This window comes from Suncus etruscus, chromosome 13, assembly GCF_024139225.1.
Source record: "Suncus etruscus isolate mSunEtr1 chromosome 13, mSunEtr1.pri.cur, whole genome shotgun sequence".
In the NCBI taxonomy this organism is placed as follows: domain Eukaryota; kingdom Metazoa; phylum Chordata; class Mammalia; order Eulipotyphla; family Soricidae; genus Suncus; species Suncus etruscus.
Window position 1 is genome coordinate 74,083,236 of NC_064860.1, and position 144,179 is coordinate 74,227,414.

Consider the following 144,179-nt stretch of genomic DNA (forward strand, 5'->3'; position numbering starts at 1 on the left):
GTTTTGTGGCAATTGCAACCCCCACAGAGACTCCAAAGTTTGTACTTGCTACTTCATTGCCAAATCTTACCTAGGCATTTAAGGATATGAAGCAGATTTTTTGTTTAATTCTTTTTTGGAGGATAAGTAGGTAGGTTGTTTTTTGATACTGTGGTTTATATCCAACTTGCAAGTCCTGCTGTCTACCACTGATCCACATCCATGGCCAAAATTGGTAAATGCTTTTATTATTAGAACTTGTTTTGTTTTGTTTTTGCCCGGGTGGGTGTTTATTACTGATTCTGTGTTTGGGGAACCTCTTGTGGTAGTAGGGAATTGAACTGGGCAATCACCTGTGGTACTAGGGATTTGAACTGGGGTTGGCCACATGCAAGAAAGTACCTTACCTCCTATACAATCTCTACAATCCCATAAGGTTTTGTTGTTGTTGTATTACTAGATAACAAACCCAGGACCTCACACATGTGTAAGTCATGTACTTTACCACTGAACTACACACCCCACCACCTTTTAGTTCTTAAATGTAAATGAGTGTCCCAAATTCCCTAGATATTTAAAAACAATGTTTTCATTAAGGAGGAGATAGGTTGAAATAAGAAATCAGGTATAAACATGGTTGGGAAAAACCAAAAGTAGTAAACATGAGCAGAAGAAAATTTTGAAAAATAATAGACAAAAGACAATCATAAATATAAAGTGGGATATTATCAATGGAAATATTCAGGAGCCCAAGAGATAGTATGGAGTATAGGGTGATTATTTTTCACACGGCCAACATAGGTTCAATCCCTGTCAACACATATGGTCCCCTGAACTCACCAAGAGTGGTCCCTTGAGTGGAGAGCCAGGAAAAAAATCTGGTGTGGCCTCTGACACAAAAAGGGAAATGTTCAGCAAACAAGTAGGTGGTATTAGAAATGAGCACAGCTGGATGTTGTGGATTTTCAGAGAACTAATATCTAAAGTTCAAAGTTTTATACATATAAATCTTCTAATATTTTCTAGACACTTTACTTTTCTTCTCAGCCCTCTTCTTGCTCTTTTTTTTTTTTTTTTTGGGGGGGGGGGGTCACATTGGCAGTGCTCAGGGGCTATTCCTGACGGCTCAGAAATTGTTCCTGGCAGGCTCGGGGGACCATATGGGATGCCGGGATTTGAACCACTGTCATTCTGCATGCAAGGCAAATGTGCTACTTCCATGCTATCTCTCCAGCCCCTTCTTGCTCTTTCTGAACTAATTTTTTCTTTCAGTTTCAGAGGACAGCTTGTGTGTATGTGTGTGTGTGTGTGTGTGTGTGTGTTTTATTGATTTTTTGTTTCTAGCTTTGACACTTTTCTGGAAGTATAGCTGTCATAAATATGATTTAAAAATAATAATGCAGGACCGGAGTGATAGCACAGCAGTAGGGATTTGCCTTGCATGCAGCTGACCTGAGACAGACTCCGATTCAATCCCCACTATCCAATGTGGTCCCTGGAGCCAGTCAGGAGCAATTTTTAAGTGAGTGCAGAGCCAGGAATAAGCCCTGAGAGCTTCCAGTTGTGGTCCAACAACCAAAACCAAAGAAGTAATAATAATAAAAATAAAATAAAAATAATGATGCAAGAACATCATATATATATATATATATATATATAAAGGAAAAAGATTGAAACAAAATTCTAGACTTCTCTAGAATGAGAGTAATGGAACAATGTCTTCAAATTATTCAACCATATTGTTTTCTATTGTGCTGGCCAGTAGAATCAGATCTGCATTGAACCCAAGTTGTCCGAGTACAAGGTAAAATACGCCTTACCCGTTGTGCTACTGCTCTGGTCCCCACTGAAGCTATTTTAAATCATTCAAGGTACAAGAAACATACAAAAATTCATATTCTTTTAGGAAGCTTTTGAAGAATGTGTTAAGCAAAAATAATGGAAGGCAGACTGTGAAATTCAGAAACAATTTTTAGCCAGAAAAGCAACAGAGTAAGATACATCCCAATATGAAATAGAAAAATAAATTTAGACTTGATGAGGAGGAAAAAGGCTGGGAAAGGTCTTCAGAAAAATAAAAAATAATTTGTCACTTATGTGACATATTTAAGCATTTAAAGAAAGAGAGTACAACAATGGAAAAAATGAAATCACTTATTAAAATTTAAAATTTGTATTAGTTATAAGCACTGTATACTTAATCTTAGTATGCTATTTTGATTCAGTAGTGAGCAATTGATTATATACAAGGCTATAAAAATGGAAATGTTTTCTATTGACTAAAACTACATAAAATTTTATAAAAATCTTGATTTTTATGTAGTTAAATCAATAAAAATCTTATGATTTTTATGAGGGTGGTAGTGGAAAAGGTATAAAATATTTCTATATTTAGTTATTTTAGGGGAGTATTCCAAGTAATGCTCAGGAGACCAAGGGGTATGAAATCCCAGACATTTTTGGCCAACTGGGCCAGTAGTAATTCAATGCAAAGGCTTGTGAAGTAATTTCTGCCAGTGCTCAGGGGAACCAGTTGGAATCAAATCAAGATCTAACTGATGGTGACCCTGCAATATTTTCCAGTCCTCATACTAGTAAATTTTAAGAATTTTATAAAAAAGTTTTTTTGTTTTTTTTTTTTGGGGGGGGGGACACACTTGGCAACTCTCAGAAATCATTTCTGGCAGACTCAGAAGACAATATGGGATACCAGGGATGGAACCCAGGTCTATCTCGGGTTGTCCACGTGTAAGGCAAATGCCTTACCACTGTTACTACTCTTGCCCAAGAATTTAAAAATTTTTTTAAATATTTGTATAGCATGGGGCCAGAGCGATAGTACAGTGGTAGGGCATTTGCCTTGCACTAGTCCTATCTGATCCAGAACCAGGAGCAATTTCTGAGCACATAGCCAGGAATAACAATTGAGAGTCACAGGATGTGGCCCAAAAAGCAAAAAAAAAAAGTCAGCAATTATTTAATATTCTCATTAAAAAGACAAGCAAATTATGTGGTACTGCTATACTTTAGAGTGTGGATATAACTATTGCACAAGTAAGGTGTTTTTGTTTGTTTGTTTGTTTGTGTTTTGGCCACACCTTGTGGTGCTCGGGGCTTATTCTTGTCTCTGCTCATAAGGGTCATTTTTGGAGAGGACAGGAAACCACCTAAGGTGCTGAGGATCAAATTTTGGTTGGTTGCATACAAGGCAAAATTCCTACATGCTGTGCTCTCACTCTGACCCCTTGCACTAGTTTTAAATGAAACTTCCTCTTATTTTGTCTATGGCAAATATGTTTTTATTGTAGCAAGACAAAGTATGTTATATAAAAATGAAAGGCAAATAATCTGAGTAAAATTATTTGTCAGTAATTTTAACGTCTGGTGCATGTATTTGAATTACCACACACACTTTGCACTTACAGAACTGTTTTCATTTTAATAGTGAGAAAATAGAACTCTGAATGCACAATAAGATATCATCTCACACTGGTGAAGAATGGCACATACTAAAAAAAACAAAAAAAACACCTGGAAACTAGCTGTGTTAGCAGGAATGGAGTAAAAACAGAACTCTTTCACTGCTGGTGGAATTATTGACTGGTCCAGCCCCAATGGAAAACAGTATGAAGATTTCTTAGAAAAGTAACAATAGAGCTATTACCCTGTAATTCCACTTCTTGGTGTGTATACCAAGAACACAAAATTATTCATTCTAAAGCATACATGTGCACCATTATTCATTGAAGCACTTAGCATTATTGCTAGGATATAAAATCAAGTTAAGTATCCAATGAGAGTAAGTGGCTAAGAATGGGTGGTGTATATATATATATATATATATATATATATATATATATATATATATAAATTTTAATGTAATGTATTATATTGTATAATACACAATATGATGTAATATAATGCAACTTCCAGCAAGGATAAAACCATGCAATTTACTGCAATTGGGTAAAACTGGAGGATATCATGTTAAGTGAAGACAGAAGATGGGACAAATATCAGATGATCTCGCTTACCTGCAATATAGAGAATAACAGGATAAATGAATGCAAAGGTGAGGGAACTCAGGTAAATTTGAATCTTAGATTATAGAAGTAAAAAGTGCAGGGAAGGTGCAGGGAAGTAAAGAAATTGAGAAAAGGTGGATGGAAGGTAACAGGTGCAGGGGGTAGGGACCTCAGTTACATTGGCAATGTAAAGATGTGATATATCTAGCTATTTAAACCACAAACCTAATAGAACTGAAAGCATAAAATCCAACTACAACAGCAAACTAAAAAATGTGCCACTCAACAAAGCAGGCTGTTAAAAGGAACCTGAAGACATTGGTGGAGAGAAGTTGACACTGGTGGTAGGATTGGTGATGGAATACCGTGTGCCTGAAACTTAACTATGAATAACTTTGTAATCATGGTGCCTTAAAAAAATAATAAAAGCAAAAATTTTGTGTAGCTTAGAATTTAGCAATATTATAGACATGATTTATAATTTTAATCACTTAAAGTGCACCAAAGTATGGGTATTCCCCTTTGTTCCTTCATTCCCTGAACTTGAGAGACTGTCTTTGCTTTCTTTTTCTTAAAGGCTTCTCTTCAACCCTTGTGAATAAATAAAGCTCCACAGTATTATTAGACATCATTTTTGAACTTCACCTACATTTTGGACCACTATCAAATCAATGTTAAAGATTTATAAATACTTTGTAATAAATGTAAACTCCCTTTTATATACATCTGCACATTCATTGCCTATTTCTGTAGGCTATGCCTCCAAGGCAGAATTTGCTAGGTTACAAATTATTATATGAAATTATTACTCACTTATTGAATAGGCACATGATCATAGTAAGAAACCATTCAAAGGAAAAGGATATAACACTTCCATTTTAGATGAATCCCATCTATGCTTAAATAGAAAAAATTAAAGTTTGACATATGTCCAATGTTCATTATACATATCAGTTCAGGGGGCTGAACTAATCATATTGTTTAACTGTGTACCCAGTGACAGTCCTTGATATCCATGACTGAAGGTTTTGTTTACCAAGAATATTGAATTAAAGTATATGATAGGTTCCCATTTTCTAGTCTCATTACTTAATAGATTTTAATTTGGAAATCGATCATTTTATGTATTACATAGACCATAGCTTTACAAAGGATTACAGAATGTTATTTTTGTATTGCTGCTCTTGTACAAACATGATCCTAAAATCAAGATGAAGCCAATAACTATTTGCCATTAACTAGTCTGATAAGGATTGTGTAAAGGCAATGCCTAGAAAAGACTAAGTTATGTTCCTCTTCTTATTCATTTTTCTCTCCCTTCTTGTCATTGTATTTGACAATGAATTATCACTAGAATATGAAGTCTTTTAAGACAGGGGTTAAATGAAAAATTGTTGTGTCCCCACTAGATATGAGTATAAATATTGCCTGATTAGGTATTTTTCTTTTCTTTTTTTTTGGCTTTTGGGCCACACCCAGAAGTTGCTCAGAAATAGCTCCTGGCAGGCACGGGGGACCATATGGGACTCCGGGATTCTAACCAACCACCTTGGGTCCTGGGTTGGCTGCTTGCAAGGCAAACGCCGCTGTGCTATCTCTCCAGCCCTGATTAGATATTTTTCAAATTGAACCAAGAATTGAGAAAATTAGCAGCCTTTCACTTGTTTACTTCTGTTCTGAATTGGGGGCCAACACTCTATGTTGTTTAATAGTTACTAACTCCTTGCAGTGAGAGCATCATCTGTGGTACTCAGAATCAGCTTCATGTAAAATGAATTCCTTATTCCCTGCTAACTATAACTAACCCCCTGCACTATTTCTCTAGCCATGTACACGGGTTTTAAATGATCTGATTCCAATGTGTAAATGAAAGAATTTAGGGAATTCATTCAGAATGTGCACTAACATTAAAAAAATATAGGAATAGGTATTCATGTGGAAGTGATGCCACATCACAAGTAATTCCTAAGTGAAATACCTAGTTTTACCTTTCACAGAACTAAGTCTATTTCTAAAGTAAGTATCCTTGATTAACCTAGAGATACAAGCACTCCTGTTTACAAAAAAAGGGAGCTGTTCTAAGATCAAGAGAAACATACAATTCAACTGGTATATAGTTAATAAAGGTTGTAACAAAGTTAGATTTCTCATCTCTGATGGTTTGAGGTTTATGAAATTTGAACAAATATTGACTGATTTCTTATAACTTGTTCTCAGAAAAAGTAAAATTTAGTTACAAACTATAAATTTTTGCCAAATATAAATGATTATTTTTTTCTTAAAGTTACAACTACTAAAATGTCTAACAATTTTTTTTTTAACTCCTGTGCATTTCTTTTTTTGGTCTCTAGGGGCAAATAATATAGTAAATCTTCCATAAAACCAACAAAACTTAGGTAAACAAACCAGAACAGTTTCTTATTATTAGTAATTTCCAAAATACAACCAGTTTCCATAAAAAGCTTGTTTAGGGTAGAAAATGGCTCAGGGGCTTTATGTCGGAACACTGGATTTTAAAATGAGGCTGATACTTTCCATCATAGGTGTCACCTAACCTTGCTGTCTGTCTGGGAGTCCTGGTACTGCACGTCTCATTCCCCATACTCCACACCACATACTATAACTAAATGTGCAATCACTGCTGCCAGTACAATAATGGGGCCAGCAAAAGTACCACAGGCTGGCATGTATTCCCTGGTGAGTACGATAAAAATGAGTGAGCAACAAAATGAAGTATATCATCCCTGACTATAGTAGTAACAAAGGGAAAGGAAAAGACAAAAATATATTTTTTTTTTACTGTGGAGCAAATCTAATTTAAACATGGCATATGATTCTGGGAGAAAATAACTATTTGTTGCACCAAATTTGCATTATTTGAGAGAATAAAATATTTTTACATTGAGGTCTAACCATCATACAATGGAATTTAATATTAAAAACTAAAATTCAGCATAATACAGCCAGATTTTTGTAATTATAAAATATATTGACTCACAAAATTGCTTTCAAAATCTTCCAAAACAAGTTTTTAAAATTTATTTCTAAAAGTCACAGAGACAAAACTTTAAAAGTGACATTTATATCGAGAATACATGCATAAGCAAAAAAAAAAAGTAAGATTAAAAAAAGCACATGGGTATACAAAAATGAACATAGTAAAGTTTTAATGAATACAGTATTCTGGATACAAGTAGGACACCACCAGAAAAGAATTGCAATTATTTCAGAATATATGATAGCATGGATTGATATAAACTAAAGTTTAAGATAGCCACTTCACATTCACATTTGAATCAGTGCTGACGAGAAGTTATAAACAGTTCTAGGTTAATATGTCCACTGAAATTATAGAACGGATTTAATAAACATGTTTTGAAGCTCCTGAAAATGGTAGCCAGAGCAATTCAAACTAGACAGTCAAAAGAATGAATTTTGACTTTTATTTTGAGCCACCTAAAATTTTATCTTAAACATACTTTCCAATCATATGATGTTTTATGTGAAACTTTCTGCTAGAAGATCTCTCCATTACAACAGCTTTAAAATAATGAAAACCCAGAGCAATGTTGACTGGCTACAAGTTTGTGATGCAGAACTTTTTTTTTTTCTTTTTGTTTTCTGGTCCCAGAAAATTCAGAAGAGCCAAAGCCATGAATTGGAAGTAGAATCCCTCCTTAAAGACTCACTCAAAGATGATAAATGAATAAAATTACTATATAGGCTCTCATATACAATCATCCTAAGTTTCCACCCTGTAGGAAATGATTACAATGTTTTTCAGATTTGCTATATGCCCCAGAATCAAAAAAACCAACAAGTATTTTAACATTTCAACAAGCTAGGAACTATTTACTAGTGGTAAATAGTTATTTACAAGTGGTAAATTCTGGAAGACATACTACCATATTTCAAGAAAAGACTATTAAACAGATAAGCATGTGTTGAAGAGGCAGTCTATAAATGAAACATTACAAATCTTATGTTTATGCATACAACTTATAAAATAGAAAAATGCTATTTTTCCAATAGTATAGCATCACACTAACACTATATAGTTAAGATCGAAAGCTTCTGTACACACGTCCACTACATCTCCACAGCAGCATATGTCTTAGGCATTCTTATTTCTTAGTTAACATATGCCAACCATGGCCTCAAGGATTGGTACCAGTTTGTGCAGGCTAAAACAATCATTCTGCCTTATCTCACTGAGATTAAGTTTAACAAGTTTAGAGAATGAAATTTCATAATCAGTAATGAAATATTAAATGTCTGTAACAGGATGGAAAATGTTGCTAAGGACATGATATAATCCAAACAAAGACTGGATTTTGTCCCTCTAACAGTGTATCTGGGGATTAGGAGCCTGGAGAAATACATTAGGATATATAGGACCAAAACGATCAAGTCAGTATAGAAATTAAAATATTAATCATTGGTTTTATTAGTACAGTATCAATTACTGCATAAGATTACTCAAAGATATTCACCACTACCTGTTTTGGCGGTGCAAATTAATACCCAAAGCAGCCTAAAATTACATGGGACTTTGAAAAATTAGAATGATTAAATTTTTGTACTTTGAAAAGTATAATAGAACAATTATTGTTCTAGCTTCATAGATCTTACACAATTCAAATTTAACATGGTTGCCTACACACACCTTACTAGAGAAATAAAAGCAGTTTTGTTATGTTTTGCTGCTGGTTTCCGCATGTGCTTTATCAATGAGCAACACCATAGGCTTTACTATGCTACTCTGACATAACTGAACATGAGAAAAACCGGTAGTTCAAATTTTGACAAATAACACATATATTTTGGTGGCAGGCTTATTATAAAATAAAATAAAACAAAAAACAAAAAAACAACCTACATAAAGCGTAAAACCAGAAGGCTGTACTTTGACAACCTGAACTAGTAACTTGTTTGTAAAAAGAAATGTAGGTATAGAAGTTGTTTCTGAAAAATAGAAAATCTAACCATTTTCTTACTTTGGTTTTTTTTTTTTTTAAATGAAGATTTGTAATAAAATGACCCCAAAGAAATTCTGTCACACAGGGCATCATTTGTTAGTACCTTGTAATAGAAATATATTTTGTAGGTATTTTAACTTGAAGGTTTCCAGAGAATACGCTTAAAGCTCTTGTCCAATTTTCAACTACTTCTGGAAAATAAAACATTTCAACAGAGACGTAACTGACCTAAGCTACTTTGATAACTTTATAGGATAGTTATTATTTTAGAATAGTGATGTTCAAAGATCATTTCCAGAACATAGTTGACCTTTAAGATTTCTCTCCCAGTTATGCAGGACATTGCTAGATTTCTGCTACAAAAATGTTGCAGTATTTCTAAACAGGATTTCTTTACCGCCAACCTTTAAAACCCTTGTACCACCAGAAGCAAAGCACACAGAAATGAAAGTAAACTTGTTTCCATTTACTTAAGCTTATAAAAAGCTCATATAGTTGAGAAATTTTAAGTTATCTTGATGTTAGCCAAAAGTTATTACTGATTGTGAGAAACTGGAAATTCAATTATAAAAGTCTGTTTAAACAGAAATGCCGATTTTGCTATCTTCATATATCAAGATACTGAAAGAAGTTTGCAAATTCAAGATGATGCTTGAAATCAAAGTAAAGGCTAAAAGAATGTGTATTTATAGTGAGACAAAAATTGCCACTGCAAAATTCCCTATGCCTTTTGGCACTGATGTTAAAGGTTCTTGTCTTTTGGTCACTTACAGCTGCTACTAAATAGCCTTTAAAAGGGGGCAGAGCGGTGGCGAAGTGCCGTTGCTAGCCTAGGACGGACCGCAGCTCCCTATGATCCTCCAAGCCAGGAGCAATTTCTGAGCATATAGCCAGGGGTAACCCCTGAGCGTCACCAGGTGTGGCCCCCCCAAAAAAACAAAACAAACAAACAAAAAGCCTTTAAAAGCAGAGAAAGAGGAACTGAGAAAAAGTTCAATAACTCTATCATATACAAGTAGAGCATGTTTTAAAGTAGACATTTCTGCTAGGGATCTGAAGGTACAACAACACTTTGCCACCATCCTATTCTTTCTGAAGATGCTCTAATTAGAAGTGATTTCTTTAAATTATTATGATATTCCCTGGCAGAAAACCTAGATTAGCCTTTAACCAACTAATAATCTCACAAGGAATAATCATACATGGCAATAGGGTAAAACGTAGGGTAGTTCTTCCATGCACAAATATTTCAAGAGAAAAACCCATCAATTTTAAAGATAATTGTAAGCTTTCAGGTTTTAGCACTCTAATCCCTAAATTTTGCTTTACACCATCGGTGACAAAATTAAGTTTTGCAGTGAGGTTTTGTTTTTGCCTGCAACTATATACACATTGCAAAACTATTCTGTATCACATGATTTTAAATGAAATAAATATAAAAATGAACCACACAATCAACACATAACTTTAATACTCAACATTATTTATCTTGATCACAATGGTGGTAACTTCCTTGTCAACAATCTTGTGAGTTGAGAAGCTGATTTTCATTTTCATATCCATCAGGCAGATAAGCTCTCCTCAGCTGGTCTGACTTAGGTATGGAGCCTCCATTCTTCACATGGCGAGATAGGAAAGCACGAACTGCTGGGTGATCAGCTTTCTCAAGTGGGATGTTGGCTTCCAGGCACATTTTCACAAAGTCCTGGATAACACTGACTTTCTCTGTTTGGGCAGTACTGTTGCACTGAAGGGATGCTGTTAAGGGCCTCTGCTTCTTCCTTACATTCTGCTCCTCAAACTCTGCCTTCCTCTTTGTATGAGTCTTGGACTTGAGGTGGTCACTAATGGCAGACTTGCGAACATGATTCAGAACCACATTGCAAGAAGTACAGAAGAGTTTTCCTCCATCTTCATGCAGCTCACCTCCAAACTCGGTGACTCGATCCAGGGGAGTCACATACAAAGCAGTCTTAGAACGGTTTCGAGCAGGTGGTGCTGTCACTACAAATCTTTCCATTTTGATATTGAAAAAAGTTCTTAAAAAACAAGAAAACAAAAGGTAATTGTTAGAACAGTCTATCTGGGAAGTAATTTATAGTAAAAGGCATTACATATATTCATAAAACTAAAAACTGTAGGAAACTAAATTCAAAGTAACATACAGTGTGTCCTTTAAGTCTACATTTACCCAAAATATTGTAAAGGAAGGCAAAATCACAGCAAATTGCTATCAACTGGGTTTACTCCTGAATAAAGAACTCTTAACTATTCCATGTCATCCCTACTTATAAAAACCCAATGTTTAGAATGCTATTATATTAATCTCATCCAATTTAGGGTTTAATTGGGAGGGGTTGGGACGTGGGGCCTAAGCTCAGGATTTACTCGTGGTGCTACTGAAATGGATTGAATTAGGCTGTCTATGAGCAAGGCAAACACACCAAATCCTGTACAATCACTCTGATCTTTAAACATTTTAAGTTTGAGAGACTTTTTGCCCTCTTCAACTTAGAACGACCGTTGTTAGGAATTGTATGATAGTGTATAAAGGTGAAAACTGTACAGAAGAGTAATTCTATATGAATCAAGAGTAGAATTTCCAAAATTGTTCTTAGTAAGTCAAAATTAGGAACTAAAAAAAAAATCAAACTAAAAGCAAATAGCAGTAACAAAACATTAAAATTTATAGTTGAAATACAGAAATTAATTGTTTTTATTTTTTCTGTCACTAGGTGTTTGAGGGTTTACTCCTGGCTCTATGCTCAGGAGTGACCCGATGGGCACTGGATTCAAATATGTGGCACTGTATTCAAAGTGAGGCCATGAAATGCAAGCAAGGCAATGCATAAACGCTATTACCTCTCCAGCAAATGGTTTTGAAAAATGATATATATTCTATCATATATTCTATATTTTCCAAAAGCTGACAGTCAAATTAAAGTGCTTTTCTTAATATTTACTCATTTTCTCCATTAAAGAATAATTGTAATATTTTACCTACTAACTAGCTTAGAGCAAAATTAAGATCTTAAAGACTAGTTTATGATAGAAACCCAAATGCAAGCAAACTTTTAAGTCATTCACTATTTTGTCAATTAACTATTGATTTTCAATTATTAAATTATTGAGAAGCTATTCAATTATTACTTAATTCTAGCTTTTATAGCCATTCGCAAAATCACATTACAAGCACTGAAAACCTGACATAAAGAACAATATGGGATGGCAGGCAATGGCCTATCCATAGAACTATCTTGCTCTTAGCTCTTAAGAGTTCTTATTTCCAGGGGTCATGCCTTTGGACTAAGATCCTAAATTAACATAAATAAAAAAATTTAGATGTATATTTTGCCTAGATGTGACAGGTCAATTCCCTCCACTGCAAGATTCCCAGGTCAAGGACTGACAGCTGGGGCAATCCCGGAACACACTGAGTTGGGGAGTAGCCCCCAAATACACCCTCATTGTAACTCACACGTACGTAAATATGATCAAAATTCAAAATGCTATTTTACTCCCCATAATAAGATTACAGAAAATTCCTATGTGTGCCTTCTAAAAAACGACTACCAGAAACAATTTAATTAAGCCGTATTAAAAAATGATCTGAAAACATGAAATTGTCCCTGAAAAAAACATTCCTTTGCATTACCAATGTGTATAACATCCAGGGAGACGTAAAGAATTCAGAAAAGTGCTTAATATTTCACAGACATTCTGGGAAGCATAATAAAGCTTAGTCTTTAACAGACTGAGAGTTCTATTTTCAAAAGAAACACACATTCATTTAACGCATGGTTTTCATGTGCTAAGTATCTGATAGGCTCTTGCCTATCAGAAGCTACCTGATTCTTCCCTTGCAAACAGCCCATGAAATTCTATATAAGGTTTATAGTGAACGATAGTTTTATCCTATGATAAGTCAACCCCACTTTAAAGAAATATTTTGGGACAGCCGTGCCTCTCAACCTTGCTCGGTCAACAGGCTAGCCTCTATCTCCATAGTCTGACTCCACACTACCAAGACACTCAACAGACAAGTACGTAAGGCAGAAAAAAGAAAATCGCTGAGGCTCCTGGAAACGACCAGTCCCTTTCCGGAATCCTGGAACTTTCCCCATTCTATTCCGAGTCCCAGCAGAAAAAAAAGTGCAGCCAGCCGAGGATGCTCGCGGTTAATGGCACGGAAACCGTGCATTTCCAAGCGAAGAGACACTTTCACACACACACACAAATAAACAACCATACAACGACGTCCAGAAGTCATAAAAGACTACAGACGACAGGAAAACAAACAAACAAAAAAAAAAACCCCAAGTTAAAGCCAGATTTTCGAGTCAACGATTACCGGCTGCGTTTCCAGCTTTTTTTAAATTTTTATTTTTATATCTTGCAACTCCCAACCTCTGCGAAGAAGGATCTCCAGGGCCGAGACGGGTCGGGACTTAAGACTCGGATACTCGAGGGCACTTTTTTTTTTCCCCCGGGGCGCCTTCCAATGTTGTCGTTGTATTTTTTTTTTTTTTTCCACGCTCAGATTTTCAACAAGTGGTGGTGGGGCAAGAGTTTCTGGGCTTGCACCCCGTTTCCTCTGCGGCGGTGCCGGGAAGTCATGCCTTGGCTGCAAAAAGAGAAAGAAAAAAAAAAAAGAAAAGCAAACAAGAAAATATTAAAAAGAAACACATTAAAATGGGGGATAGGGGAGAAGGGAAAGTTAAAGGGGGGGGCGGCCAGAAATGGGGGGATGGAAAAAAAAGGGAGGGGAAACCAAGTGGGGCCTTAGGGGATCCCGAACTACCTCAGATGTGAGGTGAGCCCCCCCCCCTCCAGGCGCCAAACCTTTCCCGGGGTTCCAGGGTTCGAGGATTGGGGAGGGGGAGGGCAGAGTGGGGGTAGACCGCGGACCCGAAAGGGGACTGAGTCGTCAGCCCCGGGCCCACTCGGCGGCGGCAGTCTCGTCTCTGAGGAGGAAAGAGGAAAAAGGAGGCGGTTTCTGTCAGGGCTGCCCGTCTCTTCCTCTCCTCCTCCCTCTTCTCCCTCCACTCCCGCCTCAGGACGGAAAGGCCCGGGGCCCCCAACCCTCCGCGACGGCCTCCCCGTCCCCTGCAGGGCTGGGCTCGGGCTCGGAGTACCGTCGGAGCAGGGCGGCCGCGACCGGAAGTGAACGAGAGGCGGCCTTTCGGGAAGCGCAGGAAGGAAGAAAGGAGGAGCGGAAGGGCTGCGTGAAGCGCCGAAGAGGAAGCCCCGTCGCCGCCACCGCCGCCGCCGTCGCCGCTGTAGTAACGTCGCCAACGTTGCCCGGTCGAGCCCCGCGGCGGCCGCCGTGTCCCCCCGCCGCGCCCCGTCCTCCTCCTCCTCCACCTCCTCTTCCTGCGCCCGCCTCTAGGCGCTTCCGCGGCAACCGACCAACGGATCGCGGAAATGGCTGACGGACAGCCGCACCGGCCAATCGCTAGCGGGGGAAGGCGGGAGTATAGTGATTGGCGGTTTGAAGCGCCCAATGGCGGCGAGGGGCGTGGGTGGGCGGAGCCGGAAGTGGCCGCCGGTCCGGGGGCCTAGGCGGAGGCCGGCGGGAGGGGAGGAGAGGAGGAGCCGAGCCGAGCCGAGCCGAGCCGAGCCGAGCCGAGCCGAGCCGAGGCTGCGACGGCGGCGCAGGGGCTGGCGACGCGCTGGGCGGCGAGAGCCTCATGGCGGAAGAAGAGAGCGATCAAGAGGCCGAACGCCTCGGAGAAGAACTCGTGGCCATTGTGGAGGCGCCGCCGCCGGCTGCTCCGGGCGGCTTCGCGAGTGCGGGCGGCGGCCTCGCCTGCGCTGCTGCTGCTGCTGCCGCTGCTGCTGGAGGCGCCGGGGGCAGCAGCGGCAGCAGCTGCGTTGCCGCCGGCGGCGGCGGCGTCGGGATCAGCAGCCGGGATTACTGCCGACGCTTCTGTCAGGTGAGGCGCCCGGACGTGTCAGCCGCGGGGGCCAGGCGGGCCTCCCCTCCGCCCTGGGCGCCTTGCCCCGGGAGCTGCTCCCTGAGCTCGTCCTCCCGGCGAGGCGAGGCGAGGCGAGGCGAGAGGGACTCGATGAGGCGCTCACCCCCCCCCTCACCCCTAGGGCCCCGATCGAGCCTCGCTCCGGTTTTGGGGGCTGGGGGGTGGGGAGTCGAACGCGGGGCTCGGAGGGAACGAGGGTGGGGGAGAAAGTGAGAGTTTTTGAAAAATTATTTTCGGGGGAAGGATGAGGTTCTGTTTGTCAAGGCTCTAGACTGACGGGGCACCCCGTTTTTCCTTTCTTTGCCCCCACTTTTTTTTTTTATATGCCTCAGGGTCCCGCCTTTCTGGAGCTCTCCTGAGCCCTTTTTCTCTTCTCTTCTCACCCCCCTGTCCAGAGCTGTTGCTGCTGCTGAGGGGGGATTGTGCTCCCCCCCCACTATTTCACCCCCCTCATTCCATTCCGAGCTTAGCACACACACACACACACACACACACACACACACACACACACACACACACCCCACTTGTCGTAAGTGGCAGGCCACCCCCACCCCCTTTTTTTGCTGTCATCCGCACCCCTCCCCCGCCACGAGGGTCTTCAGTCATCCCCCTACATGGTGGGGAGCTGGCAGTGGTGGCACTGTCATCAGCCCTTCTCTGCTCTGATCCCCCCCCCCCCCACACACACCCTACACCCCTCCGTGCCCCCTCTATACCCCTACTCTCTTCTCTCCTTCCTTCTCAATGCACCGTCTGGAGAAAGTTTCCCTTTCTCTCTTCCTGTCGTCATCCACGTTACAGGGATTTATTTATTTATTTATTTATTTATTTATTTATTTATTTATTTATTTATTTATATTTAGCTCCTGAGACGTCTGAGCTGTGTCTGTTATTCCTTCTCTTCCTCCCCTCTCTCTCCCCCTGTCAGCTGCCACTAGTTGAAAAGTAGCTGCAAAGTGTGTAACCACAGTCCAATATTATTAGCACACCAAAGTTCCCTCCGTGGGGGGTTCATACGTGTGCCCTCTAGCTCACGACTATGCTTTTTATTATATACGTCTAGATGCATGTATTGATCGACGTCTGTCACTGCAAATTTTAACTGGCTCCCTTTATTTGGAAATTTATTAGCGCACCAAAGTTTTCCTGGTGAGTTAAAATGTGTGTACTCTGGCTCTCCTCTGCTTGCATTTATGGTAGATGTACGGATACACGTGTTCATTTACCCATGTCACTGCAGATTTTAAGTGCTCCCTTTATTTGGAAATTTAAATTTTTTCTCTGGGGGGGAGTTGATCTACACTCCCCTGGCTCTCAGGGCTTGTTTACTGTAGGTTCTGTGCTCCCGGATCAAGAGCTCCTGGCCGAGGTATTTCACTGGGGTTGAGGACACTCCTGGGGTGTTGGGGATTTAGCCCCTGGTCGGCCTCTTACAAGTCCTCTTTGCCCTGCAGCTAGCTGGTTTATTTCTCAGCCCCACCCATTGCTTTTAAAATTCTGATTAGTGTCTTGGATGTGTAGGGGCTTACATTTTGGCTCTGCTGTTTCCTAATTTCCTAGCAGTGTTGCCCTGGGCATGCTATTTAACCTCTCAGCTTTCGGTTTTTCTCTCCTGTCAAATAGGATGGACTTGATGTTTTAAGTTTGTAGTTTAAATTATCTTTTGATTTCATCATTCCCTCTGATGACACCCTTATTTCCCACGGATAAATTATCTTAGTATTAAAAAGTATGCTACTCATCTTTGACAGTTCTACTTTGGAACTCTTCTTTTAATTGCATTTTACTTAGTGACATTAGTTTTAAGAGGTTCGGTGACTAATATAACATAGTGTTAAATCTGGGAAACTTGGTAGGCTTTTAATCTAGAATTTCAAATTTAGTGGATTACAATGAGTTTTTAAATATATTTATAGATAGTATACTTTATGTTTTAAAATCATTATTATAATTGACTTTGTACATTTACTTTTTGTGATGACCCTTATTAATTTCTGTAGAATTCAAGATTTATTTGAGGGTCAGACATTTTGGAGAACTTTTTTTTGTTTGTTTGTTTTGAAGAACTTTTAAGAATTCTAATTTTGTTTTTTTTTGGGGGGGGGAGCCACACCCAGCAGTGCTCAGGGGTTATTCCTGGATCTGTGCTCAGAAATTACTCCAGGTTGTGAGTAGGCCCTACGCCGTACGGAACCATATAGGGGAATGCTGGGGATCATACCAGGGTTGGCATAGTGAAAGGCCCTTTCACATTGTTTTATCACTCTGGCTCCTAATTTTCTTGAATGAATTTTAATGAATTTTAGAAATACTTTATAAAACTTATTTAATGTCCAAGAAAATAGACACTAAACGTAATTAACTTTTCTACTTCCATTAATGAACTGTTAAAGGTTTCAGGTTAACAACTTTTATGTGAAATCTCATCATGTTTTAAATACTCTGGGTTACCTGTAGTTCTGGTTAGGGTTCTGTCTTGATTCCACCAAGCCGGTGAAGTCTTTTTCTAAAATTAAAACTTGGGATAAGAAAGTTACTCTATTAAGTTGAATTTTAATTCATCTCTTAAAATTTTACTATAGTAGTGCATATATTTGCTAGTAATAAAGGCAGTGACTTGTATAACTCCCCAACTCTTGCTTTAAACATTTGATTTTCTAATATTCTATTGGCAATATTAAATTATGTCCATTAGTAAGTGATTTAATCTTGATTAAACAAAATAATATGTACTTGAGTGGATGATAGTTAACTTTGTAATACACACAATGTTGTGCTGAGAAGAAAAATTTCAGTTTGTCTTCCTTCTTTTAGAAGAAATCTGAATCAGATGTCAAGTGCCACGGGATATAGGAAGGGATACTTCAAGAGGGGTTCTGTGTCATTATTATAAGGAAGAGTAAGATATAAAACAGTAGAGAATGTGACTGATAAGTTTTGCATGTTCAGTGCATTGATGAAATATATTTCGATCTAAGAAACAATGCTAATAATTGTAAATCTCAAACAAAAGTCTCTTAGACTTCAACTAGTTTTGGTTTGGGAAACTAACTGTTGATTTCCAAAGAGTTACATGGTGCTATGTTGAACCAACTTGCCCCATCACATCCTTCCTTGGTTCTACTTTGTATATTCTCAACAAATGCATAGATGTTATTGGCCCTTAACTGATAATTCACTTGCTTTGATGATGAAAGCAAGCGTTAAGTAGTATTTAATGCGGGCCTGTGTACCATTAAGCCCTTCAGATAGGTTATTTTTCTTTTTTTTTTTTTTAATTAAAGTTACATAGTTGACATTGAAGCCTAAACAGTTTAATTTGGTTTTGGTTCAAGTAGGCAGACAAGCTAGGATTTGAACTTTAATGTCCACTGGAACATATAGACTAAAATTACAACTAAGTCCTCAGATAATTATATAAAATATTTTTGGGGGCCGTGATTAGGGGGCAAATTTTGCTAAGGGGAAAAGTATGTTACTGTAAGCTCTCTGAATCATAAATGAAAGACTTTACAGTCTTCTTTCATTTGCTGAAATTTAAGACATATTTCCAAGGGAAAAAATAGTTCTTTTTTGTGACTTTTCTTAATAGTAAAGGTTTTGATAGATAAGTCAACTTATTGTGTTGAATACATTGCCATTAAAATGCATTTTAATCATGAGTTATAAACTAAGCAAGTTAAAGTGTTTTTCTGAGTATAGTGCCTGAATGAATTCAGACAGATAATGATAAGAGAAGTGTTCTGAAAATGCTCTTGATATGTTGATGAAAGAAGCCTTTAAAATTGTATCTTACTAGGATGGGAGAATACTATAAAGGTTAAGGTGCTTACCTTCTATCCTCTGGGCATGATCTCTGGCACCAGCAGAATGATCTCAGAACTCAGAGTCAGAAGTAAATCCAGGTGTGACCCCAAAACAACAAAATAATCATCTCTTTCACAGTGCAATTAATAACCATCTTCTGAGGCTGTCATGAATATAAAATGACTGATTATGAAGTACTCAGTATATCCTACTACTAGGATTAGTTTAATATCTTAATATTGATATTATTTCCCTCATGTGATGTTCTCTGAAAGTTTCAGAGGGACATTAGAGGTGATCGAATTAGTAGGTCACTTATATTTCACAAATAAATTGAAGAAAAAAGTGTCAAAATTAGGTTTATTGAGAGAAATAAAATCCTCCTGATAATTCTAAATTATTTGCAAAACAGCTATATTTAGAGATTTTGTTTTCGTGAGTGGTGGCGGGGGCAGTTATTTGACAGTATTTGGAGATACTCTGGATTTTTCTAACAGGTGGGTTGCTACTGGACTTTAGTGGGTAAAGGCCAGGGCAACTATTACTTTGTCCAATATAAGTGATACTGCCAAAGTTTCCCAGCTAGACTCTAGTTTACTTTGTTACTCTTAGAGGATATTATATGACAGTACTGCTGACTTAAAAGTTATTCTAAAGTGGCTATTGTGTATCAGACACTATAATAGGTGTCTAAAGTACAATCTTACAGACAAGAGGGCTTACTTCCTTTTTTTATTTTTGATTGTTGTTAGCAAAGTCCAAGTAGTGCTCAGGGTCAAGTGGTTGGGAGGAGAGGATTCAGTGATGTTCAGCTTGGCTCTGAGTGCATGACTATTCACTGTCTAGTCTAAGCTAGCTCCTTAAAGTGATTTTCATACTGTACCACACCTGACATTTCTCAGGGGCTTTTCTTTCCTGTGGGGTCATTTCTGGTGGTATTGAGGGGGCTACAGGGTGCTGGAATTAAACCTAGGTTAGGTCTCCCACTCACTACAAAAGACAGGTACTACTGCTATTTTTGACCCCTGTCCTATTTTATGAAATAAAATATGTTCTAATATACTAATATGTCTTTAGAGAAATTAAAATGTAATTGTTTAGGATAATAAGATCTTTATCAGTCTTAGTTTAGTTTTATTAACTTCTAACGGTATAACTTTTGTCATTTTCTTTTTATTAGTCATTCTTATTTTGTGTTTGTCTTAAGATTCAAAATAGTTTTAGCCACATCTGAGTTTCCAAGTGGTAGAAATTAGGTTTCTGTAGGAAAAGTTAAAGGATTTGCCTCAAATACTTCACAGTGACTTTCACTTCCATATTATTACTAATATTTTTCATCTGAAAATGTAAAACATTTTTAGGGGTAATTTTTCCTTCAAATTATATACCAGTGATTCTTTTAGGGAGAAAACAAGAATAATGGATATTGTATAGGCAACTAACTTTTCTTTCTATACCTTATAATGAGAAAAAGTTGTCATACCCTCCCTACCTCTTGCATTCTCTCTCTGGTCTCCAAGACAGGCACATGCAAGCAATTTTGATTTCTTTTTTTAATATCTTCCCCCTTGTTTATAAATACTCTTTTGCAATTTTTTTTTTTTTTTTTTTTGGTTTTTGGGCCACACCTGGCGGTGCTCAGGGGTTACTACTCCTGGCTATCTGCTCAGAAATAGCTCCTGGCAGGCACGGGGGACCATATGGGACGCTGGGATTCAAACAGACCACTTTAGATCCTGGATTGGCTGTTTGCAAGGCAAACACCACTGTGCTATTTATCTGGCCCCATCTTTTGCAAATTTTAATGAAGTTAGTCAAGTTAACAGAAGATGTAGATTGTCTTTGGGTCATATATGTGGCTGTGCTTAGGGTTTGCTCCTGACTGCTCAGATGGGTTCTGGTGACCATATGGAGTGCCAGGGATTTGAGTATGGGTTGCCTTGTGTTAGACAAGCACCCTACTTGTTCTATCTTTCAGGCCCCATACTCCCTAGGGCTTTTATTTCCTTTGTCAGCTTCCTTGCAACTCTTCTACTTTGTTTTCTCTACTTTGTTTTCCCAAGTGTCTGACAGTCTTCTCCAGAAAGAGTCCTTGCCATTGATTCAGAAGGGAAAGGTATCTGATAGAGATTTTCCTTTTTCTTTTTGGTTTTTGGGCCACACCTTGCTGTGCTCAGATTACTCCTGGCTTTAAGCTCTGGGATCACTCCTGGCTGGGCTGGTTGACTTCCAGAACCTTTTTTGGTTCTAGGGGTCCAATGTGGATTGCCTGCTTTGAAGGCAGATAACTTACTTGTATTCTTTTGCCTTTTGGTGAAGATGATCAATGTTTCTTTCTCTTTTTGACTCCACTTTTACCTCGCTTATGGATTTGTGGAGTTTGAAGTTCTTGAGAGGGAGGGAGTGTGTGTGTATGTGTTATGGATTTGTGGAGTTTGAAGTGTGTGTGTGTGTGTGTGTGTGTGTGTGTGTGTGTACTCCACTTTTACCTCACTTATGGATTTGTGGAGTTTGAAATTCTTGAAGGTGTGTGTGTGTGTGTGTGTGTGTATTTTACCTCCGCTTTTATGGATTTGTGGTGTTTGAAGTTCTTGGTTGTGTGTGTGTGTGTGTGTGTTTGTGTGTGTGTATCAACTGCTTCTGTACTCCATTTTTCTTTTTAATTAGAATGACTTAAACATTGTCATCTCTCCTTTTATTATGTTCTTTCATCTGGGTTTATTTAAGGCTTAATAAGGCAAAACTATTTTTTGCTGTTATTTTAGTGGATATTTAAGTAGGAGCCACATAAACATATATTCACTATCATGTTTGACTAGATAGCTCAAATTAGTATTGCAGCTCAATAATATGAAAGATAATGAAAATGCAAGCATTGAAACTACTATTGATTTATTTGCTTTTGAAAAATAAAATTCTACTTTTTGATTGACTCTAGTGAATATTTAGTGCTGTAATTTCATTACAGAGACTTCTTGTGTTTCATTTGGCAAAATAGTTTTATTACTAATTTGAAAATTAAAGATTCGCTTTTAAATGAATTGTTTTCAAATTTTGAGACATTTCCAGTAGTCATAAGACATAAATTGTCCCAGGAGCACAATGGGTAGGTCACTTGCTGTGCTTGTGGCTGACTTGGGTTTAACACCTGGTGCTCCATATGATTCCCTGAACCACCACCAGGAATGACCATTGCACAAAACCATGAGTTAGTTCTGAGCACTGCCAGGAGTGGCCCAAAAACCAGAAAAGAAAAAAAAATCAATTTATTGTGATTAGGAAAAGAGCTGAAATGACTCCCTAGATATTAAAATATATATATATATATATATATATACATATGTATATATATATATATATATATATTTACTTTGAGTTTTGGGGCCACACTTGGGTGATGCTCAAGGATTATTCCCTGATGTGTGCTTAAGAATAAACCCTGGTTATACTCAAGGGACCTTACGTGTTGGAGATCAGAACCTGGGTTTGGTGGGGTGCAAGACAAGTGTCTTTTTTTTTTTTGTCATTTGTTTTTTGGTTTGGGGCCACACCCGGTGGCACACAGGGGTTGCTACTGGCTCTATGCTCAGATATGGCTCCTTGCAGGCTCAAGGGACTGACCATATGGGATTCTAGAAATTGAACCTGCTTTGGCTGTGTTCAAGGCAAAAGCCCTACGCACTGTGCTATTGCTCCCGCCCCATCTGTCAGTTATAATTTTGTAGATAATATAGTAGAAGAAACTTTTAAAATATTACTTTTAGTTGTGTTGCCTTTTTTTTTTTTTTTTTTTTTTTTTGCTTTTTGGGTAGTTCTCAGGGGACACTGAGGTTTTTCTCTGTGAATTTTTTTTTTTTTTTTTGCCAACTGGTTGGAAAGTTGCTTCTCTGGTCCTTCCTCGTTGTTGATTATCCAGTGCATGGGTTGAGAGACACCAGGGCTGCATCCCAGCAGTGTTCAGGCGACCATGTCATGCTGGGGATTGAACAAGGGTTGCCTGTACATAAGACATACATTCTAACCCCTGTACTATCTCTCTAACCCCACTTCCAAGTTTTTTTAATGATACCATCCGTTTTTGCATTTCTGTCAATTGGAAGATCCGAATTATAAATTACTCTAGGCCCTGAATCATTTCTTGCCAAAATGTGCTAAACTCTTAACAATTACAAGCAAAAGTAAAAAGGACTTTGAAGATTATGAAATGAAGAAAAAAAATCAATAAAAGGATCAACTAGTCATTTCAAAAATACAACATGCAGTGTTGAAGATATTAAAACACTTAAAATCTGAAATTATGTACTAATTCTAGGTTTCATAAATCAGTTACAGTAGTATCTTTTTTAAATGTAGGCTAATATTTAGTTTTTTATTTCTGAATTTAATATAATGCAACTTTCTGCTTTCATGTAATATGCCATATTGATTTCTTAGTTTTCTGCTTTCCTGACAGCTTAATTCATTGTTTAAGCAATATAACACATTCTAGTTTAGATCTGCTCTCTATAAGACCAAATCAACATTACCTGAGTATAGCCATAGTGGAACACATATGACAAAGAAAATATGACAGAGAAAGCTGTATGATGTATAATGAAAGATTGTATATTGCCAGTCTGTGCCAAGCATTGGATAATCTTAATTTAGCAAAGCAGCAATGAATATAAAAATAGTAGAAAGATTGCCCAGTTTAGCAGTAGTAAAAGTCAGATTCGGGTTGAAAACTGCTGATTGCTGTAATACACTGGGGATATAGTGTTTAGAGGATAGACGTTGTCTCATTTTCTTTGTATATTTCTTTGGTATGTTCTATCAAGGAATTTTTTTTTTTTTTTTTGGTTTTTGGTTTTGGGTCACACCTGGTGACACTCAGGGGTTACTTCTGGCTACACTCTGAAATCGCTCCTGGCCTGGGGGACCATGTGGGACACCAGGGGATTGAACCCTCTGCCTGTCCTAGGTCAGCCGCTTGTGAGGCAAACGCCCTACCATTGTGCCTCCATTCTGGGCCCTCTATCAAGAAAATTTATACAATAAAAGTGCACTAAGTAAGTAAGAGGTGTTGCTTTTTTTGAATGCTTGAATGATATGAACTTTGGTGGCAAGACTCTTTTAATTTTAGGTTTAGTTTTAGTTTGAGCATGTTGAATTTATTGTGCCTTCCTCATTAAAGGGTCAATCTTATTTTTTTATGTCAAGGAAATATAAAATAAGACATAACTCTTCGTTATAACATTATGATAATTAAAGGAATTAATTGCAAATAGAAAAAACTGGAATATTTAAAATCTCATAATAAAAATATAAACCTCATAATAAAAATAAATAAAACCTCATAATACTAAAAAGCTTTTTGAGGGGACTTCCTGACCATTTCTCAGGAGACTTGGGGGCCACTTTCCTCAGTACTCAGTTTTGGAACTGGTGACAAGTCAGTGCTAGGCCCTGGTAATTTGCTGCTCATTGTCCAACTGTGATAGAGGTTTTGAGGATCATTTTGGCAGTATTTAATGGCTACCAGAGCTATACCAGGTGTTGCTGGAGTTGAATTTGGGTATGCAGTGCCAGGGATAGAAACTAATTTTTCCAGGGCTGGAGAGGTGGCGCTAGAGGTAAGGTGTCTGCCTTGCAAGCGCTAGCCAAGGAAGGACTGTGGTTCAATCCCCGGGCGGGGGGACGTCGCATATGGTCCCCCAAGCCAGGGGCAATTTCTGAGCGCTTAGCCAGGAGTAACCCCTGAGCATCAAATGGGTGTGGCCCCCCCAAAAAAAAACCAAACAAGAAAACCCTATTTTTTCCACATGCAAGACTTGCGCTCTCTAGTTCTCTGAACTATTTCTTCCCACTTCTCAGTTAATGAATTATTTTTTAACTTTATAAGGTGATGTGTATGATGACTATTGATCTTCTAGGAAAATGTGATATCATCATTGTCACATAGTATTTCAGGCAATCATGGAATAACTAATGGTGATCCTGTAATCTTAAACTTTGCTTTTCTTCACACCGTATTTGTTGTTTTTTTTTTGAGCGTTCTTATGAAATGACACGGTTGCATGATAACAAAATTGAGTGGGAAAGTTTGTAGCAGGATTACACAATATGAATAGAAGCCGACCCGTTCTCATTGTGCTCACATGTGGATTTTGGAGGGAGAAAAGTGCTGTAAAGATAAATGAGCTGCTTTACTAGAAAAAAGGTTTCTTTTTTCCTCACCTTTTATTTTTGGTGGGGGTGTGTTGATGAGTGAGGTGGGATGATGCCATAAGCCTCACATGTGAAAGACAAAACTATTCTATTTCTAAATTATAACCCTGGTAAGAAAGAGTTTCTTTGGCAGTAATCTATAAGAACCATTCATATACTTTAGGGAGTCTGTAGATTATAAAATTATTTACAGGTATATTTGCATTTTTTTGGAAAGTAGGCTTAAAGTGTGTTTTTTATTAGATTTTCTAAAAAATTTCAAAACTTGCAAAATTGACAACCTCAAAGTAATTAACCAAAAGGCATAGCTGAAAAGAGTTATTAGAGGGTTAGTCTGCATGCTTTGCATGCTGGAATCTTCACAGTACCTGAGCAACTCTCCTGGGAGTAGCCCGGGTACACTCCAATTCCCAAACAAACAAACAAACAAACAAGACACCAGAAGGTTCTGAATCTTTGCTGTAAGTCATTGCAATACCAAGAAACACTGGTTTTTTAATGTTGTGGTATACCAGTTTACTTCTTTGTTTTCTTTTTTCTTTTTTTTTTTTTTTGGTTTTTCGGGCCACACCTGTTTGATGCTCAGGGGTTACTCCTGGCTAAGCACTCAGAAATTGTCCCTGGCTTGTGGGGACCATATGGGACGCAGGGGGATCAAACCACGGTCCTTCCTTGGCTAGCGCTTGCAAGGCAGACACCTTACCTCTAGCGCCACCTCGCCGGCCCGAACTTCTTTGTTTTCTATAGCTGTTGTCATGATACAACAATAAGGTTGAATTGTTGGAATGAAAAAGGTATGGGCTATAAGTTATTTACTTTTTGACATATTAAGAAAATATGTCAGTTTCGATCTTAAATTCTCATTTTTCTTTACAGTAATCTTTTGTGATAGGTAGTTCCTGTCTTACAGCAAGCAAAGGGATATAAGCCAAGATGTTAATATATGACTGTGTAATGGGTGTTTCTTTCATATATTATGCAAATTTACTATGATTTATAATCGAGGGGGTGGAACTGGATTGAGAGAATATTGAAACTCAGTTTTTTCACACTATGTTTATTACCTACATGTTTATCTTTGCTTTAAACTTTAAAATATGTGATTCTTGCTTTCCGACCTGGAAGATACTTTATTCATTCCCTTCTTAAGTCATTTTATGGGGGGGAAACTATTGTAGCTATGAATCGTTTCCCTCCTGGTGTTTGGGCCTTACCTAGGGTGCTTAGAAGCTGCCCAGATGAAGTGGGGGAGCCATGCATGCTGGGAGTCAAATCTGAGTCACCTTCATGAAAGCATGTAGTTATTTGGTTTTGGTTTTTGGGCTGCACTTGGCTGCGCTTAGGGGTTACTCCTGGCTCTGTGCTCAGAAATTACTCTTGGCAGGCTCAGGGGACCACATGGGATATCAGAAATCTAACCCAAGTGCGCTGCTTACAAGGCAAATGCCTACTCTGTGCTATTGTTTTGACCTTGAAAGCATGCACTTTAAGACCATGAGCAATGTAGTTAATACAGGCAGCTAGTTAAATTAATAAAAAATTTAATATTAACCAAAAGCATTTGTTTTTAAGACTCTTGGGGTTCTTTGTTTTTATTTTATAGTTTTAGGTTAACTTTGGCAACTATTATGCTATAGCTAATTGATTAAATGCTTGAATATATGTCTAGTTATATAACTTTTAATTAGTTACTTTATAGACCTAAACATAAAATACCATAAAAGTAATAAAATAGGCTGTGCAATATGAGAAAAGATTTATTTTGTTTTGGGACCACACCTGGCTGTGCTTAGGGGTTACTTCTGATTCTGCACTCAGGAATCATTGGTGGACTTTGGGGACCACTTGAGAAGATTTATCCTAATGTTTTAGGGATTTCTAGAGCAATACTCTGGACACTTCAGCAAGAAACTGCATTATCTAAGAAAGGAAAGAACTAAAAGAACAATTTTGTCTAATGTATATCCTTCCCCTGGATGATTTATCTTCTAATTTTCTCTGTTTATTTTATTTATCTTAACTAAGGCAAGCTTTTTAGTAAGACAAAAGAGGATCTCTTATATTTCAGATTGAAAGCCAAAATTTTTAGACTGGACTACAGTGATTCATGTTGCAATCCCCATTTAAGATAGCTTGTATTCCATTTCTTTGTCCCCATTATTTACCTTCAGCTATACCATATTTTTCTGCTGCTTTAATTTGAGTAAACAAACACTCAGTTCTTCATCAGTATAGTTTTTGGAAACTATGTTTATGCAAATTCATACTTGCAAGACCAATATTTGGTTACATCTCCCAATTTACAAATGTTATTTGTATGTATGTATGTATGTATGTATGTGTTTGTATGTATGTATTTGGGCTGCACCAGCAGTGCTCAGAGGCTACTCACTCCTGGCTCTGCACTCAGAATCATTTCTGGCAGACTCCCATATTGGGATGCCAGGGATTGAAACCAAGTTCACCACGTGCAAGACAAATGTCCTACCTGGGGCGCTATCCTCTGTTCTCCAGTTTACAAATATTTAAAACACTTCTAATATAAATGATAATTTATATTTGTTCCTTTTCCATTCCACTTATTTCATCTAGTATTAGGATCTCTGGTGATAGCCTTATCCTGACAGCTCAGCAAGGAGGGAATCAACTTTGAATAAGATATCCCATTATTCATAATGGGAAAATTTAGACATGTGAAGGCACCCATGTACCTGAAATGAAGCTGCTTTTGATGTTCTGATGTCTGTAGTCTTTTTTTTTTTTTTTGGTTTTGGGTCATATTCGGTGGTGCTCAGGGGATACTTCTGACTCTGCGCCTAGAAATCACTCGTGACAAGCTTGTGGGACCATATGGGATGACGGGATTTGAACCACTGCCCATCCTGGATCAGCTGTGTGCAAGGCATATATATGCCCACCTTTCTATCTCTCTGACCCCTCAATATTTGTGTTCATTCTAACTCTATTTGCTCAGTATAAAGCCTGGAAATGCTTGGTGAGTAAATTAGTCCTAGTTTTGTACTCAGGGAGCACTCCTGGTAGTATTAAGGGAACCATATATACTTCTAGAATTTGAACTTGAGTTGACCATGTTGCATAGGCACGCACCTTAATTCCTGTGTTATCTTTCCAGTTGTCCTTATTATTGATGGGGTTGTTTGGTTTTTGTTGAATTTTGTGAGTGTTTCATTTATTTTGGTTATTGGCTGTTTGTTAGATATTTGGGTAGTGAATATTTTCTCTTGCAGAGTTGTGATCCATTTGGATCATACCCAGTCCTCAGGAGCTGCTTTTGGTGCTGTTTACGTGATCATGTTGTTTTGGAATTTGAACCCTGATTACTACCACCAGGTGTGACTCAAAAAAACCCAAAAAACAAAATGCTTCCTTGACAATCAATAACAGTGTCTTCTGAACATATTAGTAATGCAAATAGCCTCAGCAAAGACCTACACATTGTGATTTGGCTGGAATATAGTAGTCTGCATTTTTCATAAGCCCTCTACATAATTCTAATGTTTAGTAACAGTTTTGAAGCCGTTGGATTTGAACCTATAATCTGGGAAATAGTGGTAGCTATTAGGGCTGGGAAAATGGAGTGTTCAAATGTCGGCATAAGGTTTTTTATGTTGTAGGAAGATCTTGCAGTGGAATAAAATAAAAAAAGTGATATTAAAATTTTTGAAATAAACTAAAACATAATTTTTCAACCACATCTGATCCTAGTGCCTCATTATTCTACACCACTCCCTTTCCTGACAATTTTACCTTCTTTTAGCACACCAGACAGCTTCTCCAGCCCCACTTACCAATCACACTTTGTTTCATCACTGCTCACCTATTTGGACACATTGGACTAGAGAAAGTAAAGAATGGAAGTAAAAAGAAAGAGAAAGGAAACTATTGGAAAATATAGAAAGAGAATAATTAAGGCTTGACTGAGTAGACATAGTAAAAATGAAGAGTTAGAAGCAGTTTCGGATTACAAGCATGTTTGTAGTTGGATTTCAGTCATAAACAGATTACCCACCCCTTCACCAATGCAACATTTCTACCAGTTACTTATAGGCGTTGCATAATCTATTGTCTTTCTATGCCAATATAATTAAATTTTTCTTTTGTCACTTTTTTTTTTTTATTTAGAATTCAGATTTCAGTAGGATTTACCATTTCAGATAAACATAGCTTTTATTTTTGTTTTTGGCCTTTTTATTTAGCAATATTGTTTTGGACCTGGATTTTAACTGTGCTTAGTAATCTCATAAGATTCCCCCTTCCAAATAATATTTAGAGATGAAAAGCAAGCATTCTGAATTCATAAAAATAAAACATCAATAATTAGTTTTTATTCACCCTCTCTGACTTAAGAAAATCTTACCAATTCAACATCGAACCTAGAATTTCTCTGTTACTTTATTTTTCTTCATTGTTGCTTTTTCTTAGTCATTATTTAACTATCACTTGTGGACACTTTCCCTTTTGACGGCTTGTACTATGCAATAACTAATTTTAAAATGCATGTGAGATGTTTCAAACACTTAACGTAGTCTCGTTATTTGAGGTTTTTGCTTTTTGAATCTGTACACATCTTACTATCTTATTAGCAGCCATGTCAGGGTCCATATCAAGATATGATTTTCACTTGCTTTTATTATAAAATTTTCAGTACTTTAAAGTGGCTTAGTACTGCCATAGTTGATTTTACAGAGGTTTACTAAGGATCCTTTATTTTCTGGGGGGGGGGGGGCACAACCGCTGACACTCAGGGGTTACTCCTGGCTATGCACCCAGAAAAATATTCCTTGCTTGGGGGACCATATGGGACGCTGGCGATAGAACCGAAGTCTGTCCTGGGTCAGCCGCATACCAGGCAAATGCCCTACCGCTGCACCACCACTCTGGCCCCATGGAAGTTATTTTTATCTGAAACACAACCTTTTACTTTTTTAACTTTTAACTTAGCTCAGGGGTCTCAAACTCAATTTACCTGGGAGCCGCAGGAAGCAAAGTTAGTAGTAAGCCTTGAACATTGGGGGGTGTGACCCAAACAACTAAAACAAAACAAAACCAAAAGATTCCTCTAGGGCAGGGCCACAAAATGTTGTATGGAGGGTCGCAAACTACCCGCAGGCCGCGAGTTTGAGACCCCTGACTTAGCCACTTATTTTTTAAAGTATATTCTAATTTTTTAAATGCTTAAATCTTTTATTTTTCTTATTTCTTATATTTGGTTTTTGGGCCACAACTGTAGGCACTCAGGGGTTACTCCTGACTCTGCATTCAGAAATTGCGCAGACTCTGGGGACCATATGGGATGCTGGGGCATTGAACCCAGATCCGTCCCGGGTTGGCCATGTGCAAGGCAAATGCTCTACCACTGTGCTATCACTCTAGTCCCCAAACATTTAATTTTTTTTTTGTTTGTTTTTGGGCCACACCTGGTGACACTCAGGGGTTACTCCTGGCTATGTGTTCAGAAATCACTCCTGGCTTAGGGGACCATATAGAACACCTGGGGATCGAATTGCAGTTCATTCTGTTCATGCAAAGCAAACACCTTACTGCTTGTGCCATTGCTCTGGCCCCCCAAATGCTTAATTCTTAATATTGTACAAAATGTACTCAGAATTGCTTGAGATATAGGTCTTTAAAAATTTTTTTTGGTCTTTAGATGAATTGTAGAGCTGATATTTGAGGGAAAAATGGAATAAGGGATAACTAATCTAGACTGTTACCAGCATTTTGAAAGCTAGACATTTACAAACACACTAGTATTATATGAAATGTTACTCAACTTTTTAGAAGTTAAATCTTTGAGGTATGTAATTTTGTTGAAATTGGACACAAGAAAGAAACTATATCAAAAATTACGCCTACTAATGTCATTGTTTAAAATCTATTATTTTTAAATGTCTTTTAATTATAACAGCATGATTTACCAAGGTGTTCATAATAATCATTTTAGGCATTAAATGTTCAAATATTAGTCCCACCACAAATGTGCTCTCTTTACTAATGTCCTCAATTTCCTACCTTCCAGTGTAGCTTTCCTCTTTGCAGGCAAAAAAGTTTTACTTAGTATTGTTTGTCACAACACAGCCAAATGAAATTATCAAAACATAGATCAAAATGGGTCAATTTGAGATAATTTTTATACCTCACTCTGGTGTTATTAATGTCAGTATCTTAAGGACTTATTGGAGTGTGTTGGTGCTAATTGAGCCTTGGTTGGTGCTAGTAGAGACTTCTGTGTTATTATTAGGCCTATTTTGTGTTACTATTTATTCCTTTTTAATGCCATGCACTATGCAATAACTAATTTTGAGGTTGGTAGATTACTGTGTAATTTTTTCATCAGATTTCCCTAGCAGTAATTTTTCAACAGCAAATCCATATGTGTAAAATGTTGAAAATACTGGCCTTAAAAAACATACATACAAAAAAGGAAACATACATACAAACTTTCAGAAAAACAAAATGTATCGGGCCGGAGCAGTGGTGCAAGTGATAAGGCATCTGTCTTGCCCGTACTAGCCTAGGACGGACCACAGTTCGATCCCCTGGTGTCCCATATGGTCCCCCAAGCCATGAATGATTTCTGAGCGCATAACCAGGAGTAACCCCTGAGCGTCACCAGGTGTGGCCCAAAAACTAAAAAAACAAAAACAAAAAAAACCCAAAAAAACCCAACCAAAATGTATGTACTTCTCAGAAAACGGAATTGGACTTCCATATGAGTTTGATTTCTTGGCATCTACCTAAAATACCCCAAAATTCTATTGGAAAAGACACCTCTCTGTTCATTGTAGCAGTATAACAATAACCAAAATCTGGAAACAACCTAAGTTTCCAAGAACAGAAGATGATTGGATAAAAGAACTATGGCATATATACACAGTGGAATATGACTCAGATCTAATAAAAGGAGGAAATCAAGAGGTTTGCTGATATGTGAATGGATATGGAGAGTATCTTGCTTAATAACATTTGTAAAAGGAATGGGAAAGAATAACAATGATTTCACAATCAGATATTTAAAAAACATAGTAGGAAAATAACAAATGCCCAGAGACATCGGAAACTCAGAACATGGTCTTTAGTGGGGTGTTTATGATGTCTTTGAATAGGGGGTGGTATACGATGGGTTTGGGGAGAGGTACTAGGACAGTGATGGAGCGAGTGGTCTGGAATGTTTTATCCATGAGACCTTGTCATTAACAGTAATGTAAATCATGATTCTTAAATTTACATATATATATGAAGATGGCTGTGTTAAGAAGACAGGTTGGGGTGGAAGGGAACCTGGAGGTCATTGGTGGTAGTATGCAGACACTGGTGATTGAATTGGAGTTGGAATATTATATGCCTGAAAACTATTTGTTAACTTTGTCAATCACAATTCCTAAAAATATATTTTTTAAGGAACAAAATTGTGGATAATAAAATAGTAACCCTTTAACAATATTTTTTGATCATGCAATTGCACTTAACCCATCAAATTTTTAATATATTTGTTGAGAAATGCTGAAAAAGGCAAATAGAAAAATAAGAGACCCTTACATGATTACAAACGTTTAAAGAAATTTAGTAATATCTCTTTAGTTGTACTTATAAGACTATTTTTCTGGTCAAAATAAGATATTGAGGAGAATTAACCCATGCTAGTTAAGCATTGTTAGTGCACATTATTTGAAAATAACCAACAATTGTTGGCACACAGAAAGATTGATTCTCACAAGTTTTTATTTGATATCAGCTCATGTATAGGATAAAATTCCCATGTTGTGAAATTATCCCATGCACTGTATTCTAATTGCCAGAGGTACAGGTTTGATGCAGGTAGGGTAGCCATGAAGAATTAATAAAGCAGGCCAGTCAGGAAAGAATCAGGGAGTCAGTCTGCTTTCACCCCGTTGTCTCTTTGAGTGCACCAAGCCAAAATGCTCTTTCTTTATTCTTCCAGAACCTATTCAACCAGGCAGGGCAGGGTAAAGTCTTCCTGGTGGGTTTTTATATATTAAAGGGAGAGGTTTAAAGAAAAGAGAAAATGGGTTTTTGGGTTAATAGGTGTCATCCTACACTCATGTACACTTCTACATATATTTTATAGTTACCTTGTCTGTCTCAGTTTCATTGTTATGAGGGAATTTTTAATATATTTTCCCCTGTGAGTTTGGAATCAGATGAAAAAATGACAGAAATAAAAAATTATTCTGATCTCTTAAATGAGCCTACTACTTACCTTCTTTGTACCTATTTATGAGAAAAGTTGGGTCTTCATAAGGATAATTGGGCACCTATGTGGAAATCCTAAGCCTATCTTACCTCTTGGGGATGCAAAAACTCAGAAGGCAATGAGGACATTTTGAGAATAAAATGAACATCTGTTCTAATTGGTAGCTCTGTCTAGAATCCTTTTAATAGCAAGCTTGTATGAAATATTAACATTAAGAGATGCTTCTTCAAGTTTCCATTTTGTGAAATTGTGAACGGATTAGTTTTACTCTATTTACAGAACCGTGATTTTGCCATAATTTCACTTAGAGGTGAGATAATACCAACTGTTTAATTGGGTTTTTGATTGTTTGCTGATTATACTTTCAGATTCCAAATAACTTTTAGCTTATTAGAATCAATTCTGTTCTAGTTGTTAATTTTTTTTTTGTTTTGTTTTTTTTTGTTTTTTGTTTTTGGGTCACACCTGGCAGTACTCAGGGGTTACTCCTGTCTCTAGGCTCAGAAATCACCCTGGCAGGCTCAAGGGAACATATGGGATGCCGGGATTTGAACCACTGTCCTTCTGCATGCAAGGCAAACACCTTACCTCCATGCTATCTCTTCTTTAAAGTGTGACTTTTAATACTAGATTAGTAAATTGTTTTGATAGCAAAGTCAAATCACAAGTATTTTTTTTTCTGAATAGTTATTCGTTCATTCATTCTGCCATACCTGTGGTGCATAGGGATGCCTGCTGTTTCTGTTCTCCAGGATAGTACCTAGAGGAGACCTTGAGTATCTGAAACTTATACTTAACTTAAACCTTTTGAATTCAAGCATATCTCTCCAGTTCTCTTATTTTCTTTATTCATAGAAGAGATTATTAAAAAAAAAAAACAACTCAGATCTCTTCTCTATTTTTTTTTTTACAAATACTTATTTAAAAACAGTATAATTCAGAAACAGAAAAGTAACATTGTAGCTTTTATTAAATTATAGACACTATTAGTAGCTCCTTGATTAGAAAAAACGTGCAGGTTTGAGTGAAATGGAGCAGGGGTGACTGGATGATCCTTCCCCCTGTCCTGGTACTTCTTCTTTCCACAGGGCTCACTGACCTGGGGTGAAAATGGCTCTTCTGGGCTGGAGACATAGCATGGAGGTAAGGCGTTTGCCTTTCATGCAGAAGGTCATTGGTTCAAATCCCGGCATCCCATATGGTCCCCAGAGCTTGCCAGGAGCAATTTCTGAGTGTAGAGCCAGGAGTAACCCCTGAGCACTGCTGGGTGTGACCCCCCCCCAAAAAAAAGAAAAAAAAAAGAAAATGGCTCTTCTGAGTCATAAAGGGGACTCCACTCACTGTGTAAGATTTTAGAGTTATTGAACTTAGTCAACTCTCATAAACTACTTATATGTATTTGGCATAATCTATCTTTATAAAGTACTTTACTTTGTTGAAATTAAGGGTTTTTTTAAAAGAACCTCCCCTCACCACCATTGAAAATTGTCACCAGTAGTTTATATAATTTGCTGTGCTATTTTATCATTATCTTCCTATATTAGAGGTATAGTTTGTATATAATTTTTTTTATTTTTATTTTTTTTTGGATTTTGGCCAGACATGGTTGTGCTCAAAAGTTTACTCCTGCCTCTGTGCTCAGATATCACTCGTGACAGGCTTAGGGATTTTGGGATACCAGGAATTGAATCTGGTTTGGCCGCATGCAGGGCAAACACCCTGTCTGCTGTGCTTTCACTTCGACTCATATAAAGATATTTATAAAAGAGTTTTAAAAATAGAATTTTATGGGCTGGAGCTGTGGCGCAGCGATAGGTTTTTGCCTTGCACACGGCTGACGTAGGTCGGACCATGGTCCCCCAAGCCAGGAGTGATTTCTGAGCACAGAGTCAGAAGTATCCCCTGAATGTCACCGAGTATGAACCAAAAACCAAAAATAAATAAATAAAAAAAATAAGAATAGAAATTTATTCCCTAGATATTTTACTCCATGGAGGCATATTGATTTTATTAATAAGCATTGTGCATGGATGTAAAAACATTAGAACTTAATGTAGAGATACTCCTTTGTATATCTGTATTTGTGAAAGATGAACTATCCTCCTTGGTTACCTATGGCATGCTATGTTTTTTTTGTGTTGTTTTCATATCTTTTTTTTTTTTTTTTTTTTTGGTTTTTGGGCCACACCCGGTGACGCTCAGGGGTTACTCCTGGCTATGCGCTCAGAAGTCGCTCCTGGCTTGGGGGACCATATGGGACGCCGGGGGATCGAACCGCGGTCCGTCTCCTAGGCTAGCGCAGGTAAGGCAGGCACCTTACCTACAGCGCCACCGCCCGGCCCTTCATATCTTCTTTTAAAAATACAAATAAATGTTTTAAAGAATTAAAATTATTTTCCCCCCCAAACTCAAAATTTCAGGATTCTTATGTTTTTGGGTGGTTATTTTTGGGATTTTGATATTTTGTTCTGTTTTGGAGGTGTGGTCGGGACACACTGCTGGGTGGGGGCACACACAGCAATATAGTTTAGTGCTTACTTTTGGCTTTGTGTTCAGGTATCACTCCTGAAGTGCTCAGAGAACTATAAGCACTTTTGGGGATCAAACATTGATAGGCACATACAAAGCAGTTTGCCTTACTTGCTGTACTATTTCTGGCCCTAATCTTTCCTTCTGTTATCATTTGGGATTACAGGATTTAGAATTGTGTCTTTCAAGATTAATACTCAAATCTGTGTTCTTGTATATTAGATTCAAGTGATGGACTCATTAAATTAGCATTGAATTTAATATTAGTGAATGACATGACTTGACCTGACACATGTTATGACATCTGTGAGATTTTTTTTTATTTTTATTTTGATCATATTGGCTTACATATCTTTCACAGTAGTATTTTAGGTACATATTAACATTGAATCAGGGGAATACCCATCACCAAATATGTCCTTCCCCCATCCCAGTTTCCTTTCTGCAACCCATATACCCCACCATCACCCCCCGGGCTGCTGGAGTAGGTGGTCCCCTCTTTGTCAGGCTTACTATTAGTGATCATATATTTGTTTGGTCCTGGTACCCTCCCTTGTTTCCCCCTCTATTTGAGAGGCAGAGCTAGATAGTCCAGGTTGTGTGGTTTTGTTTGAAGGAAAAAAAAGCAATAGAATGGGGTAAAAAAAAAAATCAAATAAGCTGAAGATGGACGGAGTCTTTCTAGAGGCTTTCAACCTTAGTTTGAGAGAGGACACAGAAAAGGTAATTGAAACATCACAACAATGCAGAAAGAATATCAAATTAAATATCCAGTGAGCACTACAGCAATAAAGACAAGCACCAACATCTGTGAGATCTTTTAAATAAGTTGGTATCAGTATGAAATTTCTGATAGTTCTAATCACATAGGTCAGGTTGTTTTTAATTAATCTTAATTACTATCTAGAAGCTCTTCGAATCCAGTCACATATCTGGGTAAATACTTCTACACTTGAACTTTAGGTAGACACTTTTTATTTAGTTAATAGTAATTTGGATGGTGTATTTTAAATAATCCTTAAAAGAATCGTTATTTTTTAATTGTGATTTTAACTTATGTATAAATCTTTATATTAAGGCTTATATAAAAAACTGTTAAGACTGAAACCCAACTACAACCATGTTTGTAATCATGGTGCTTAAATAAAGATATTATTATTATTTTTGTTTGTTTTGTTTTTGGGTCACACCCAGAGGCACTCAGGGTTTACTCCTGACTCTATGCTCAAAAATCACTCCTGGCAGGCTTGGGGGACCATAGTGGATGCCGGGATTTGAACCACCATTTGCCCTGAATAGGCTGCGTACAAGGCAAACGCCGTATTACTGTGCTATCTTTCCAGCCCAAATAAAGATAATATTTAAAAAAATAAAATTAAAGTTAAGTTAAAGTTAAGTCTTTAGCTTGTACTTTTTTTTTTTTTTTAAAGGTGTACACACCCAGCTATGTTCAGGGCTTGTACTCAGGGATCCAGGGATGTGCCTTATTTGCTAACTTAACTCTCTGGTCCCTCCCTAACTTGACAGTTTTGATAGATGAGGTATTTGTGCTCATTTTCACAATATTTTACCTTAGTAAATTAAGGTATGGCAATATATAGTAAACATTATATTCCTTTAAGAATAGGGTATGCTCTTTTCCCTTCAGCTATGTCATGGCATATTTGAGGCCCTGACTATAATTGCTTTCATTATTATTCACAATTTTCTGCAACTTTAAGTATTGTAGTTTGTCATACTCTTTCAAATTAAAAGAAAACATTCCTCCCAATACTATTGGATCACTAGTATGATTCTCTGCTTTTTAGACTACTTTCTGAAAGAAATTAAAAACTGTAGTAAATACTTGATTTTTAAAGAACCAGATAGACACTGCTTTTTTGTTTGCAGCAATTTCAGTTTTCTTTGGCCATTTTATTAAGACTGTTACTAATCTCTCCCGCCAAAAGGTAAGAAAATGGTATGTGTTGCTTGATGTAGTTCAGCTTGTTAAAGATCATTTAGATTAATATAAAATTTTATTAACTGAATGCTTATGATTAGATACATAATACAGGAAAAAAGTTTCAAAGTAAAATGGCAATGTACTGTATAGTTTTACATATTTTAAAGAATTTCAGAGATAGGGTTGTACATTAGCAGTATGTGGTATGGAATTAGTGTAAATTATTAGTTAATTAAAGTAAATTTTAGTAAATTTTGTTAATTATTTTTTTATGTGTCTTAAGGTTAATGTGACAAACCTATCAGGGCTTACCACAATGAGTCTCATTGTGTTATGTGTGGGTTTAGCTAGACTATACAGGGTATTAATAGGTCAGTCTTGTTGAGTGAAGGCAGCTATACAAAGCAGAATCTTCTCTTCTAAGGAAATAAACCTAGCTAACAAATAGGAAATGTATGGGAATGTGTGGGTTTTGATTGAAGGCAATTTGTTTGGAGCTGGGAAATATGAGATTGTCAGATATATATATATATATATATATAGGCACATTCATTAAGAAAAATGGTCCAACATTAGTGAAGAGGACAGGTCTATTTATCTAACAACATTCTTTTATGGCCTACGATACTTACTATTTTGGTCTATGATAAAAACTTTTGGAAACGTTTTTAATTTTTGCTTTGATGCTAGTAAGAACTATAAGATCTGAGAGGGATTTTTGCATGGTCCTAGAAACATTTGAGAGATTTGCTAAAAGACTGACATTGTATAATTTGAAATGGTCAAACAACTGGTTGCAGGGCCTACTTGTTAATCTACATTAGCCTACTACAGTTTTATATATTATGCTAGAGCATGTGAAACTCCTTGACTTAGAGATAACAGACTTAATTAGTCATGGTAAAGTAAGAATCATTGAACTCTATGGATCACAGATGTTGGCTCTTGCCCCTCAAGGTGGGTCTTACACACATTGGTTTACATCACAACTAAGGAATTCCAACTTTATGGAACCCTAATCTTTCATAATGGACTGTAAATTTATATGCTTAATTTATGCTCCAGAGAGAGAGGCATTATTATTGATAGTATTATATTGTAATTTTTTCTGGATAGTAAATAGACTCACTTCTCTGAATAAATATATTTATGTTTTTTGAGACTTTTTAAAAATAAAGGCAGTCAGGATGTTTTTGAAAACTTTAGAAATATATAAGACACAGGAGCTAGAGTGATAATACAGAGGCTAGGGAGTTTGCCGTGCACTTGGCTTACCCAGTTTCCATCCCCAGCACCACATATGGTCACCTGAGAACCACTAGAAGTTATACTTAGCGCAAGCCAGTATGACCCTTGAACACTGCAGAGTGTAAATACATAACCCCTTGCAAATTAAGGATTTGTGAATTATATGGCTTGTGTCATAACTCACAGTTCTAGGAAAGAATTTGCAGGTACTATATAGGTGAAGGAACCTGGTATGGCTCAATAAAGCTCTATGGGTTTTGAAATTTGAATTCATATGATTTTAAAACACCCAAAACATTTTGTTTGTTTAGTCATTTAAATATATAACATCCAGGGGTAGTAGAAATTATGTAGAAAGGAAGGCACTTACCTTGCATGCCACTGATATGAGTTTGATACTTTGCTGATCATCCCCTGAGCACAGAGAAAGGAATAATTCCTAAACACTGTAGGGTATGGTCAAAATAAAAACTAACTGGAGCCAGGGAGATAGATAATAGAGGATTTTGGGCATTTACCTTGCATATGACCAACTCCTGTTTGATCCTCCTGCAGTTATCAGGTTCCCTCCCCCCCCCCCCAAATCCAAATTTAGCTTCTTGATTATATAACGGGCTGTTTGTCACCTTATTGATCTCCTATGGATAGGGCATCAACCCCAGAAACAAAAACCCTGAAAGTATTACAGCCATTCTTTTTTTAGCTTCTTGGTTATACAAGAATGGACTGCAGGTCAAAAATGCTCTGGAGTTCATGGTTTGCTAATATGGATCATTTTATATAATGGATTTCTTTATTTTTTTTTGGTGGTGTATGGAAGGCCAGGGATTTAACCCAAATTAACTGTATGTAAAGTAAGGATCTACCTTATGTACTATTGCTGTAGCTCCTCCTATGTTAGATTTAGATTACTGGCTATAGTACCTTCCAGCCCTTGTATGATGTTTTTAAGATACAGGATGTTATTTTAATATGTTTTATACATGAGAAAGCATAATTAAAATTTGATAGCAACTGATACTTCAGAATTTGGGGGGGGGGTTGGGCCACACCTGGCAGCACTTACAGATTTCTCCTGGCAGGGTTATGGACCCATTTAGGATGCCAGAGATCAAACCTGGGGTCTGTCCCAGGTGGGCCACATGTAAGGTAAATGTCCTACTGTTAACAGAGGTCCTCAAACTTTTTAAACAGGGGGCCAGTTCACTGTCCTTCAGACTGTTGGAGGGCCAGATTATAGTAAAAACAAAAATTATGAACAAATTTCTATGCACACTGCATATATCTTATTTAAAAGTGAAGAAACAAAATGGGAATAAATACAATATGTGGCCCACGGGCCTTAGTTTGAGGACCATTGCCAATTTTGCTATCATTCCAGCCCCTTAATTTTTTCTAAATGATTACTTTAATCACTTTCTAGTTGTATGCCTGTAGATAAGTATTTTTCTCCTTATTATGAGATAATTAATATATAAAGGGAGATAATTTATGAAGATTCATAAAGCTAGTAAAGTGATATCACAAAAACTGATTTTATTCTCTAATTTTTATAACATGCCTGGTACACTTAAATGTTTTATGATTGAGCATTTTGCCACTTATATCTCACTTTTGAAAAAGCTTTGGGATCAGTATTAAAAGAATATTGTTAATAGTGCTTACTAATTTATAATTTTATGAGTATACTGTACCTTTTTTAATATTGAATGGTATTTTCACAAATCTTACATCTGGGAGGTGAAGGATATGCTTATAGAAGCTCTAAAGGGGCCAGGTAGGCAGTCTGTTCAACAAACGGAGAGCATATTTTACATTGGGAGGCCTGGGTTTGATCCTGTATGTTACATAATTTCTCAGAGACTGCCAAGAATGGTCCCTGATCACAATGCTAGTAGTTCATGAGGATTTGCAGAGTGGCCAAAAGAGCAGAAGTCATGCCTATGTTGTATTTTCCCCCATATTTTCAGAGATAGTAATCAGTTTTCCTTTATATGTCCAATATAAAAATAATAAGAAATTTTGGTTTCTTATACTTTTGCGTTCATACTGAATTGCTTTAATGAAAACAAAAAAATAATTTTTGTATTGCTGGGGATTGAATCCAATGCCTTATATATGCAAGGCAAATATTCTCCCAATGAGGTCCATCTCTTGCTTGTTAATCCAGTAAATTTATACAGATTTTTAAACTAGATATGTTGATAACTTTTTGGGGGGGGTATCAAGAAATAAACAGTTCATTGCTTCAATAAAGTTCTATTCAGCAATAACAACAACAAAAGAAGTAAATTACACCTTTGAAAACAGGACAATCTGGTAAGGATTATGCAGAGTGAAAGAAGAGAGATTCTGGTTGGAACAGTATAGCGCATAGGGTGCATATCTTGCACAGAGTCAACCTAAATTCAATCCCAGGCATCCCTCATGATCTCCTGAGCCCTACCACGAGTGATCCCTGGACACAGAGTTAGAAGTAAGCCCTCAGGGCCAGAGCAATAACAGTAGGGCATATCGGCAGAGCGTTTGCCTTAAATATGGCCAACCCCGGATAGATTCTATATAGTCCCCTGAGCCTGCCAGGGGCAATTTTTTAAAATTTATTTAAAGTAAATGCCTTACATAATTGACATAACTGATCATAATACATTTGTTTTAGGAAGACCAAAGGTAACATGATTAAAAAAATAGAAAATTGAAAGAAAATCTAAAGAGATGGAAGAAAAAGGAAAGAAGAAAAAGTGCAGTAGCAAGTACATTTTTGAAAATTATTGAATCGCAATGAATTCATTAAAGCACCAGCAGAAAGTTTAGTAAGCCCTTTTTTTTTTTGTTTTTTATAAAAAGAAAAAGGATGTGAAAACTTTTTTTTAATGGTTTATATTTTGAATTGTTTTTCTATCAGGTGGTTGAAGATTATGCTGGAAGATGGCAGGTCCCTTTGCCACAACTTCAGGTTCTTCAGACTGCACTTTGCTGTTTTACAACAGCCAGTGCATCATTCCCGGATGACTGTGAGCATGTACAGTATGTTTTGAGTAGCCTTGCTTTGTAAGTACTATTTACTTATAAAAATGGTTTCTTGATAACATTTATTGATATATATTTTGTTTACTTTCTCTGCAGAATGAGCCTTTCCTAAAGTTTTCCTTAAATAATTTTCCCACTTAAGTATTTAGGTTCGATTTGAGCATTGAGCCACAGCTTTACTCTTACAAAAAAATTAATATATTTTTTGGTCACTACTATCATCATTTAATTTCATTAAAACTTTCACAGATTGTCTTGGTATATTGTAATAATAAGTCCTGGAATATACTAAAGAAGGCCGTTATAGTCTTCAGAAGGGATGACCTTTAATCAAACATAACAAATTAGAAAACTCCTTGTTTAAAAAAAATGCTATTATTTAACTAAGCTAAAGACCTCATTACTCTCCTAGAGTCCCAAAATTTTAGCAAGTAAGTAAAACAAATATGGTGAAAAGAAAATAGAGAAACATCATTTGGCTTAAAGATTTCAACAATTTTCTGAGCCTGGGAATACAGAAAACAGAAGAGAGGGTTCTTTGAAGCATAACAGAGCAAGACATAATTTTTATATGAGTGCCTCAAATTACACTCATGTTAACTTTTAAAGTCTAAAGGAAATATAAGAATATGGCTCGTTGAACTAATATTCTGTTAAGGTTTGTAATTTTTTGTGTATAGCTATATTATTTTTAAGCTATTAAAGAGTGTTGAGTGCAATTAGAGAAATAACTACACTAACAACTATCAAGTGATAAGTGAGAGAAGTAGAATGCTGTCTTGAATACTGGCAGGGTATGGAGGAGGAGGGAGATAGGGGGCATTGATGGAATGTTGTAATATTGCACTGGTGAAAGGGGATGTGTGTTCTTTTTATGACTGAAACCCAACTACAAAAATGTTTGTTATCATTGTGCTTAAATAAAGATATTAAAAAATAGAGTGATAGTAGTTAAAATAATTGCTTTATTTTAAGTAAGTAAATAATGATATTTTAAATAAATAGAGCACCAGTACAGCAGGTACAGTGCTTGTCTTGTATACAGTCAACCTGGGTTTAATCACTTACATATTGTTTCCCTCAACCACCACTAGGAGTGATTGTGGAATACAGAACCAGGAGTAAGCCTTGAGCACAGTTGGGTGTGACCCAGAATCTCTAGCTCAAACATTTTTTATTTGCTGCCTTATATTATAAGAGGAAGGTAGTTTGTCCTACCCTTTTTTTTACCCCATGAGAATCTTAAGAGGTATATAGAATTTGAATATACCAGGTATGAAATAGAGAGTAGATAATGAGATACTTTGGACAAATGTACAAAGAGTTTTCCATTCAAGCCAATCACCAAATTATAGTGAATAAATAGTATTGCTACAGTATTTTCCTCCCCTAAACTAATCTAGGGAAACACTAAATTTTAAAAAGTTGTTCGTTCTAGTTCTAGTTGTTCGTCTAGTTGTTTCAGGCATTCAGTGTTCCCAGCACCAGTCTCTCCACCAGTGTGACCTTCTCTCCACCATTGTCCCCAATTTCCCACCTGCCCCTGAAGACTGACCCCTTAGAAGGCACAAAATAATTTATTTTATATTTGCTACAACAAAATGGTAAGTGAAATGATGAAAAGATGTTTCAGTATTAGAAATTGTTATATCTGACAACAGTAAATAAAGTCATGGAGGATTTACATTTTTGCTTGTTGCTAGTTGATCCTTTTGTTACTGTTCCTATTTGCTGAGCTGTTGGGCTTCTATGCTACTTTCCCATCTAAGTTGCTGTGCTCCTACTGGGGTATGAGTACTGTGGAATTTGGAAGTGTCACATTGCCATGTATGCATCTGCGTGCTCCAGGATCTGTGGAACTATGGTGATTCTTGACCTTATTCTTCAGCTCTGGAAACTTCATAGCTATGATGTCTTTGACTGTTGCTTAAGGACTTTATTTTCTGTTTCTTTGGGACCCAAGTGATTCTTAGTTGTTTCTCAGTAGTTGGTCCCAAAGTTCTCTTGTCATCTCTTTGCTTATTTTGAGACTTTTTTCCTTATTCTTTTTGTGCACTTCATCTTTGAGTTCAGTAAATTGGTCCTCAGCTGCTGTTACTCTGCTAGTGAGGCCTTCCAAAGAACTTTCATTTTGGCTACCTAGTTTTTCAGTTCTATTGTTACTGTTTGTGTTTTTCTTATTCCTGCTCTCATATCCTCCGTTTTTTGTTTTTTTTTTTTAATTTTGGGCCACATCGGCAGTGTTCAGGGGTTACTTTTGACTCTGTCTCATTAGTCAAAAATTACTCCTGACAGGTTTGGAGAACCATATGGGATGCAGGGGAACAAATCATAGTTGGGCCTGTGCAAGGCAAAATCCTTATCTGCTTACCTCCTTACCTCACTTGGTCATCTCTTTTGCTTTATTGGCATTCTGTTCCATTGTTTCTTTGAGCTTATTGAACATCATAAGTATTTCCACTCTGACTACATTTCAGTTGTTTATATTGGGTATTAGTACTGATTGGGTTTGCAGGTTTGCAGTTTTCACTCACCAAGTATGGTGGGGTTTGCACTGCTTTATCATGGTTCCTTTTTGTAGATCAAGGTACTTCTTTTATGTGTCACTGTCAGTTTTCCCAACTGCCAGGAGTTCTCTGGGAGCTTAAGTGGAGAAGAGATTATTTTACAGTTTCTTGGCTGTACTGCTTGGGAGGCCATGCTCCTGGGTTTGTCCTCTATCTGTATGGTGGGCTGTATTCTGATCTTTTAGTTCAGGTTCACCTATGGCTCTTTCCTGTTGCTTACTGCTAGCTTGCTCTCTTGAACCTATATTCATGGATTGTATCTATACATAAAACTATGGATGACTGGGGTTCATATGTAGGGTAGCTTGTTCATTGTGAGTGAAAGATTGATTCAGTGCCTTATAGTACTGAATTTTACTCTCATTTCAAAAGAGTCATTTCTGGCTAAAAAGATGAATCTTGCTTTTTATGTAATTTTTTAATTAAATAATTTAGGCACTGCAATTTATTCTGGGTTTCATGCATAACACATTGTAGGACTCAACCTCCTCCAGTTCACTTCCCGTCATCATTGTCCTTTGTGTACCACCCCCCCCCCAAGCTTCCTACTGAAGACTAATTTTTCAGTTTCTGTTGCCTTTGTCCAGAAAACATCCTTAAGTATATTGAAAGTTATTCTTCAGTTAAAGAGTAGAAGGTATGAGGTAGATCAAGGAAAGTTTCTTCAACAACTGTTTGGAAATTGGCTAATCATATGCATTTATTATTCCCCGAGATATTTCTTGATATCCTATACATTGGAGAGCTCATTCTGTGTTTGTTCCTTTCCTTCTGGCTAACTTCTCTCAACATAATACTACAGATCTAATTCTGCTAATGCATTATTTATATCATAATTAAGTAGTGTTCAGGAATAGGACAAAGTTGTACGCTTTCACCACTGTTATTCAATTTAGTATTTGAAGTTTTTTTTTCTAACAATTAGACAAGAAATATATTAAGGTTATCCATGTCTGTAAAATCAAACTCTTAATTTGTAGGTGACATGATACTGTATTTAGAGAATTTTAAACCTCTACTATAAAAAGCACCGAGAATCAATATACTTTTACTATAAAGTGTCAGGCTACAAAATCATTATTCAGAAATCTATCACTTCTATATGAAATTAATGAAATAGAAAAACAAGCAAGTAATGAGATAGGAGAGAGAAAAGAAAACCTTTTTCTCAGAAAATCATGTATATGTATATATATTAATATATATTATATAACATGTTATACATAACATATCACATATATAACATGTTATATGACATGTTTATGCTAATATGTGTATATGTATATATAATATAGTTTGAAGTTAGGGAAAAAGAAGCCTATTTTTCAGCATTTGATCCATGTTTTAACAGCATTTGATCCACGTTTTTAAAAATAATATGGGTAGTGAAAGATTGGGAAAAAAGTCAGAGAATTGATGTTTCATGGATTAGAAAGACATATCTTACCAGGTATTTCAAATACTATTTAAATGGGAAGTAAGCCTTTATTACAAAGATATTAATTGCTCATATAATAGTATAATAAACATAAGTACTATCACTGTTTGTTAGCAACTATAATCATTACAATATTAAAAATTATTGATTTTTTTTATTAGATACAAGTTCTAAATCTTTCATTCATGTGACTCCAATGCTGGAATCTGATGTTTAACTGGCTTTGTAAAACTGTATGGAAAAATGTAAGTCAAATTCTATTCAGCACAAATTAAGGCATGTCTACACTTTTCCTCAAGTCATGTTACATTCTTAAATTTATGACCTAGCAGGAAAAAAAGTCAGACATTTTGAACTTAATTATTATTTAGACGTAATTTTTATACTTAATATTTACTAGTACTATTTATATTAATAGACATTATATTGATACCAGAATTTTCTATATCAGTAAACTGATAATAGTATATTTCTCATTTATTTGCATAGATATCAAAAGGATAAAATATTGAAAATATTCCAGTTAGAGATAGAAAAATCATAGGCCTTTTAAAAATGATTATATCTACGTGTATTATATTACTTAGATGAAGTTATATTGGATAGCCTTGAGAAAATTGGATAATCTTAAGATTATATTAATTTACTTAATATACTTACAATACAAGTGCATATAATGTTTTAAAAATCTGACATATGGATTATGATTGTTTTAAGATGAGAACTGTACCTAAAAGTTTTGAGTTGCCTTGCTATGTGAGGTCACTCACAAGAAAGATACAATAAAATATGAAATAAATGTCATAAAAAATAGCCGGGATGGGCTAGAAGTGAGTACAGCAGACTGGACTCTTACCTTGCACACAGCCAAACTAGCTTCTATTCCTGGCACCTCATGTGGTGCCCCGCCAAGAGTGATCCCCTAAGGTACAACCAGGAGTAAGCTCTGAGCACTGTATAATGCTCTGGGAAAAATGTCCTTCTGATAATATTAATTCTTCTAATCCATAAACAGGGAATGCTTTTCCATTTCCTTAGATCCTCTGTTAATTATTTTAGTATCAATTTAAAGTTTTCTTGGTATAAATTTTTCACCTCTTTTGGGTGATTATAAGGTTTAATATATACACAAAGTGGGTAACCTGCCCTTGGTAGTGGGAATATAGGGTGCAGTAGTTGCTTGTGAGTCCACTTAGGGATTATTTTCTATTTGCTTGCTTGGCCAGGGAAGGGAGCAGTGCTAAGCATTAATTTTTCTGTAAAGGTGGTAGTAGGCCAAGTACATTTGGGAATTTATGTGTTAGTCTCTTTTGTACTACAAATACGGTTTATTTGATTTCACTTAAAACTTGAATGAAGGCAAACAGTGGTTAAAATCCTGGCATCCCCTATGGTCCCAGAACCAGCCAGGAGCGATTTCTGAGTGCACAGCAAGGAGTAACCCCAGAGTACTGCTGCCGGGTGTGACCAAAAAAAAAATATACATACATACATACATACATACAAACATACATACATACATACATACATAAAAGGTTATATCAGTATATTAGGAGGGGCGGCAGAAATGTAGTCTGAGTGTAGTCCAAAATCAAAAACAGAAAAAGCTTACAGAAGAAATGGGAGGAAAAACTCAACAGATTGAGCTTAAGTTTTGCATGTAGGAGTGCCAGGTTCAATCCTAAATACTTCTAGCCCCTATAGTAACAATGGGAGTGATACCTGGGCAGTTGTGGCCCCAAAGCAAAAAAGTTTATACAGTGAAAAAGAAAAAATATTCAACACATCCAGTTAGACTAGTGAAAAACATTCCACAAAAAAGAAAGGCAAGTAGATTTATCTTCAAATATGAAATCAATGTTCAAATTTATTTATAGTACACAAAACATTAAAATATCTTTCTATTACAGCTCTGTTCTGATACAAAGAAAAAGACTTAAGAGCACTTTTTTTCCTGAAAACTGGGTAGTGGAGGAGGTTGATCTCTGATAAGTCAAGTAAATTTGGGAATCTTTTCTATAATTTAGATCGTGGATGATTAAAGGGCTATAGCAATTATTTAAGTCTAAACTGTAATTTCTCTATTTCAGCTACTCTTGACCATCTAAAGTGGAAATGTTCATACTTAATAGAGTTAATATGTAAATAGACTTGTGGCATTGTATTTCTATGTACAAACTTATTCTTTATAGTTACATTTCTATTTTATTTAACTTTATGCATCTTTAAATATTTTTCTTAAAATTTTAAAACAACTTAAATATGGTAAACTTATATCATGCATTATAGCAAAATAGGCATTTCTTGGGCCATATTTGACCCACAAATAGTAGTATGCCAGGCCTGCTCTAATCTGCTATATATAGTGTGAGGTTTTACTTTGTTCTTTTTTTAAAATTTATTTATTCTGCATCTCATGGACTTTTCTTCATTGGGGCTATGTATATATTTGGAAGATTAAATTTTTGGAGGGGAGTAATGTTGGGCCACATTCAGTGGTGCTCAGGGCTTATTCCTAACTGTTCAGGTCAGCCTGATACAAGACAAGCACCTTATTTGCTCTACTGTTTCTGCCCCAAGGACAATACATTTTTTTTATTAAGTCACCATGATTTACAAAGTTTTTGTTTTTGAGTTTCAGGTATACAGTGTTCCAACAATCATTCCAGACACCATAGTTAACTTCCTTCTACTCATGCCCTCAGATTCCCTTTTACACATAATTCACCACCCCTTGTACTTACCTGCCTTCAAATGTTTACATTCACAATTCTAATGATTATTGCTCTGCTGTCTTTAGAACAGGGAGTCAGATTTTACCATAACTCTTGACAAAACCTACTTATTTCCCTTTTATGGGTGGGTGGCACACTTGGTGCACTAAGGGGTTACTCCTAGCTCTGAGCTCAGAAAAATTCTTCGCAGACTTGGGGGATCATATGGGATTCTGGGATTGAACTCAGGTCAGTCTTGGATTGGCCACTTGCAAGGCAAACATGCCCTACCACTGTTCTATTGCTCCACCCTAAGACTTTTTCTTTGTATCAGAACAGGGCTGTAAGAGAAAGATATTTTAATGCTTTGTGTACTATAAATAAATTTGAACATTGATTTCATATTTGAAGATAAATCTACTTGCCTTTCTTTTTTGTGGAATGTTTTTCACTAACTGGATGTGTTGAATATTTTTTCTTTTCTCTGGTAGCCTTGAAAACATGATTTTAAGTTTGTATGTAATACATCTAAGTAAGTGGAAGGCGATGGTCAAAGTAAGATAGTGATTTGAGATGGGGGCATATGTGTCCATGAGTGAGCCTGTTCTTTTTCTGTTTCGTTAATCTGTGGCTTGATGTTCAACCAGGAACCAGTTGTCGGGAATAAAACTTGAGCATCATTGAGTATAGCACCCCATTAAAATTTTTTTCTTAAACAACTATTTGAGATTTTAAAAAATACAATGTAGGCAATTAAATGTCAAATTGGGTACTTTATTAAATATAAGGAAGATACAAGATACAGAATTATTGAATTAGAATAAAATACTATAAAATAAACAGAGCAATCAGTAAGCTATAAACAAACATAGACATTCCTCGAAAACAATGGTTTCTAAAATGAATTTTCTGAAAATATTTCCCAAACTTGATGAGAATTATAAACCTAGATATTAAAGAAGCATAAGATAACTCAGGGAAATTACACAAGAAAAGTTATGAACAAATTTGTAAAATCAGTAATAATCTTCAGGCACCACCAATAAGAAAATGCAAAAAAGAAAGAGAACATTTAAAAATCACAGATAAAGAACTCTTACAACTTTAACGACAAAAGTTAGATAAATCAATTTAAAAATTGTCAAAAGAGGGCTGAGTGATAGTATAATGGGTAGGACTCTTGCCAGGCATGCAACTAATATAAATTCAATCCAGGTTAATCCATATGGACCACTAAATTAGAAGTAATCCCTGAGCACTGACAGGTATGACCTCAAAACTTGTGTTTTGACTGGGAATTAGGCCTAAGATTTGGTAAAATTCATGTCAGAGTCATCTGGTCTAAAATCGTGGGTTTTTTGTTTGTTTGTTTGCTTGCTTGTTAGGGGGTAGGGTAGGATGGGGTATAATTTTGTTTTGGAGTCACACTAGTTGGTGCACAGGGGTTACTCATGGTTCTGTACTCAGGAATTACTCCTAGCAGGCTCAGGGATCATATGGGATACTGAGTGTAAGGCAGGCACCCAACCTGTTGTACTATCACTCCAGGACCAGGGGAATTTTTTTAAATTACATTTCAATTCAGTATTTATCATTTCTTATTTCAGGTTTGTTATTTTATAAAATTTTCTCTAATTTTCAGGTTATCAAATTTGTTATTGTTCAGATTTGTAATTTTTATATTTGTATTATATGTATTATAATTTCTCTTCTGTAATTTGATTAAGTGACTTTACCTTTTTAGAAAAAGAACTCTTAGTTTCACTGATCTTATGTAATTATTTTAAATTTTTTTCATTTCAGTTTTTGTACTAATTATCACCTTCCTTCTCAAAGCTATTGGCTTTGTTATTCTTTTTCTGTTTAAGCTGTTTTTGACTTTTCCTATTTGTGACATTTATAACTGTTAACTTTCCTCTTAGTCTCACTTTTGCTGTATCCCAAAGGGCCTGATAATTAATGTTCCTATTTTCATTTGGCTACATCTCTGTCTTTTGTGTCTTGGACCACACTCAACAATATTCGGGGTCACTACTCATGGTGCTTAGGGGACCAGGGAAAGAAACTAGCACTCCTGCAAGTAAAGAATGCATTCCAGTCCACCGAGCTATATCTTCAGTTCCTCCAATCTTTCCTTACTTCTACTTTAATTCCCTCATTAGTTCATTAGTTGCTTAGAAACATACTGTTTAATCTCCATGTTTTAAAGCTTGTCCAGTGTTTGTAGTTTATAGCACTGCCAAAAAAAAAATCTTATAATCTTAGTCTTCATGTGTTCAATAATTTTGTATTCTCCCATATAGTGTATCTATTTTAATAGTTTTGTATGCACTTGGAAACAAAATCTGAATTTTACTATTTTAACTAGAGTGCTAGATAGCCTATATTTTCTTATAAAATAAATGAGGTATCTGCCACTGTTGATGAGTAATGATAGTACAAAATAGGAAAAGGTAAAAATACTAACGTGTCTAAAACAATAAGTACACATAATGTTGTATAGAAAGGCTATATTGAACAAGGCCTCTAAAACAAAGATAGCCTTCTGAAAAATAAATGCCCCTTCATAAGTCTATCTTCCTTTTTATTTTCAGGCTGTTTCCTAAATTAGTTGCCCTGGGTTGACTGCATGCTAGGCAAACACCTTACCACTGTGCTATCTCTCTGGCCCCCCTAGTGTAAGCTTTTTAAATAAGCAAGTCAACAAAGATTCTTTATTGTGCATTATTTTGCTTTTGACTAGCTTTTTGTTTCTTTTCCTTTGTATTATTTAAATTTAAGTTGTGAAATTTTTCATATGTCACTTTAGGGGTATGATCAGACCCAAATACCAAACCTAAAGTCAATGACAACAGAATTGAAACCCAGTCTACAGCAAGCTATACACAGAGGAGAGAAGTTACACTAGCAGTCCGGAGGGCAAGTGAGAGAGATATGGGATGCATGTTGGGAATAGGGGTGGAAGGAAGACAACACTGATGGTGGAAATGGCCCTGACTTATTGTCACTATGTACCTTAAGTATTACTGTGAAAGATTCGTAATTCACTTTGGTCACAATAAAAACTATTAAAATAAAAAATAGGGGCCGGAGCATTTGCTTAAGTGGTAAGGCATTTGCATTGCCCTCCCTAGCCTAGGATGGACCTCAGTTCGATGGCTTGGCATCCTATATGGTCCCCCAAGCCAGGAGTGTTTTCTGAGCGCATAGCCAGGAGTAACCCCTGAGCATCACAGGGTGTGCCCCCCCCCCCAAAGAAAAGTAAAAGTAAAAAAATAAGAAAGTAAGCACTATTACTGATATTCTGGCTTTTAGGGGCATGTTCTGACTGCCAGGCCTGGAAGGAGGATGGGGTAGGGTTGAGTGCCCACATTCACTCAAAAAACAAAACAAAACAAAACAAAAACAAAAACAAAACCCCTTGTGCTATGAGCTCAAATACTGGCATATCTGAAGTTTGATCAGATTAGTATCCCTGAAGAAAATCAGACATAGAGGGATGGTAGGCAAGGCCATACACAAATTACTGTTTCTGGATGATGGATGCAGCAGGCATGGCTTTGACAGGGTGAGGACTTGGCCTACCCTCTCCTCCCATGGTTGCCAGCTTTCTGCTGCATGGCCACTGTTCCCATGATTTTTCACAGTTTGGTTTACATTTCTTTTGAGGAAGGAATTTATCTACGGAGCTGGTCTAGTGTGAACATCATATATTTAAAACATTTTCTTTCTTTTGACCACCTAAGCCATTTTTAGGAATCCTGGGGCGCTGTCCTAGTGGTATTTATATTTAGATAACTAAACCTGCAAATAAATCAGAAAACCCAATGATGCTACTGAAGAACTGTGTTCCAATATTATTCAAGGCCTCCTATTGGTATGTAGTGAGGGTTCCAGGCCCCTAACTAGTGAAACTTAGGAGCTACCAGGCAATGCTTATGAAACCTCCAAGCACCACCATATGATACACTGGGATATAGCCTGAGTTGGTTAAATGCCAATGAATGTGTCATAATTCTCATACTGTCTCTCCAGTTTAACTATGTCATTATATATATTTTATTTGATTAAAATAAAAATATGTTTGATCTTTTAAGTTGAATGTCATCTAAATTGAGTGGGGAATGTTCAGTCTACAGAATGTTATAGCCTGTGAGATCATATAGTTTGTTCCATATATGCTGCTTGTTGACTACCTGGTGTGTACTAATGTATGGCTTGTAAATGATGTTATAAATAATCAGATAGCCGTTGGCAGAAAAAATTTTTTTTCTGTTTTAGGTGATTAAAACTAAGACTTTAAAATAGTTAGGAATACTAAATATTTAGAACTTCTGATCTCCATAATTAGGAAATAAGTTGTATTTCTTTCTCTGAAATCATGAATTATTAAAAGCACATAAAGTACATAAAACTTTTAATAAAGAACGCGATACAGAATATGAACAGTGTCATGAGTTGTGCTATAATGTAAGCTTGGAGTTGAGAACCCAAAGGTGTCCTTTATTAGACTATATAATTGGTGACTGTAAAAAAATGGTGGATAAGGAGTTTATGGTGATTTTCTAACATTATATATTTGTGTCAGTTTTACTTATTCTTTATAATAATCCTCCCTAGAATTACATTTTGAGTTTTTTTCTGAGTTTCTATATACTAAAATGAAGTTGGATCACATGCTTACTATAGGTTATTTTGACAAGTGTAGCTACATTTTGCCTTCTGTCATATATTGGATTTTTTTTCATGAATGTTCATTCTCTACTTCTAAAACTTCAGTGTATTTCTTTATATTTTACTTGAAGATTCTTCTATTACAATTTTTACAGAAAACACAAAATGAATTCTAAAAATATCACTTTCTTAAAGCTAATACTTTAAATTAAGTATATGTTTCATAGCTGTGCCTTTTTATTGAGAACAAAGAAAATTTTAAAAAAAGTTACTCACTTAATTCATTGTAGGAGTTTCTTCGAGTTGCTGCTGTTCTTTGGAAGAGATGAGTTTTATGAAGAGCCCTTAAAGGATATTCTTGGATCATTCCAGGTAAAGCAATCTTATTCTTTCATACTGTGCCTGTATTTAAAGCAGGCCTTTATTTTCTTCTAAATTTTTTAACATTAGGGGCTGGAGAGAAAGCACAGCAGTAGAGCGTTTGCCTTGCGATCTTGGACGGACCCAGGTTTGATTCCCGGATCCCATATGTACCCCAAAGCCTGCCAAGAGCAATTTCTGAGCACAGAGCCAGGAGTTACCTATGAGTGCCACTGGATGTGGGCCCAGAACAAAACAAAAAATATAAATAAACTTGTTACATTAGCTATTTATTGCTTTTATGGTTTTATATTCATTAAGTACTTAAGATTTTGTTATACTGGTGTAAAAGAAAGTTTTAGGTTTTTTTAAAGCATTATTTCTAATCATTTTGTTTACTCATTACACATTTGCTAGACTAGACCAGAGTTTCTAAGCATATCCTGAGTACTGACTGAGTCAGTCCTGATGACCAAGAACATGGGTGTCACTTCCAGAAAGGGAGATTAGCAGAGTTAGAGAAGTAATTCAGAGCTTTTCTTACTTAGACTTTTCTTTTCTTTCTAAGACTTTTCTTTTCTTTCACATTTATTGAAAGAGAACTTTTGAGCCTGAAAGTTCTAAATGTTATATCTAAATATTAAAATAAAATAGACTTTTATAATTGATTACTCTGGTATATAAATAAAAGGAAAATTATCAGAGATTATCTCCAATTTCTTCGTATTAGGGCTCTTACTCTGCAGCTATTATTTTTTCCCTTCAATTGTCATTGTTTTCGTCACTATTTTGTTTTTAATGGCAACAAAAGTATTGTTGATGTAGCATTTCCTATATTAATACAACCGGTACTAAATAGATAGCATAAGGAATAGGTAAAGCACTTACCATTAAATTGACTATGAACTTGGATGGAGCCATTAAATAATCCTTGCTTTGATGGTATAAAAAAAAGAAAAAAAGAAATTGAAGTGAGTGTAGTAGTGAGGAAGGTACAAGGGAAAGATATACAAGGGAAATATACCCATTCCTTATACATGTAAAAATATACACTTAAGTATTTCACAGGGCTTTTTTTTTTTTTTTTAATTGTGGCACAACTGGCAGTGCTCAATGATTACTACTGACTATGCACTCAGGAAGTACTCAAGGCAGTGCTCAGGGGACCATAGATATTGGGATTAAACTGATCAACCACAGGCAAGGCAAGTACCCTACCTGTGTAATAACACTCTGGCTCTATATTATGCATTTTAACATTGAAAATGAACTCTTTAGTATTGAAATATGACTTTGAAATAATTTTATAAATGTTTTATTGCTTTGATAAATCTTGTTGCATTAGGTCAAGTTTTTATATTTTTCAAATGGCACTTATCTTTTAAACCTTTTTGCTCCTGATTCTTGTTTATTACCTCAGAGATCATTGCATTTTTTCTGTGTATTTTTAGAAAATTATCTTACTCTGGAGAATAAAATGCCTTTTTACTTCAGCGGTCAGAGTTTTGCTCATAGTTTGAAGAAGTACAAAAGCCAGAGTTACTTAAGTATAGAATGAATAAATAAATAAATAAATAAATAAATAAATAAATAAATAAATAAATAAATTGAATATTATACTACAGAGAGTGACCAAAAGCAGGCCTCCAAAAGATATTGTGAAAAAACAATCTGTTTTTCTGGAAAGGTCATCAATTCCTGATATGACATCTCAAGAGACAGTAGTAAATGCTATACTTGAATGTTAATATTACACTTAACAATAAACAGATCTCTTAAATTTTAGGTCTGTTGCTAGGCATGTTGTTCGGAATAGACATGCAACTGTTTTTTGATATCAGCAACAGAATTAACACATTTAAACCAGTTTTAAAAGCACATCAGGATGATCAAAGTATTATGCATTAAAAACTGATTTTGTAGTATGTACACATAAATCAAGAGAATTCTGTCAATATTAGTGCTTGAAATAAATTGTATTTTTCAGATAAAGGATTATTTAGCAATAACTGTAACTATCAAAAAGATAATATTGAATATATTATCATGATGGAACTGAGAACCAGAGAGTATATTTTATTCTTCCACTCAAAAACATTTAATTGAGATGTATCTGTATACTCGAGTATAAGCCAAGTTTTTCGGCACAAAAAACTCAAACTTGGCTTATACTTGGGTCACAGGTTATTTGATTTTGTGCTCTTGTACCAAATCAAATGCACATAGTCAGGGCCAGAATGGTGGTGCAAGCGGTAAGGCAACTGCCTTGTGCGCACTGGCCTAGGATGGATCACGGTTCGATCCCCGGAATCCGATTAGGTCCCCCAAGCCAGGGGCAATTTCTGAGCCCATAGACAGATGTAAACCCTGAGCGTCACCAGGTGTGACCCCAACTCCCCCACAAAATAAAATGCACATAGTCTTCAGTTGTCTTCTGCTGTTGCAGGAGGGGGCAGTGCTTCAGCTCAATCCGTAAGTCGTGGCTGAGCTGAAAAGTTAGGCGGCTCACAATATTTATAAATATTAGCTCACAATATTTAATGGCACATTTAATTAAGTGAAAAACCCATTTAAGGCAGTAAAGTAGTGTAAATAAATGTTTATAAATCTTTAATCCTTAAAATTAGGGGTTTTGGAGTATAAGGATTCAGAAATTTTAACCATTTATTTACAATGCTTTACTGTCTTAAATGGTTTATTCACTGTATTAAAGTTACCATTGAATAGGTTAATGTGGTATGTTAATGGTATACAGTGTATCAGACAATCATGTATAATAAATGTAATTATATGTTTATTTACTTATTTACTGATTCCTCAATTATTGTAATTGTTTTGTGTATATATTTTTATTTTTGAAATTTACCAGTGGCTGCTGCATTTTCCTCCTTGGCTTATACTCAAGTCACTAGTTCAGTGGTCCTCAAACTATGGCCCATGGGCCACATATTGTATTTGTATCTGTTTTGTTTCTTCATTGCAAAATAAGATATATGCAGTGTGCATAAGAATTCGTTCATAAGTTTTGTTTTTACTATAGTCAGACCCTCCAATGTTCTGAGGGACAGTGAACTGGCCCCCTGTTTAAAATGTTTGAGGACCACACTGCTAGTTTTTTCATTTTTTAGGGTAAAATTAGGGAGGGTTGGCTTATACTTGCATCAGCTTATACTCGAATGTAATGGTAAGTTTGCCCAGTTTGTAGCATAGACATTACAATCACCTTTCATTTTCTCTGATTTTTAGTGATATTTCTCATAAACGAAATTTTAAATTTACTTCGTTTTGTATGAGAAATTGTACTTAGGCAAATCTAGCTCTTTCTGTAGGATTTGCCTTCAGGTTAGACTAGAAACAGTAGCAGTTCTCTCTTGGCCATATTTCATTACTTTTTGAAATTACTCGTGTAGGTGTGTCTACACTAGTTTGCATGAATATCAGCTATTTGTTTTCAAATTAGATCATGCTTTTATTGTTGGTGTTACATACTGTTTGTTGATGTTACAAATAGTGTGACAGATCATTTTTAGATAATACTGCTAATATAAATGTCATTCATACTCATTTAAAATTCATAAATATGCATTGAACTTTATTAAACTGGATACAGCTGCTTATATTTATATTCACTTTTATAAAAGTCAAGCAAAGCTATTTTTAATAGTTTATTCAGATCATGATTCAGGTTTTTGAGGGGGAGCAGGAGGGAATAGGAAGAATTGTCTCAAGTAGTGCTCAGGATGTCCAGGGGCTTTGTCCAGTTATTATCAAACTGGCTAGAGAAGCAATGCTGGGCCCAAGTACATAGTGGCGCTTGAAGGACCCCCTGGAGTGCTACATATCACACATACTACCCATTGGTGCTTGGAAGTCCTCTACATCTGTACAAAGCGGTACTCTCATAGGGACCATGTAGGGAATTGAACCAGTATCCATCTGCATAATAAGCCTGCACCTTAATCCCTTGCTACTTTTCTGGTCCTAATTATAGTTATTTTCAAAAATCAAACATGTATAATAATGTTTTTATAATTTTAGACTGGGATTTACCATAAAACTTGTTTGACCCAATTTCCTTATGTTGCAAATAAGCTAAGCTTTAGAGGAAATAAATTTATATAATTAGAACATGAGTCTATAAATCTCAGTTAAGGTAAAATGATCATGGAGAGGGGAGGGAGCAAGAAACTAGTTTGGTTATCTGAGTGATAGCAAGTAAAGACAGTAGCAGAAAAATGACAAGGGAGAAGCCATTGGAAGATGTTAAATGACTTCTATATTTAATTTAAAATACAAATATAAAATATATTAATACAAAATAGTATATAAAGCCAAACATTTTGATTTTTGATATTACACCTATGCAGTTTTTCTTAAACATTTTTTGGACTTATTTTTTGTGTGTGTGCTTTGTTCTATTTTTATTTCAGGACTGTGGTTATTATCTGGTTGTTGTCTTTGTTGCTGTGGTGCTTTTCGGGGTTTTTTGTTTAATTTTTTTTCATATTATGTTTTTCTCCCCTTTTTCCTTTCTTAAATTGATATTTATAGCCTCTAGAAGGACTCCTCCCAGTTTTGATTTTTGTCCCCTTTTTCTTTTTTTCTTTTCTTTCCTTCAAACAGAACCACATAACTTTAACTATCTTGTTCTGCCTCACAAATTGAGGGGAAATAATGGAGGGTACCAAGACCAAACAGTCGAATGAACATTGTTAGAAATAAAAAATGATCAGACTTCAACACCAAATTCAAAGCCAGTGACAACAGAATCGATACCCAATCTACAACAAGCTAGACATAGAGGGGACCACTTATACTAGCAGTCCACGGGTCAAAGGAAGGGGATATAGGGTGCATATTGGGAACAGAGCCATGTGGAGGGAGGACAACATTGGTGGTGGCAATGCCCTTGATTCAATGTCACCATGTACCTAAATGTTACTGTGAAAGATTTGTAATCCACTTTGGTCAAAATAAAAATTATTTAAAAAATATTAAAATAAAACAAAAGCAATATAATCTGTCACTGAAAAAATTTTTGGACATGTATCCTCATCATATGTATATTTACTATTTACATACAAGTACTAATACAGTAACCATATTTAGAAATACCTTTAAAAGGCTACAAGTAAAATGTTTTAACAATGTAATATTTTATTGATACCAAGGTGATTGAATATGCTTTATTTTGAATAATCTAGACATTTATTTCCATAGTAATTCAATTGTGAAGTTCTATTTGTGACTTAAACTTGTTATTTAAAAATTATGACCTATTTAGGTAGCACATTTACAGTACTAATGTTTATGATTTTGATGCACATATTTAACATACTATACCATACCTCTATTTAGTCCTTCATTAGTCCTCCATTACAATAGCAATACTCGGGGGTTACTCTTGGCTCTGCACTCAGGAATTACTCCTGGCAGTGCACAGGGAGACATATGGAATACCCTGGGTAGGCTTTATGCAAGACAAATGCCTTACCCACTTCAGCCTTTACTTTCACTTTTGTAATTCAAGGCCAAGGGCCCATTGCCATTTGATATTGTCAGCCTCTTTGTTCTGTCTCCATGTATATCACAGATGAATAGATTATCTAGTATATGAACTTACTTTTCTTCACCTTAGACTTACTTATCTTGATGTTACTCTGGTTCCATCCATTGGCAGAAAACTGCATGATTTCATCTTTTCTTACACTGCATGGTATTCTATTTTGAATATATACCACAGCTTCTTTTAGTTTATGATTTCAATAAATAGTATAGGTACCTTTATACAGCTCAATATTTAGATCAGCTAAATACTTTTTAAAATTTACAGTGTAGTTTTAAAAGCCTGGTACTAATTTTGCTGTTTTTGAAATTTGAGTACTAAATTTCTATTGCCCAAAGCAAGTACGTTTTTGAATACTATTCTTAACAATTTTTAACAATTTGCGGTGCCATTAAAATGTTCCAGATGAAAGATTTAAACATACTAGGATTATAGTTAAGAGGGATTTGGGATAACCATATGATGATACAGTTTCAGATATTTTTTTAAAATTTTGTTCTGGGCTGAGAAGAACTCAAAGAAATAGAGTGCATGCTTTTCACGTGGGAGGAAAAGTATCTCCCAAGATGCTTTGGAGTAACCCTGAACACTGAAATGGGAATAGCCCCTAAGCAGATGAACTCCAAAGTCAACCAAACGAACCATATATATATATATATATATATATTTATATATTTATATATGTGTATATATATATACATACATTGCAAACATACATACATACTTAGTACTTATAAAGTACATATGACGAATATACATATATATAAATAATATCTAGAAGTAATAACCTTTTGCAAGATGATAGTCCTTCTTTTATCCTGTATGAGCAAACCCAGAATGTTTATCATTTTAGAAAATCAGGTAAACAATCCATATGCAACTCCTCTTCTTTGCTCCCCCTACTCTCCTCTCCACTATTCCATTTTCTTCTCCTCTTCCTCTCCCTCTTTTGATCTCTCCCCTCCCCACTTTTTTTGTTTCTGTTTTTGTTTTTGATTTTGGGCCACACCCAGCAGTGCTTGGGTTACTCCTGGCTCTATGCTCAGAAATCTCTCCTGTCAGGCTCAGGGGACCATATGGGATGCTGGGATTCCAATCGCCGTCCTTCTGCATGCAAGGCAAGCGCCCTATTTCCATGCTATCTCTTCGGTTCCAGCCTTCCCCACTTTTTAATCTATCATTCTCTTCTATCCTTCCTCTCTTCCTTATCTCTTCTCTACTCCCTTATGTTTTCCATCCTGTTTTCTCTTTCTTTACTCTTTTTTTCTACCTAGTCCCCTCTCTGTTCTATTCTCACTTTCACCTTCATGTTTGGAGAGGAAGAAGAGTGCTGAATCACATTTGGTAATATTTGGGATATGCTTGGCTCTGTGCTCAAAAATATCCCCTGTTGGTTTTTGGGAAATTGATTACACATGGAGCAGGAATTCAGGGCCCTTAATTCTTTTTTTTTTTTTTTTTTGGGCCACACCCGGCAGTGCTCAGGGGTTACTCCTGGCTGTCTGCTCAGAAATAGCTCCTGGCAAGCACGGGGGACCATATGGGACACCGGGATTCGAACCAACCACCTTTGGTCCTGGATCGGCTGCTTGCAAGGCAAACACCGCTGTGCTATCTCTCCGGGCCGGCCCTTAATTCTTGTACTATGTCTCTGGTCTGCTCTTCCTTCCCCCATTGTATTCTATATATTTTTTTTTATGCTTTAGTATATGCTTTAGTAACTTGCTTATTAATGAATTTGACATGCACTATTCTAAAATTTTACTAATTTTTATTCAAAATAAATAAAATATTACAAAGTGCTTTTTTTTTTTTTTTTTTTTATTTGAGGCCAAACCTGGTGATGCCCCTGCACAAAGGAATCACTCCTGGTGGTGCTCAGGATACCATATGAAATGCTGGGAATCAAACGTGGGTTGGTCTTATTCAAGGAATACCTTACCCATTCTACTATCTCTTTGGCCCCAATCTCTGTTTTGATTAAAAAAACAAAACAAAACACATTACTGACAATAACCATTTAGATTCTTAGAATTACCCTTTTACAACTTTTTTTTTGGAGGGGGGAAGGGGGTCACACCCAGCAGTGCTCAAGGGTTACTCCTGGCTCTATGCTCAGAAATTGCTCCTGGCAGGCTCGGGACCATAATGGGAAGCCAGAATTCAAACCACTGACCTTCTGCATGAAAGGCAAATGCCTTACTTTCATGCTATTTCTCCGGCCCCCCTTTTCCAATTTTTTTTTTTGTCTAGGGGAAATTAGCAATATTTAATCAATGATACACGATCTTCCTTAAAATTATCATAAGAGTAAATTGGTTGTAGATTGTCAGTAATGTGAGAGTTACGCTACACAAGGAAAATTAGGAATGGAAAATAGGAAATGATTAAATAGACTTAGAAATAGTTTTAAGACTGCTTTAGGAGTAGAGTGTGAAATGAGAAAAGGCATGGCCAAGAAAGTAAGACCAATTTGGGATATGTGGAAGAGGACAGAATACTGAAGTTGCAGTATGAGAATGATTAAATATGAAGCTGAGGCATTAAGCACTTTGTATTTAGCAGTATGCAGTGAACACAATGATAAGATATGCCTTAACAAAGGTTTATATTAATATACTTGTCCAAATTCTTTTTTTTTATTAAATATATTTTTTTATTTAAGTAACATGATCATATTCGGGTTACAGTCATAACCAGAACACCCCCCTTCACCAGTGCAACATTACCCCCTTCCCCCTTCCTTTCCCCTGCCTGTTTTCGAGACAGCATTCTACTACAGTAATTTGTTTTTAAGTTCAGTAAGTTGTATTTTTTTCTTTAAAGGATAAGAGTAAAAAATATATAGTAAAGGTGTGATAGTGCAATTGCGAATGTTTGCATAGGTCCAGAAAAATGGAGAAAATGGGAAAAAAAAATCCTTGACCTGATTACAAAAAGGCCTCACCCCAGAAGTTTATTGGCATAACACAGACTCTGGGTTCCAGGCATACCAGTTTATCCAACTCCAGTCATTCTCAAGGTCCCGCTGAAACTTTTTCACACTTTAGCTATAGTTGGTATCAGACTTTTATATTTAAAGACTCTGGATTCTGTGCATTTCTTTCGTTGATGTCAGGCTGATGTGGAGCATCCTCTAGTTTCAGCATATCATTAAATGCAGAGCGATCTGCTCTGCATGCAGACTGTTGCTGAGTCTCCTGGGTGTTGGGAGTACTCTTTGGAGTCAGTCATTGCCAAAGCAGTGGTAGGTCTTCTCTGGTAGAGGCTTGGATCCTGGGAATGTTAAAGACAATTGTGGTTGTTTCCATAGTTCTGGTGTCTGTGGGTGATGCCCATTCTTCTGAGGCCTGAGCCAAATCATTATGCCAATGTTCAGGGTAAAAGGCCTAATTACATTACCAAATAATTCTTAAGGTAACATTCTAAAAATGAATGTACTCTAGAAAGATACTTTAGTTCTATAGTGATTTATATACTTTCATTTTTATTTCAGAGGTTCTAAAAAGAGGATCAGTTTATGTTTTTTGTTTTTTGTTTATTTTGAGGGAATTGGGCCACACCTGGAAGTACTCAGGGGTTAAAGTTTACTTGGGCTTCGAAATCCTCTTGGAAGTTCCGGGAACCATACGGGATGCTGGGGATTGAACTTGGGTTGGTCCACGGTCAGCTGCATGCAAGGCAAACACTCTACCCACTGTGCTATAGTGCTGTGGTCCCAAAAAATGAGAATCTTTTGTTTTACCACAACTTTGTTTGTTTGTTTGTTTTGGGGTCATACCAGCGGTGCTCAGGGGTTACTCCTGACTCTATGCTTAGAAATCACTCCTGACAGGAACAGGGGACCATCTGGCACACTAAGATTGAAACGATCACCACAACTTTTTTTTTTAATTAGGACCAATGTAGATAGCAATTTTTATTCCCTATCCAAAGCATTTCCTTGTAGAAATGGTCTCCAAAATATGATGTGTTTGACTCAAAAAGAATACAAAACTATATCTCCCACTAGAATTTTTATTCTAAGAAATGGACCTACATTAGTGGCTGGAATGATAGTATGGCAGATAGGGCCCTTGCCTTGCACACATGACCTCCAGCTGTGTTCAAATCCCCAGTACCCTAAATTGTCCCCTTAGTACTTCCAGAACTAATTCCTGAGTGCAGAGACAGAAGTAACCCCTGAGCAATGTTAGGTGCCCCATCCCCAAAAGGACAAACTAATAGATTAATTTTTAACAGCTATAATAATAAAAATAATTGTTTTAGGTTATATGATATAAAAAGATAACTAATAGGATTGTTAGGAGTTATAAAAATATAATTTATAAAATAACATTTTATGGGCAGAGCGATAGCGCAGCAGTTGAGCATTTGCCTTGCACGCAGCTGATCCAAGACAGACCTCAGTTCGACCCCTGGCATCCCATATGGTCCCCCAAGCCAGGAGTGATTTCTCAGTGCAGAGCCAGGTGTAGCCCCTGAGCATCACTGGGTGTGGCCCCAAAACAAAATTCATGAAAATGCACCCAAAATGGAGGAAGTATAATAGAAAAAAAGTATGCCAAAGTTGACTGTCAGGCAGGGATTGATGAGTAAACACAAATAATTGGAGCTTTTTTCATATAAATTCTGATTGGTTTAAATTAGGGCTAGATCAACTGATTCTTTATCAAAAGCTTTTATTGTTTCTTGTTTTTGATGAGTTGGGTATGTTATACCCAGTTTTCTCAATCTTAGCTTTGTGCTCATGAGTGACCCTTGTTTGCTGCTTAGGGAACCATTTTCTGGGGATTTAAATCAGGGTCAGCAGGATATAAGATAAGTACTTTAACCCTTGTTCCCTCTCTGAAGCTTCATTTTTTTTATACACCTTTCTTGAGACAAATCAATTCAGTCAGAGATCCCCCTAAATACTAAACGCCATATAATTGCTGCCCACCTACTTAATTATCTCTAAGCTGTGAAGATGGGTTTTCCAATGGCAAAATTAAAAGTCACCAGTCATTTAGGAGCTAGCATCTAAATTACTTGTTTATAACAAAAACCCATTTGCATAGTTAATTTTAAGGGGAAGCATCATTAATGCCGAATGTAATGTGGAATGTCATTTATCTTGAAATTAGAGATTGATGATTGCTTTAACTATGAAGCCATTGCCAGATTGTTAACTGTGGTTACATGTGTTGGGGATAAAAGGTACAAAGCCAATCAGCAATTTTATCTTTTGTTGTTTATCTGGCTTTTTTGGTCTGGGATACCCCTAATTTTGCTTGCAGGTCACTTCTGGCTTGGAATCCACCCCTCACTATTGGTACTGATGATCCAGTCTTCCTGCATGCAAAACATGTGTTCTACTCCTCTGAACTATCTCTTTAGAGCCCTACCCTCATTCCTTGCAGTTTATTTTATGTGAATATTCTAAACATGTTGCCCATGAAAATGCAGAAAATGGGATGAAGAGATAGTAAAGCAGTAAGTTACTTACCTTGCATGCTTCCAACCTGGGTTCTTTCCTTGCACCACCTAAGGTCCCATGAGCAGCTCCACTAGTGTTTCCTGAGCACAAAGCCAGGAGTAAGTACTGAATATAATCCCAGAACAAAAATAGAAAATGCATTTTAGGGTGAGGCAACTAGATGTTAAACATTTATTTAAAATATAGGGTCTATATTTTATATAGTTATATTTATATATAAACTATAGGAAATAGTTGATAACTTAATTAAGTGCTAAATACTTAATATGTCAAGTTTTAAATAAAAATCCCATTTTTTATTGTGCCAGTTACGACTCTCTCGAGTAGTATTCAGTATTATATTATTTAATATAACAACTGTTCTGTAAAGTAGGTATTTTTAGAATCCATTGTAGTCATTAATTACAAGAAAACAGGTTAAGTTGCTCATTGCTTCTCAGCGGATTTTTGCTTTATTTTGTTTTTGCTTATTTACTAATTTATTTTGGGGTGTCTTCAGCAAATTGTATTAGTTGATACTTATTATGTTTGATTGAATCTTGATATACCTGATTCTATTGCCTTTTCTTTTGTATATTTTATACCAAGAAATGAGAAAGTGGCACATAGAAATTCTCCTTATAATGTTCAAATAATGAAAGATGTCAGTTTAGCTAACAAAAGCAAGGTGATTTCCTTGTTGGATAAGTAGCCTGCTAACAGATGTATTGTTTCATACCCGTTTTTCTTTATAACCATTAATACATTTTAATGAATGTCTGAAGAATTGTTTTGGTACACAAAGAAATTCTGTTATTTTTTAGTTATAATTGATATGGAATGTTTTAGCGTTTTCAATTTTGATAGCCAATTTTTTCTTTAAATTTAATTTGCTGTACAAATCTTTTCATATCTTCCCTAGGCTTTCTTTTTTTTAATTATTGAGTCAAAATTTCTGAAATACATAAAAAACTTACAGTATATATTGATAATAAAATACTAACTAGACAGTCATTCCTTGTAAATCTAAGTCTAATAAATCATATATATATATATATATATATATATATATATATATACATTCAATAAGCCAAGGTCTCAAGTTTTAAGCTTAGTTATAAATTGAACTTGTTACATTTTTATATTATAGTCCCAAATCTAAGTCAGTAGATCTCTTAAAACATTTGTAATCATTTTAAAACATCAAAGAAAATCTATAGCAAGTAATCAGTTAGTGCCTAGTTTACTAGTTTATCTCTATCTTAAATCTACTGTGGGATTTCATATTTTAAGTTAGACCACTTCTTCAGTCTGTTGTATGTTTCTTCATTGCAAAACTCCAAATCTGCTTACATAGGACAGTATGGGATAGAATTTCCACCTTTCATCTACCACTGTAAGATTATTCATTTGGGATCTATCTGGGCAAGGGAACTGTGTCTACTTTTCAGACAGTGATTTGGATAGGGATACCTGTATTCCCTGCCTAATGTCAGGCTCTTGCCTGTCATTGTTAATGAGATTTATGATCCCTCACTTCAATGTAACATAGTGATTAAGTTTTCCGTTTTTGCAACCTGGTTCTTTTCCTAGAAATCCCTCATCACTTAAGTTTTTCCCTTAGGGTTACACTTTATCCCTGTTACAAAGGGATTTCCCAAGTCCAGTTAAGTACAAGATGTGTAACCATTGGCATTAAAGCCTATTTGTGTACTAACAGGGTTTTTGATACCCTTCTTAGGTTACTATAGTAACCCCTTCTCTTTTATAATTTAATAGTTGCATCTTTGACCATCAGTCATTTTATTGACAATGATGATCAAATTTAATTTTTAACCCCTTTAAATTCACAAAGCCAAAATGATTTTTCTCTCCTAGGAATGCCAGAATCACCTCCGCAGATATGGAAATGTGAATCTGGAACTGGTGACTCGAATCATTAGAGATGGTGGCCCATGGGAAGATCCAGTGTTGCAAGCTGTTCTTAAAGCCCAACCAGCATCTCAGGAGATAGGTACTTCAGGAAATTTAAAATAAAAACCAACATTCGGGAGAAGCAAACACAATCTTATTTTCCATCTAGTGCAGTAATAGTGTATTTTTCTTCATTTTATAGTACTGAATAAGAGTAATGTTTTTTCACATGAAGTGTGTTTTATTATACTAACCTGACCCAAGAGTGATTTTTGACACCACACTAGGTAGATTGTAATTGGAATTAAGAGTACATTACTATATTAGTATTTACAATAGTTTTAGTTTTCATGTTAGTTAGGGTTACAGATTTAAGTAGGAATACCCTTATAAAAACACTACAGCAAAACGTCCTGATTAAATACAGTTCCTTTCACTACTAATGCAGTCTACTCTTTCCCACTGCCTAGTACAAAGTAGGTGCTCAGTATAAGTATTAGTGGATTGAATGAATGACTGCGTGATGAATCTGTAAATGAATGACAAATTGAACAAGTACATTTCAATTCTAAATACTCCAGTGTAGTACTTATCCAGCTTCCTATATTAATACAAATTACATTTTACTGCATCCTTCTACCACCTCTATTCTTTGATATCTCCCTCAAACTTTGGTCCATAGTGATTCCTCGTGAATCAGAATTTCTCTTTTGTGGCAGGAGGATTTGTTAATTCAGTCTGGTAAATTTTTAAAAATGTCATGTCATTTCTGAGCTCCAGAATTTTTTGAGTTACCAGATTTAGAATGTATGTTCAGCAGTAGTGAATAAAGCTTGAAAATGTTGAAAAAAAAATAAAAGTATGGCAGAGCATGGTAGACATAAGAACCAGAATTATTTTTATGTTGGTCTGGTCAGAATCATATTTATACCAGTTCCAGAACCATTTGTACTTTGGACTGGTGAGAAGCATATTTCATATCCACAGATTTTGCAAAACAGATTAGGATCTTTCCATTTGTCCCATATTAAGGAGGAAATAGGGGTTCTATGTAGCATAGTTAAGTGAAGAAGGGCTTAGGGTTCTCGGATTTCAAGACCAGAACTTTGTATCACCTTGATACAAGTAGTATGCAAGACGATTACAGATGTGAGAGAATGGGATGAGGTAGAGTGTAAAGTGATGGAATAAGATGGGAAGTAGGGCAAGACTAGAAGGAAAGTACATGACAAGGGTATAGAGCAATGGCACCCAACAGAACAGAGGGGACTGGCACTTAATGTAAGTCTCAACAGTGAGTAAGTAGAGTGAATGGAGGAAGAATTTAAATACTGAGGAGAAAAGTATGAATCAGTCAAATACAGGGAAGAGACAGGTACCAAATTGTAGTAAATTATGCTGAGCTTTTTTTTTTAGTCTTTTCTCATTAAAAGGAGAACAGACCTTTTGTTTGTTGTGACGAATGGCTGAGGATGTCAGGAGTGAGTGAGTGAGTGAGTGACTCTGTGTGTGTGTGTGTGTGTGTGTGTATGTTTCATATACCAGCATACCTCATTAGGGAAACACTGCTATTAATAAAAGTCTTATTAACATGAATATATGGCCAATCTGAAATTTATTTTTGTGTTATCTGTATGAATTAGTGTGTTTTCATTTATTGTAAAAAATGTTAAATTGTAGATCTTATTCAAGCATTTTAGAAGCTACCAGTATGTATATGTATTGATAGTATTTAAGATATCTTTGAATTAGAAATCATAAAATATGGATTCCAGTTCCAGTACTGCCATGTAATAATTCTTTGTGCTTGGACAAATCTTATTTGGCTCTCTGAAACTCAGTTTTCTGATTTGTAAATAAGTATAATGGTAATGTCTTGAGGTTGTTGTTAGGTCTAAATTAGTACATACAGATTGAAATGTTTATATATGCTTAAGTTGTGTCAAGTAAACATTAGTAGTTATCCTTTATGATGCATGAGCATATATATATAATAAGCATTTATATTTTTAGCAGCCAACTTTAGCCACTTTTTCTTTATTAAAAAGTATTAAAATACCTTTTTTACTAATTTAAAATACATTTTTTCTATAATCTAATGTGTCTTAATAGCACGAGTGTTTTCATGTTACTATGTTTTTAACTTAGATTAAAAATATTGGTCAGTAAGAAAAAAGTATGTAATCTTAGACTAGAAGGAAATTCCATCACCATGATACCTGAAATGTTTTAAATATACTAGTGAACTAAAATAAAATTTTATGTATTTATTTTAAATTAAAAAATTTTAATTTAAAAATCCTTTAAGGGACTGGAGAGATAGCATGGAGGTAGGTCATTTGTCTTGCATGCAGAAGAATGGTGGTTTGAATCCTGGCATCTCATATGGTCCCCCGAGCCTGCCAGGAATGATTTCTGAGCCAGGAGTAACCCCTGAGCGCTGCTGGGTGTGACCCCCCCCCCCAAAAAAAATAACCAAAAAGAAAATCCTTTAAATTTTTTTTCTCTTTACTTCTTATACTGAGGAGAAATTAGATGCTTTTTTATTACAGTTTCAGTATCATTATTTTAATTTTTCAAACATACTAAATATTTTTTTACAAAATTTAGTACAGGGATACTTTTTAACTAAATAGCTTGTTCATCTAATTAGACACCATACATTAATGATAAATATTCAATTAAATTTTGATAGAATATTTTATTGAAAGTAATGAGCCTGTTTTCTTTTAAATATAGTGAATAAGTATTTAAGTTCTGAAAATCCGCTCTTCTTTGAACTGCGTGCCAGATACCTAATTGCTTGTGAACGAATACCTGAAGCAATGGCTCTTATTAAGTCTTGTATAAATCATCCAGAAATGAGTAAAGACTTATACTTCCATCAAGCACTCTTCACATGCTTGTTTATGTCTCCTGTGGAAGATCAGCTATTTCGAGAGGTATTATTTGAAATAATGTTTACATATAATTATTTTAACCAAAAAATGTTGTTGTTCCTCTTATAGTAATATCAGAGATACTAAATTATCTAAAGATTAAATTACCTAAATGTGTTTCTTTTGGCACCATTCTAAGCCTGGAATCACAGATGACTGACATTAACAAATTATAAAATTAATAAAGCATTTGTTAATAAAATTATTAATGTTGAACTTCAAAATAGTCAAATAAAAACTGAAGCATTAAAAAGATTTTGCCTTTTAAGTAAAATACTAAGTAGTCAAATGCTCATGTTTGCAATTTTGTTCTTTTATGGTGAAATAAGATTTTTATAATATAGCAGGTCTTTGAATAATTTTGCTTCCTTCAATATTGGTTGTTGAGGAAAGAATATCCTTACCAACCATGATCAAAACAATGTTATTCAGAGGAAGAGTTTTACTTTCAAGAAAGTAGAAATAATTAAATAAGGATTTACTGTAGTAGCTTAATAGTCATCTACATGTGCATATTAAATCAGCTTAGTCATTGTAAATTGTACATGTAAATAGTAAAACTAAAAGTGTTTATAATTATGAGAAAACTGTAACTCTTAATATTTTTATAAAGTTTTGTTTAAACATATTGCAACTAGCTTCCTAGATATTTCTAATAAGAGATTTTTTTTTCATAGCACTTATTGAAAACTGACTGTAAAAGTGGAATTGATATCATCTGTAACACTGAAAAAGAAGGCAAGACTGTGTTAGCTTTGCAGCTCTGTGAGTCCTTTCTCATTCCACAGCTCCAAAATGGGGAAATGTACTGCATCTGGTAAGTGTTTATGACAGGGGTCCTCAAACTTTTTAAACAGGGGGCCAGTTCACTGTCCCTCAGACCGTTGAAGGACCGGACTATATTGAAAAAAACTATGAACAAATTCCTATGCACACTGCATATATCTTATTTTGAAGTGAAGAAACAAAACGGGAACAAATACAATATGTGGCCCGTGGGCCGTAGTTTGAAGACCCCCCTGGTTTATGATGTAGAATTTGATCAGACAGTAAAATGGAGAATGAAGAATTGATTAGCACAATCTAGACTTTGAATTTGTAAAACTTATGTGAAAATATCAAGCTACATTTCTTCCATTTGTTTTTCATAAAATACTAGTTTATATTATCTAAAATTTTGATAAAGTGTTTAAACTGAATTTTAAGTGCAAGTAAACATTTGTCTTTTTAGAATTCTAGATGTCTTAGTATTGTTATGCTGGGAATAGAATTTGTTTTGATTAAGTACTAGATCAAGTACTAAATCTGTAAGCTTAAGCTTACACATATAATTGTTACTTGTGCCTTCTTCCTATAAAAGTGATTTCTTTTAGAAATTCTAAATTCTTGGGCCCGGAGAGATAGCACAGTGGCATTTGCCTTGCAAGCAGCCGATCCAGGACCAAAGGTGATTGGTTCGAATCCCGGTGTCCCATATGGTCCCCCGTGCCTGCCAGGAGCTATTTCTGAGCAGACAGCCAGGTGTAACCCCTGAGTACCCCTGGTTGTGGCCCAAAAAAAGTAAAAGAAAAGAAATTCTAAATTCTTAAAAAGAATTAGAAATTTGTTTTAGGTATAATTTTCCTTCCTAGCTTCTATAAGGTAAAAGAAGCAGCTTTAGAGTTAACATAATAAACATTTACAAATACCTTTTCTCTGTATGGCAGGAAGGGCACTACAGAATCAGAGAAAGATAGCTAATGTCTGTGTTTGAATAATCTATATTTTCAATATTTTTCTTTTTTTCTTATTTGCAGGGAGTTGATTTTCATATGGAGTAAACTTCAGCTTAAGTCTAATCCTTCAAAACAAGTTTTTGTAGATCAATGCTACCAGCTTTTAAGAACAGCAACTAATGTGAGAGTCATATTTCCTTTCATGAAAATCATTAAAGATGAGGTAAACAGAATATATTTAACCCTTTATTTAAATTGACAGTTTACTGAAACTTAAGTCTCTTACAGCATTTCATTATATAACTGAAGGAAATCACATTCTTCATATGTTAAATCCTTCACTACTTTAGCCTCAAATTCCCAACTTAAGGTGCAAAGGCTAAAGATAAATAATTGGAAAAAAGGACAGCAAAGAAGCCCACCTTTATTTTAAAATTATTATGGGAACAGTTGCTTCATAGAAGTTTTCATTTTCTTTTAGTGAAGTAATTCTACTATTTAATACTATCTGAAGTCCTGTTTATAGAATTAATTTGCAAATGAACTATATTCACACAAGGTTCATATACATATATGTAGTTATATATGTAATATATGCTTCTGCCATAGAGAAATAGAGTTTATAGTTTTATAATTTATAGTTTATAATTTTATGTAAAGAAACAGTGGTTATTTTTAAAACTTAAGGATACATTTTAAGTTGTATATTTGAATTGTAAAAATAATCCCATACATGTTTTACAAAGTAGCTATAGTAGAGTAGGTAGGGTACTTGGCCTACCCACACCAAATATGGTTCTCAGAACTTTGCCCAGAATAATCCTCAAATGCAAAGCCTGGAATAAGCCCTGAGCACTGCCAGGTGTTTCCTCTAATTGGCCCCCTTTCCCCCCAAAACAGCACTAAAATGAGTATTTCATGGGCCACTTGCAAATGAGAATAATTCTCCATGTCATTCTAAACATAGTCAGGAAAGTGGTTCCTGACAGATCATTTAAATCTTTCTCTTCATCTGTTAACAGGAAATATTTTTGTTTGGTTTTAGGCCCACTGTACTTAGGGTTTACTCTTTAATCTTTGCTCAGGGATTATGCTTAGAGGTACTCAGGGGAACTATGTGGGGTGCTGGGGTTTGAACCCAGGCTAGCTTTATGGAAGGCAAGCACCTTACTCAGTATACCTAATCTCCTAGCCCCCTTAACAGTTTGAGTACAAAGAAAGGAAAGGTAAGGCTACTCTGCAATTTAGGAATCTTCATTTAACTATGATTACCTTTGAATATATTGGCATCCATGATATATTTAATGTTTTCTTAAGTTTTTTGAATTTATCATAGCATCACATCCATTCAAGATCATATAATGATCATATTTTTTAAATACAAAGTTGTCAGCATAATATTAGATGGCTTATTGTTTTGTTTTCTATATATTTTGCTATTTAAAAGCTTTCAGTAATTAGTAAAATTTTATTTAAATTTATCAGATAGATAGTACAGTGGACAGTACAGTACATTTGTACAGTGCATTTATCTTGCATGCGGCCAACCCAGAATCATTTCTTCACTCTCCATATGATTCTGTAGCTGTTCCAGGAGTAATCCCTAAGTGCAAAGCAGTAAGCCCTGAATGCATCAGGTGTGACCCAACACCACCCTTCCCTAAATAAAATTACATCAAATTCAATCTCTCTACCAAGAAAAGAGGAATGAAAACAAATTCTTTGGGATACTTTTCAATATTTGAAGTACATTAGAGTGACCTGTAAAATGCCTTTTGAAAAATATAAATGTATGTATGTATGTATGTATACACATTTACATCCCAAACTGAGAAACTTAATTATAGAAAATTTTCAGAATTTAGGTGAAATTCAGTCAGTTAATCATAGAGATGTCATGGGGCTGGATTGATAGTACAGAGCCAGGACTGAGCCCTGAGCACCACTAGGTGTGGCCAAAACTAAAAGAAAAACAACAAAATCAGAGGTCTTATTTTTACACATCTAATCTATCTGCGATCTATTGGGAGAAATTTAAAGATGAAATACTTATTATCAATGTTCTTAATTGTTATACTAATAATGTTATATTTGTGGGTTTTTTGGGGGGGGAGTGGGGTTGGTTTTTCAGTCACGTCTGGTGGTGCTCAGGAGTTACTCTTGGCTCTGTGCTCGCTCTGTGCTCAGAAATTGCTCCTGGCATATGGCATATGGAGGACCATATGGGATGTCGGGATTTGATCCACCTTCAGTTCTTTTTTTTGGTTTTTGGTTTTTGGTTTTTGGGCCACACCCTGTGACGCTCAGGGGTTACTCCTGGCTATGAGCTCAGAAGTTGCTCCTGGCTTCTTGGGGGACCATATGGGACGCCGGGGGATCGAACCGCGGTCTGTACTAGGCTAGCGCAGGCAAGGTAGGCACCTTACCTCCAGCGCCACCGCCCGGCCCCCTCCACCTTCAGTTCTATATCAGCTGCGTGCAAGGCAAATGCCCTACCACTGTGCTCTCTCTGGCCCGCTGTACTAAAATAAAATGTTTTATCTGATGTAATGATAATTTATCTGCTTCAGTGAATAGCAACACAAAATATGCTCTTGCTCTTAATTCAGCAGCATGTTATAATTATTATATCTGAAAAGGGTTCACAAACAAAATTGGATTTTGAATGATAGATGAAGATAATACTAACATTTGTAGAAGGTTTTGCTATTTACAGTACAAGTTTTTCTCATTTTATTGGTTCTCAGTGAGACCCAATTGCATTAATAGAGTAGCAAAGAAGTGTGAGAAGTGTGTAAGAAATGACAGGGTAGTTGGAGATACTGCAAGGAATTGTGTTGTTTTTGGAGATCTTAATGGACTTGAATGTCACACTATTAACTCGGAACTTTAGTCCATAAATAGTTTATTTCAGGTCAGGTAGCATGTATTTTTTCTTTGTGACTTACCTGAAAAATTTTACACTTATGCAGCTGAGTATATTATAATTTCATGATTCAAGATATCTTTTCTAGATATTCTCAAATTAAAAATAAAAGGGCCCGGAGAGATAGCACACGGCATTTGCCTTGCAAGCAGCCGATCCAGGACCAAAGGTGGTTGTTTCAAATCCCGGTGTCCCATATGGTCCCTGTGCCTGCCAGGAGCTATTTCTGAGCAGACAGCCAGGAGTAATCCCTGAGCACCGCCGGGTGTGGCCCAAAAACCAATAAATAAATAAATAAACAAACAAACAAACAAACAAACAAACAAAAAAGACTTAAATGTATATTTAAAAAGTCAAAGCCATTCGCTGAATACTGCATATTTGGAGTACTAATTTTATTCAACTGTGATTTCAGATATATATTTAAAGGATTAATAGGTATGATATTTTAAAAGTACTAATATTTTAGTGTTAATTTTTATTTGCAGGTTGAAGAAGAAGGCTTGCAAATTTGTGTTGAAATTTGTGGTTGTGCTTTACAACTAGATCTTCATGATGATCCCAAAACTAAATGTCTAATTTATAAGACAATTGCACATTTTTTGCCAAATGATTTGGAGATTCTCAGGATTTGTGCACTCTCAATATTTTTCCTTGAGCGTTCCTTGGAAGCTTACCATACTGTTGAAGAGCTTTATAAGCATCCAGATGAAGAATATAATGAAGGCACAAGTAGTGTTCAAAATCGTGTTCGTTTTGAATTACTTCCAATTTTAAAAAAGGGATTATTTTTTGATCCTGAATTCTGGAACTTTGTAATGATTAAGAAAAACTGTGTAGCATTACTGAGGGATAAATCAGCAGTTAGATATCTAAATGAAAATACACTGGAAAATTCAACAAATAATCTTAAAAAAACAACGAGACAGCAAGGTTTAGATGAAGAATTTGATTCTCTTACAGGCCATATCACTGCAAACATTGATTTTGATCTGATATCTGGAATTCAGGCTAAAGATCATAATAATACAAAGAAAAACCTTGCAAGTCTTAATGCTTCTAAAGTTGATCACAGTGTCCCAAAGCATCGGTGTATGTTATGTAATAAGGAATTTCTAGGTGGTCACATTGTAAGGCATGCTCAGGCTCATCAAAAAAAGGGCAGTTTTTCATGTGTAATATGTGGTAGGAAATTTAGAAACAGAGGGCTTATGCAGAAACATTTGAAGAATCATGTTAAGAAAATACAGAGACAGCAGATTGCTGCTGCTCAACAGGAAGAAAGCCCTCATTTTGAAGAAATAAATTATTCCAATTCATTCATTTCATTTGAAAATGGGAACACTGATAAAAAAGATTTGGAAGTAGAAATCATTACTGTTTCCAATGAGAGAAACAAAGAAGTCATCTCTCCACACATGACTGAATTCATTGAAATTCCTTTAAGTGTATCGGAAGATGTCTTGGAAAATGTCATTGAAAATGGTAGTCCTCACACTTCTTTAAATGATGCTTCAGAACCCTTACCTGTATATGAGGATGACTATGAGGATGAAGAGGATGAAGAGGGTGATTATGAAGAGGATGATTATGATCTAAATCAAGGAACATCAGTACTTCATAAAATCAATGGAACTGTATGCCATCCAAAAGATATATATGCCACAGATCAAGAAGGAAACTTTAAGTGCCCTGCTCTTGGGTGTGTCAGGATATTTAAAAAAATTGGATTTTTAAATAAACACGCAAGGACTGTACATCCAACTGATTTAAATGTACGGCAAACAGTTATGAAGTGGAGCAAAGGAAAATGCAAATTTTGTCAAAGACAATTTGAGGATTCTCAACACTTTATAGATCACCTTAATAGACACAGCTATCCAAATGTGTACTTTTGTTTGCATTTTAATTGCAATGAATCTTTTAAGCTACCGTTTCAGCTTGCTCAGCACATCAAAAGTCACAGGATATTTCAAGCGCAGTGTAGTTTTCCAGAATGCCATGAGATTTTTGAAGATCTTCCTCTACTATATGAACATGAAGCACAGCACTACCTAAGTAAGACACCAGAATCATCTGCACAACCAAGTGAAGCGATTTGGAATGCTACAGACTCAAGTCATGATCATCAGGAAAAAGACTCATCTAGTAACGAGAAACAAGTTATTAGTCTGCCAGCTTCTACTAGCAAATCAAGGAAAGATTTTACAGAACCAAAGACATGTACAGAAAGTATGGAAAAGACAACAGACAATTTAGTTCAGAATGGAAATGATCATTCTGATAGCACTGTTTCTGATGTAAGCTTGATAGACCAAAAGATGCCTGACACAGAGCCAAATTCTAAAGATAACTGTAGTGTTAGTGATTTAGTAAATGGACACGGAGGAATTGAACAGACACCTTTAGTGTCATCAGATGCTGCTTTGAAACTTGTTACAAATAGAATCAGGACAGAAAATGGATCCATTTTACCCAGTGTTGTACCACAAGAACACAGTATCCTGCCAGTATCTCAATCTCAGGCACCTTCCAAACCAAATCTAACAAGTGAACACACTTCATATGGCTTAATTTTAACAAAGCCATATGTCAGACCATTGCCTCCCAGTTACCTTGATGAACGGTACCTCAGCATGCCAAAACGCAGAAAAATTTTGTCTGATAGAGTAGATGCCTGCTCTGATCAAGATAATGTTTGTAAAAAATCAGCGAAAAGATTAAGATGTGGCAAATGCCTGACCACCTACTGTAATGCAGAAGCACTTGAGGCTCACCTTGCACAGAAGAAATGTCAGACACTCTTTGGATTTGATTCAGATGATGAAAGTAAGTATTCTTTCAGGCCATATCTGTATAAGTAGAAAATGCCACCTTTACATATAATAATATAATAATAATATGACAAATAATATCTAATTATTACTCCATACATTATTTCCTTTAATATTGATGATCACAGAGGTGATAATACTATTCCTGTTTATGCTTCCAAGTTCACAAGTAATTTTATAGATACATGAAATCCACATGCCTATCAACTTGTAAAAACTAGAATTTGAGCACAGGTTTTCTACTCTTCATTAACATCTTTCCACTGTATTGAAGGACTTCCTTCACACCAGATTTCATATAACAAAAATTGTAGGCATAACCTTTCTCATTTGTACGCTCAAATATAAACTAAGGAGAGGTAAGCCTCTTACAGAAACAAAAGTAAAAAGAAACTAGAAAATGAAACAAAATTGGACAAAAGAAATTGACATTCTACAAATGCCAAATTTTTAATCAGTAAAGGTATTAGTTAAAAAGGAATTAACATAGAATTCTAGTTGAATAACATCTATATAAATTTGAATTAATGGAGGGTTTTGTTTTTTCAGGTGCCTGATAAATATGTTTCAGAGAGATCTGTCAATCAAGAAGTAGTGTGGGAAAAGCACTACAAGAAGTACATCATCAGTTTCTATTCCCCTGATGGCCTTAATTTTAGAGTGGTCTTGGATTACTAAAGATAAGCTGAAGCACATTTTCTAGACTGAATTCAGAGAGATGTGCTGGTATAGACTCAAAGGATTATCACAGAACTCCCAAAGTACCAGTTATCCAGAAAACCACATTTTAAAATAGGTGATGGTGATGAATAATAGCAGCATGTTCGATTTTACTTATGTGAAAAACACATCAGGCAAGTAGTAAAAAAGAAAAACCAGTTATGGCCTTACAGAAAGAGAAAATTTACCCATTATAAAGGGGATGGGGAGATTGGTTTACAATAAACTACTTTGAAGTATTCTGAAAATGGGATATGTTTCCTTATCATGCATAACCAGTGTATGTCCTCCTGATTTAAGAAACCATTACTATTATTATTTTACTATAATTTAGAAACTAATGCATAGAAATAAAACTTGATTTTAAAACATTTTATCCACAAAAGATTGTAACTTGTTTCCAGATAATTGATTAGAAAGGTCAAAGTCCAATGAATGGCATGCTAGCATTAAAACTGAAAAAACAAAACACCATAATAGCAGTGTTTAAAAATAAGCTTTTGAAAGAATCTTCCACTTTCAGTTTGTGTTATAAAGAGTTCTGTTTTAAAGACCGCAGTATCAGTGTCAATTAGGCAGAACAAGTACTCTCAGTAATTTGTGAGAGAAATGGGAGGGATCCAAGACCATTAAAGGCTCTCTAGTTGAAGGTAAACACTGAATTGCAAATTCCTCAATGTGAATAATGGTATAAGCACACTGGGATATTTCTATTTGTATATAGAGTAGTGTTAGGACATTGCTTGATGATTCATGGTAAAGTCCTTTAGACACTAACATGAGTTATCTAACTAAATACAGTCCTATTAAAATATCTGGCTGTATAGAACTTGCCAGCTAAGAGTCAGGTCAAGAATTCATTGGTTTTATTCAATAAAGAGAGTTAATTCTAAAGCCATACTACTCATGCTTTTAATTTATTAATGGTAAATTTGGTCTTAATAGTAATTTTTATATGTAAAAGGAAATATTTACTCAATTTGCACAGCAAGAACACAGTAAGATATATCAGTGCATTTATTTTCCTTGATCAGTAGTTTTCTTAAGGAATATTTTAACTTAGTAATCAATAAATTATTAAAATGTTTTTTTAAACTTCATATTTGCTACATGTCCATTCTCTAAAAGAGGAAGTTCATAGAGCCTTCTTTACCTACACCTGAGTGTATCAGTCTATAGCAAAGATAAAATAATGAAAACACATAGGTGAAATTCTTTAAAAATGGAGCTACTAATTATAATAATGTCAAGCAAATATTTCTGTTATTCCATCTGATGTTTCTTCTTCAATGGTGGTACCATCATCGGGCCCTACTATTATAATGTTTTGAATAGTAAAGCTTTGATAAATTTACTATAGTTAATTTTTTTTCACTTCTTGAAGGTAGCATCCAGACTTGATTAAATGAGAATTTTCAGTTCATGACAAATCCAAAATTTAAGATTTCAATATTTTGGCATGGACATTCACTACTATGCAATTGAAAGTCATTGATTCATCTTACTCAAATTAGATTTGTTTTTGTAGTGTTATGTAGCCTACATTAGGCTGTGGTATTTACATTTAAATTACAGATAAGTAAATACAACTCAACCAGAGTTTTAGCTTTATGATCAACTAAAAAGTTTTCCATAATTCCTGATTTTGAAACTTGAGTTTTATTTTAATTGAAACTGAAGGTATATCATGTAATAAAAAGACTTTGGAAACTAATTCATTGGGGAAGTGAAGTGTTTTTTAAAGTTAAATTTCTGCTTTACACTTTATTTAGAAGTTTAAAGCTACAACTTTATAGTCTTTTTAAATTTTATTCAAAGTTTTAATATAAATCCATTTTTTATAAACTGTTACTTTGTTTTTTGTTGTTCAGACCAAGATATCTAAACATAATCCACTTTTTCTTTGTCTTTAAGTTCAGGTTTTATTTTTGCTTTTATGTTACTAAGGAAAATCAGTTTTGGAACGAATGAAATCCAATTGGTTTATGGTATATTACATCAGAGAATGTTTATAAAGTTCTGTTGAAACTTTCAATCATCTTTATGTACTTTTAAAAATAATTGCCTTTGAAAGAATGTGTACATTTAATTCGATGTCTTACAAAACAACTTACATCATTTTGTTTTCATGAGGTACATAAACTTGCAACAGTTAATTTGGTATTCAGAAGAAAAGGAAACTTTATATTTGCGATTATTCTCTTTTCTTTTTATTTAATTTTCATTTGGTTCATTCTTTACATATTTTTTCTTTATTTGCAGTTAGTTGTATTTGCTTTCATTGGCCCCTGCTGATTTGCTTAGAAAAAGATTTTTTTTTAAGGGGAATATAATTTATTTAAAGGACAAAAACAACTTATTTGGGATAACAAAGTTAAAAGAATGTCTTCTCAGGCAGCAACTCCCGGTTTTGTCCTATTACAAAGCAAATTGTTATGGTGGTTCGATTCGCTTTTCTGCTTCTATTTTGAGATGTGTTTATCTTATATGGACCAAGTTTAAATTCTTCGTTTTTAAATAAAAATTTTCCTTCCAAACATAAAACATTAATTGCTATGTTTCTGTAAGGTCAAGGAAATAGCAAATAGGATTTTTGCTGCTCAGATACTATCCTATAGAGGAGACAGAAAAGGGGAATTTCTGTGGACAAGGACACTGGTACTTTGGGCTTTAGCCATACGCATTATTTTTAAACCATCAATTATATAATAAATAGATAATTTATAAATTTGTGGTTGTTTTTAAATCACACATGAAAGCTTAAATGTATTGATGAAGAAACCTAAAAGGGATGATATGTTTATTTTTTAATTTATTTGGTACTGTATAACACCTTTTCAGAATGACTAAATGCTGCATATGCATTTCAGAATTGTTAATATGTGAAAGATATTACAGATTCAGCAAGAAAGAAAATTTGTGCTTCCTTGTTGAACATTAAATTATTTTGCATTTTTAAGAGTTCAATTAAAACTGAGCCATTGAACTGCAATAAATCAACAATAGTGTCTCATTTCAATAAATTTTTGTACTGTACATAGATTTGTTCAATAAAACATTGTCCTTGTTGGTAACGAAGTGTCAATTTTATGGAGATTGCTTCAAAAGGAATTAAGCATTAGGTGCATCAAATAAGAAATTTGTTTATGTTCACTGTAATAGACTAGTTACATTAGTTAATATTCAGGTTACTGAGTGACTGCTTTAAGACAAAAATCTAAGAGGCTTTATACTAAGCAGATTTTAAGCATTGTTTTTTTTTTTTTTTTTTTTTTTTGGTTTTTGGGCCACACCCGTTTGACGCTCAGGGGTTACTCCTGGCTATGTGCTCAGAAATCGCCCCTGGCTTGGGGGGACCATATGGGACGCCGGGGGATCGAACCGCGGTCCTTCCTTGGCTAGCGCTTGCAAGGCAGACACCTTACCTCCAGCGCCACCTACCCGGCCCCTTAAGCATTGTTTTAACGAATGTCCATATGTGGGGATTTTAAGTTGCTGGTATTGCTCATTCCAGGTAAATGTCAGTATGATATAGTGCCCTCTGCAAATTTAGTAGGTAGAAGACAAATGTCAGAACTTTTAAAATGCAAGACAGTAAGTATATTTATCTATATTGGTAATTCTTAACAAATGAAGAACTATAATGAAACTTAAAAAAAAAAAAAAAAGACCGGGGCCGGGTAGGTGGCGCTGGAGGTAAGGTGTCTGCCTTGCAAGCGCTAGCCAAGGAAGGACCGCGGTTCGATCCCCCGGTGTCCCATATGGTCCCCCCAAGCCAGGGGCGATTTCTGAGCACATAGCCAGGAGTAACCCCTGAGCGTCAAACGGGTGTGGCCCAAAAAAAAAACCAAAAAAAAAAAAAAAAAAGACCATATATAGTTACTTTGAAATTAGATGTAAATGATAAAAGTCACTTTTTACCAGCCTTTTCAGTGGGAAAAATTTCAAGCCCATTAGTAGTCTATTCAAAGCTTTTTGGCATAAAGTCTTTTATTTTTGTTCATTAACAAAGGATGAGCCTGGAGCGATAGCATAGGGGCCAGAGCGATGGCCCAGCAGTAGGGTGTTTGCCTTGCACGAGGCCAACCCTGGACGGACCCCAGTTAAATTCCCAGCATTCCATTTGGTTACCCTAGCTTGCCAGGAGCGATTTCTGAGCACAGAGCCAGGAGTAACCCCTGAGTGCCACTGTTGGGTGTGGCCCAAAAACAAACAAATGAAAAAAACAAAGGAGATCTTCTTACTCATTTGCTGTGATTTGTATTTGGAGAATAAGGGGTCCAGAAAAGTAAAAAGACTGATGTAATGAGACTGCTGCAGATGAAGTACAGTGGTTTGCACTAATTACAGTTTGCTTTGAAAAACTATGAAAAAGTTATTGAAGCATTCTATAGCTGAGATGATAGTATGGTCTTAGACTTTAAATATACTGAGGAATGATATGAAATTTGTTGGGATGATCAAAGGTTCACACTTCCACAAATATGACAGGTATTATAGGAAGCAATTAAATATTAGTGTATTTCTAAGAATTCAAAAGTAACTTACTTTTTACTTCATACCATGATCATACTATTTTCAGGAATAGCTCTTATTAGAGACATTTTAGCTATATATCAAGATGTGAAAAAGAGCTAATCTAAGACAGTGTTGAATAAAAATGAAATGAGAGAGGTTCATGGGAGGCTGCACACTGGAGAAGAAATGGGTTCTATTTTACCATGTACCCAGTTAGTATATTTGCTTGAAAATTAAAATGTTAAGTTCACATTTTATCATGTGGTTTCCCCTACAAACAGGGCAGGAGTGGATTTAATATACAGTAAGGCACACATAAGGATTAGTGCTTTCAGACTAAGGATAAAGTCTGATACAGACATCTATTTGATGATTTATTGGCTATTGGTAATATTTTATGGGGTAGGTGAGCCACAACCAGTGATGCTGAGGGCTCCTCGCTCTGCTCTCTGGTATCATAGATGGTGGGGCTCAAAGAACTGTGGGGTTCCAGTAACTGAACCTGGTTTGGTTTTGTGCAAGGCAGTTGTCGTACACCAATGTACTATTCCTCAGTCCCCGATGTTTTTATAATAACTTGGAGATAGCAGAATCCATCATTGGAGAATTTAGAAATCCTCATTTTTGATTAGTATGGATCAATTTGTCTCTCTTCACAAGATGTCCAGGTGATTCTGATAAGACCTGAAACCCACTGTTCTAAAGTTGTTTTAATACTTTTACTGAAGATAAACTACTTTGCCTATAAGTAATAGTTGAGTGACATATATGTGACTACATATATACCCAGAGCAAGTTTATAAAATGAATTTTTTTATTTAAACACTGGTTACAAGGTTGTTCATAATACAGTGTTTTTAAAGATAAAGATCTTCATGAACAGTTATACAATGTACAACAACCTTCACCAGTACACATATAAAATGAATTTTGAATAACTACTGCTATCCTCTTATAATGATTTTACTAAATTTCTCTTGTGGCTCCTGCACCATGTGGCTCCAAGTTATTTTCCATGCTAGTTCACACTACCACTACCTATAAATTCTTTATTCTCTTTCTACCCAACTAGCAGTATCACTGGTCTTTTTGGATAACTTTTGTTTTCTCCATTGAATCCTATTTTCTCCATCTATTTTCAGAATAGCAGTTCAATTGCCTAACCAAAACCTTGCTGTTATCCCTGACTTGATACCCTTTCTTCTCTAACTCAAACCCCTAGTTCATCCCTTGTAGGAGTCTTCTTGTTCAGTCTCTTGTGTCTACTCTTGCCTTTTGAGTCTATTCATACCAACAGCCAAAATTATCCTGTTTGAAACAAGTGATATCATTATATTCAGTTCATAATATTCACTGACTTTACAATTCATTCAACAAATATGTATTGCAGAACTGCAATGCACTAAGCTCAAACAGGCAAAAAACATACAACTGAGAAACTATATTCTAGTTTGGGACAAAAAATATTTAGTATGTTACACATGCTATGAAGAAAAATTGAGTGAGTAGGAGCATATACGTTGTTGATAGTTAATGAAAAAAGACTTCTGAGGAATGATATGAAATTTGTTGGGGAGATCCAAGGTTCCTGCCCCCATAAATACTTGAGCAGGAGCCTGAAATAAGGTCAAGAAGAGTGAGTTAAGATTTTGAGACTGGGATCTCCATGCCAAGTTTAATGGACGTAAGAATGAAATTGATATAGGTAGGGAACCACTAGAAATTAAAAAAGTGAGAATAGAAATAAAAAAAATCTTGATAACTGCTTACAAGGCTCTATGTCTTCATTACCCATTAGAGCAGCCTCTAGTCACATCAGAGTAACTTTAAAATATTAATTCCTCAGTAAACTAGTGTTCAGTATCCATGATGGTCACTGTCAACACATTTTCATCATAGTAGTTGTAACTTCAGAACTGTCTCATTGGTTCTCTGTGCAAAAAGTCTAATTCCCCTACTTCCCTTTTGACACGTGGAGTCTAGACTTTGGTAGCATCAGCATGGGTTGAAGTGCTGACACTTAGTAGGCCAAAACTTTTGAGCACTACAAAACTGGACAACCCCCAACAAAGAATAACCTAGCACAGTATGTCAAAAGCACCTCAGTTGACAAATCCCTCTTCAGATCAGTTTCAACAGTTAATTTTATTGTCTTCCCACACAGGATGCTTCTGCCTTTCTTTCCTATATTGCAGACACTGTTGCTTGTATTCTCTATTTTTGCTTCCTCCTGTAACTTCTAGAAGTCTCTTCTGTGATTCAGCATTGCTTTTTATATGTTTCTTCAGTTTCTGAGAAGCCTTTCTGATAGCCAGCATAAAATAGCATCTTCATGTCCTTGATTAGTTTTTCTTGATAGCATTTTTTGAATCTATGCTATTTCCTCTAAGTGGACTTCAAATTCCAAAGAACTTGTACTTGCTCCAAGTGCAAAACAATGACTAGCATACTGTTAGAGGGGCTGGAGGAAAGATGAAAGGGATTTGGGCACAGCTTTTGTGTGACCCCTTACTAGCATTCTCAGCACTTACCTTTCAACCCTATTTGCAGCTCTCCCAAGAGCTCATTGGTGAGTTCTGAGCATTCAGTACCTAGCATGGTTAATACTCAGTAAGTAATGTTTGTTAAGAAGTCAATTGATATTAGTATAAAATGGTATTTCATACAATTTCTGGGGGAATTCATTTTTTTAATTCTTGAATGCTTTGACAATTGTAATATTTTATGATGTTATTTTTTAAAAAGAGATGTTTGTTTTGGAGCCACTTCAGGGTGGTGTTCTGGTCTTACTCTTGTTTATGTACTCTGGCATCATCCCTGGTGAGCCCAGGGGACCAGAAGGGAAGCTGGTGATTGAATCCGGGTCAGGAGGGTACAGGCAAACACCTACCCGCTATAGTACTATCTACAGCTCTGGCTCAGAGCTATGATTTTTCTAAAGTTAATACTTTGTGAACTTTTGCTCATCTAGATCAGCAAAAAATGCATTGTCATTTTAAGCTTCTGAGTGGAATTACTCTCACTAAACAATAAAGATCACAAGTATGGTTTTAAGAAGTCAGAAGCAAGCAGTCTGTCTCAACCTTCTTTGATCCGGTAAGCTGCTTTGTAATTTGCAGATAGAAATGTGTGGATTGCTGTCATACCAACTGTAAAAGGTGCCAATGGTGAGGAGCATGCACTTTTTCACCCCGATTAGATCCATTTAGACAAGAACCCAAAGAGCTGAAAATCCAGTAAGGTTCTCCATGCATATACAGTTCATAGCAAAACCCTGTCCACTGGCCACTTGACTGTAAGGTCCCCAGGCTCAAAAGTTTAGCCCTGGGCTAAACTTTAGCATGCTCCAGCATGAAAGCAGCAGCCAATTGTAGTGTTAAAGTGCAACTTAATGATACGTATCTTTGATTTTACAATTGACTTGTAGTGTGTACTCTAAGGAAACTATTTTGCTTCTGGGTGGAAAGTTTTAAAGGATGTGCACTCTGGAACCGGAACAATAGCTCAGCAGTGGGGCCTTTGGTTTGCCTGCAGCTGACCCAGGACCGACCTAGGTGTTATCCCCGATGTCTCACATGGTCTCTCAAGCCAGGAACGATTTCTGAGCGCAGTCAGGAGTAATCCCTGAATGTCACCTGGTGTGGCCCAAACCGCCCCCCCCCAAAAGATGTGCATACTAAGGCGGGTGGGGGTGTGGGCCATATGCACTCTCTCTGCACTTAGGATAAACTCAGTTCCAAGCTAAGAAAATGCTGATTTTAGGAAACTCCCTGTAACCATTCTGTTAATATGTTCTGGAATGCAAGAGCCTGAACACAATATAAGAAGTGATGAATTTGCAGTAATGCCGTATTAAAAAGCAGGCTGTTGGTACACAGAATTTTGTTTCAGGAACTTGCGTAGCCTAGACCAACCGATCTGATCAGCCTCCTTAGTTCCCCGTCTTAGATTAAACAGCAGCAAGTTGGCCAGGAGACATCAGCACTGGACAGCGAGCAGGCAGAGGGCCCCAATCCAGGCTGGTGGGGGTCCTTCCACCAATCTACGCCTTTGCATTCTTAAGTATATGTAAAGAAACGTAATTTATTAAAACAAATAAACCAACCTGCTAAGTAATTTAAGATGACCAAACTCCAGTCTCAGCCATCACAAGTGGCCAGAGAGGTTTTTTGTTGTGTTTTGGGGCCACACCTGGTGATAGTCAGGGGTTCCTCCTGGCTATGCGCTCAGAAGTCGCTCCTGGCTTGGGAGACCATATAGGTCGCCGGGGATCGAACCGTGGTCCTTCCTAGGCTAGCGTGGGCAAGGCTCATGCCTTACCCCTTGCGCCACCGTTCGCCCTCTTCTCTCCCCGCCCCCGAAGATCCGCCTCCAAGCCCCGCCCATCGGAATCACTTTTCCTCGAGCGTGAGGGTGACGCCCTTTTCCCATGCACCTGCACCCGCGTAGCCTATCCGCTCGCTTTTGGGGTCGGGAAAAACTCCTTAAGGGTTCTGGGCTTTGCTTTCCGCAACCCACTCTCTGAAGCAAGATACAAGTTGGCGCTAATTACTCCGTTCCACCTTAAAAAAAAAAAAAAAAACCACAACAACTCGATAAGCCGCCCCCACCTCCGTCTCAGACCTTTCCCGGAAGATAAGTTCAGAGGTCCCGTTTCTCCCCGTTTAGTTCCGTGACGGTCACTTCCGCTTTACCCGGGACTATTTGAGTGCAGGACAACCGGAAGGGGATTTCCCGTGTCTTGTCTCCCTGGCGCCCGACGGGGCCCTGCGGGGTCGGCTCGTCCCATTCCCGGGGTCTGGCGATGGAGGGGCTCAGCTCCTCCGAGCGCAAGGGCTGCCGAGCTCTCCTGGGCCTGATGCACTACGACGAGGTCATGGCCCTGTGCGACACCGTCACCAACCGCCAGGTGCAGCCTGTGGACCGCAAAGGTAAGACTCACAATCTTTGGGGGACCCCTGGGGAGTCGTGCCACCGCCCCCCGGGACCCAGGTCCCCTCACCTCACCTCCTCACATCTCCTCCTGTTTGCTGCAACTGTCATTGATGTGAAAGGGGAGGGTAAGGGTTTTGGGTCACACTTCAGGGTTTACTCAGGGGTTCCTCCTGGCTCTGCACTCAGAAATCACTCCTGGCTTTGGGGGACTATATGGGATACCGGGCATCGAACCCAGGTCTATCCTGGGTCTGCCACATGCAAGCAAATATTTGGTCTACTGTTGTGCTATCGCTCTGGCCTCAGAATATGTCCATTGTTTTTCCTTTTGGGGGGTTGAGGGGTTTGGGGTCACATCTGGTGGTGCTCAGGGGTCACTCCTAGCTCTGCACTCCGAAATCACTCCTGGCCTTTGGGGGCCCATATGGGATGCTGGGGATCGAACCCAGGTAAGTCCATCATGGGTCAGCCACATGCAAGCAAGGCAAAACTTTTGCTCTACCACTGTGCTGTCGCTCTGACCCCAGAATGTGTCTATTTTATCTTATTTTTCTTAAACCTATTGGAGCATGGAGGAAAGGGGGAAGAAAGAAGAAAGGGCCTAGCTAGCTAGTTTCGAGTTTCTGTTTCCTGAATCAATTTTTTTGTTTCAGTTTCTATCAACAAGGAAGAGTCAGCTAGCTAGCAGCTTGGGGCCTGGAAACTGAACTGTCAATAAAAGGAGATTTTATTTACATTCATTTTTTTTTCCCTGAAGCTCCCATTCACTGCCAGGTGTGGCCTTGAAGGGATCTTTAATATGCTGGAGAGTTGTAGTATAACCCACAGAAAAATACAGCGTAGTTTCCTTCTTCCTTTGGTTTGGGGATCCACATAGCAAGTTTTATTGGAAGTATACCGAATTTTGCTAGAAGACGTGGAGAATTCCATTCCACTTATATTTAGTATTTATTTAAATGTATACCAATCCCTCTACCTTTAAATTTTTTTTTGAACAAAGAGCTTTTAAAAGGGGAGCGGGTTGCATCCTGCTCTGTGCTCTGCATGATTGCTTGCAGAGGCTCCAAGCACAGGCCTTTCTGTCTGCAGTAAACCATAACTCAGTCCACTGCTTTCTCCTGAAACTTTAAGGTAAACTACCACGAATTTTATCTGGCAACAGTTTAAACTGTAGTAGTACTTATTTCTGTATTTTACACTTAAGCGACCAACAGTCCTGTGAACTTTACATTTTATATTGTGTAGTACACAAAAATACCGAGTTCAACTGACAGTGGATTTAAAAATAAGTATGAAGGATAAAAGGTGTTTTTTTTTTTGTGTGTACTGAATTTAAAAAAAAGACTTTCAGAAAAAAACTATAAGAATAATCTGTAAGGATTATTAATCATGTCAACCAGCTCTGATTTTGAACTCCATGGATTGAAGATGGAAATACATTTTGGGAAAAACAGATGGAAGGTTTCCTTATTCGGGGCATAGATTACATCTGTGAATATTTCAAACGCAAAAATGCCTTTTTAAAAAATAAAGATTCAGATGTATTAGGGGGAGGCATACCTTTCACGTTTATTAATAATCCAGACTTTCTGTATACTAAAAGAGATGTGTATCACAATGTTCAAAGTGATTGATTTCATTGGACACACAGAATAAACATAAAATTAATACCTTGTGGTATAGATAAAATGAAATTTGATACAGAGGCCTTAGCGATAGCACAGCAAGTAGGGCATTTGCAGGCCACACGGCAGATCCCAGGCATTCCATATGGTCTCCCAAGCCTGCCAGGGGTAATTTAAGTGAAATGCTGATTACAGAAGGTATATTTATGGCTGCTATACTAATAAAAAGACAAGCTAACTTGCTACCTGAACAAATGACTTTTTTTTTTTTTTTTTTTGAGGGAGGATGTTGCCTTTGTTTTGGGGCCACATCCTGCAGTGCTTAGAACTTATTCTTGGCTCACCACTAGATATCACTTGTAAGTGCTCTGAGTATCATTTAAGATGCCAGGAATCAAACCTGAGTTGTTTCTTGCAAGGCAAGTGCCCTCCCTACCTGTTGTACTATTGCTCCATTTGGAGGTGCAAATTCTTTATACAGAAAAATGGAAATTTTACACAATAGAATTATAAGTCTGAGAACAGAGAAGGAATAGCATCAAGTGGAAATAAAATCGGGGTGATTTTGAAGATACTAGTGATTTCCCCTGTCTTAAAAGATAGATGGTATGCATATGAGGATTTATTTTAATCCCTTTGTGCTGGGGTGGGCCTGAAGATTGGTAATTTGGGTATCACTCCAGGCAGTGTTCAGGAATTACAGGTGACTCAAGACTCAGGGATCAGTTCTGGCATTATCTCTATTTGTATAGATAATGTATACAAGCATGTGTATTTGTTTTTTTGGTGAGTGTGTGTTTGTGTGTGTGTGTTTTGTTTTTTGGCCACACCCGGTGACGCTCAGGGGTTACTACTGGCTATGCGCTCAGAAGTCGCTCCTGGCTTGGGGGACCATATGGGATGCCGGGGGATCGAACCGCGGTCTGTCCTAGGCTAGCGCAGGCAAGGCAGGCACCTTACCTCTAGCACCACCGCCTGGCCCCATACAAGCATATGTATTTAAAACCTGGGTCTACTGTGTGCATGGCAGTCATGTAAGCACCTTGCCTACTGATATATCTTTGATCCCTTGAATAGTTAAAATTTTAAATGAAAGAATACAAGATTTGCTTTTATCTCCTTGGAGTATGATCGTTCCTATATTAACTTTGGACTCAAGATCCATCCCACAAAGGCTGAAGGAGACAGACAGCACTGCAAAAAATTAAGGAAGTTTAATTCCAGCATGCTGGAGTCGACCATCTCTTCAGAAAATGGCAATTACTAGTGAACTTGCAGGCCCCTTTTTATAGGGAATTTAGGGGATTGATGGGTAGTTGATTTTTTTTTAAACTATAGTCTTTATTCTATATTGCATCAGACAAATGGCTAGAATTGGTCATAGGATATATGTTGCATCAAACAAAAGGTTAGGGTGGATTGTAGGTTCAGTGAGGGAAAATCATGTGCCTGCAATCAGGGTACTATAGTCAGTTCCTTCAGACCCAGGGTATGGTTGCCATGTGAGCCATTTGTCTAATGCTGTATTTCTTGTTATGGACCCATATGGTCTGGTTTCAGGAACTGGTGGTTCTTCTGGGCCTAGTCTTTGTTTCTTAAAACTTGATCTTGTCATGGCTGTACTTTTATGTTCAGGTGTCTAAGCAAACAAGGATTAAAACAGCAGTAAAACCAGGGTTACAGAAGCAAGCAGTAGTTAATTCCAAATTTACATTCTAACTTACTTTCTAATATTCCCTTTTAACGCCTAGTTAATATTAGCACGATTGAGTACTGAGGTTGAATTAAAAATCTTCAAATCAAAATACTGTAATTTTACATATAAAGAGATTGGGGGGGCACACCCAGTGACGCTCAAGGGTTACTCCTGGCTATGTGCTCAGAAATCGCTCCTGGCTTGGGGGACCATATGAGATGCCGGGGGGATCGAACCGTGGTCTATCCTAAGTCAGCGCGTGCAAGGCAAGCATCCTACTGCTGCACCACCACTCTGGCTCCGATAATTTTCTTTTTTTAATTTAAATATAAAAAATTTTATCACTGAGATTCACAGTTACAAAATTGTTCATGATTGATTTTAAGATTGAGTTGAATACCATGTTCAACACCCATCCCTTCACAGGAAGTAGTTTAGGTTCATATCTTAAAAATAAATTATTGCTTAAGCACAGTTTCCCAAACATTTTTCTTTTACCCCAAAAAGAAAATTATTAGACTAAACTCTTTCGGGTGGAATGAGGTGTGTGTGTGTGGTGGGGGAATAGGAGAAATGATATCTGGCTGTGCTTGATATCAGCCATAGAGGCATGTAGGGGACTTTATAGTGAACCAAGGAATATTGGTGAAACCCTGTATTTTATGTGCAATGCAAGTGCCCTACCCAACTTACTATTTCTTATTCTTCCCCCCATCACCCCGATTTCTTTGTCTTTTATTAGAAGATAATAGTGGCTAGGGTGCTTGCCTTCATGCAGCTGAGCAATGTTCAATCTTGGGCATTCCATATGGTCCCTTTAGCAATTCTAGGAATAATTCTTATGTGCGGAGCCAGGAATAATCCCTGAACATTGCAGGTTGTGGTCCTGCAATAAATATTGATAGAATTTCTCTATATTATAGATAACTTTTGATTCTGTATTAATCTTTATAATTGCCTTTTAGATGCCATTCGTGCAATAGTAGCATACAGTCAAAGTGCAGAAGAACTTTTGAAGCGTAGAAAAGTTCATCGAGACATTATATTTAAGTACTTGGCAATGCAGGGAGTCATTGTGCCTCCCACTATTGAAAAACATAATCTTATTCAGCGTGCAAAAAACTACTGGAAAGACCAAGTAGCACTAAAAAGGAAGGAAACACCAGAGCCTCCTAAGACACAGATCCCTAGAATCTTACAACAGGTAAAGTGAATGGTTTTATATTTATCTAGAAATGTAATTCTGTCTAAAACATTTTAATATTAAAAAATCCTAGGTCTGGATTAACATGGTTAATAATATTGCACTTGTTTTACTTATTCTTTTTTTTGTTTTGTTTTTTTGTGTTTTTGGGTCACACCGGGCACTGCTCAGGGGTTACTCCTGGCTCTGTGCTCAGAAATCGCCCCTGGCAGGCTGGGGGGACCATATGGGATGCTGAGAATCGAACCACCTTTGTCCTGGGTTGGCTGCGTTCAAGGCAAACCCACTACCACTGTGCTTTCTCTTCAGCCCCTGATTTGTTCATTTGTTTGTTTGTTTGTTTTCTTTTATATCACATCCTTTACATCTCTGTTTGGCCATTAAAGCATTGAAAAGACAAGCTATTTCTGAAATGTTTTTATTCTTTTTTCAAATAAGGACTATTGGAGTTTTAAAGAGTTAAAACTAGAAAATTAATTTAATTTTTAATTTTGCCACAAACAGTAGATTATTTTTTTGTTTCTCTGTAAAATAATATGTTTAACCCTTTTCTCATCTGGAAGACTTTCTTATGTTGGATCATTTTTAGCAAGAGAAATCTTTTTTTATGATTTCCTCTATCATGCCTTGACTTTTGATTACTTTGTATTTTCACTGTACATTTTAAATACTAAATGAATGTTCAAATATTAGTGGAATGAATTTCTTAGGAAATATTCAGGTAAAACTATTTACCATATTCTTTGAATTAAAGTAGTTTTACAATGAGGACTATTTACATAAGCAATAAGAAAAGGTATCTATGAACACTTTTTTGGGGAGGCACTACTGACTCTGAATTTACTTCAAAAATCACTCCTGGTGGGCCAGAGAAATAGCACAGATGTAGGGTGTTTATCTTGCACGCAACCAACCCAGGACTGGCAGCAGTTTGAATCCTGGCATCCCTTATGGTTCCTCTATCCTGCCAGGAGTGATTTCTGAGCACAGAGCCAGGAGTAACATCTGAATGCTGCTGGATGTGACCCAAAAATTAAAAAAAGTCCTGGTATTGGTAAGTGGATTATAATTGGTGCTGAGAATTAAACCAAACTTGGTAATTTGCAGTGCATGTGTTTTAAACTCAGAAGTTTTTTAATATTCTAAGAAGAGTAGTGGTGAGGGAAGAAGATGGGGTCCCTCCCACAATTCTAGACAAATCAGTTAACTGTTTAGTTGTTTGAGAAAGGGGTCCTGTGGTGCTGGGTAGCACACGCATTGTTCTGAGGTTTTTGCTGTGGTCCTCCAGGACTGCACCTAAGAATACTCAGGGAACCATTTGGTCCTGGGGATCATACTGGGGCACAAGTCATGTACTATAAACTCTGCTCTATCTCTCTGGTCCTATGAAAGGAATGTTACGTTTGAAGTTATATATATGTGCCTTCAAATCAGGATCTGCTGTATTCTAAGTATAAAATCTAGCAAGTAAGTTGCTTTTTCTGACCCTTATTTTCTTGAGGTTAAAAATGGATATAATGATAATATTCACACTGCGAGGGATCTAAAGATATTTAATGAACATATACCCCCTATTTTGAATAGCTTGTGCTTAGAAAACTTAGGATCACTTATCTGTACACAGGTGTTATGTTTTGTAATACATAGGTGAATAAAAGCTAGCATCTCTGTTATATTTTTGCACTGAAAATTGTTTTGAGAAAAGGAAGAATGCATAAAATTGATTATAGGAAACAACCTATCAATAATGTTGAAAATATATTTAAAGACAGTAAAATGCTTATTTTATTTGTGGCATGATTTATGTATAACAAAATACCCATTTAAATCATACAGTTTGGGCCAGGGAGATAGCAAAAAAAGAGCTAGATTTGGATTCTTTGGTTTATCCCAGCACGGAATATTTCCCAAGTCCTATTAAGAGTGATCCCTGAGCATTGATAGGCCCATTCCTGTGTACTGTTGGGTGCGGGTCAAAACAGTAATTAATAAAATATTCCATTTGGGGTACCATTCAGCACTCCCAAGTTTGTTTTGAAGCATTGTATCACACCCTGAGCCCCACCAAGTATGGTCCTGGTGGTTCCCTAGTACCACTAAGGTCTGAAGACGTATTCTGCATGTCCAGCCCCAACTACTGCACTGCTAAACCCTTCTGGGCCAGATAGCACTGTATAGGACTTCCAGGCCCCTCAGTACTGCAAGGGTGCCACCCCCTCCTCCATAACACAAAATTAAAAATAAGTAAAGCATAAAGGCTTTGATATAGTGAGAAAAAAATTATATAAGTAATTATTGGTCATCTGTCCTAGCTGTTATTTTCAGAGACTTTGTTAGAATTTAATTTCTTTTTTATTTTTTGGTTTTTGGGCCACACCCAGAATTGCTCAGGGTTTTCTCCTGGCTGTGTCCTCAGAAGTCGCTCCTGACAGGCTTGGGGGACCACATGGGATGCCGGGATTTGAACCGGAGTTCATCCTGTGTTGGCTGTGTGAAAGGCAAACGTCTAACTGCTGTGCTATTGCTCCAGTCCCAGAATTTAACTTCTTAGCCAAATTTTAGATATTTAAACAAGCAAATTCTAAACTGATTCTTTTTTTCCCTCCTCACCACCCGGAGGTGGTTACTCTTGGCTTTGCACTCTGAAATCACTCCTGGTGTTACTCAGTGGATCTTATGGGATGCCAAGAATTGAATCTGAATCAGCTGCATTCAGGGCAAATGCTTTATCCAATCGCTCTGGCCCTATGATTTTTCTCCCTTTTGAAAAAATATTCATAATAGGTTGAGTGAGGTATTTGCTTACAGTTCTTTTCCTCTGCTACAATCAGTTCTTGAATGCTTAACCTTGAAATGAATTAGATAGAAAATAGTTGTAAGACTTACTGTGGTTTTATTTTATATTATATTTTTCTTACGCAGCCAAAACAAGAAGATCCAATTGAGAATGTTGATTTTCATCAATTAGGAGAAAAATTCTGTTACTGGTTCTTTGAACTTCTCAATTCTCAGAATCCTTCACTGGGACGACCTCCTGCTGACTGGGGACCTCAGCACTTCTGGGATGATGTGAAACTTAGGTTTTTTTATAAGACTTCGGAGCAAAATTTATTAGAATACCAAGGAGCAGAAATTGTAAGCCTTCGGCTATTGTCATTAGTGAAAGAAGAATGTCTAGTTTTTAATCCCAATCTAGATTCCCAGGGACTGAAATGTACTTCTTCCCCACATGGTCTAGTTATGGTTGGAGTTGCTGGAACTGTCCACCGAGGGAACTCTTGTTTGGGCATTTTTGAACAAATTTTTGGACTTGTTCGCTGCCCGTTGGTGGCGAGTACTTGGAAAATCAAATTTATCAATCTGAGAATTATTGGTGAAAATGCCCCTGCTTTACAACCATCAATGAAACCAGCTGTCACATTTGAACAAAGTGACATGGATGTCTTTTACAGTGTGATTGCTTCAATTGATGTACGACTTAATGTAAGGCAGGCATTTGGATAGTGGAACTGGAGACCATGCTCTGTGCGGTGGAAATGAGGACTTCGTGAGCAAAAGAGAGCCAAATTTACCTAACCCGTCAATGCTTTCATTATGATGTCAGTTTAAGAAAATTCTATACAGAAACTTCAAAATGCATCGACAGTAGTATAAGTGATTTCTGGTGTCAAGATTGATATTATAATTAAAATGTCTTTCTTGACTACGACTGATCTGTGAAAACTGAACCTATTTCTACCTGAGTCTCAGCAAATATTCCAAGAGCTTAGTGAAGTTCTTCAAATAAAAATCCATCACTTTATATGTTGTAACTAATGTGTGCCTTAAAAAACAAGTAATATTTGTCATTAGTGGATATTTTGCTAATATGTGTACTCTTTATGGAATTAATAATTTTGAAGGACTATCCCTTTCATGTTGCTCATTTTAATCTAAATGAGATAATTCAACAAACATATCTCTTGACAAGATAGTGCTTTAAAATTTATCTCGCACTGAATGTAGTAGACAAAACTCTCAACTTAGAAAACAATGACCTTCTTATACAAAAAATTTTAATTAGGAGAAATCTTTACTATGATTCTTAAAAATATTTCAAGAACATTTTTCTTTTTTTTTTCTTTTTTTTTTTTTAATCATAGTCATGTGGCCCTTAACAATATCTTTTTTTTTTTTTTTTTTTGGTTTTTGGGCCACACCCATTTGACGCTCAGGGGTTACTCCTGGCTATGCTCCTGGCTTGGGGGACCATATGGGACACCGGGGGATCGAACCGCGGTCCGTCCTAGGCTAGTGCTGGCAAGGCAGACACCTTACCTTTAGCGCCACCGCCCGGCCCCTCAAGAACATTTTTCAACATTAAAATATAGTCAAATCTAATATCTTATGATCTACAGTATTTTCTGAATTGTTTTGGGTAACAAGTACTTTTATCAAAACATACCTTATTGTATCTAAGATTTCAATAGTTTTATAGAACATTTTATTTGGGTAATACAAAAAGGGAACATTCTGTAAAAGTGCTTGTTTCCTAACTTAAAAAGTTTTATTTTCTTGCTGTTGGTTGATCTTGGTTGATCACATATTTTTATAATGTGGGCATGCATACATTTACTAATATCTAAATCATAAAATTACTGGTTTTTTTACTTCTGATTTGTCTTATTGGTTTGAATTACATGTTTAAGTTACCAGAATAATTACATTGCTACTTCATATTTGTCATAATCCAGCAGCTTTTCACTGAACCTGATTCAGCAAATTGCCACATTTAGAATATTTCCTTTATATATTACAGAATGTTCTTTTTGTATATAGCTTAGTATGTTTTATTAAAACATGAGCCTAGTAAAGGGGGGAATCCTTTTTGTGTTGTATAGTTATTATTTAGATTGAAAGCTTAGTTGCCTTCCTCATCTTTGAGTCTTGAGTTAGAATTATAAAATGTAATAGTAAAAATCAAAAGTAGAAAATAAATTAAAAATTGTTTCTATCTATTCATTTGTGTTATTGCTTAAGTACTGCAGAAATATTACTACAAGTGCTTAAGATGGCAGAAATTTCTATGGTTCTCTTGAATACTAAGTTTTGGATTTTGTGTAAAAATCTGTAAGATGAAAAATTTCATTTTTTAATGAGAATCTTCAGAATTGGAATGGCACCTTTGTTTTTGTGTAATTCCCATCGCTATCATGCACAGTAGGATCTAATATTCAAGTGAACAGTTAAATACATGAGCCAGAGAAACTTACATACTTAAAATTTTTGATTTGATTTTGGGCTGGCTACATTCATCCATGTTCAGTGGCTACTATTCCTGCCTCAGTGCAGAGATTACTCTTACAATACTCAAACTATATGATGCTGGGGAATGAACCAGGGATCTGGTAGCAAAGCCTTCTGGTTTTGAGATATCTCTAGACTTGAGCTATCTTCACGTGCCCTGTCATTATATTGATTGGGTGTGTTTTGAGACTTTTTTGCATCTAGATTTTGCCTTTGATAATACTGATCACATTCTATTTGATTTTAATGTGGGTTTACAGAAACTTTTAGGCTCCTAATTATCTCAGATTTGGGGAGTTTTTAATTTTTATTTCAAATTTACTGAAACTTAAGGACCTCTAAGATTATTTAAAATCAGCTTAATGTGTAAGTGTTGTATAGAGAAAGGCTATGAAGGAATTAAAAAATTTAAATGACAATCAAGTAGGCCTTTCTGATGGCCTATGCTATGAGAAGGTCCCAAAGAGAAGAGCAAAGTTGGTTTTTCTATTTTTTTAATTTTTGGGTCACACCCAGCAGTGCTCGGGTTACTCCTGGCTCTGCGCTCAGTAATCGCTCCTGTCAGGTTTGGGGCACCATATAGGATGCCAGGGATAGAACCCACGTCTATTCCAGGTTGGCAGCATGCGAGGTAAATGCCCTATTCTATGCTAATACTCCAGCTCCTAGTTTTTGTTTCATACTCAGCAGTACTCAGGGACTCTGCAATGCCAGGCCTCTAACCCATACCTCCCTCATGTAAAGCATGTGTTCTGTCTGTTGAGCTATTTCTCTAGCCTGGATTGAGTTATTCTTTACCAATTTCCTGCTCCCTATTTTAATCAGCTTCTATTGGAGAATGGCAGATGTACCAGATGTATTGTTTTTGTTTTTGTTTTGGGGCCACACTGGTGACACTCTGTTACTCCTGGCTGTGCTCTCAGAAATTGCTCCTGACTTGGGGGACCAAATGGGATGCCAGGGATCAAAAGGAGGTTCATCCTGGGCCAGCCACGTGCAAGGCAAATGCTCTACCACTGTACTGTCACTCTGCTGCTCTACCAGATGTATTTTTGGCTTTGTTTCAATCAGCTGATATTTGGGAAGTCTGGAATCAAGTAGTAAGGAATACAACATTCCTACTAATTTATAGTAATTTGTATGATCAAACCAGGCTGATGTCTGAGCTTTATGGTAGGTGGATTTGCAGTAGATAGGAAATTATACATTTAGTGTATTTTTTGTTAAAATTTGAGTACTTACAGTAGGAAGCTTTATTAATCTAAATGACAAAAATTTCATGTGTCCAGTATTAACTAAAAGTACCAAGAAATTGGAAAAAAGCCATATCTCATCTGTCAGTCAACCTAATATAGGTCAGAAAATTGTTCCTGTGTTTTAGAACAGAAAGGCAAGTTTATATGCCAAAGAAAGGCTAGATATCACACTAGAAGAGAATTTAAGGAATAAAAGCTTGATTTTTTTAAATCACCAGAAAGTGTTTCAATAATAGCCACTTGTGGCTAAGTAAATTACACACACACATGAAAAGAATTTAAAGAATAGCAGTTTTGTTTTTGGTTTTTGGGTCATAACTGGCTTTGATCAGGTATTACTCCTGGCTTTCTGCTCAGAAATCACTCTTGTCGTGCCCTGTCAGGCATGGGGGACCATAATGGGATGCTGGGATTCGAACCACCGTTCGTCCTTTGTGGTCTGCATACAAGGCAAACACCCTACCGCTGTGCTATCTCTCCGGCCCTAATAATAGCAACTTTATTTTTATTTCTAAATCACCAGAAAAAATTTTTAATAGCCAGTTATGGCTAAGTAAATATCACAGTTTGTGTGCACATGTACACATCCCCCCCCCAGATAATCATAAGTAAAACACATACACACAAACCGTACATATAGTCATATCGTTATGCTATTCTCAGCATCATCCACAAATTTAGAAGTCCTTTCCTTCCTTTGCTTTTCTGGGACTAAGCTGTGGCAGGTATTGAACCTGGGCCTCAAGCATATGCTCAGCCTATTAACACTCTGGCTCTCTTAACTTGTTCTTAATTTGGTTGTGGGTTAAACTGACTTTTTGAAAAAGGTTGCATCCCCCTAAGAATATTTCATATGATATTACAATTGTATATTACTATTGAGTATGAACTTGATTAAAGCATTGAGCACTTTATGAAGCCTTATAGTGCAGGGATCAAGATGCTTACCTTGTGTATAGTCAACCATTCCTAGTTCCGTCCTAGGGTATGACCCTCTAAACTACCAGAGTGACTGCTGAGCACAGAGGCAGGAGTAGCACCTAAGTTTGAGCTAGAACCAAAGTAAAACAAGAAAAAGTAAAATTATTTTTAGAAAACTTTGTTCCCTTTCCAAAGTACTAACATTATGTTAATATATATTATTATTATATATAATATATATAGTATAATATGTTGGACTGTTAATTTGATAGTTAACTTGTAAATTTTGCCTTATAAAATCTGTCAGATAAGAAAAAATCTGAAATGCTATCAGTTGAAGTAAAAATATTCATGATTCAATATATCTTGATAAGATAACTTTAACAATGAGCATTTTTTTGGGAAAATGATAAAAATGAAAAAAAACCCTAAGTAATCTTAAGTTTCACAAAAGCTGTAACTTGAGAGAAAGGCTTTATTATATTGCAAGTTTATATGCTGGATTTAAAAATAGGAATATTTCCTAAATTAGTGAGAAGGAAAAATATACTGGATACTCTTATCATTGATAGAAAAAACAGGGTATAAAAGTATGAAACATGGTATACCCTTAATCTTGCATTACATATCTGCAAAACAAAGTGGGGAGGGGGAGGGAAAATGAGTATTAGACTAAAAGAGATGCAGGGGCAGTGGTGGAGGTTCACGTGCACTTTATTGGTATTTGTCCAGTAACTTTATACGTCAATATCATTACCTTTAACACATCTAATCATATTAGCAAAATTAATAATAATTTAATAAAATAGGAGCTTTTTCTTCTGCAGGACTTTTATGTATTACTTTTCTATTTTATACTACTGCAATGCTGGCAAAAACTTTCTAGGTTTTCTGTTTTGTTGACATTTGTTAAATCGGACCTCTACAATTTGTGAATCACTGAATTAGGCATTTTAACATTAATAGATTATTTATTTACCTAAACTTAAATTGATGACAGAACTTAATATCTGAAGGTTTTAGGTATCTTCTTTTATATGGTCAGAGAAAGGAAAATTAAAATAACTACAAAGCTTTATAATAGGTTTTTAATAGATTAAGCTACTTTGACAGACCACTTTATGGTGTAAAGAAAATTTTTACAGCTATATATATATATATATATATATATATATCATTGCACTCAACTTTTTAAAAATTATTTATTTATATTTTGTTTGGGGGCCATGCCTGACAGTGCTCAGACAAGAGTAATTCTTGTCTGTTCTGGCTCTCACATCACTTGGATGTGCTCAGAGGAGTATGGGATGCCAGAGATTGGACCCAGGTTGACCATGTACCAAGCAAGCACACTACCTGCCATACTATCTGGCCCCTTGTTTTGCTAAAACTCTTACAGTTTCATCTTTCTAATTTTAACCATCCATGTTCTCTCTTGACAAAGTATTAATATTAAAATTGGTTGTGCTACTTAATGTTCCCCAAATAGTAAGCTACAGTTACTTGTGTTAGTTATAAAATGTTCTTTGTTTTTTTTTTTTTTTTTTGGTTTTTGGGTCACACCCAGTCACTCCTGGCAGGCTCGAGGTACCATATGGGATGCCGGAATTTGAACCACTGTCCTTCTGCATGCAAGGCAAATTTCCCACCTCCATGCTATCTCTCCGGCCCCTAGTTATGAAATGTTAATATGTTAATATAATTACTGATATTTCAGAATTTGGTGTTTTCTGATTTCTAGTCCTCTTACTACCAAATCTTATTGATCTTGTTAGTGGGATATATACTGACTTTTTTTGTTGTTTGGAAGCCACCACTTGATAATGCTCAGAGGCAATACTGAGCGTGGAGACCATAGTGTCCATAGTGTCGAGGGTCAAACCTGGGCCTTCCCATGCAAGGCATGCATTCCAGCCCTTTGAGTTTCTCCCTTCCCCCACTTTATGACTTTTTCTGTTGATAGTTTTCATCTTAAGATTTTAAATACTATAAATCTCAAGAACAGAATTAATTTTGCTTGAATTGAGATGAATTTAAGGATTGAAGGAATGACCTACTGCTGATTGTTAACTGTTTAATACTTTTCTGAACAAAAAAAATAAAATGAGCAGCTATTTAGCATTTCTACCCAGCTTTTTGTATTTGTATTTTTGAGAAATTTGGTTCAATTGTACCTCCTTGATATTTATAGAGCACTTTATTTGTTAAGAGTCTTAGCATATTAGATATATTTTTGTCTGTTTTGTTTTTTGGTCACACCCAGCAGCGCCCAGGGGTTACTCCTGCCTGGCTCTGCACTCAGAATCGCTCTTGGCAGGCTCAGGGGCCCATATGGAGCTGATAATTGAACTGAGGTCCGTCTTGGTTGGCCATGTGTAAGGCAAATGCCCTGTGCTATTACTCTGGCCCAGCATGTTAGATATTTTTGGTCAATTTACTAATTTTTCCCAAATAGATTTTTAGCTGAGAGCACAAATGATTGTATTTCCATTGCTTTGCATAAAGATTAGATACCTATCAAATACTCAGAGCTTTATATGCATTCATAGTCATTTGACTGTGCACTTAAGATGTCTAGCATACACATATATCTTATATACATATATAATTGGTATATACATACAGATATGTATACATATTTGTATTTATAGTACTCAATTTTTTTAAATGAATAAAGCCAGATTTTATCTTTCTGACCAGTGATATGTGAGCTACAGGGCAATTAAAAGTACTTGTCATCAGAATCATACACTTTTGTAAAACTTGTAGTTAGCATAGTTTCATTATATTTTTTTTCTCTAGCTTTTTGGGTTTGCACTTGTTTTTGAACCACATCTGGTGGTGCACAGAGCTCACTCTTAGCTCTGGGATCACTTCTGGCAAACTCCAGGGACCATATGGGAAACTTGGATTGGCCACATGCAGGTTAAGCACTATAAAAGAAGTCTTCTTTGTCTTGCACTTTATATCCATTATGGCTATTGCTGCTTACTTTAATAATTCTCAATTCTTTATGTGAAAAAGTGAATTAGTTAGGTAAGATTTCTAAAATCTATTACGATTATGAAATTAAAGTGGTTTTGTGATTGTATACTTTCTCTGCTATGATATTACTACTGACAATGCGTGGGAGACCATGTAGTATCAAAGATTGATAGATCTCCAATATGGAAAATATGTGCACTAACCTGTGAGCTGTCTTTCTGGACCCTGAATAAGTTAAGTAATTTTGATTTTTTGATGATTTTTTTCAAATAGGTATACATTTTATATGTACCTTTATTTACAGAGAAAAATGCAAAAGAATGTAAATACATGTCTCTAATAGAAAAGGGAAAATATGTAAAGCCTTTAAAATACTTTTATATACTCTTATCACTAGAAATTGTAAAGTTGTTGAAACTATTAATCTTCTTTTAAATTTTTGGTTTGGGTGGTGTTGTTGCTTTTTTTCAAAATATTTTTTAGTCATGAAAAGTAGAGTGGTTGACAGAAGTCCAAATTGTTCACAGCTATTAATCTTGAGTAAAAGTCAAGATGTTGATAAAATAGTCAAATGTTGATGGACTCCAAAGAAATTGAACATTGGTAGAGCAAATATTTTGCATATTTGAGGTCCTGGGTTTGATTCCCTAGCCCTCCCATCCTCCAAAAAAAGTATTGAAGAGTTGGAAAGTATTTACAGTGACATTGGACTCAGTGGCAGAATTTGGATAGAAGTTTTCATGGTGCTGCTAATAAGTTCATTGATGGTTATTCCAGGAAGTTTCATGGAAAGTATTTTTGTCAGATAGGGCATTTTAACGTAATGACTGCATTGCTTATAGTAACTTTATGATAGAACAACTTTAGAGTATAAAATCAAGTTAGCAGTTGAACATCATTTAGGGATTTTGATATTTGAAACTAGTAGTAGAATGAGCATAACCATCAACAGTAGATTCCTAGAAATATGACCCTTCAATCCCTGAAAAACTTCCTAAAGGTCTTAAAAGTAAGTTACTTCTTAAAAGTAAGAGGGGGGCGGATCACTCGTCCCTGAAGCTGGAATAAATTTCAGCATGCCGTATACCGGCATATAAAATGACTCCTGACTTTTAGGAAGTTTTTCATGGGTTGAAGGGTCATCTTATATGGCAGAAAATACACTAAAAAGAATTATAGAATAAAATGAAATTTCAATTTTAGGAGCAAGGCTTTAGAATGGGAAAAGTTGATTTTAAATACTTTATTATTTTAAGTGTTCCTTGAATTGGTTAACATTTACAACGTGCTATGTGTTAGTAATTTTAATAAAAGACTTGGAATAAAAGTATCATCTTGTTTCTTTGTACTTTGTTATGACCTTAATTTGTAAAATAATACTGTTTAATAAAAAATTATTTTATTAGAAACTGATTTTCTGTGTTTTCATTGACAGCCTTTTTTGTTTTGGTTTATTCCACATAGAAACTGATTTAGAGTAATAGTAATAGTAATAGTGTTTCAGACATAACAGTGTTCCAGTGTCAAGCTCACTGTTCATTTCACCCTCCACCAATATCCCTAGTTTTCCTCCAGTCTCCACACCATCCCCTTAACACAGCTTCAGTGTTCATAATGTACAGTTTGGGTCGTGAACAATGTTTGCTCTTAGATTTGCTCTTATGGTTGGCTCACCTCTACAGCATCTAATAATCTGAGGCCCCTGACCTGAAAGCTGTGTTATAACCAGTCCACCTCTTCTTTCCCCATACCCTTCCACTCCTCAAACTCCTATCTTCCCTTTACATAACATTTGCACTTTTGCCATTTTGTTGTTGTTTTTTATTTTGCTTTGGGGCCACACCCAGCAAAGCTCAGGAGTTGCCCTGGTGTACTCAAGAATTACTCCTGGTAGATGGGCGGGGGGGGCTCATATGGGAAGCCAGGATTGACCCCAGGTTGATCTTGTGCAAAACAAACAATGTAACTGCTGTACTATCACTCTGCCCCCCCCCCTTTTTTTTATTTTTTAACTGTTCTCACCTATTATCACTTAATCTGAATTAGAGTTAAAAAGATTAAAAGTACAGAAATTGTTCTAATCTTTTTTATATTGGACATAGTAAAGTGTTTTTTGTTTGTTTGTTTTGTTCCTTTTAGCCAGGGTTCTTCAGAGATAAGTTTGGACTGGTTGAGATTGCCACTCTAGCTGGGCAGACTCTCATGCCCGCTGAACAGAGCCCCTGAAAAAAGGCCCCTTGTTGGCCGAGGCAGCCTCACCCCAGCTGAGGGAAAGGGAAATGAGCACCTGTTAGAGCAAACATCTGGCATGCTCAACAGAGCCTACCTCCTGTCACGTAGGTTACTTCCTCAGACATGATATGCTGCATGCACACCTGACCAATAATGAAGTTTTATTTCCCTTTGTTCAGTCTTCCCTCCTGTAGGTAAAGTCTGTTTTCCCTATTGGCTGTAGAACTGTTTAAATATACCTTCCCCTTGGTAATAGAGTTGTCTCGCTGACTCACTGCTCCCAGAGATTTGATTCCATATGCTCATGTCCTCACATTCTTCGCTTTGGGCCCCACTCTAAACAGATCTGGGCAAGGTCGTGAACTGTCCAGGATCAGACACCACCAGCATCTTCTACATTTTTTTAGATTTAAAGATTGTGCATTTTCATATTTATTTAAACACTGGTTACAAGTTTTTTCATAATAGTTGGTTTCCCCACACACATAGTTTTTCATGATTATGTTTCAGTCATACAATGTGCAACACTGCCAGTGCACAGATCCTGCCACCAGTTTCCCTCCTACCCTCCCCTCACCTGCCTCTGTGGCAAACAATTCTTTTTCCTTTTCTTTCCCCATGCTGAGGTTTACAATATCATTACTGAGTGGTATCATGCCTATCACTTTTATTTTCTTTCAGCACCTAGTCCAGAATGATTATTTCCAACTCCCATTGTCATAGTGGTTCCTTCATTGTCATAACTGCATTCCGCTATTATTTGTGGCAAGCTCCTACATGGACAGGTCCTCGATGCTCTCGATGTTATTACCATACTTAACCATACCATATTACCATACAATACTTCTTTTCTTTTTTTTTAATATCCCACAAATGAGTCAATCATTCTAGGTCTTAGTCTCTCCATCTGATTCATTTTGCTAAAAATAATACTGTTCATATTCCATGAATAACCAAATTTCATGACTTTAATTTTTTTCTAAAAGCTAAACTATGTAGTAGTCCATTGTGTAAATTTACCAGTTTTTTTTTTTTTAACCCACTTTTCTGTTTGGGGCATTTGGGTTATTTCCAGAGACAGTCTATTGTGAATAGTGCTGTGATGATCATGGGGATGCAAAAGGCATTGTGTTTTGGGGCTCTTTGGGTAAATTCCTAGGAGTGGCATTGCTGGGTTATATGGAAGCTCAATTTCTAGTTTTTTGAGAAATATATTTTCCAAAAAGCCTGAGCCATCAGTATTCTCACCAGCAGTTAATGAGAGTTCTTTTCTCCCCTGGAGCATTCTTTGTTTTTATTCTTTGTAATGTGTGTGTGTTCTAGTCTCTTTGGGGTGATGTATTTCATTGTTTTGATTTGCATTTTCTTGATGATAAATGATGTGGAGCATTTTTTCATGTGTGATTTTGGCCATCTATTTCACTTTTGTGTGTGTGTGTGTGTGTGTGTGCGTGTGTGTGTAGTTTTTGAGCCACACCCGGTGATGTGTGTGTGTGTGTGTGTGTGTGTGTGTGTGTGTTTGTGTGGTTTTGGGCCACACCCAGTGACGCTCAGGGGTTACTCCTGGCTATGCACTCAGAATCGCTCCTGGCTTGGGGGACCATATGGCACACCGGAACATTGAACCGTGGACTCTCCTAGGCTAGTGTGTGCAAGGCAGATGCCCTATGGCTTGCACCATTGCTCTGGCCCTACTGTTTCATCTTTTTAAGCTGAAGTCTATGTAGTCTGATATTGATTGATATGGCCATCCCAAATTTTTAAGGAAATTGTTTGCTTGAAAGATGTATTCCAGCCTTTGACTTAGAGTATGTGTTTGCTCTGTTTGTGTTTCTTGCAGGCAGAAAATGTTTATTTGCTGATCCATTTTGCTACTCTGTCTTTTTTTTTCTTTTTTTTAAATTTTTCTTTTTTCTTTCTTTTTTTGGGGGGGTGATTGTCGTCCCACTGTAACTTTATTTTTTTTCTCTTTTTTTCTTTTACTTTTTTTTTCTTTTTCGGTTGGCTACTCTGTCTTTAATTGGTGCATTTAGTCCAATGACATTGAGAAATTATTGTCATGGGATTTTTTTTTGAGTAGTTTGGTTTGTTTGTGGAATTTGTCATGCCTTAAAGTAGACCCTTAATTTCTTTTTTTAAGTTAGATTTTTTAGTCTCTAAAGTTCCCAAGCTGTTTATTCATGAAGCTTTGTGTCCTTCCCAACCTGAATGAAAATCTGGCTGGCTAAAATATTCTTGGTAAAACATTTATTTCATTGAATTTTGACACTATATTTCACTGCCTTCGGGCCTGGTGAGTTTGTGTGTGTGTGTGTGTGTGTGTGTGTGTGTGTGTGTGTGTGTGTGTGTGTGTGTATGTGATAAATCTGCATCTTCATATGTTATTTCCCTTTTTGATCTTGCTGCTTTCAGTATTCTTTTTTTTTGTGGTTTTTGGGTCACACCCGGCAGTGCTCAGGGGTTATTCCTGGCTCCAGGCTCAGAAATTGCTCCCGGCAGGCACGGGGGACCATATGGGGTGCCGGGATTCGAACCGATGACCTCCTGCATGAAAGGCAAAGGCCCCACCTCCATGCTATCTTTCCGGCCCCTGCTTTCAGTATTCTATCTCTGGTTTTCATTGTTGTTTCTAGGATGTGCCTCAGTTTATTTTATTTGGGTCTCTTTTAGCTGGTACTCTTTGGTTGTTCTAGGATGTGTTTACGTACACTCTTTATCTCTGAAAGTTCTCAGTAATAATGTCTTTGACTGTTGCTGCTTCATAGGGTTAAGATTCTTCCTGGCTTTCTGGGTCCCCAATGATTCTGATGTCATTTCTATTAATCAATAGATCCCAAAGACCATATCTGTTCATTACTTTGAGGATATTTTTTTTATCTTCTGTTCCTTTAGTTTAGGGCTTTTCTTTAACTTCTGTTGCATGGAGGTGTTACACATCTCACTGATTCCAGCAGTGGTTCTCCACTGTGAGGCCTTCTAGTGAGTTTTTCGTTTCACCTACCCAGTTTTTCACTTATGTTATTTCTGTTTGAAGTTTTCTCATTTCTACTCACATATCCTTCTGAGTCTTGTTGACTGTTCTGTTTTGTTGTTGTTGTTGTTGTTGTTGTGGTTCTTTTTTTTTTTTTGAGTTCTTTGAAATCCTCAATTTTTTTTCATTAAAGTTCTTATAAGAGATTCTGTATGGGTGGCTAAGTTGGGCCCTCAGGACTGCATCTGTTTTCACTAAGAGTGGTGGGGTTCTGAATTGATTTCGCACTGAGATCTTTCTAGTGAGGTAGTGTTGTGGTGGGTCTCCTTGGACTAGAAGAGATATGTGGCCATGGACAAAGCAGAAAAGCAGTGCTCTTTTTGGGCACACTAACTTGACATAAAAATGGTTCCTGTGAGTCAAAGAGGATACAGCTGCCAGTATTTCTCTCTGCCTTAATTTTGTGCAACAGTATGGCTGGGAGGAGCCCAGCTGGGTGGCTGCAAGAAACTTCCCCTTGTCTTGGTACTTCTCTTTTCCTAGGGGCTCACTGAACTATGGTAAAAATGGCTCTTTTGATTCAGAAAACTGCTGCTGCCACCACTGCTGGCCTTTAGTCCTGTCTGTTTGTTGTCCATGCTCTTTTTTTAGAGCATCTTTGGGGCCACCAATCATACTCTCCATATCTCCACGTGTTCATCAACCTCTAATCCACTTTTGATTAATACACTGACCCCTAATAATTTCTTAATACTTTCATAAATTAGAAGAAAAATAAACTGAAACTTATTTTCACATCCTGCACATAATTTTGCAAATTCACATTTTGTAAAGTTTAAATACAAAATTTGGGACCAAGAAATGGTAGTACAGGTAGAGCACTTGTCTTGACACAACCAAACCCAGTTCAATTCCCAGCACAGAATTTGGTTCTCTGAATAATGTCAGGAATGATCTCTGAGCATAGATAGAGTTAAATGTTTAGTGCCATCACACTGCTGTTTTTTTTTTTGTTTGTTTGTTTGTTTTTGTGAATTACAAGTCTTTCACAGTTATATTCAAAGTACCTAGTGACAGTGTGTATTAGGGCCATTCCCACCACCAGTGTTGTCCTCCATCCACCCCTGTTTCCAGCATTTATCACATTCCACCCCTCTTGTCCCCTAGACTGCTAGTGTAATGGGTCCCCTTTTGTATAGCTTGTTGTAGATTGGGTTATCTTGATTCTGTTATCGTTGACTTTGGGGTTGCTGTATAGGTCTGTTCAATTTTTATTTACAATCGATGTTCATGCAATTTTTTGCTCTAATACCATTCACTTCTTTTATTCCCTCAATTTTTGAGGCCTAACAAGATGACTCAAGTTCTGTGTTTCTGTTGGGAAAAAATGAAGCTGGGAAGAGCCCATCTAGAAACTATAAATATAGATTTAAAAGAAGAAAGAAAAAGAAAATAAACAACAACAAATAAAGCATTGACAAAAAATACAACATCTAAAAAATACAGCAACAAACAACACCAAGAGGAAGTGAAAAAGAAGGCAGGGCTAGTATGGAAAGATGTTTTTTGTTCTGTTTTGTTTTGTTTTTTTTTTGTTTTGTTTTGTTTTGTTTTGCATAGGCACAGTAAGTGTTGGAAAAAATTAGAAAGGGAATTCCCTTGGCTTAAAAGATACAGGATTTCTCTACCTTGAAGCATTCTGTCATTGGAACAGCTACAGGCTCCTGATATGCTCATTGTTGAACCCCAAGTTCTTTTTATGGTATCAAGAAACATTCTGCTCAGTGTGGCTGTCAAAATCAGTCCTCTGTAAAAAAAAAAAAAAAAAAAAATCAGTCCTCTGTAATTAGAGATTCTGGTATTTGCACAGGTCAGAGGAAGAAGTCTAGGATAGAGTCTTTATGGTTCCAGAAGTTCTGTTCAGTCATGGTTGTTGCAGTTATTCATCTGTAATTAGTGATCTTATTTTTTGTGCAAATCCTAGGATGGAGCATAGTATAGAGTCTTTCCTGTGGTTCCAGAATTTCTGCTCAGCTGCAGTTGTCAAAGTCAGACCTCTGGATTAGAGATCTTGGTTTTTGAACAAATCCTAGGCCAAAGCTTAGGCTAGGATCTTTCATTTTGGTTCAGGAAAAGTTCTGCTCAGTTGTGGTTGTCAAAGAACACATAAATTTTATGATTTTTTTCAGGAGTGCCTCCCACCCTGAACATTTGTCATGGGGACTTGACTTAGACTCCATGTGATTGGACAGAGACCTTCCAACCCCGAACCCAGATCCCAACTGTAGAGCCAACACAGTTCCCTGCAACATCACCAGGAATCAAACACACTCCGGGGAATACCTAATATCACTCTGGCACCAACTTGTGCCAAGTTGATATGACAGCCTGATAAATAGGAAACAAAAAACAACCTGATCTAAGAGCAGATTGCCCTACCTCATCACCTAATGGTAAGATGAAATCAGAAGACATTTTATCCTTAGATCTGTGCAAAAACCAAGATCACTAACTACAAAAGGTTTACATAATGTAAAATATCATAATATACTCCTCCTAAGCATTTTGCTGGTAATGAAGGTACAGTAAATTTGGGCAGCAAAGGCATTACCAATGCTATTGCAACCTTTTTACCTTAATAACAAATATTTATGAAAATATAATAAATGATGCCCAAACAGGACCCAAAGCCTAAATGGCAGCAGGGATGTTGGTGGTGGAATATACATTTTTGGGGTGGGGGTTTGGGCCACACCCGGTGACGCTCAGGGGTTACTCCTGGCTAAACGCTCAAAAGTCTCTCCTGGCTTGGGGGACCATATGTACGCTGGAGGATCGAACCGCAGTCTGTCCTAGGCTAGTGCTGGCAAGGCAGAAACCTTACCGCTAGCCACCGCGCCTGCCCCGGAATATACATTTTAATGGAATTATTATTATTATTTTTTTTTGTTTTTGGGCCACACCCGGCGGTGCTCAGGGGTTACTCCTGGCTGTCTGCTCAGAAATAGCTCCTGGCAGGCACGGGGGACCATATGGGACACCGGAATTTGAACCAACCACCTTTGGTCCTGGATCGGCTGCTTGCAAGGCAAACGCCACTGTGCTATCTCTCCGGGCCCCTTTTTTTTTTTTTGTAATGGAATTATTAATGAAGCAAAATGGTAAAAGTTTCTAGAAAGGAAATAAGCAAAATACTATGTGCACTATATTGGCGAGAATACAAATAAATATACGAGAACCAAATTCTCTGAAACAACTGAAGGCACCTAAGTATATCATCACCCTTTATTTTTTCTTTCTGATGGAGCTCCCTTAGTATGCTCACTTTTCCTGCCCTCCAGTAGGCATGTGTATGTTCTGGAGATCAGTGTCTTCAAATATATTGAATCATGTGCAGATGGGTGTATGCTTTAGAGCTAGTCAATGAGGAGCATTACACAGAGAACAACATCCCCAGAAAAGTAGACACTTGGTCTACACAGAAAAGATTTTCAAGTGGGGGCTGGAGAGATAGCACAGTGGTAGGGCATTTGCTTTGCATGCAGCTGATTTGAACAGATAGTGGTTCGAATCCTGGCATCCCATATGGTCCCCCAGTGCCTGCCAGGAGCAACTTCTGAGCACAGAGCCAGCAGTAACCCCTGAGCACTGCCGGTGTGACCCAAACCCCCCAAAAAAGTTTTTAAGTGAAAAAAAAATAACGATACACAGAAAACTAAGAAAAGGAAATAGTGGCACCTCTGCCTCCTTGAAATACACCTGAGTCAATCTACTGGTGAAATGAAGAAGCGTTCATGGACAGATTTGAAGAAAAGTAAAAATAAATTCCTGTGGAAGTAAAACCATTAGCTCACTGAGAACTGGGACTTGACTACTCTGCAAAAACCATATCATCATCCTGTCAAGAATGTTCTGTTCCATTTTATAGGGCTATGCAAATTACAAAAAAAAAGTCTCCAGGAAATAGATTATAAACAGTATGAGCTGTTAATGATGTGGTTGCCAAAGAGGGGTAGAGGAACACTTTAGGGCCAGAGATGTAACTCTACAAGCAGACTTCTTGTCTTACATGTGTGTGGGGTCTGCGTTCAGATTTCAGTAGTGCTATAATATCAAGAGGGAAGAAAGAATATGCTGAAACCCTGCCAAATCCCCAGGCCAGTTACTGGAGGCTATATCTACTGAGACTGTACAAATGGAATGATCATGGCCTTTCTACTTCTGGATAAGAACCTTTTATTATTATTATTATTATTAATTATTATTATTATTAAGTTATCTTTATGGCTTTAAAGCACCTGGTGGATAATATTGAAACTCTGGTGCCGAGGATAAGGATTATAGAAAGGCCTGTCCAAAACACCAGGGGAAAGTGGTGTGAAGAACAGTCACTATGTATGGGGATCTGATCTCTGTTAGCCCATATTTAAATCTTTGTCATGTATAATGATTTGTCCTGAAATGTTAATTCTGATGACAGAATTAAAATTTGTTCAGTGTGATTTTACTTATTTAGGGAGAGTTTGCGGGTCATACCCAGTGGTTCTCAGGGGCTGTTCCTGCCTCAGGAGTGACCCGTTGCTGTGCTCAGGTGTTGTGCTCAGCAGATCAAATGTGGTGCCTGGGATCCAACCAGTATCTTCTGCATTGTAAGGCTTTACACCTTATTCTATTTCTCCAATCCCACATTGAGTTTTATTTTATTGTTTTCTAATTTATTTAAAGAAAATGTATCACAGAGTTGGCAAAGCTGATTATAATACGTTTGTTTCCAGATAAGTGAAAGCAAAGATATTGAAGAAAAAATTTTGAAAAAAAAATTAAAAGGAAGAGAAAAAAGCAAATTAAGGACATTTACTCAGTTACAAAGCCTCCTAGAAAAAGGATAAGATGATGGTCACTCCAAAAACCCTAAAAGTCAGTCTTTCAAAATTAATTTCAGACAAATCTTTATTTGCATTTCAAAGGAAAAACCAAAATATGCTTGATCTCATTTGCTAGATTTTGCACAGTGATAAATTTAAGTCTCACCTATAATAATAAATGTAGATTGAGAATATATGTTATGAAATAAAGTTTAATAATATTATAAAATATAGCACTCTTGAATAAGTAATCTCTATTTTAAGACTCAATGAACTTGGATAATAAAAAGTTTCATATGCTGTATGAAATTTGTAGATGGAGAAGCATGCATTTCATTTTCTATGATAAATTTGCTTTAGTGAATAGGTTTATTTTTATCTACAAATGAGCTAATTATCTGAGGATTTTATTTTTTAGTGGGCCAAATCTAGTGATGTTTAGGGCTTTTTTTTTTTCTTTTGTAAATGTTTAGGACTTTTGCCTGGCTCTACTAAACTGCTCAGAGATTTTTTTTTGGCAGGGCTCAAGGAACTATCTAGGGGTGTTGGATATAAAGATCAGGTCAGCTGAATACAAAAGCCTAACCCCAATTTTCTTTAACCCCAATTTTCCAAAGATTAATTTTTTTTAATGGACTGTTGTTACTTTTCTTGGAGCTCAGGGAAAATGCAGTGCCATGAATCAAACACAAGCCTCACTCATGTCAGGCATAGACTTAACATGTTGAGCTATCTCTGTAGTCCAGTGAAATATACATTTTTGAACCGGAGAGATTTCACAGCAGTAGGGCGTTTTTGCCTTGCACGCAGTTGACAAAGGGCAGGTGGTGGTTTGAATCCAGGCATCCCATATGATTCCCTGAGCCAGCCAGGAGCAATTTCTGAGTGCAGAGTCAGGAGTAACCCCTTAGCACCACGGGATGTGACCCAAAGCAAACAAAAATCTATTTTATAGGTTGTTTTATTTTAGAGAAATTCCTTTAAGTTAATGAATTTTTATTTTACTTAAGCATATTTAGATAATTGGAGATGACTCTGATATTGCAAAACTACCTTGCCTTTTTATAATTTCTTTTTCTCACATCATGTTTATTTAATTTATTTTTTTAATTAAGAAGGCTCAGGAAACGTTAGCCTCATATTTAGAACCCAAATATTGATATTTTCAAAGAGAAATGCTTACAACAGCTTAAGAACGTGGGCTTCTAGTGACATCTTGTGGCCAAGATTTTCTTAGGGTGTTTTTGCTGTAGGCAGCTTTGTCCTTCAGCCATCAGTGAGATTTCAGTGAATCCACTTTAGGGAGAGTAAGTTACAGGGGCGGCGAAATATGAAGTATAAATAATGAAACCACACACAGTATGTGGGGTCAACACGTCTTCTGGCAGGAGTGCAACAAGTTTAATTTTTTGAGCAGGAGGATTTATAGGGGTAAAACTAGCCATATGTGTAGAGAAGAATAATTATAATCACAAAGCAAAGCACAACAGTAACAATACCTAAGCTATGGGTGTGACTGTAAAAATTCTGAGTTACAAAGGAGAAAGTTACAACTCAAGGCAGTTCTTTGCAAGCTTACTTCAAATGGTAGAAAATATCTAGGAACTTGATCTTCACTGGGTTGGGCTCTATTGTTTTGGAGATCATGAAGCCAAATACCCTAAAATGTGTTTCCCTATTTCAAAAGGAGAGTCAATAGCCCAATGACTCCAAGAGGCAGAGATCATGCAAAAGCAAGGGGTTTTATTATGCCAGCATATGGGGCTCTCAACGTGGCCTAGATATCCAGAGACTGCAGCTACAAGGACATATTTGAAAAAGAGAAAAAACATTGTATTTGCTTTTAGGGCTAAATATATCCAGAAAAGGGGTTTTCTTAGTAATCATTGGTGCTGGAATTTCTGAGCCAAATTATTTGATAGAGGCCACAATTTTGCCTGAGATTTACAAAGGAGAGCTAGCCAAATAATGACAGAAAATGTAATGCCAAGCATCTCTTCGGAAATTACTCAACCATCCATGCAGGGAAAAAGGTGTCCACAGCGGGCCTTTTGAGGAACCCCGTGGGGGTTATTTCAGTTGTCCCCATCAGGAAAATCTGAAGATACATCTGGTGGGCTGAGCTCCCTTATAGTTTATGTGTGCCGTGGCATGTTGTATGTAAATCAAAGAAGATACTTTCAGTAGTAAGAATTTCCAACCGGAAAAATGCACTTTAGAAAGAACAATAAAACTCTGAAAATCACTCAGCTTTAAGAAAAAATGAAATGCAATTTGTTGCTACTGGATGAAATCTGGAGAGTATCCAGCTGAACAAAGTTAGGAAGAGAAGGACTCTCTCTTCAGAATCATTTCTCTCCTCTGATGATATAAAGAATCATAGCAGGAAAATAACAAATGCCTGAAGACAATAGAAACAAACCTTGTCTATGGAAGCTACCATAGGAATAGGAGTTAGGGGTAGGTATTCTGGGACAATTGAAAGAATACTGACACTGAAGGAGGGACGGTGTGACACTAAAATGTTTCATTTATAAAGCCCTACTAAAAACAGTTGGTAAACCATGATGCTTGAAATAAAAATAAAAAAATTAAAACATTTTTAGAGCTGGAGCGGTGACACAGCGGTAGGGAATTTGCCTGGCACGCAGCTGATCCAGGACGGACCATGGTTCTATCCCCCACCGTCTCATATGGTCCCCCAAGCTGATAAGGTCGGGAATTCCATATGCACCCCTCTAATGACTCCAAGAGGCAGAAATCATGCAAAAGGAAGGGGTTTTATTATGCCAGCATATGGGGCTCTCAACGTGGCCTAGCATAAGCCAGAGGATGAGAGCCCTGAACCAGAGTTAACAAGTCTTTATACAGCTTTTCAGACAGTGGAAAATTACAGTAGGGTGGTCCATTTCATGAAGTTCATGATACTTGACATTTGCTCAGTTACATTTTTGCAAGAAAGTCACAAGGTTTGCAACAGTTAAAATGTATCTTTTGGTCCAGGGCAAGTTCTTGGGATTTAGGAAGGGGTGGGGTCCAGGGCATCAAGGGCAAGCCCTCGGGAAGCTGTAGAGAAAAATTATTTTATTTCTTTTACCTTTCAAAGCCAGGAGTGATTTCTGAGCACAGAGCCAGGAGTAATCCCTGAGCATCACTGGGTGTGGCCTAAAAACAAAACAAAACAAAAATAAAGCAAAATTCTCATTCTATTACTCTCTTCCTGCACTTATTTGACCAAGTCAGTGTTCTATGAATTATACCTTCTAGCCCTCTTACCCCACAGCTTCCCTTTCACAGTTACATTTCTCCTAATTTACAAAAGATAAGCCTCCCTCTCTGTGTCTTACTAAATTTGTTCCCTAGGTTTAAAACTCTGGTTGTTGGTTGTTAAGCAGAGAATCTTCAAATAGTGTTGTTAGTAGAGGGAAAGAAATTTCTACAATTGTTCAACAAAAGTTGATCAATTTTCTTCAAAACAATTTGGCTTCAGTCAAATAAGAAAAAAGGTAATTTTCATTTTTAACTGTTTGATCATTCATTAAAAGTAAATATTAGTAATAAATTACCAATTATTTTCTTTTAGATGTTAAATTTATGTATAGAAAATTGTGTTTAGGAATAGGTCTGGACTATTTTACTATATGAAATTAATGTTATTCCATTGTATTTATTAATGTTGTAATATAAGAATATTAATATATTTTAATTTTTATAAACAATAATATCTTCTAAATGATTAGGTTTCAAGCAAAACATACAGTTTTGGTCAATTTTAAACTAATATTATAGCACTCAATTTAGAGACAAAATTTAATACTTGAAACATTGCAGGAAAAATTTTAAAAATTACCACATTTTTTTGTTTGTTTGTTTTTGCTTTGGGGCCAAACCCGGCGTTGCTCAGGGGTTACTCCTGGCTGTCTGCTCAGAAACCTGGCAGGCACGAGAGACCATATGGGACACCGGGATTCGAACCAACCACCTTTGGTCCTGGATCAGCTGCTTGCAAGGCAAAGGCCGCTGTGCTATCTCTCCGGGCCCAAATTACCACATTTTTGTGGAAAGAAATGATAAAATTTAGGGCTGGAGCAATAGCACAAGGAAATTTGTCTTGCTCACGGTCGACCCAGGTTCGATTCCTAGTATCTCATATGGTTCCCCAAGCTTGGAGTGATTCCTAAGCACAGAGATAGGAATAACCCTGAGCAAATTCAGGTGTGGCCCCAAAACAAACAGAAATTATATATTCAGGGCTGGAATGATAGTCTAGGGGTATGTGTTTGTCTTGCGCGCAGCCAACCCAGGTTTGAACCCTAGTATCCCATGTGGGCTCACAGTCCAGATTTAAAATCCATTCTCATGGGGCCCGGAGAGATAGCACAGCGGCGTTTGCCTTGCAAGCAGCAGATCCAGGACCAAAGGTAGTTGGCTCGAATCCCGGTGTCCCACATGGTCCCCCGTGCCTGCCAGGAGCTATTTCTGAGCAGACAGCCAGGAGTAACCCCTGAGCACCGCCGGGTGTGGCCCAAAAACCAAGATCCATTCTCAGAGGAGATAACAGTAATGCAAAAAAAGAAAGGAGTTTATTCCAGCATGTTGAGGCTGTGCCTCTCTCAGGTGGCGACCCCAACCTATTTTACATTCTTGTTTTATGCAATTTAAGAATGGATTGACGACACATTGCATCATTGCTTAGGTTAAACTGGTTAGTGAAGGTAGACTTCTGGCACCAGCTAGATAAATTTCATAGATTTCACTGGCTAGATAGATTTATGGCCCAATTTCCATTTGAGTGCCCTCAGGTAGCCCACACTCTACTTGGGTCCTCATAGGTCCTCGATGTAATTATTCCCCAGGTGAAATTAAGTTCCTTAATTTATCGCTGGTTTGCTTAAATTATCTGACTATCCTGGTATTTCTCAAAATGCACCCTTTATGTCCCATGTCTAAAGCAAAACAAAATTATAGAAGCAAAACAGCAGTTAGTTCTAAACTTCTAATTGCATTTTAATATTCTCTTCTAACATTAATTCTAAACTTACATTCTAATATTTCCAACACCACAAGACTGCCTGGAGCAAATTCTGAGTCCAGAGGGGCTACAAAATAAAACAAAACATTCAAAAAAAAAAACCCAAAAGAAATGATATATCCAATCTTTTGGGGGGGGGGGTTGTTTAGTTGGTTTTTTGATTGTTTGATTTTGTTTGTTTGTTTTTGACTGTGCTATACCCGAAGGTGTCCAGGAGACACTCCTGGCTTTGTGCTCAGAAATCACTCATAGCAAGCTCGGGGGACCTTATGGGACACCAGGGATTGAACCCTGGTCAGCGGTCCAGCCCCTGCAATCTTTAGTGTTTTTTTTTTTTAGTACAAAATATAACTATGGAGAATAAAAGTAGCATTCAAAGAATTTTAGCAAAAGTTCTAACTGTAGGACCCCTGAGCCTGCCAGGAGTGATTTCTGAGCACAGGGCCAGGAGTAACCCCTGAGCACTGCTGGGTGTGCCCCAAAAACTAAAAAAAAGAAAAAAGAAAAAAAGAAAGCACTTAAAAAAGAGCTTGTTTGTAAATACTTAAATAGATATTGGTAGAAATCAATAAATTTGGATACATTTAAAGTGTTAGAATTTATTTGTAAAAGGAAATGCTCACTTTGGGGGTGGAGGAAGAATTGGGTCACATCTGGTGATGCTCAGAATTTAGTCCTGGCTCTACACTCTGGAATATGAAATGGGATTGACACAGGTCTGCCCATGGAAGATAAACACACTAAGTTTTGTACTATTGCTCCAACTCTAAATGGTAATATTACAGAAGTCGACTAATACTTTTAGGGGATAAAGTGTTCAAAACTTGTATGTACAAGCAAGCAAATTTAAAGAACAAATAGTTGGTTTTTAGTTTATTTATTCAGATAATATGTCAGGAAGGAAAATATTTATGTTCGTGTTTTATTTTTATTCTTGTGTTGGGCCCACATTCACCTGTGCATAGAGCTTAATTCTGACTCTGTGCTCAGAAATCACTCCTGACTGGGCAGGAATCAAACACTGGTCAGCTGCTAGCATGTTAAGTGATATTCACTGTACTATTACTCCAGCACCAATGTGTTTTAGAGATGTTAGAGTCCAGAGGACAAGACCACACAGCTAGAATAAAGCTTAATACTTTAATCCGCCTGCCAAAAAGTCCTCACACTGGCCTGCCAGGGCCATCTCCAGAAGGAGATGGGCCCTGCCCAAGGTAATCAAGAGGATTATATAGAGAAGGGATATAGGGAGGTCCCAACTTTTTTATAATCTTTAAAATGATTGTCTATTAAGGATACCTTCCTATGCTCTTTTGTGTCCTTCCCTGATAGGCTACTCAGTATGGCCAGGTAGCTTGGGCCGATGTTAATGGAAATAGTCTTGTGGAAACCTAACATGTGGCTTATACAATGTGGTCCTTACAAAATGGTGTCTCTCCCTGCTCAGAACCTGAGAAGAAGCCTGCCATGTGGCTTTTACAAAATGGTGTCCCTCCTTGTTCAGAATTCAGGTCCCAACATTCCTTTCTCTTCTTATGGACCTGAGTCAAATCTTTGACACTCCTTGAGGTTCCTCATCCTCATCCCTATGTGTGAGAGTACAAACTGGGACCTTAGCACAAGCATCTTAATCATGGAGATTTTCCAGGGTTATTGAACCACTGCTCATATCAGGTGGCAGAATCTTTTCATCACCTTTCCAGCTCCTACAAACTAGCCTTCATCTGCTGCAATGTCTCACAGATGACCCCTGACTTGTTAGCATAGAAACAGCGTTGCTCCCCCAGAACCATATACAGCCTTCCTTCCTTCAGGAACAGTAGGTCTAGTTCTCACCTGTTCTGGAGAGCAACTTCTAACATACCAATAGAAAATGATACCTTCTCAGGTCAGTGTCCACTTGTTGGGAGAGTTAGTTAAGTAGCATGTCTCCCTTGACACGAGAGGCCACTCCCACTCCAGTTGCTACAAGAGCTAGACAATGGGAAATGGCTCGCTTCAGGTGGAGATAACTCTGCTCAATGTTCTCACCCACCCTCTCCAACCAGGTATGACACTTGGAGAGGGAGAATGACCATGGTTCAAAACTCATTTGGGTTTGCAAAAGCAGTAACAATCACACAGTCCCTTGATATACACAAAGCCATGTGCTATTTGTTCCCCAATGGGGATTACTTCCCCATGCAGCTATGTTGGCCTTTACAGTCTCATTGCAATAGTCAAGGTAAGGAGAGGGAATTTTGATGGCCCCTCAAGGGATGTGTAAGAAGCACATGCCCATGCATTGTACGAACTACAGGGTGGTCCTTCCCTCAGTCCAGGGGAGTCAGAGTCTGTTGTTTGGACCACTACATCCATTACTCCCACTCCTATAAAATATGGGGATCTAGGGTCTAAGCATAACCAGCTGTCTTTGGCCAGTTGCAGCCAGGTGGCATTGAGAAAATGGCAGATTGCTTCTTTGCTCCTAAGTGCCCCTTCCCCTTCAGTTATTGTTCCAAGAAGAGGTCCAAATTTGTGGGGCTTATACTGGCACTGTAAGGCAGTGTTGAGCTGCTGACTCCATCCTTCTTATTTGTCTTAACTGATGCTTCTCTACTGGGAAGTTAGTCTGGACAATTCACTTAAAGGCCTTACTGATATTTGGGCCAGAGAGCTCTGGTTAACAGTACTCCCAAAATTCTGCCTGAGACCTCCAGCCTTAGCCTCAGGGTCTGGCTTCCTCTGTGCTGCCTGGTCATTTCCCTGTCACATTCCTACACCCTGCAGAGAAAATCTCTCTTCCTCACATTTTGGGGAACTCCATTCTGGACAAGCATAAAATGAGAATGCTCTTGGGGCAACTTCCCTATCCTAGAACCCATGGGTTGGTATCCAGTTTTTTCTAACACTTAGACCTCAGTAGGAGGAGATCTTATAGAACAAAACGAGAAACCCCCACAAAAATCACATAAGTCAAAGTTTAGAGGAGAGATCCCCAGATGACCTCTGTTTTTTTTGGGGGGGGCCACACCCAACGGTGCTCAGGGGTTACTCCAGGCTGTCTGCTCAGAAATAGCTCCTGGCAGGGACTGGGGACCATATGGGACACCGGGATTCGAACCAACCACCTTAGGTCCTGGATCTGCTGCTTGCAAGGCAAACACCGCTGTGCTATCTCTCCGGGCCTCAGATGACATCTTGACCCACAAATTTCCATCCACAGTCTGGGTAAGAAAGTGTTCATTCTTTCTTGTCTTCTTGCAGTCATGAAGGCAGTCAATCCCAGATGAGCCTCCAAATGTTATAGTCTAGAGCCAAAGGTCGAGACCACACTACTGGATTAAGCTTAATACTTTAACCCATCTGCCCAAAAGTACTCACACTGGCCAGCCAGGACCATCTCCAGATGAAGATTGACCTGTCCAAGGTGATCAAGAGGATTATATAGAGAAGGGATATATGGAGGTTCTAGCTTTTTGATGATCTTTAAAATGAATGGCTATTGTTTAGGGTGCCTTCCTATGACTACCTTGTGCCCTTCCCTGATAGACTACCCAGTATGACCAGGGAGTTTAGGTTGATGTTAATAGAAATAAGCTTGTGGAAACCTAGCATGTGGTTTACACCATGTAGTCCTTACAAAATGGTGTATCTCCCTGTTCAGAACCTGAGATGAAGCCTGCCATGTGGCCATCCCTCCTTGTTTAGAACCCAGGTCCCAAATGAGATGTGATAATTAGCACTAAAATTAGATAAAGTCGGAATAATTGATCAAATAAGTCAAACTTAAAGCATATTGTAATATCTAGGAAGCTTTGGTCCTATGGCAAATAATCAATAGAAGTGATAATCAATAATCAAAGTAAAATTTCCAGAAGAAATTTCTGATTAGAATAAAAATATGTTTGGGTCTGGAGAGATAGTATAGCATGTAAGGTGCTTGTCTTACATGTTACTTGAACATGTGGCTCACCTGGGTTTGATCTCAATGCCTCTTACTGTCCCTGTGAGCCTCTAGAGCCAGGAGTATGCTCTGAGCACAGCCAAAATGACTCAAAAGTAAAATAAACAGAAAATATAAATATGCATGTCAGATTATTAGATTTTATTGATTATAGGCTGCAGCATTCAACTTGTGATGATAAAAATGTGGTATCACACTCAATAGAGTAAAGCTGACTACCAAACAAAAAGTTAATAAAACATTGTTAATTAGGAATGTTAAAGTAGTGGATCTAAGATCGAGCCCAATGAACTGCATTGCATACTTCGCATGCATTAGGCTTAGGTTGATGCCTATGACTGCATGGTCCCCTGTACACTGCTAGGACCAACACCAAGTACAAGCTGGATGTAGGTTCTGTACACTGCCAGTGTCCCCTTACCCACCTCTCAATAATAAAGTCAAAGTGTATAGATATGAGTGCCAACAATGAAAGAAATAGCTACATGTGTCCTGCAGGCTTTTATGAGTTTTTAAATGTGTATTTTCATATGATGTTTTATATTATATGAATAACATCAGTATTATCAAGGGAATAGCAAACACAAGCACTGTCTGCTATTGGCATGGCATTGTTGCTGGACTTTGGAGTTACATCTATATATCAGCACATTACATGCCTTCAGCACAGAATATTGTCTTTTAAAATTATGTAAACAAAAATTTAATAAATTGAAGACAGAACTGTTGGTCCTAACAATTTGAAAGTATTCATAATTAGATTTAACTGAATAAGAAGAATAGAACTTGGATCTGGTTAGACAGAGGTTAGCACCCAAAGTACATCCAACATCTGTTTTTGTATAATATCCTGAGCTAAAAATAGCTTTAATCTTTTTAAATGATTGAAAAACATTAAAATAATAGCAATTGGTAATACAGGAAAATTACTCTTCAATGTCATTAGAACACTTCGATATGTGCATTCATTTATTGCTGAGGTGTTTCTGCTCTCTGAGATGCAGTTCAGTAACTATGCCAGAGAGTGTATGGCTTGTGACTCTAAATATTTTTCCTATCTTATATTTAACACAGAAAGCTTTCCTATCTCTAAGGTAGAGACACAATTTTCAGGCAGGAGTGGTAACACAAATAAGGTGCTATGTAATAAAATGAACGTGAAAGAGAAATGAATTAGGGCCAAGCCTTACATTAAATATTGAGATGTCACAGCAATTTCAAAAGCCAGAGCATGATTCCAAAGTGTCCTGTAGAAAGTTTAACTTGGCAGCAGTTCATAAAAATGAGTTAGAAAGCAGTTTTAACAGCTGGGCTGAAAAAACAACTTAGAATATTATGACTGGTATAAATATTAGACAGTATGTTTCTGGAACGCTGTGGTAATTTGAGGATGAAAAGAAAGAAGATAAAAACATGGACAATGATATTTGTTATGGGTAATTAATAGCAATAAGAGTCACTCCCTCCTTTTAATCCCCTGGTTCTATGCTCAGAGTTAACTCCTGACAGTGCTCAGGGGACAATATGTGTTCCAGGAATTGAGCATGGATAAGCTGCATATGAGACAAGTACTTTACCTGCTTTACTCAAAAAACATCTTTCTGAGTGTAGTATTGTTAACTTATTTATCTACTAAATCATTTATTTACTAAGATTTATTCTTTTTTTGTTTTGTTTTGTTTTGTTTTGTTTTTGTTCCATCCCCGTTTGATGCTCAGGGGTTACTCCTGGCTAAGTGCTCAGAAATTGTGCCTGGCTTGGGGGAACCATATGGGATGCCGGGGATCGAACTGCAGTCCTTCCTTGGCTAGCGCTTGCAAGGCAAGCACCTTACGTCTAGCACCACCTCACCGGCCCCTATTCTGTTTGTTCTATATTCAAACACTATTCTTGGATATAGGTCAGAGTATGGTAAATAAAATAGAATAAATTATAATCCTTGCAGAGATTACATTCTAGTAGAAAAAGAAAAGGAATAAATTTAAGCTATAACATATCAACTGGTAATAGAACTATCACAGAAAACCAGCATTTAAACGGTTTAATAGTTTAAAGATTATATGGGGAATGATGGTAATAAAAAAATTTACATTTCTGGGGCCAGAGAAATAGCATGGTGGTAAGGCGTTTGCCTTGCACACAGCCAATCCAGGATGGGTTATGGTGGTTTGAATCTCATATGGTCCCCCATGCCTGCCAGAAGTGATTTCTGACCACAGAACTAGGAGTAAACTCCTAAGCACCTGTTGGGTCTGCACCCACCCACCCCCAAATCTACATCTCACACCAGTAAACGATGGGTATTGGGTATAATATGATTGAAGCTTTTTTTAATGATTGAAACTTAATCATGAACAACAAAGTAACTGTATCTCCTGATGATTCAATTAAATATTTCATTTTAAAATTCACATTTCTTTTTTTGTTTGTTTTTTGGGCCACACCCAGGGTTAATCCTGTCTATGCACTCAGAAGTTGCTCCTGGCTTGGGGGACCATATGGGATGTGGGGGATCAAACTGTGGTCTGTCCTAGGCTAGCGCTGGCAAGGCAGACACTTTACCTCTAACGCCACCATGCTGGCCCCAAAAATTCACATTTCAATAGCATTTAAAATGGAACAGGAGGAAATGCGGTTATCCAAATAAAGAGGACATCTAATACATAAACTTTGAACAAGACAGTAATTCGAAGGCTGAGGAACAATAAGAACAATATGGCCAGAATGAATTTGTGAGCCAGGAAAATGAGGTGAGTGGAAATGAAAAGTAATGAAGGGCACAAATCCAGGGTTATCTATATCATTATAAGAAGATTTCATCTGAAGTCATTTGAGCAGGGAAGTGCTATGAACTATCTCCATGATATCTGTAATGAGAAAGAGTTAAGGGCAATGCTGGTTGGAGAAGTAAGGCAGATTTGGAAGCTGTTTGCAAGTTAACCAGGTAAACATACAACAATTAAGTGCAATATCAGTAAAGATTGATTGTGAGACGTTCTCAATTGCAAGATATTGTTTGAAGACAGAGCTGACAAAACTTTCTGATGGCAAGACAAAGAGAATAGACAATGATGATGTCAGACTTTCTGACTTGAAAGGGAGAGTGGAGTGGCCATGCCACTACTGGAGATACAGCTCTGGAGTAGGAATTAAGTGAAGAAAAAACAGGAATTGGTTTTTCAATATGCTAATTGGAGATGTTTTTAAATATCTGAGAAGAGATAACTAGTCACAGTTTAAAACGAAATAAAGATACTTTGGGTTTCTTGAGGCAGTTAAGAACAGAGCAGAGGGGGCCGGGCGGTGGCGCTGGAGGTAAGGTGCCTGCCTTACCTGCGCTAGCCTAGGAGACGGACCGCGGTTCGATCCCCCGGCGTCCCATATGGTCACCCAAGCCAGGAGCGACTTCTGAGCGCATAGCCAGGAGTAACCCCTGAGCGTCACCGGGTGTGGCCCAAAAACCAAGAAAAAAAAAAAAAAAAACAGAGCAGAGGAACACATTTAAAAATTCTATTTAATGCTCTGAGAAAGGCAAGATGATCAGTATCTGATTTTCAAGCACTAAAGTTCTAGATCTTTCAAAAAGTAAAAAGCTCGGAAAATGAAGTGTCAGGAAAAGAAATGGAGAAGTTGTGACCAATTAGGAAGAAAATCATGGAGGATGACTTTCCTTTTTTAACCTTTTAAAGAAAGTATTTCAAGAGGTAAGGGATATATTCCTATATTCAGAGGTGAACTTAATCAAGGTGACTGCATTGTAGTGACAGAATATAAAGCCTCAATCATTTAGGCTCAAGAGAAATTAGAATACTAACATAATAAGCATGCTAGATAACAGAAATTCTAGATACCAGAATAATAAACACTGTACAAAAATATTATCTAGAGGGGAACAGAGGTAATAGTTTCAGAGTGATGTGGAATGCTGTGAAGGTCTGTAAGAATTAGAAAAAAATTTTGTATATTTTGGGACTGATGAACATAAATCAAAGATGCAAGAGGGAAGAACTGTTGAACAATGCATGAGAATAGTCAAGTAGACCTACTCTAAGGCAAAGTAGCAGGATTACTCTTGGTAAAAGCAGAATTTCCTTTATATAAACTCATCACAGCAGGAAGCAAGATAGTGAGGACTTTAAGAACTGCCCCAGGCATTGGCTGTGTAATCACATCTGCATCTACTCTCTCTGGAAAATGAAGATAAAATGATTCCTGGCCCATAAGAATGTCATGAGGATGACGTTAATTTATGTAAAGTGTTTAGAATGATTTCCAGAAAGCAGTCATCTGTTAGCTATTGTTATAACATGTAGTATATATTGTATTAACAATATAAAACATATTAGCATATAGCATATTCTATGTTGAAAGAAGGGTGCAGTACAATCACAGGTATAGATGCTAAGTGAGACAGAGTAATAATGGGAGAATAAAAAAATTATTGCTAAAAAGAGTATAATGAAGACAAGGCAGGCAAGTTGAGGGTAAATGTGAGACAGTGATGATAACAGTCTACAGTGAATGCTTGATACAAAGAAGGATGTAAGGAACTAGAAAAAAGTCAGATATGACAGTGAAAAGATCATAGAATAAATAGGGTTCAGAGTATTTGGGTTGTAGCATATTTGAGTGAAATGGAAATAAAAGAGAAAATAGAATATCATATTGATATGAAGAATAAAAATAGTCATGATTAATTAGGTTAACGATGGTAATACCTGTCTTTGTCCAGGCTGTCATTACAAAATACAGCTGGTGATAAAGAATGGAAATTTATTTCCCATCATTCTGGAGACTGATGTCCATGTTAGAAATGCCAGAGGGTGGGGCCTGGTTTTTTTTTTTTTTTTTTAAAGCCAGATGGTGTCCTTTTTGCTCTGCTTACACATAACTTGTCTTGGTGCACCTTGATGAAGAGAAAAGGGATGAGGCAAAGCTGTGTGGTATATGCGTCATTGTGAAGACACTAACCTCTCAGCCTCATCACCTCAGGTAAACTCAATCACCTTCCCAAAGCTTTATGACCAAATTCTGGCATATTATGGACTTTAGCCAATGAATGAGGGTAAAATTCCTTTTCTAGCAGATGAAGAAGAATTTTAAAGTTCAGATTAATAGAGGAGAGGGGAGCCAGGTATAATTATTAATGATCAGAGTGCTCACATGAATAATGTTGAAGAAAGTAGTACTGAACTAGCATTTAAAACCCTAAAGAGTGTTCTGAAAAGGACTAGAAAATTGCAGCAAGGAGCACTTTGGCAAACTCTGAGAGCATGAGATTCAGACCTGAGTGTTTTCACGTAAGGGACAACTGATCCACACAACTGAGTGTGGAGAGGGGCCCAAGAGGGAAGAGAGTTAGGGTAATTGGGAGACAAGTGGGTGCATTGGTGATGGGTGTGGTATTGGAATTATATGCACCAGAAACTATTGTTAACAATTTTATAAACTGTAGATTCTCAATCACAGTAAAATATTTTTAAAAATTTGATTACTTCCTAGTGGCATGATAAGTGCTTGGACATTGTATGTCTTAACACCCAACTATGAAAAACTTGTAAATCAAAAATCCTTTTATAAAATCAATTTTTTTAAACCTTGACTTTGATTTTTTGTTTGTTTGTTTTTTGGGGCCACACTCAGTGATGCTCAGGGGTTACTACTGGCCATGCGCTCAGAAATTGCTCCTGACTTGGGGGGCCTTTTGGGAAGTTGGGTGATCGGACTGCTGTCCATTCTACGTTAGCATGTGCAAGGCAGATGTCCTAACCCTTGTCCTACTGCTCTGGCACCATAAACCTTGATTGTTTTAAGGAAGCAGAGTGAAAAATTATATACCTTCATGTCACTGATGAAAAGATGTGCAGGAAAGAACTAGCTGCTACTTGATGATACAGCAAAGAAAGAGAAACGTTTTGATTTCTATTGTGAAATAAAGGTTAAGAAAACATGAACAGTGGAAGTTCTCAGGTTGTCCTTAAGTTCAAAAAGCTTCACTAACTTTGGGGATCAATTTAACCTTCACTTTGAAAAGTTTTGGTTTAATTTGGATAATTTTATAAAGATTCCCTCATGGTTTCACTTTTCTTATCACTATGTAATCGCCTGAAAATTGTATGCTATTAAAATGTTAATGAATGGCATTAGATGTTAAACGTAGTTAGAGAGTTTATTATTTAATGAGGCACAATGGGGATTGTTTCTGTGACATGCTATATCTTTCTGAACCAGATTTCCCAGGCTCTTTTATGACTAATCAAAAATATGGAACAACTATATTTGTGACTATAAAGTAGAGTTCATCTATGCCAGAGGGTTGGTCTGTGCAAACTTATAGGACGGTACTGGGCAGATGCCAACAGTGAGGATAAACAGCCACACTGATTGCTTTAGCAAAGGGAATTTTAATCATTACTCTGGAAAAACTAGGCGCACCATTGGATCCAGACAGTAGAAATATTGAATCAGCATTTTAAAATTTCACTATAGTTAGGCACATCATTCTGTTCCTGTTTTCCAAATAAATATTCTCTGAGTTGACCTTGCAATCCCTCTACATTAATATTACTCCAATGATGGATGAGGGCTATTTGCTAAAAGGAAGTTCTGGAATAAAACTTGCATTCTGTCTTTTGCAAATCTGAAAGTGATTTTTATCTATGAAGAAATTTTTAATGAAAAAAAGTGTATTCTAGAAGATAGGTTAATAATTAAATTTTAATTGAATTGAGTTTTTTAAGTCACTCATGGTTATATAAATAGTAGAAATTATGTACAGTATAAATCCTTATTAGTCAATGATAGCATTAGCAAATACTGGCTTCCAAACTTCTCTACCCTGCTTCACAACCAAGCCATTGCAAACACCTATAATCAATCTTTTTATTCTTCCCCACTGAGCTCAAAGGAGGTCACACATTCTTGAATACATTTTCCCAGGCACCATTCCTAATCAATTGGTGTTAAAAGAGAAATGAAATCCAACTATGGTCTCAGATCTAGATGTCTTCTGTGATTCATTGGAAATGTAATCTCTTTCAAATGAAGTTATGTCCTTGAACCAAAAATTTGGCATTTGTAAATATGGTCAATTATTTAATACACTTAAGTTCTGACTGTGAACATTATTGTGTTCCATAACTGTGGGGAAATATCCTTTTACTGCTTTAATGTTATATGTTTATATAGTCTTAATATCAAGAAAGGATTATTTGAGTGACTAAATCTTGTGGTTATTATGCTGATTATATGTAAGATTTAGTTTGATAATTTAAAAACTGTATTTATAATCCCACAGGCTCTTTAATTAATTACATTATTTATGTATAGCATTTACATATGAAGAGATATTTGCATATAGTTTCTACCAATAACTTCAGTGAGAAATTTATCTTGGTAATTTCAATACCATTAATTAAAATCTTATACAATATAATTAATTTTATAATATAATTATATGCTTTAGAATTTGGAGAAATTATGGAGACAATTTATTGTTCCCTAAAATAGTGATGCACAAATTCATTTTATAATATTTCTTATAAGAGTCATCCAAATTTATTAGGACATATTTGATAACACAGAGGTCCTTTTTTTGTTGTTGTTGTTGCTGCTGCTGTTTTGGGGCCACACTCAGTGATGCTCAGGGATTACTCCTGGCTCTGCACTCAGAAATTGCTCTTGGCAAAGGGGACTATATAGGATGCCAAGGAATCAGACTGTGGTCCGTCTAGGTTAGAGCATGCAAGGCAGATGCTCTACCATTTGCACCACCTATAGGGCCCCAGCACAAAAGCCCTTATCTCCCCAGTTGATTCATTTAAATGGAGAAAACTACAATTGTTTGAAGTGCTCCTTTTCCAAAAAGCAAATACCAAATATATTGTTTCACCATTAAATACTTTAACCATTATTTAATGGAGAAGGAAAAGGAATATTTTCTTTTGGGGGTGGCCTACCTAGTAGGGCTTACTAGGATTATCCCTGATTATGCTCAGCATTATTCCTAATACACTTAGGATGCGAGGGGGGAGGTTGAACTTGGGTTAGTTGCTTACAAGGCAAACACCTAACTTACTATACTATTCTGGCTAGAAAAAAAGGATTTTTTTCTAAGCAAAATAGCATTTCATCTAATAAAATTAAAAAGGGGAGATTATAACATAATTGTTGAAAAAGTATGATTGTTTTAGTTGGATAATAGATAAGAGTATTAGATTCTTTACTTCTGAATTTGTCATTTTTTAATAAAATTATTTTAAAGTACAATTAGAAATATTAAAATTTATCTATTAAAATAATAATAAAATGTATCTATTTAAATACTTTCTTCAGGCAAGTGGAAATTATAAGTACTTTTTATTAATATAGAAAAGCATAATTGTTTTATATCCAAGTTTAACTGGGATAGATAAATAATCATGCTGCAACTATAACTTTTTTCCTGAATGAAAAGTTGATTTTTGGTTTGTTATATTCATTTACTCCTAGAAGTACAAGTAAATTTACTTGGCTTGGTAGATCTAGGCAAAAATATAATTTAAAAATGAGTTTTACCTTTTTCACTTTTATATAATTAAGAGTTAAAGGAAAATTTCTCATTTCAGATGCCTCAGAACAGAAATGGAGCAAGTAGCTCAGGGATGTATCTAAATGGTAGGATACAGGCTTCACGTGTGTGAGAAGGCCTGGCCATGCATGCATGCACATACACACACACATGCACAAAGACACACACTTGGTTAGGACAGAGTGTCAATGACTATGGTGGAGGAAAATCATCAACTGGGAGGAGGATATGGTGGCTGAAAGGTGGTCAAGTGTGATGTACTTATGAAACCTACCAGCACAGTATGGTATACCAGAGTAAAAAATTTACATAAATTTGAGAAAAGTGCTTCTTGTAGATGCACACTAAGAGGGAGGCAAATGGCTTGGGGAGGGGCATTTGTGGAGAAAGTAGATACTGGTGAAGGGTCTTGAACCATTGTATACCTGAAACTTAATCGGGGATAAATTTGTAATTTCATGGTGATTAAATTAAAAATACTTAAGTATTTGATATTATACTAATTACATGGAGTATGCAAATATAAAAAAATTTGAATCTGCTTTTTTGTAACAAACAGATAAAATTAAGCATGTTTTATATTATTAACTTTAAATATCTTCCTTATCCAGAGAATTCCTTGAGTCTGTTTATTGAACTTGAAGTCTCTTCAACTTTTGAAAAATAAAGGTATAACATAAACTTAGTTCTAACTCTATATTTCTTTCTTGTTGTTACCCAACTTTTGAGAACTGTACACTCTGTGTTTTATTTTCTTCTTTACCTCTACTTAATTTATCAATATACTTGCAGTTTGATTTCCACTCAAACTATTTTGTTTGCTTGAATGATTGTCCTCCAATCTTTGACTTTGAGTCTATGTTTGTTCTGATTATTCAGATGTGTTTCTTGTAGGCAGCAAAACATTGGTTTCAGCTTTCTGATCCATTTTTGCCACTCTCTGTCTCTTAACTGGTACATCTAGTTCATTAATATTGAGAGAAATAATTATCTCTTTTAGTAAGAGTTTGGTGTGTCTGCTATCTGTCTTGTCTTTAATTAGACCTTTCAGCTCATCCTTTAAGACTGGTTTTGAGCTTTTTTTTTTTTTTAAATCTATGAAGTTGTGTATCCTTTCTTCAAACCTGAATGTAAGTCTGACTGGATGAAGTACTTTTGGAGATGCATTAATTTCATTGAGTTTTGTCACTATATTCTACCAGTGCCCTCAGTTCTTGAGGGTTTCTTGTGACAAATCTGCTGTAAATCTTTGGGATGCTCCTTTGAATGCAATTTTCCTTTTTGATATTTCTGCTTTCAGTTTTGTATTTCTATTTGTGGGATTCATCATCGTGACTAGGATATGTGTTGGGGTGCTTTTCTTTGGGTCTCATTTAGTTGGTACTTTTTTGAGCATGCAGGATTTGGTTGTACTCTTTAGCTCTGGGAGTTAATCTGCAATGATGTCCTTGACTGTTGATACTTTATGAGGTTTTCATCCTGAGTCTCAGGAATTCCAATGATTCTTACGTTGTTTTTATTGAGTTTATCAAAAACATCTAATTTTTTGTCTGTTCACATTCTTTGAGGACTTTTCCATTGCCTGATCATTTACTTTAAGGCTCTTTTCCAAACTCTTCTGCTGAGTTATACTTTATTTTACCTAAAACATAGTTTATCCCTGAATTCTTTGTATCTGTTTGTTTACAACTTGGTTTCACCCTAAACAAAGATGGTCTTACTTGTAAACTTGGGTGGATTTACTGCCCCACACAGGGGTGATCTCTGGACTCAATAAAAATGGTAGTTCTGGCCGGCAGCTAGGGCCATACTAGGTAGAAGACTGCCGAACTCCATGCGTTTCATCCTCAGCCTGTTCTGAATTCTTTCTTGTGTGATCCTGATTCAAACTGTTCAACTGGGCTTGGAGATATAGTGTGTGGGGGTGATTTTACACTTGATTAGCTTGAAGTTGACCTTTGGCACCACATATGGTCCTCCAAGCACCATCAGGAGTGATCCCGAGCACAGATCAAGGAGTAAATCTGAGTACTGCCAATGCAACCCCCCCCCCCCCAAAATCAAATCAAGAACAAAAATTTATCTATGTTGTGTGAAACATTATTGAATACACAATAAACATTAACTTTAATAGTGATATTTAAAAATCCTACTGTCAGCCAGAGAGATAGGATGGAGGTAAGGCATTTGTCTTTCATGCAGAAGGTCGGTGGTTCAAATCCAGCATCCCATATGGTCCCTTGCCATATGGTCCCTTGCCAGGAATGATTTCTGAGCCTGGAGCCAGGAGTAACCCCTGAGCTCTGTCAGGTGTGACCCAAAAAACCAAACAAAAAAAAATCCTACTGTCCTAATGCATCCATGAGAAGCTATGAAGAAGGGGCAGGAGAAAGCACAGCCGTTAGGGCACTTGCCTAACTTTGTTCTACCCCAACAATTCATATGATTCCCTGAGCCTGGCCAGAAATGATCTTTGAGCCAGGATACTCCTGACTGAGTTTCAAAATAAAATAAAACAGAACCATAAAAAAGCCAACGTTTACTAAATACTATTTAAAACCATAAAAGTGATTAAGGTTAATATACAGAATTAAAAAAAATCTTAATATATATGCAAGAAAATTCAATGCAAAGATGTTAAAATAGATCATTCAGCAATGTTTAGGGGAAAGTCAAGTGACTAATAAACTCATGTAAGTGCCTGTAAACAATGAAGTATATACATTAAATCCATAATAAGAAGCAAGTCTGATTTCTCAGATTAACAAAATGTTATCTAGAAGCCTTGGATACACCAAATTTTGATCAGAATGTGAACCATTGGAGGCAAAGCTGTGGGTGAATTTTGGAACAAATTCTATAATTTAATTGCTTGATTCCTAAGTACATAAACTCTAAAAAAAAGTTTAGGACACAAGTACAAGGAAATCATTTTTATAATATTTACTATAAAGAAAAAATTATGGAAGCAATTTAAATGTCTCCTAATGCAGAGTAGATAAAAGAAATATTTGATAACAATGGTCTTAGTTTATAATAGTTAAAATCAATGAATTGGGATTACATGTATCATCAGCAAGTCTAAGTAAAGTGCACCCTGACCATCAAAATTACCCTAACTCATAGGATAATATATATAGAATAACTTTATTTTTATAGTCTAAAAAATGAAGAAGTATGCTATATATTGTTTAGAATTAAATCCATGTATTGAAAAAATTAACAATTGCTTATGAACTAAAGATAGAAAAATTATGGCAATAGCTTTTTTTTTGAGACGGGAAAAATCCCTTTGAGATCTTCAACTACAGTTTTTTACCACAGTCCTTTATATGCCTTCTTACATATTTAAAATATTTTAAAATATGTTATTTTAAAGGACTATAAATGCTTGGGAATGATGGGAAAAGTAACAGGAAAGAATAAACAAAAATAACAAACTAAGCTCATCAAAGATGTTTGATTTGCAAAGGACTGAACTGCAGCCATTGAAATAAATAAAGGTGTATGTATGTATGTGTTTTTGGGGTGGAGGGCAGAGGGAATACCATGATCTTTTGCCCAGAAACTAAGAACAAACTCAGGGCTGAGGGTGGCCTGGTTCTGCTTGTACATGGAGACGAGAAAGAATACATCAGAGGTTAAAAAAATGTGGCCAATAGTTTTAACACTTTATTTAGATTTAATGGGGTGATATTTAGAATTTTTTTAAAAAGAGAGTGATAAAGCTTTCTGTCTGCTTTAGAAATACTAATGTGATTTAGGAAAAAAAATGGAAATTTGAAATGTAAAAAATCCATTGCAATATTTCAAACAAAAAACGATGGGGAGTTGCTTGCAGCTATGAGTGTGGTACTGGAAGTAGGGAAGAAAAGATGGATTTGAAAAATAGTATTGAGATAACATATATATATATATATATGATGGAACAGTGGGTTAAGAATTTACTGAATCACGGGATGCTTATTGAGCGTGATTTTAAAAGGATGGCTGAAATTGTAATGCATTGTTTAAATGTTCTTAGTATAAATTAGTTTTCCAATATAATTTTTTTTTTTTTTGTATTTGGACCACAACCGGCTATGCTCAGGGGTTACTCCTGGCTATCTGCTCAGAAATAGCTCCTGGCAGACACGGGGGACCATGTGGGATGCTGGAATTCGAACCAACCACCTTAAGTCCTGGATTGGCTGCTTGCAATGTAAACACCGCTGTGCTATCTCTCTGGCCCTCCAATATAAAACTTTTAATGCGATTTCAGATTGGAATTTTTGGGGCTAGTTTATTTCTTCTCTGTGTGCTGAAAACTTCACTGTGAGCTTTATTCTCATAGGGCATTTGTAAGTGATGACTTTCAGAAATAGTTTACAGGACAGATAAAGTATATCTAGTTTCATTTTATATTTCTGTTGACAGAAACATCTTCCAAAGCTGACCTTGAGAGAAAGAAAGAAAGAAAGAAAGAAAGAAAGAAAGAAAGAAAGAAAGAAAGAAAGAAAGAAAGAAAGAAAGAAAGAAAGAAAGAAAGAAAGAAAGAAAGAAAGAAAGAAGAAAGAAAGAAGAAAGGAAAGAAAGAAAAGGAAGGAAAGGGAAGGAAGAAAGGAAGGAAAGAAGGAAGAAAGAAGAAGAAGAAGAAAGAAAGAAAGAAAGAAAGAAAGAAAAAAGAAAAGAAAGAAAGAAAGAAAGAAAGAAAGAAAGAAAGAAAGAAAGAAAGAAAGAAAGAAAGAAAGAAAGAAAGAAAGAAAGAAAGAAAGAAAGAAAGAAAAGAAAGAAAGAAAGAAAGAAAGAAAGAAGAAAAGAAAGAAAGAGAAAAAGAAAGAAAGAAAGAAAGAAAGAAAGAAAGAAAGAAAGAAAGAAAGAAAGAAAGAAAGAAAGAAAGAAAGAAAGAAAGAAAAAGAAAGAACAAAAGGCTTTGCAGATTGGGAATATAGAGCAATAGGCTAGAGTACAAGTTTGTTTGCAGGAGGCCCAGATTTGATCTTTAGGACCATGTTCCCCTGAGCACTTTGTAAGTATACATTAACAAAAGAGCTGGCAAGTCAACTCTGAGCACCACTGGGTGTGGCTCCAAAATCAAAACAAAAAAGAGTTGGACGCAATGATTTTTATGACAACATGTATTATTTTTATTTATTTTAAATAATCTATTGAATTAATAATACTTTTTTTTTTTACCAAGAGTAGTCTCAAACTGTTAATCACATGACTTGCCCAACCCCTTAGATACAAACCTTCATTTTGGTGTTTATATGCAAAGTATATAAATATAAATGTAGAGCATTTATATGGTAAAATTTATGTCTTCAAAAATTCACAAATATGGTAAAATTTATGTTTTCACAAATTCACTGACTTTTTCTTTAAGATAGTTCTAATAATATTGCCAATAAATCTTATATTTTTGGCATTTTGTTCAAAATTTACATTTGTTCAATTATTTTATATGCAGTCATATAGAAAAGCTTATTATTAGAAACATATAGAGTTATAAGAACAAATACAAAATATATGAATTCTATTATGAACATCAAAGTCTTTTAGGAACTGGAGAAAAATGAAAGAGATAATAACAGTGTTTCTTTCATCTAGAAGGTACATATTTGGATACAATACTTATTGTACCACCTAAGAACCCCAAATTGGGGCTAAAGAAAAAATATAGCTTGTCAGGTGATTGCCTTTCATGCAGCTTACCTGAATGCAGGCAGTCATATGGTCCCCTGCGCACTGCCAGGAATAATTCCTTAGTGCAGAGCAGGAATAATCCTTGGGCATTGTTGGGTATGATCCAAATTTTAAAAATGGATCTAAAGTAGACAATTGTCAGTATTGAATAAAGAAAGAAATGATAGATTATAGTAACAAAGAGTTTACTCTGTAATACTGGCAAAATTCAAGACAGAATATTTGATCAAAGGGAAAATGTATTTGTTAATGCATATATAATATATATTATGTATATGTGTATTATATTTATATTTTTGGTTTTGAAGTCATACCTAGTTGTAGTCAGAACTTCCTCAAGGATTTGTGCTCAGGGTTCACTCCTTGTGATGCTTGAGAGTTTATATATATATACTACCAAAGATTGCATAAGGGTTGGCCTCATACAACATACATACATACTTGCTTCATATAAGGCTTTTACCCCTCTACTAAGACTTTTGCCCTACAAATTTATATTTTTAAACAAAAGAGTCAAAGTCATTGTTTAGTGCCAGATGCTTTAGAGTTTATTTCAAATAGAATAATTTTTACCTTCAAAGAGTGTTGAGCAAGGAAGGAGGGAAATTTTTGTTAGATTTTTCTTCCATTTTTCTTAAAACTTTTAGAAAATATTTTTACTTTCCACTTACTACTAGAAAAATTCTTGACACAAAAAGAAACTTGATTTTTTATAAAACCAGCAGATCTGAGATATTCAACATAAGCTGTAAAGTTGGGGGAAAATATTAAAATTTAAGCTGAATTCAGCATCTCGTGAAGATTAGGAAATTTTCGGGGAAATGGAAAAAGTTAATAAAAAATATTACTCCTAAACTAGAGGATTAGATATATAATATAATTGCATCTATATTTTTCCCTACGAAATAAGGATTCTTTTAAAAATCGCTTTTGGGAGGCCAGCTCTTCCCAGGTATTGGGGTTAGGGGACACCCCATGCCGGATGGCATTCTCCCTAGCTTGGGGGTGCTGGAAGGCTTGGCAGGCCTCCAGCCATTCCCCTATTTCCCCCTGGACTCTAGACCTGGCCTGAGTGCCACCTCAGGTGGCCTGCTGTGGGTTCCAGGTGGACTCTATTAGGGGTCCCCAGGCTTCCTCCCCTTCCCTACTCTAGGGAGGAGGAGCAAAGGGAGGGGCCGGGCAGATAGCTGGCTTCCTGTGCCTTGATCCTGGAGGCCAGCTCTTCCCAGGTATTGGGGTTAGGGGACACCCCATGCCAGATGGCATTCTCCCTACCTATCTCCCCTTTATTCCAGGTATTCCCTGGTTGCCGGCCTAGGTGGACTCTATCGTGGTCCTCAGTCTTTCCGCCTTTGTCTCCCTACACTAAGTGGGGGGGGACACATGGGGTGGAGGGCAGGCCGATGCAGCACTGGTGTATGTCTTGACATTCACTGGTATTTGTTTTCTCATTGGTCTCCATTTTAAAAATTCAAAATAAAAATGGAGGATGGACTCTCAGTCTGGGAGGAGACCACTTTGCGTGGGGGTACCATATACATTCAAAATAAAAATGAGAGGCTGGGAAGAGGCCAGTACTCTTTTTCTACTTGTTCACTCTCAGCAGCTTGTGGCCTCTTTCTTTCTTCACTGTGTAACTGTGTTTGCTACCATACTAGGTTTCTGATTAGTTCCCACATACGGTGACTATTGAGTCCACTGTCTTAAATTAGATTGTTTATTTCCCCCACTTTTTATCCCTTTGTTATTTGTTAAATAAGGAAGTTAGTAGAAATGTCCCTCCATTTAAAGTTTATATAAGAACCAAGTCAATTCGATTGTTGGACTTGTTTTAATATCCCCATAGGCACCAATTTCGCCATGTGATACTGTTCTTCCTTTGCATAGGCACATTAAAATGGGAAATTATATTCAAACACGATTTTATCTTTTACAGATGGGAACACACAAAACTTGTAATGCAGTAGCACCTTACACCCTGAACATTGTCTTAAAGACCTGGTTCATTGTTAAATAAGAAAGTTTGTAGAAGTGTTCCTCCATAACCTATATATAAGAACCAAGTCAATTAGATTATTGGACTCATTCTAGCATGCCCATAGGCACCAATCTTGCTAGGAACTGTTCAATAAGAAATTTTGGTGAAAGAGTCCCTCAGTTTAATGCTTATGTTTGAACCAGGTCACGGGGATTGTTGGACTTGTTCTTGTGGCCCCCTTAGGTGCTGATAACACCAGGTGGCATTATTCCTTGTTTGCATGGGCACATTAAAATACTATACATACAAATAAGTTCTTATATAATAGAGATGGGAACACACTAGTCTTGTGGTGCAATGGAACCTTACAAACCCTGAACATTGACATGATGACCTGGCACAGGCCTCAGAAGTTTAGGCATTTTCCAGTCACCCCTGAATCAGGGAAGCCATCTATGAAATATTCAACGTTGTTTATGACATCACCTGGAAGTAATCCTCTACCGGGGAAGACCCTACTGCTGCTCTGACATTGATTTACTCAAAAGAGTCTTCCCTTAACACTGAGAAGATTTAAACAACAACAACAACAACAATGACTTGTGTACTGGACAGGGCTTTCTGCATTGCTGACTTCAATGTGGGATGTACAGATTCAGGACCTTTAATACAGAGTCGTGAGATCAACAAAGACTGAAAGATATAACTGTGTGGGCACTGCAGACAATGACCAGGATTGGACAAACTGGTTTGCCTGGAGCCTAGAAATGGTCTTCTGTCAGGAAACTTGTAGTTAGGCCAGTTTTTCCTTTCCATGACCCCCATACTTTGGTGGGCCCATGCACACGATAATTGCCACACTAACATTGTTTTTACAGTGCTCCTTTGACTCCAAACCTTAAAAAAAGTTGATGGTCACTATCACTAACAGGTATAAATAGCACAAACCTGAGAACAATAATCGATGTTAATTTATAAGAATTGTGTCCTTGTGGTGTCTTATAAATAATGCACTGTATGCAGTACTGAATAGTTGCATCATGCTGATATATTTAATTTTGTGTGTATCCTGTAATTATGTTATAATGTTTTCAGAGAACTTATTGTAAAGAACAAGATATACCTTTGATGTACTATACTAAGCATTGAATGTGTTTGAGTTTAGAATGGTAATACTTCCTTATTAAAAAAAAAATCGCTTTTGGTTATGTGTAGGGTAAGAAAGAGAGGAATGGGCTATTAGGAAAGAAACCACAATCAACCGGGCCAACAAGACATTAAGTCATAATGATTAAGTGATTCTCATAAAGTTCTGGGGCCAAGATTAAGTTTTTGGAAACTATTTAAATTAGGTTCATTTCGTTTTTAATAATTGCCTGTAAACATTACCTTACTTGGGAACTAGAAAACTTGTGTTCCCAAAGAGGAAGACGCGATCCTAAATCTGGCCACAGTGTGGAGATGTTGTGTCACAGATTCACCGGGCCCTGCCAGCCGACTGCCTAGCCCTCGAAAGGGCTCACATGAATTTCCACAGGCAGTGCGGATTTTCCTCTCATCCATTTTATCATAGAGAATACAATATCTTATCACAAATGAGTGCTTTCTAGTTCCCAAGTCAGTTCATAAATGCACATGTCACGGTTTCTTTAGAGAACACAACATTTCTCTGTATCAGGTACCCCTCAGTGTTGACATGTAATATGACACTTTTAGAAAGTCCTCCATATTACAACAAGGACTCCGTGTAATGCTGAACAAACCAGTTTCCATGTAGTGTGCACTTGAAAGACCCACCAGAGCATTTAAAATAATAGCAACCACCGTCACAGTTTTGGGTTACATCTAAGAACAAAATGGCCTTCATTGTAAAACGCATTCATAAATTCATGTGTGAATCTGGCTGTTCATTTATTGCACAAATGTCAAGTACCTATTCTGTGCCAGGAACTCCTTATGGATATACAGAGACACAAAAAAGATTTACTATCTACCTCCTAGGATAGAGTGACATGAAAAGATCATTGTTTAAGTATATACTTATCTGAGGTAAATGATGAAAGGAAATAAAAACTATAATGATACTTCAGATGAAATAGGAGGAAGGGTGCAGTTTAAAATTAAAAAAAATATTTTACTATAATGAAATGGTCAAAATGATATTACCATTAATTGTTTAATGTGTAATAAAGTTATTGAACATTCGAACCATCCTTAAAGTGCCCCGACTTTCCAAGATTGACCTTATTTTATTTATTGTCTACCTCTTCTGTCTTTTCCCCATCTCCCTCCTGCATTCCATTGCATTTTTTTACATTATTTATTTATTGATTGATTTCTGGGCTACATTTTTACATTATTTATTGATTGATTGATTTCTGGGCTACACCCAGCAGTTCAGGGGTCACTCCTGGCTCTGCACTAAGAAATCGCCCCTGGAAAGCTGTGGGATCATATGGGATGCCAGGAATCAAACCAAGGACCTCCCGGGTTGGTCACATCCAAGGCAAATACCCTATGGCTGTGCTATCTCTCTGGCCCTCCATTGCGATTTCTGTTCTATAATCAAAGGCCAACAAATTGTTACTTTTCAATAATTTCTATCACCTTGTTTTGTTTCTCAATATAATACAAATGAGTGAAACTATCTGTTATCTGTCTGTCCTTTACTGTCTGACTTACTTTTCTTTGCATAATAGTCTCCAGTTCCACCCAGTTTGAGACAAACTGCAATGTTTTTTCTTATATTTTCATCGTATTCAACTCTATGCAAACCACAATTTATGTATTTATGCATTGCGTATGTATATACACTATAGCTTCTTTATCCACAACCCTGTCAATGCTTCTTGTCTTTAAATATACACTTTCTATGGTGAAAGATTCTATCTCATTGTTTTCCTTTGTATCTCCCTGAGAAGTGATTGTGAACCATTTTTCATATGGTTTTTGGCCATCCATATCTCTTCTTTGCCAAATGTCTGTTCATCTCTTTCCCTCATCTTTTTTTTGTTTGTTTGTTTGTTTGTCTTTAACCAACTGGGATGGGAATTTAATTCAATGGTTTGAAGATGTGACATTATGTAGATCCTGTTGTACCAGGAAGTACTTAGGCCTCCTTAACCTTAGTTTGTGACTGAGCCCTATTGGGTCATATACAGAATGTTTGAAGACTCCAGGCCTGTACTCAGTGATATTCAAGGACCATCTGGTTCAGCATGGGACCATTATCTTAAGGAGCCTCCACTTTCAAAAAAATTTTTTTATAAATAATTTTGTGTATGTTTTGTGGTTGTTGTTGAGTTTGTGAATGCTTTAGATATTTTGGATTAGTCATTTATCTGACAGATGATGTGAAAGTACTTTCTCCCATTCAGTTGCGTGCCTTCATTTTAATCTGAGTGCTTGTTGTTTTTGCCATACAAAAACCTTTTTTGTTTGGGGAAGCCCCTTTGTATAATTAAATTTTTTGTTATCGTTGCTAAAGGAGTTGAATCACTGAAGACACTTTTAGAAAGTTCTGTGAGTTTAATTTTATGAATTCTAGTCTAATCTAGAGGTCTTGAATCCACGCTGAATTTTGTGCAATGTGTGAGATATGGATCAAATATCATTTTTCTTTTCTTTCCTTTTTTTTTTTGGCTTTTCGGGCCACACCCGTTTGATGCTCAGGGGTTACTCCTGGCTAAGCACTCAGAAATTAACTCTGACTTGGGGGGACCATATGGGACGCCAGGGGATCGAACCGCGGTTCTTCCTTGATAGCGCTTGCAAGGCAGAATCCTTACCTCTAGCGCCACCTCACCAGCCCCCAAATATCATTTTTTTATTTTTTGTTTTTGCATGTGGCTATCCAGTTCTCCTAGCATCATTTGTGCTCAGAAAAGACCTTCCTTGTTTTATTTTCATGTGTTAATCTCTTTTGTCATAGATTAAGTTACTTCTCTCTATGTGCCTATGTATTTGGAAAATCAATTCTATTCCACAAATTTTAAGAGTTTTCTTTTACTCTATTACTACACAGTATTAAATACTATAGTTTATAGTATAACACAGTCAAAAAGGTAATTTTTCATCTTTATTTCTTAGAAAAGCTTTGACTATTTAGGTTGCTTTATTATCTCATACAAATTTTCACGAAATTAGTTTGAAGTTCTTCTTTTAATCTTTTTAAAAAATGTTTTAACTGAAACTCAATTATGGTATGTTTATAATCATGGTGCTTAAACAAAGACACTATTTTTTAATATATATTATTTAAACACCTTGATAACATACATGATTTTGTTAGGGTTTCAGTCATGTAAAGAACGCCACCCATCACCAGTGCAACATTCCCATCACCAATGTCCCAAGTCTCCATCCTCCCCACCCAACCCCCGCCTGTACTCTAGACAGGCTTTCTATTTCCCTCGTACATTCTCATTATTAGGATAGTTCAAAACGTAGTTATTTCTCTAACTAAACTCATCCCTGTTTGCGATGAGCTTCATGAGGTGAGCTGTAACTTCCAGCTTTTTTCTCTTTTGTGCCTGAAAATTATTATTGCAAAAATGTCTTTCACTTTTCTTAAAACCCATAGATAAGTGAGACCATTCTGCATTTTTCTTTCTCCCTGACTTATTTCACTCAGCATAATAGATTCCATGTACATTCATGTATAGGAAAAATTCATGACTTCATCTCTCCTGACAGCTGCATAATATTCTATTGTGTAAATGTACCACAGTTTCTTTAGCCGTTCATCTGTTGACTGTATCTTGGTTGTTTCCATAGTCTTGCTATGGTAAATAGTGCAATGAATATAGGTGTAAGGAAGGAATTTAAACAAAGACATTATTATAAGAAAAGAAATGAAAACTAAAACTTCAGTCCATTTTCCTTTTTTTTCCTTATTTTTCTTCTTCCTCTTACTCTTCTTCCTCCTCGTCCTCTTCTGCCTCCTCTTCTACTTCTTCCTCTTTTATCTTTCTCTTCTTCATTTTCTTTTTCTTTTTCTTTTTTTTTTTTGGTTTTTGGGCCACACCCGTTTGACACTCAGGGGTTACTCCTGGCTATGCGCTCAGAAATCGCCCCTGGCTTGGGGGGGACTATATGGGATGCCGGGGGATCGAACCGCGGTCCGTCCTACGCTAGTGCTTGCAAGGCAGACACCTTACCTCTAGCGCCACCTTCCCGGCCCCTCTTCTTCATTTTCTTCTTCCTCTTCTTCCCCTTCTTCCTCTTTTCTTGTCTTCATTTTCCTCTCTTCTTTTCCTTCTTCCCCTTTCTCTTCTTCCTCTTCCACTTCTTCCTCCTTTTCTTCTTCTTTCTCTTTGTCTTTCTCCTCTACTTTATTCTTCCTCTTCTTCCTTTTATTTTTTTATTCTTCTTCCTTCCTCCTCCTCCTTTTCTTCTTCTACTTCCTCTTCCTCTTCTTTTTCTTCCTCTTCTTCTTCTCACACTTCCTCCTACTCCTCTTATTAGTATTCTCTTCCTGAGTCTCAGGGACTTCAATGATTCCTATGTTATTTCTGTTGAGTTTATTGAAGACTTTTATTTTCTTCTTTCCACATTTTTTGAGTAGTTTATTTATTGTCTGATCATTTCCTTTAAAGTTCTTTTCCAATCTCCTCTACTGTATGGAATTGTTCTGCATCTCATCTTCTGGCTCACTGACCCCATCCTCAGCTTCTGAGGATCCTTTGAGATGTTCATTTCATCTACTGAGTTTTTCAAACCTCTTATTTCAGTTGAAAGTTCTGTCATTATGGTCTGCTCAGATCGATCTATGCTTGCTTTGAGTTCTTTGAGCATCCTCCATAATAATACTCTATACTCCTTATCTGAGAGGCTTTTCAGGTCATCTTTATTCTCTATGCGTGGTGTTGTCATACATTGTTTTCCCATTGCAACACTTGTATAGTGGTTTTTACTATTGCTGTGCTGGGTTTGTGGGTTAGAAGATGCGAGTGGCTGCAGAGCAAAGAGGAGCAGCCATGCTACTCTGGTGCCACCTTATTGGGTGAGGTCCTTACCCTGTTTGGGTCCTGGAGATTATGTTCATGGTGTCTTCTTGGCTATCTTGGGCAGAAAAGCAGACAGGGAGCAAGGCACCAGTCTTTTAAATTGGCTCTCCAGCTTAGGGCTCTGGAGATTGTGTTTGACGGGATATTTTTGGCTATCTTGGGTAGAAAAACCTAGTTTGAAGTTCTAGTTTGAAAAATGTCATAATTTTTTTTTTGTTTACTTGGTTTTGAGTCACAATAGGCAGTATTCAGGGCATATTCCTGACTCAGTACTCAGGAGTCAATCTTTACAACGCTTGGGGAACCATCTGAGTATTGGGGATTGAACCTGAATTAATCATGTGCAAAGCAAATATCTTATCCATTGTACAATTGCTTTAGTCTTATCATCAAATTTTGATGGGGATTGAATCAGATTTGTACAATATGTTGGTAGAATGCTAACTTTGACACTAATAATTCAGGAAGAATGAAACTGATCTTAATCAGATGAAACATGCTCCCAGGCAGAGGGAACAACATTTATAAATGCTTTGTTGTGCAGGGCAGAGTTTGGTAAGGTTACCATACTGAAATACTATTAGTAGGTTAACAGGGCTGGAGGTGTTTTCAGAGGGGCTGCTGAGTTTGGCAAAAAATTACCCGATAATCCATCAGAGCCTACTCTTTTGGGCCTTCT

At 36.7% G+C, this 144,179-nt stretch overlaps 3 protein-coding genes across 4 annotated transcripts; 2 read left to right on the top strand and 1 right to left on the bottom strand.

Moving 5' to 3' along the window:
- Positions 1 to 9,927: 9,927 nt before the first annotated feature.
- Positions 9,928 to 14,241, bottom strand: CGGBP1 (CGG triplet repeat binding protein 1). 2 transcript variants are annotated; one of them, XM_049785691.1, is made up of 3 exons: positions 14,119 to 14,241; positions 13,391 to 13,607; positions 9,928 to 11,022 (listed from the first exon to the last, which is right to left on the bottom strand). In XM_049785691.1, the coding sequence occupies exon 3, from the start codon at positions 11,001 to 11,003 to the stop codon at positions 10,500 to 10,502; it is 504 nt and encodes a 167-aa protein (XP_049641648.1). In that variant the 5' UTR covers positions 11,004 to 11,022; positions 13,391 to 13,607; positions 14,119 to 14,241; the 3' UTR covers positions 9,928 to 10,499. The 2 variants fall into 2 exon arrangements, with proteins under 2 accessions (XP_049641648.1, XP_049641649.1); XM_049785692.1 differs by having other exon boundaries at positions 13,335 to 13,607.
- Positions 14,242 to 14,629: 388 nt separating this feature from the next.
- On the top strand, positions 14,630 to 78,933 carry ZNF654 (zinc finger protein 654). Its single transcript, XM_049785720.1, has 10 exons — positions 14,630 to 14,785; positions 14,828 to 14,919; positions 41,839 to 41,984; positions 53,647 to 53,728; positions 66,619 to 66,754; positions 69,394 to 69,596; positions 70,271 to 70,410; positions 71,390 to 71,531; positions 74,723 to 77,063; positions 77,618 to 78,933. Exons 1-10 carry the CDS (start codon positions 14,674 to 14,676, stop codon positions 77,623 to 77,625), a joined length of 3,402 nt encoding a protein of 1,133 aa, XP_049641677.1. The 5' UTR covers positions 14,630 to 14,673; the 3' UTR covers positions 77,626 to 78,933.
- An 8,170-nt stretch (positions 78,934 to 87,103) lies between these two features.
- Positions 87,104 to 95,364, top strand: C13H3orf38 (chromosome 13 C3orf38 homolog). Its single transcript, XM_049785587.1, is given in 4 exon segments — positions 87,104 to 87,237; positions 91,528 to 91,766; positions 94,689 to 95,261; positions 95,263 to 95,364. Coding segments are annotated over 4 exon segments (1,041 nt in total). The 5' UTR covers positions 87,104 to 87,110.
- Positions 95,365 to 144,179: the final 48,815 nt, after the last annotated feature.

Excerpts from the sequence above, each read along its gene's own strand:
- CGGBP1 (XM_049785691.1), bottom strand. The coding sequence starts at position 11,003 with ATGGAAAGATTTGTAGTGACAGCACCACCTGCTCGAAACCGTTCTAAG.
- ZNF654 (XM_049785720.1), top strand. The coding sequence starts at position 14,674 with ATGGCGGAAGAAGAGAGCGATCAAGAGGCCGAACGCCTCGGAGAAGAA. Across the intron at positions 41,985-53,646 it reads GTTTTGAGTAGCCTTGCTTT|GAGTTTCTTCGAGTTGCTGC; the intron begins GTAAGTACTATT and ends AATTCATTGTAG. Across the intron at positions 69,597-70,270 it reads AAGATCAGCTATTTCGAGAG|CACTTATTGAAAACTGACTG; the intron begins GTATTATTTGAA and ends TTTTTTTCATAG.